Consider the following 140172-nt stretch of genomic DNA (forward strand, 5'->3'; position numbering starts at 1 on the left):
GTTTCGTTAGCTCCGTAGTAGTCGATTTGTGCTTCAATTTGTTCTCCAGTTAGATATGGTGGAGAAGTGTCTCTCACAACCCTTTTGTGCCTAAACAAATTCTTGTTTCTTCGGTAAGGATGGCCAATGGGAAGAAATCGACGATGACAATCAAACCAACTTGTCTTCCTACCATTCTTCAGTTGAAACGCATCTGTCGTTCCATTACAATATGGACAAGCTAATCTTCCATGTGTAGTCCATCCAGACAACATCCCATATGCAGGAAAGTCACTTATGGTCCACAAAAGCATAGCTCGCATCGTAAAATTCGTCTTCGTTGAACAGTCATACGTCCTCACCCCTGTTGACCACAAATCCTTCAACTCTTTTATCAGTGGTTGTAGGAAAACATCCAGGGACCTTTTTGGATGGTTCGGACCAGGTATCAATATCGTCAAGAATAGCAACTCCCGTTGCATGCACATCTCCGGTGGCAGGTTGTATGGCGTAAGAAAGACTGGCCACAATGAATATTGTCTCCCTGACATTCCGAACGGACTAAATCCATCTGTGCATAATCCGAGATACACATTCCGGCTATTGCTAGCAAAATCCGGATGTACTTTGTTGAAATGTTTCCAGGCTCTTGCATCTGATGGATGAGTCATCTCACCATCCGTCTGAGTATGCTCGGCATGCCATCTCATCTTTGCAGCAGTCTGCTCTGATTGATACAATCTTTTCAATCTGTCTATAATTGGTAGGTACCACATCCTTTGGTACGGTACCCTATTACGTCCCCGTCCTTGCGGTTTGAATCGTGGCTTCTTGCAGAATCGACATACTTCTAGCTTCTCATCATCTCCCCAATAGATCATGCAGTTGTCGATGCAGACATCTATCATCTCCGAAGGCAACCCAAGACTATAAACTAATTTCTGAATCTCATAATAAGAATCAGCAGACACATTGTCTTCCGGCAAATACTCTTTAAACAAGTCCGCCCATTCGTTCATGCAACTTTCAGGTAGATTGTGATCAGTTTTAATATTCATCATTCTAGCAGCCAACGACAATTTAGAGAGACCTTCTCTACAACCACTGTAAAGTGGTTGATTCGCCGCGTTTAACATTCCGTAAAACTTTTTTGCATCTATATTAGGTTCTTCATCTTCATCATGAGCTACGAATGCATCAGCTACCATATCATGAACCCTATCATAATCTACCATCTCCTCCTGATGGTAACTATGTTCATTATGCAAATGATGATTAATCGGTTCTTCCTGAAAATTGCTATTACTACTACTAGCTTCATTCTGATCATAATTATAACCTTCCCCATGTTGAAACCAGATATAGTAATTTGGCGTGAAACCTCTATTTATTAAATGCTTCCAAACATTTTCACGGTTTGCCAATTTCGAATTGTTGCATTTCCGACAAGGACAGAACATCTTACCACTTTCTTGGGCGAGCGGTGTTGAATCTGCTTGGTGCATAAATGTCTCCAGCCCCGCAAGGTATTCTTTCGTCACTCTCCCGTTAGCATCTCTATGCATATACATCCAATTCCGCAACTCGTAAATAGTCCCAGAGCCAGCCATTTTTTTTTCTTTCACGTTTTTTGTTGTTGGTGTGTTTAAAATGATGTTCCAACATCCATATTTATAGAAAATTTCGAATCTGGTAGTTGTAATTTTACTATGAAATTACGACGAAAATTAATTGTATGGCCAAAAAAAAACGTGAGCCACCTACCAAGTTGGTGGATTCAAAATTTCCTCGTTAAGTACACGTAAAATATTTCGTCGTAAAGCACTCGCGAAATTTATGTGGCTTTTACGAGGAAAAACTATTTCCTCGTAAAAGCCACGTCAATTTACATCGTCTTTACGACGAATATTTTTTGTCGTTACCTTACGACGAAATAACGATGCTTTTCTTTCTCAACGTACTTTCCTCGCAAAATCAACGTTTCTTTACGAGGATTATTTTTCCTCGTTAAACTTCCTCGGTAAAGATACGTTTTCTTGTAGTGTTTCCGCTTGGCTCGTATGGCAATTCATATGGTGGAGATGCAAACATCGATATCTTACTATCTTGATTTTCTAGAACTATTTAAATCCCATGATGACCAAAAAATTATTCTCATATATAATTCCACTCTTCAAATACCAAAATATCTCATGTATCCGTCGAAAGTGTAATGAGTCTTCTCCAATGTAGTTAATACTGTTTGTATCTTATATAGACCAAGTTAGCATACGCCAAGTGTCCAATCCTGTCCAGCGCTCTTTTCGTTTACGTACGTGTTTAAACGAAAAATGTTTCACGTAATTTCCTAAAGTCAATTTAGTTTTAAATGCATGGCTAACTACATAAATAACATACTTACGTCCTTAATTTCTTTTTTTCAGTTCAAAAAGATGTTAATTTACAAATAATTAAGGCAGTTCTATTTTAAAAAATATTGAGGGAAAGTCATTATATATAATATAATTTCTTTAAAAAAATATTTGGAATAATCTAGACGATTGAGAGGCATAACTTGTGACTATTACATCTTGCGGTGAATGATGATAAAGTTTTGATGAACACTAAACAAAAAGACAAATATATAACTTGTGACCTTTTTTATTTGAGATTTTTATCATTAACAGCATCATGGTTTTTTAATTTTTTGATATAAAACCATCAAGCAGTGAGTGATAATAAAGATTTATATACGCTTTTAGCTAGTGACTATTACAAGTTACAACCTATAAATTTTCTTAAATACCTAACATGTAGTTTAAAAAAAAACACCTAACATATACAAGTTTATGAGGTAACATATACAAGTTTATGAGGTACAAACTTCACAATCTTACATTGATTAATTTAAAAAAAAAAAAATTGACCACATAGGTCCTATAAATACACAAAGCCACACGAACACAAAAATCCACCACCACCACCCCCAGCTTGTCTTTCAATGGATACCATGAGAGATAAGCCCATAAAATTCTCATCTTCTGTTTTCTGTTTGATCATTTTATTATCGGTGTATAACTCTAGGGCGGAGCTACGACGGTTGGTTCAACCACCAAAATCCGATGGTACACTCAGTTTTCTCGTTGTCGGCGACTGGGGAAGAAGAGGTTCTTATAATCAGTCTCAAGTAGCTCGTCAGGTACGTAAAGATATGTTATATGTATATGTATATGCGTGTATATGTATGCCTTATCCAGAATCAATATTTTCATCCTTGTTTGTAAGTTGGCTCATTTCAAGTTCTCTTATACGGCGTGGTTACTGGTTAGAATTGATATGAGAATTGAGAAGAATTAGAAGAAAAGACGAAAATGATTAGATAAATCATGATGTTTTGCATTGATGCACAAAGATAAAAAAAAAAAAAATTCTAAAACATAATTTTAAAAATATAGTTAAAAAATCATTACACCAATTATAAAAATTACTGAATAATCTAATTAGTTATACAATTTTTAATAAAATTAAAAATAATATAAAAATATTAAAATAACATATATTTTAAAACAATAAACATTTTCTAAAATATCATTTATTATGAAACGGAAGGAGTAATAGCTGATAGTTTAAATCTTAAGCGAGAGAAGCGTGTAATATTGTGTTTTCTTGACGTCTAATGCATTCTAAAGTAAATTACTGATTAGGCTATTGAAGTAACCGACAAGTAATAAACTTATTGCATGGAAAACGTAATTTCAGTCTTATTTAAAATTTTAATATTTTAAAATTAGATGTCTAAATAACAGGTTTAAGTGGAGAGGAGAATTGACAAAAAAAAAAGTGGAGAGGAGAACGATGATTTTATATTATCTTTGTTATTTACGCAACTTTTCTTTTGTGTGTGTTAATGAGCTTCCTATTAAAACTGCATAAGATAAAATGTTGCGGGGCTAATTAATAATCTTAAATTATTTGCGTTGCATCTTCTATTTCTACTAGTAATAGTATACGTCATCTTTGTTTTCATATTATATATATTTACCCCTTTTTGATTTACTTTACTAATCATTTTGACTACTATAGTTCTTTCTGTTCAGATGGGAAAAACAGGAATGAATTTAAATATCGATTTCGTCATTTCGACTGGAGATAACTTTTACGATGACGGAATAACAAGTCCATATGATTGTCAATTTCAAGATTCTTTTACCAATATTTACACAGCACCCAGCTTACAAAAGCCATGGTATAATGGTAAGTAAACTATCTTTTCCAACTGGAAGTAAGAGAAAATAATTGAACTATATATCATTTATATTTATCTTTTTTATAACGAGGTTTTTATATTTACTTTTTCTTACTCTTTTCTATCTATCACCAGTATTAGGAAATCATGATTATAGAGGTAACGTCGATGCACAAATCAGCCCGATACTGAAGGATTTGGACTGTCGATGGGTTTGTTTAAGATCTTACGTTGTTAATGCCGGTAATTAACTTAACAACAGAAAGTAAATATCATTTTCATTTTGAAATATATAATAACTACTTCAAACAATCCTTTTGTAGATATCGTCGATATTTTCTTCATAGACACAACACCGTTCGTAGATAAATATTTTGATGAACCAAAGGACCATGTTTATGATTGGAGCGGCGTATTACCAAGAAACAAGTATCTTAACAATCTCTTAGCGGTAATTAACTTTGTACTCTCTCACACCCTAGCTTTTTGACAGTCTATATTGAAATAGTATTAATAGATATTTCTAAGTCATTATCTTATTTTAAAATCTTTTTTATTAAAAATTGATAAAACTAATCACTCTGTCAAAGATATATACAATTATAGGATCTCGATGTGTCATTTCAAGAATCAGTGGCGAAATGGAAAGTAGTAGTAGGTCACCACACAATCAAAAGTGCAGGTCATCACGGTATCACGAAAGAGCTTGAAAAACAACTTTTACCTATCCTTGAGGTAATTTTTACCATAATAAAAATCAAACTGCGTAATGTTAAACATGAAAGACTTTGTTTTCTTGGAAATTAGGCTAATGAAGTGGATCTCTACATAAACGGGCATGATCATTGCTTGGAGCACATAAGCAGCATTAACAGGTGACTCATACTTTGTATTAATCAATGTATCTATTAATTATGGATTCTATATGTAACGTAAGAGGGTTAAAAACAAAATGGTACGCATGTTTTGTGTTATCTCCAGTGGAATACAATTTATGACAAGTGGCGGTGGGTCCAAGGCGTGGAAAGGGGATGTGAATGAGTGGAACCCGCAAGAGATGAGGTTTTACTACGATGGACAAGGTTTCATGTCGGTTTATCTATCGGAAGCAGAACTGCGTGTAGCTTTTTACGATGGATTCGGTCGCGTTCTGCATCGATGGAACACTTATAAGAAGGGGATTTATACTGATATCTAAACGATCTGATTACAAAAGTTGAGAACCAAATATTCATATTAGTAGTTCATTGTTTTTTTATATTTGGTGGTGGTTTTTCATGTGACATAATCATTTTTAATGATGTGTGACTATTATCGAGATAATAAAGTATGAGAAAGGGAAATTTACATGTAGACTAAGGACATATGTCTATCCCCTTAACTTGTTTATTATTTCATTCATTTTCTTATATTCGAAGCAGATGGGCATGGTTCTCCTCTCGTGGCGCACTGCCTTTTTGATTTTGTGTTAAAGTGTGCATATTATTTTGGATAATTTATTAGTAGTATATTATTCCACTATATTTAGATATTTTAAATTATTTAATTTTTTTATTTTAAAAAAATCACAAGGATATTTTATTAGTTATTACAAAATTTCAAAGATTTTATTCATGTATTTTAATAATAATACCATACATAAATAGGGAAAAAAATACATGTATACATAATTAGAAATGAAAAGAAAAAATATGTAAGATAAACACTTTGACGAAAACGCGTAAATAAGTATCGCCCAGACCTTAAATAAATATATTACATAAGCAAAAGCTGTATCGTTTATTTAATTTCTTTAAAGACTCAAAGTCTTTTTAATTTACATAGTAAAATGGTTATATGACTTCTTCAATAATTGATGGACCATGATTTCCTTACGAATTCATCTAATATTAATTGGCACCTAGACTTCTCTCTCTCAATATAAACATTCGGTTTCTTGATTTTCTTAAGACCAGAGAAAACAATTAAGAAGAACTAAGATGAAGATGTTCAGCGTACGTTTGATTTTTCTTATTCTATGTATCTTCTTCGATGGTTCTTTGTCAAAGCTTGAAAGGTTGGAGCATCCGGTGACGAAATCCGATGGCTCTTTGAATATTCTGGTCGTCGGAGATTGGGGACGACAAGGATGTTTTAATCAATCTCTCGTTGCTCATCAGGTAACTAGTAATATATAAAAACACGACTACAACGTTTGACAGTGTAAAAGCATATACATGCGTGTTCAAGGCTGCAAATACAATAATAGATTGGTTAATAAAAAAAACAATAAAAGATTAAAATTAACTTGAAGGATGCAACCTATGTTTCTGATGTTTGGTTGTAGGATAGAAATGCACTATTTTATATCCGGACTATGTACTGTATATACCACCAAAATGATTAGGTTTGATTTTTAGTGGAAATGTGTTTTTGTTTTAATCTGGTTGTTTGTTTGTTTTTCCATTAAATCATTTAACCTTTGGGCATCTATTTGTATGGTGCGTACAGTTCTTCATAATAGGAAGTCATTCATTCTACGCAATACATATACATTGAATTGATTAAAAAATCGGTTTTTTCGGGAAAATGATTGAACAACATATTCCTGAAAATATCCTTGTAGTTGAAGAGTTGATACGTTTCATTGCAAAGCATATTCCCTAAGTGATGAAAGAAAGAAGCTTAAGTTCTGATTCAAAATAATACTAAACAAATAAATAAAACTAACATATCCTAACTATGACGACTTTTGTTTTGTATTCAATATTAACTTTTATTGTAGATTTAATTAAAAAAATTAGTGCACCCAGATATTTTTAAATTCTAGAAAACCTCGACATGATCAAATGTCCTTACTAAAAAAAATCTATATAACAAATTTTTGAAAATGGCAGATGGGAATTGTGGGAGAGCAACTAGACATAGATTATGTGATATCAGTGGGAGATAATTTCTATGACGACGGTTTAAAAGGAGACACTGATCCTGCTTTTGAAGCCTCATTCTCTCATATCTACACTCATCCTAGTCTCCAAAAACAGTGGTATTCTGGTAATATGACTTCCTTTTAATGATTGACTAATACTTCTGTGTGATATCTCTGAATAATAAACGTGGGTTCAAACTCTGATACTATCGCAGTTTTGGGGAACCATGATTACAGAGGAAATGTTTCAGCACAACTAAGTCATGTTCTTACCCAAAAAGATTGGAGATGGTTTTGTCGCAGATCTTTTGTCTTATGCTCAGGTTCATTTTTCTTCTTCTCGTTTTTCCTTTTTATGTATCCATTATATTAGGTTAATGACGGTGATGTTGGATTTGACACAAAATATTTCTTGGATTCTGACTTAGAAATGTACTGTTTTTTAAATTAAAAAAACTGGCCTTCAAACTTAGAAATGTACTGTTGCATAATATGCATTGCCTTGGTACGTCTAAACTCATAATTAAGTTTGAAATTCGAGCTATAGCAATATATTTTAAACACTTTTAGATTCAAGTTTTTTAGTTAGCTCCATATTCGTTTTCATTTTTCGGATTTAAGCAAGTATAATACATTGTAACCAAATTAATAGATAAGTTTAACTTTTTGATTGGTTTGGTTATTTTTGAGTAATTTTGTATATAACCATAATATATAAGCTAATCAAGGTTGTATGAGTATTATACGTTACTATCTTTATAAGTTAACTACAAATAACAACCCAAGAAAAATAACGTTCTATATACAGATTAAATCATTAATATGTATAATTGTTGGAATTCATGAGAGTTATTTCATATCAAAAGAGAATTCAGTCAACTTGTGACTGAATCTCCTTTTTACCCACACAATATGTACTCATCCTTAACTAGAGAAGAGATAACCAATTTGTGATTGAATCCACACAAATAATCAACACTACAACCATTTATACTAGTGAGTAAACCAGTTGTATGAAGAAGAGGATATCTAGTTTGAGTTTAATAATTGTGAAGAAGAGTGTAGTTAGTGTTTGAAAAGTATTAGGCTGCCTTAAGAGAATCTCTAAACCATGACTCCTAAATATCATATATTGTGAGCATTGATTAAACACAAGTAAAGAAAGAAGAGAGAGCACAAGTTTGATGAGAGTACTTGTCTATTTATGTGTGTTTTACAAGACAGAACAACCACAACCTTTAAATAGGCCATAAAAAGAGAGAAAAATGACAAAAGAACACATTAGATAAAATAATGCATCAACACCAAAGAACTAGCTTCTTTTTTTTGGAACACCCCAGCCAAACTCACCCAAGGGCTAGCTACAGATTTGAATTTACACTTGAAATTTGGTAAAGTCCTGTGAAATCAAATTTGCTACTTTATGCTTCTCTTTATTTATTCATATCAATAGTTTTGAGGTGGCCTTTGGCCTTATCTTGATGAATGTGGCCTTGACTCTCCAGCTCTTCTTCTTTTCTTATATAGAAATGATCAGCCTAGTCTTGTTAACTTCGGCCTCTACCTCTTCTTTACTTCATTCACTCTAATAATAATATCAATTACTACGCAATTTGGTTGATTAATGATAATTGTTTTGGTGATTATAGGAATGGTGGAGCTTTTCTTCGTGGATACAAATCCATTTGTAGAACAGTACTTCACAGATCCAGAAGATCACACTTATGATTGGAGCAACGTGTTACCCAGGGATAGATATATCTCCAACCTCTTACATGTAATACATTTTGTTTCTGAAAAATTAATAGTCAGAAACCTCCTTCTTGGTTATAATATTGTCTAATAATTCTATTTTTTTGCTATTAAAAATATCAGGATTTAGATTTAGCGATGAAAAAGTCGCGTGCCACATGGAAATTTGTCGTGGGACATCATGGGATCAAAACCGCAGGTGAGCATGGTGTGACCCAAGAGCTTGTCGATCAACTTCTTCCAATTCTAGAGGTAAATTAATTGTTTTCTTGTTTACTTCCAACTCTAGAGGTAATTATTTAACAATCATTAGATCATTAGTTGTTATTTATTATTACTAACTTTTTGTATGAAATATTTATTTAGTACTTTTGTCGTAATTCTTTTATTTACTATTATTGAAGGAAAATAAAGTGGACGTGTACATGAACGGACATGATCATTGCTTGCAACACATTGGGTCTGACGGGTAAAGTTCTATTTACTTCTTCTTTTCATCAATAGGGATCGTATTGGTTTACATTCTTGAATGAAAAAGAAAATACGAAGTCAGTTTGTTTTAAACAAATTTTATTTGAATCTAGATTAGTCAAAGTCTTAGTTAAGTTTAAATGGTTACTACTTCAGACAAAACCTAAATAATTCATTGTTTGGAATTGGTGAAGTGGGATTCAATTTCTGACAAGTGGAGGAGGATCAAAGGCATGGAGAGGAGTTATTCTGCCGTGGGATCCAAAAGAACTAAAACTTTATTACGACGGACAAGGTTTCATGTCTCTTCACATTACTCACTCTCAAGCTAAGTTCATCTACTATGATATTTCCGGCAATGTTCTTCACCAATTCACCTTGTCCAAATAATCCAAAACTTTTGGCCACTTTTAAAAGATCATTCCTCTAAAAAGAAAGAGAGAGAGCTAGAGAGAGAGTGATTCAAACATACTTTTAATTTGAGATTTTTTATTTGTAAGAGATTTATCCATTTCGATTGTTGTGCGGAATATGTGAGACCACCTGATGCGCACATCATTGGTTTCTTGATCTTCTGCTGCTTCAAATTATTGCAATTCTATAAAATTCTATAAAATTGCTAAATTGTGTGATCAAATAAGGCTTTTAACTAAGAGCATCAAAACAAGGTTCAAGTTATTGTGATTTATATTGTTTCTTATTTCAATCAACTTTGTAATATTTTGTATGACCTTAGGATTTGATCAAATGGAGTGTATAAATATCATACCATTTTTATTTGAAGCCTTAAAGTATTTTTCAAATGGGCTTTTAAAGCCTTATTTTGAAGGCCCATAATCATCAAAGTGACAATAAAAATCCCCTAAGAAGCCTGTGGTATCTGACAATTTTGCCAACAACGATGTCCACCACACACACAACATTTATTATCATCACAGGGAGCCGTAGAAGAAAAGAAACAGAGAATGGTGGTGTTAGCGATACAGTCTCTTAATTGGCACGTACATGGCGGATTCATGGAGAAGAAGAAAAAACATCTGAATGGTATTGTCAGAGCCACTGAAAGAGACGACTCACCTCCTTCTTCTTCTTCTTCTTCTTCTTCTTCTTCACAAAGATTCGAAATCGATAGAGATAAAGCTAGAGAAGCTCTGAAACAGCTCGACCAACAAATCGAATCTCAAGCCGATGAAAAACCAAGAACCTTCGTCAAGACATCATCGGACGTCGTCAGAACAAGTAGTGGAGGTTCTTCATCAATGGATCCATTCATGTTCGAAGAACCACCTGAGATGTCCGGATCATTCCTCACAACTACAGCTTTTCTTCTCTTAGCTTTCACTTTGTTCTATAATATTTTGTTCTTTACAGTTATTAAACCATCCATGGATGGACCAGAATCAGTTCCAGCAGACACGATAATAGCTATGTCTGATTCTGAACTTGTCCAGTTTCCACTTTCGTCTTCTCCTAAAAAAAACTTTTAAACAGTAAACCCACAATGTGTTTCTATGCTTACATAATCATATCATTTGTTATATCTCAGGACACAAAACTCTATTACACAAGTGCAAAAAGTCTTTAATACTTTATTGAGACATTGTTTGGTTTTCGAGCTGCAACAACCTAAACGAAGTGTCTGCATCCAACCTCAATCCAGCATCTTCAACCTCCTTACATATCTCTCTACACTTTGTCAATCTCCCAGCCGCTATACAAACGCTGATCACCTCGCGAAAAATATCATACGTCGGAGTAAAACCAGCTTCCTTGAGCTTAGAGTAGTATCTCATTGCTCTTCCCAAATCATCCAACGCCACAAACAATCTAATAACCACTCTATAAGCAGGAAGATCAAGAAGACAGTTCGATTCCTCCATCTCCCAAACCATACTCATCGCCTCACGATACTTCTCTTCCGAAAACCTGCTATGTATCATCGTAGTGTACATCACAACGCTCGGCTCTCTGTTTGATTCTTTGTACCAGTCATAGAGACACTCAACGAGCTCGAACCTTTTAAGCTTCACACAGATCTTCATCACGCTCGTGCAGTCTTGCTGACTCAGCTTCAAGTCTTCTCTATCTTCCAACTCGTCGAGGAGAGAAACAACAAGATGGTACTTATCAGGGTTTTTAGCAATTTCAAGAATCATCTTAACGTAGATACTCGAGTCGAGGACACGGTTGTTACTTTTAGCGATCAGTAAAAGCTTCCTGGCGAGATTCAGCCACCCGCCTTCGATGCAGCCTTTGATCATCGCCTCGATAACGCTCTTGCTAGCCAAGGTGTTGTCGAACTTAAGAAGCTTCAGCTCGTGGTGCTTGGCTAAGACCTGGATGGTGGACGCGAGGATGCGGTTGTCAGGGAAGAGATGAGGATGCTTCTCCGCCCAACGGTAAGTCTGTAAGGCTCTCTCGGGGAGACCCATGTGGCCGAGCTCGCGGATGGTGGTGGAGAGGGAGCCTTTGCGGAGGAAGGTGGACCATTTGTTGAGGACGAGAGAGACGTCTGCTTCAGGGGAAGGTAAGCGTTTGATGTCTCTAGCTAAAGTGATGAGAAAGGTCGGGTCTTTCGATGATGATGGCACGAGTGGTTTCTTGAGGTTGTTGGGCTTTGGAGTTGGGAGGCTTAAAGGTCGTAGCTTGTGAGGCTGAGGGAGTGGTAGAGGCCTGACTCGAAGTGGTTTCTCTGGTTTTTGAGGGATTCTTTGCTGGAAAAGAGATGAGATTGCCTCGATTTCGTTTGGTTCCCAGACATCTAGCTCCTCTTCAGGTTCTTCTTCTTGTAGTGGTAACAAGGGTTCTGTGATGGGTTTCCTTAGGAACAAGTTGACACCGAACTCAGGAGGGAGCTTGGTGCGGCGTGGGTTACGGAGATTCTTGGTGAGTTTCTTCTTTGCGTAGACTTTTGATGTTGCTTTGATTCTGCTCGGTTGGAAGATAAGTGACGAAGAGACAGGACAATGCATCATCGTAACCTAGCTTAATTGAATTGGGAACAGCTAGGGTTTAGAGATAGAGAGAGAACACGAGGAAGAAGAAGAAGAACTTTTTTGACCAAAAAAAAAAAAAAAAAAAAAAAAAGAAGAAGAAGAACTTTTTTTTTTTTTTTTTGAATAATTATTTTACCCGACCCGGAATATTTTTAACCCGACTCGAACTCACCCGATTAGACCACCGGTCTGACCTGACCCGGTTCGGGAAAGCAAAAGAGAAAAGGTTGTTTTCGCCTTTCGGGATAAGAACTAGCTGCGTGGCAGGACCTTTGGAAGCATGTGGAGGTTTCCAGTGGGAAAATAGCTGGCAGGACGGACAAAGGCATCGCCTAAAACAACACAATGAGAAACTGAGCTGATGCCAGTTTTTCACAAGTCTTTATCTCTTTTTAGAGATGGTCCCTAAAATGCGAAACTCGACATTGATAATGAGCTAAGCCAAATTTGTTTTTGTTTTTTGTTTTGATTTTAGAATGATTCATGAATTCGAACCAAAAACCGATAATTGTTTACTCCACTAATAATTTTATGTAAATGTGAAAAGTATCATTATCGCCAGCACAAAGTTATCATATGTTTTTCGGAAATCTTAATGTAAACAATTTTAAAAAAATTTACCCAAATTTTGACAAATTGAAACATAACTACCCCTATGCAGCTATGCTTTCGGGCCGACTTAATGATTGCATATAAATTGTCATCGCATGTATATACATATGTGCATGAACATGGCCACACCAAATTAAATCGAATAATATTCACTGGACCCCTTGGATAAAACAAGCAGAAGAGAGACAAAACTTTCGTCTATAAAATACCCAAATTGAATTAAAATAAAAACCGAAGATTGTCTTAACAAGAAAATGACAATAAATATCAACAGATAATGAAATGACAACCCCCCAAATATTCGTAAACGGAATATGTATCCACAAAAACAATAACTACACATTATCATATAAGTATTGCAAAACCCCAAATCTCTCAAATAAATAAATAAATTATTTTATTTCATATACAAGCAACAAATGACAAAAATGCCCACTATAACTGTGAAAACGCACTGAACATAAAATAAAAATACCAATAAAAATGGACTTATTATAGAAACCCCCCACCAAATCTCATCCAACACCCATGTTACTGCTATATGTTGCATCATATCGACTCTGTTCCAACAACACGGCTTCTCCTGCTCCGGTGCTTTCCGTAGCGGTGACGCCTCGGAATCCCGCCAAAAGTGACCGGATCATGAACCCTAAGCCGCTGAGCTTCCGCGGGAATCACCACACACTCAGGTAGAGCAACCTTGTACCTGTTCCGATCATAGCAATACGAGTATGTCATGTGTTTCCTCCTGAAAACGCCCATCTTAACCCTCTGCGACGGGCTAATCTCCTGAGCCGCACGGATATCCTCGTCTGCTCCTTCGTCGCACTTAGGAAACTGCTCAATAGGGTCCACGGCGCAGCCATGAAGGACTAAGTCAGTGAGCTGCGCGACATAAGGGGCATACTTGTAGTTTACACCGTACTTGCCACCGTTAGTTGCCCATTTAGAACCGTCCCATATTGTTGTGTAGAGAGACATCGGCTTTGATGGGAAGTGACCGCCCATCGACGCTGTTCGCTTCACCTCTCTGATAGGAACGTTGTCTACAAAGAATCTGCATAACACAAAAGACGTACAGTTTTGATCAGTTCCCACAAAAAAATAATAAGCTAAAAAGGATTATTTATACAAAAATAAACATATTTGGTAAAAATTAAAAAAAAAATCTATAAACATAGTTAGATTCTGTATGAGTCATCGATGCCACTTTAGTGGAGGAAATTACGATCTAGATCGATACCAAGAAAACTTTAACTCACAAAAGATAACATTTTTAGCATAAACTCCAGCTTTTGATGAACTAAGTAAAGATTCTCAACATGGATTGGACCCCCAAAGGAAAATACAACTCCGTAGGGGATTTTTGTTGATGCCAAAAATCAAAAGCTGTAAACCATTCTTGGGGCTCACAGACTTGAAATCGACAGGAACAAAAGCAAATGATGTCCCAAGCATCACAAAACTTTCCATTAGAAGAAATAAAAATTTAAATCCATCAAGAAATTAAAGCATAACAAAAAAAAAACATTAAGCCCCACTTGAATTTTCCTTAAAAAGAAGATGGCATTGAAGTATATTAAACCAAATGGGGTCAAGAACCTAACCTACTTTCAATACTCTAAGGTTCTTTTATTTTATTTAAGACAATCAAACAAACACAGAGAACTAACAGAGAAATGGTTATTTGGAGTTTTCCATTTTAAAACTTACATGATGTGAGAATCAGACCAGAGAATACTATATTGATGATAATCTTCGGTTGGATCAAACCATAGATTAGATCTCTCTTCTCTTCCCAAATGAGTGCTTCCATTACCGTAAATGTTTGTCTGAATCCTCCATTCTTTTCCTCTAATATTACCAAGAAACTCAAAATCAATCTCATCATGATTCTTCTCATACATATCTCCATTTGACATCTGAAAATATTACAAATCACAAAAAAAAACTATATTAAAATCCTAGTCCCAATATAAATATTAGTGAAATTAATCATATTTATTAGAAAAATATATTTAATTGATTAGTTCTAGCCATACCCAACAGCTTTAAACTTAAGCTAAATATTTCACTTACATAGAAGGCAACAACTACTCCAGCTGAATAATCAGAAGGCAATTTGATTGAAGCGCTGAATAATCCATGTAAGTATAGATCATTTGAGACAAACCCAGAACCTGTAAGGAGGAAATAAATTAAATCATCACCAAACCGAGAAAAAGAACAACCTGAAACAGAGGAAATTTTTTAAAAGCATACCGGTCCTTTCATCGAGCGTTAACCGGACAGTTTTGCCGTCTTTATGAACGAACAAGTTCTTGTCACCAAAAAGCTGCGTGTAACTTTCTTCAAAAGATGTGACTGGAAGATTTTGCAGAGTGAATCCAGAAACGAAACCGGAGAACAGAGACATGAACACTAAGAAACGACTCAAAGTTTCCATTTTAGGGATGGTATCTGTAGCACCAAACGGTTCCGTGTGTCTGGAGTATAGGGAAGATTTAAGAGGAAGAGATAAGAGCTTGCGTGGAAGAGCTTATATGTTTAGGTATAGAGAGAGAAAGAGAGAGAGAAAATGAATATGAGGTTTCCATCTGGCTTTGGGTGGGTTTATATTTTGTAATTTACGATTTTCAAAATATTTTTCTTTCCATATTCCTTTTAATTTGTCTGTATTTTACGCGGTGACAAGATTTTAGCGAAAACTGAATAAATTAAAAATCCTAAATTGATTACAATATCTGTACATTTTGGATATATCTTGTAACAAAATATCTTTTAAGAACTATCCTGATTTACAAATTTAAGCTACAAAAAATATATTGAAGAACATAAATAAATAATTTTTTTTAATAGCAATCAAAATTAATATTTTCTAATATTCTCCAATGATTCGCTTTTTAGTATTTATTTTTTAAAAATGAGAAAAGGGTTATTTATTAATGTACTAATATTTAAGTAGTTAGGTAATTTGCATGCGACTAAAAGTAGTTTTACGTATTAATCAATAAAAATAACATTTTGTTATTTCAAGTCTCGCAATTACATTAATGAGCCTAAATTCGTGTTGTTTAATTGATAACCATAGAATAGTTTTGAATGTGGATACAATCGAGAGAAAAATACTCATTGCAAAAATTAAATTTGGTATCGCTAGTAATGATCCTAAAGCATTGGCATGATTGCTTATTTTTGTGCACATCAACTTTCTTTTACTTTTCCAGACGAAAATTATACTAATATGAGATCTAAATCTAAATTAATACTTATAAAATAAATATATCGACATATAAAAGACGTCAAGGCAAAAACAAGAGAAGCAAGAAAGCATGAAGGGCTTTGCTTCTTACACATGTGTCCCGACAAATAGTCACAGGTGCTGTGTCAGCTCTGTTCAACCAACACTTCATTTTTAAATATACAATACAGAAATTCCAAACTCTGTAAGCAAACATGTCAAATAAACAGTATTCTTACAAAATCTTAAATGTATAACTGAATAACTCTGCCTCGTGGTGTATTCTCTTTTTTTTTCTGACTAATAGACTAATAGTGTATTCGTTAATGTGAATTATATTCAAACTGTTGTGTCTTTCCTTTTTACGTGTTGTAGAGGTTTCTTTGAAGAGGGATAAAGTGCAAAAAAAGAAAAGAAAAAAATCATAATACAGACCGGAAAGAGAAGAATATAAATTTTAGTTGTATATCAAAAACTGTGGACCAGAGATCTCTCCTCGAAGACAAACGGGGTTCATTTTAAGAAAAGGCGAATCATTAGGGTTTAAAAAACAATTTATTTTGAGACTTTCGGGGTCAGAAATAAAAGGCGTATCATTGAATTTTCAGTTTTTAAATACTAATTTTTAGTTTATTAGTTGAAATTTCCCATAAAGCGCATAACGGAGAAGATTAAAGTTGGATTGGTTTAGCCGTCCCAATACACCGTCCCTGATGACACATTCTCCGAAATACCCCTTCCCGTTAAGTGAATACACGCGTTTGCCATTTATTGTAGAATACCATCTAGTGGTATTACATATCTGACACCTGAGAGGTAAATGAGACATTTGAAAATTTTAACGGTAGACTTAAAAAGGTAAGCGGCTCCATAAAGTAAGAATCGCGTGAGGAAACGCGGGTCTTAAAGATTGACATATGGCAATAAACGTGTGGAGCGGGAGGTCTGAAACGTAATGTTTGGCGCCGCGGCTATGGGCCAATGAATGCACTAAGTAAACGGTGCTGTACCGAAAACGCTGTCAACGACTCAAAGTTGGCCATGTTTATTTTATATTTTATATTTTAGAACTGCCATGTTTATTTCTTCTGTTGCTTTGCTGAGATAAATGACTACAATATGCAATTTACGACTGTAATCAAATGACTACAACTGAACTGTTGTTTCTTACAATTCATGTGACTACAACAATCAGATGATCTCAGTCGTTAGTTGTAGTCACTTGATTACAATTCATAATGACCAATTGCATATTGCAGCAGTTCAAACCTTAAATTATACTGATTTTTTAACAACATATATAGCGATAGTTAATAATATTAGTTCTCGCTTACAATATATATCTAAGAATAATACATGTTTATAATCACTAACTAAATTTTTTTAAATAGAGAATACATAATTTTAGTTGGATGGTAATGCCGTTAATCACAAATAGCCGTGTTTGAGGGGTCCAGTACTTCACGCCTAAATAACTTTTCTCGTTGATAATAATTACATTTAAAAACTTTTCCTACCCACAATCCATATTATTAATTTATTAGTTTCATATTTGGTGGTTACTATTGAGTATTGACTTATCGCTAGAAGGCTGCATCGTCATCCTCGCAACTAGTCCGGCTACGCGCAATTTAGTGCAAAAGGTATTCCATGCTAACGTGTGCGTGATTTAACAGATCCCAATGTAGAATATTCACGTGAGGTTTTTGCATGGATGTAATCACCAAGGATCACTATGTTGTAAGAGCGAATCTCAGCCTTTGATATCTGCATGGAGATCTTACATTCTCATTTTTGGCCAAAAATATTCCTTTTTATAAAGAAAAGGCCTATCCAAAAATACATTTTTGAATGCTTATTCTACGGGCAACAAGATTTTGATCCACATTTTAAAAACAAAAAAAATTGTTCTTTAATAAAGCTCAATTCAAAAATAATGTAAAGACACTAAATTTTATTTTATGTTTCAAAATTTTGTTATCAAATTAAATGAATAGCTGTGAAAAATATATTATTAATAATATATAGATGGTTCGTTATATATAAACTAAAATAAGAAATTAATATTTGCGAGATTATTTTTAGATATGTGCTTGGTATTAAAGATGATCATTTTGCTATGTATTGTAAACAAAATAAAATTTGATTTTAGTTTTATATATATATATATATATATATATTTTCTGTTTAGACGTTTTTGATTCACGCTTTCAAAAAAAGAGATTAGTTTTTGAGATTTTGTTATTTTACTCGACTAAAACTTTGAAACTTTCGGATAATTTTTACTGTAATATGGTTATGTTTGTTTAACTAGTTTGTTTAACCCATTTCATCTTGATTTATTTGTAATGATTTAATCTGAAACTAAACCAAGTGTAACCTGCAGAAAAAAAATAGCAAAACAACTTTTGTCACGAAGAACCAAGCATAAACAATGATTACACTGGCATGGAGCATTTTGACCATGAATTGTCACCAGAAAAAATCATGTTAGTCCAACATCAGAACATCTACTACGAATCTGCGGTGCAGTCGAAACTAGCTAAGAATAATTTTTTCTTGTATGAAAACTACAACCATTCACTAACCTAGCAGCACTAGAAGAATAGGAAACAAGACACACATAGGCAAGACTGCCTCACAAGTGAGATGACGAGAAACGGGCAGACAGTAGGAGGAGAAGACTTAGACCCTTGAAGCACTGGATACATATACGCGATGAACACATGTAGACATTTGACCTGTACGCGCTTAGACAGTAAAACAATAAGCTGACACACGACGACTTCATGACACTAAGTACGCCTGGATCTAGAAGATAAACTTCCAAACAGTCACCCTTAAGACTGAAACAAGCAAAAAAACTACCCTCAAAACACCGGAAAAGGAACTCACTGACATAGATAAACCTCCAAACCCACCACAAATCTAAAAGATAATTGGACATATGAAGCTTATAACGCACGCTACTAGCCGAACAACACTTCAACACCTTTGTCAACAAAACCAGATCAAAAAATAAAAATGTATGTAGTATCAACATCAAACCTTAAAATCGGACTCCGCTTAGAGCACACACCCTTGAACTCTCTCACCGAAACAACATAGAGTCGGAATGGGATGTCTGCCACCAAATCCACCGACGAGGCAATGGACATAGATAGTGACAACCGCCAGAGCTCTGAGCATATAGTATATCAAAAAGAAAAAAATACACCACCATGTGTGCATCTAGATGTGTCTTAAATCTCTGTGCACCAATAAAAATCTGACATTTGTTTGGTTGGATGTAGGCGCTAGGAAGATAAATTCGCTATCAAGGTTGACATCTAGGGGGTGCAGGGGCTGCAGGCCCCCGCAGTACAGTATGTCTTTTCGGTTTAGGAAATTTGTTTTTTCTAAATAGGTATATATTTTTATATAGAAAAGAAAATCAGGTTTTGAATCTGCTTTAAATACTAGTCTATGGATTTGTAAAATTATTGTTTCACATAATAATAAAAAATCCGAAATGAGTATTTGCCTAAATACGTTTTTGTTCTCTATTATTTTCTTCAAAGTTGATTCGCGTTTGTTCACAACACCATGAAATAATGGAGGAAATATTGAAATAAGTGAGGAGACCTCATGTACCTACAAATAATCGAAAAAGTTATGATTTTTTTTTGCTAAACAGTAAATAACATTTTATTATTTGTTTTTGAGAAAGAGAAAAAGAGACTCATCGGATTAAGACTCTCAAAAAAATTATAGTTTTTTCAAAATGCATAATCATTGAATTGCAGGTAACTAAATTTTTTTACATTATTTGGCCATTTTCTCTATTTGGTGTGGTTGATTGATGAGGAACTGAGGATCATACCCCGAACAACGATGTCCCCCACCAAGCGAAGCGAGGCACAAGATCCTACACTGCAAAGTTTTTTATTTAGCTACAATGCAGAGTTTTTCTTTTGTTGCTAAAAAGCTACAATGCAAAGTTTCGAGTAAATACTCTTAAATAGTTGTTTCAAAAATCAATCGTTGAAAAAAATTATATGTATGGAGTCCGTATATATATATAGAACTGGCTCTGTGTTCATAATCATTTAGTTGTAAAATTTTGAAAAAGTAAACAATTTTTGAAAACAAAAACAATTTGTGCTATACAAAATAGGTTAACATTAGGCTAAACAATCATTTACAAACATGATAATGTCATTGTTGAGAGTTGGAGACGGAGTTACGTGTAAGTAACTCTAACGGAATAACTTGTTTGGTACTGATATAGACAGCTAGCATAATTGTTATTATGGATACTGTTTTGATATGTATTTCTTTGTGGTTGTGAATTTGTCGTAATTTCAAATTGCCACATCATCTCTTCTAGCCGCCATTGTGTGGCAATATCTCAACTCAAGTTCCCAACCCTCGTGACATTTTTGATTAAAAAAAAAAACAATGGAGGAATCAATAATCAATCTGTGCATACTTATCTAGTCCCGTGTAGCTCGTGCGGACCAAAGAAACCAGGGCCGTTGTATGTGTGTCCTAACTCCTAAGAGTCAAAACATCAAGGGTTGGCTGTTTAAAACCCCTGTAAATATATCAATCCTATCTAATACCACTCGTACTATTCACTTCTTCACAAGACCACCTAAAGATATTATCTCACTTTACATCATCCTCTAATCTTTTTAATCCTGTCCAATTTCTCCTCTCTAATCCAAAATCAAAATTAAAAGGTATGAATAGCATTTTGAAACTCTATATGTCTCTCCTTGCCTTGTCCGCTTTCTTAAGGAACATTATTGATTCCGCTTCTTTTATCACCATACTCTCTAAGTTGTTGTAACCATGGGCACCGATTAAGACGAGAACTTTTTGTTCATTTATGTGGATGGTTTCGACTAAGCTTTTTCTTTCATAAAGATCATTTAGTAAGTTAGTATAAAGTTTGACCAAAAAAAATGGTAAGTTAGTATGAATTATTACCAAAAGTAAATAGATAACGTCAACTCCATGGGTTCGATTAGGTCTGCTTGACGACATATCATATTGTCATGTGGTCTTGTTTACATAAAATTAATATAGTTAATATCCATGTGCTAACTATCAGATTTATCTTTTCTGAAACCCGGCCAACCTGATAAGGTAATTAATAGCCCACTACCCAACAGAAATTTGAAACACCTGCCCAATTTTAAAATCTCTTAAAGCCCAGCACTTAATGATTTTAATGGATTTAATCTTGTACCCGGAATATGGCGAGCATTTGACAATTCGATTCATCTCTATTTGGATTATTCAGGTTTTCAATAATTTTGGTTTCAAAAGCAACTTTATTCGAAATCAAATTTTATATCAGTTAGTTTTTAAGAAATTGTGTTAAAAAATTATTTGTGTTTAGTTTGATTTGATATTATGAAAAAATTATATCAAAAATGAAAAAATAATTTTATTTAATATATATATATATATATATATATTGTATTTAATATAATATACTCCCTCTGTTTCAAAATAGTTGAAGTTTTAGGTTGGGGCACAACTATTAAGAAACTTATCTTTTATCCAAAAAATATCATTAAAATATAAATTAAAAATGTTTTAACCAATCACAAAACATATTATAAAATATGATTGGTTACATAGTTTTTGATAAAGTTAAAAAGTACATTGAAATATGAAAACATCATCTATTTTGAAACATCAAAAACTCTCTAAAACATCATCTATTTTGAAACGGAGGGAGTATTATTTTGTATAATTTGTAATCTATTTTTTTTTAAAAATCATTCGAATTATTTTATATTTATGGAAAAGTTTTTTGAATTTGATTGTCTTAGTTTTAGAGAAGAATTTATATTAACAAACGAATCAATTCGAACCAAAACTTTATTAAAAATAATTGAAAATTTAATAATTTAAGAACTTAAACTAAATTTTGTACCAAGCAATCCATAAGAAAGTTTCGTGTTAAATACTACTCCCTCCGTAAAGATCCATGTTTTAAAAATATAAAATTTTCAATGTATATAATAATGATAAAATGTAAATTTTGAAAACATTAATTATATTTACTGAATTATGAATGAGTAAAAGTTATGGGAAATGGCTAAACACAAAATATAATACATTTATAACTAAATTTTTTTTATGTTTTTTTAATATATATGAAAAGTCCAAAACATACTTCATTTTGAAATGGAGGAAGTATTATTTATAAACCAAAATTACAAATACTTCTACCAAAACCAAATTTTAATTTAGACTGAAAATAATAGAATATTAGAACCATTTCAGTGTGAGTGTGAAATCTTTGTTTTCACCTAGTTACAGTTACCTTTTTCTCGGTCAAAGAATCATTGATCGATGTTGATTTAGGACTGATAATTATACTTTTAACATAGGATATGATATTTAATGAATGAAGTTGATCTTATCTCTATAGAATATTCTATTGGACTTTTGAATTATCAGTGATTGAGATAGTAATTATGAAATCGTGATTGTTTATTTAACCTTTGAGGAAAGGACGATTATGCCTAGCTAGCCTGCTTTTTTGACTCGTGAAACCTGGACTAATAACCATTGTGTGAATTGTTAAAATTTATAAGTGCATACTACAGAATAAGTTATAACTTACGAATACATGAGTAATTTAGTTGATGAAATTACGATTTTTGATATTGTTTATACTGATTAATTGGTTTAGTGATTGCCGTGCATGTGGCCAAGAAATAATTCGAGAGCAAATACAAAAACTGAAAAATATAATATTTTACAAAATCTTTAAAAATTCAAATTGAAGACGATAATTTGCAACCACAAAATGGTTTAATGATATAAAGTCAAACATGAATATCACATGGCCGACACACATTTTTCTAGCACCACTTCCTTTGTGTGCCTTTCTTTTCCCTCTTTGTGTACTACTAAATCCATATATTCTACTTTTACACCTTTTGTGAATAAAAATACAAATTAGTGATCTTGTCGAAAATATCGTGTGTCCTACTTGAACATGGATGCTTTATTAGAATCTAACGTCGAAAAAACCAGAAAATTACCGAAACTCGCATTATCTTTCAGTGTTTTGGTCAACAAATTTATCATGATTTTTTTTATGTTATTGGGTCTCGCCTGGATCAAGACTCGAGTTAAGCCGTTAGTCCCGAGCCCGAGCACGAGCACGAGGCATTGAAACTCATTCGTTTTGGAAGGGATCACGATCCAGTTCATCAAGTCTGGTGTGTCGGACTTTACATAATTACTTGTTTCTAGCAACAGAAAATTTATCTAGAACTGATAGCTTATAAAAGAGCGGTCGTATTCATTCTATATACATTCTGGCTCTCGACTGATAATCACTTCAACATTTGAGTATTCTGTATCAATAGAAAGCATATACATGTGTTTTCTTGTTCTGATGTACTATTTGTTCCCATTTTCTACTATATTTGTGGAGTGTATGTCCTCCTCCCTAGATAGTAAAAGTATATCAAACAAAATGAGTTAGGAGAAAAGAAAACAATTGTTCAATAAAAACTCTATAAATTATTTTTGATAAATTAATAAGTACGACATACCAGTTTAACACATGGTACAAATAGATATGATAATAAGATTACATTTTAAATAAAATCTTATATAAATATATAACTCCATCAAAATCATGAATTAATCATTTATAATCTATATAAGTATAACCAAAACATTGTATTAGTTGTTTTATATTTACAATGGATGATATTTATACTTTCTTAATATTTTAATAATATTAGTAAACTTATATCTCAAATCACATTTAAATTCTGTAAAATATATTTCAAATACACCAAATAATATAAAAAAAATTTTGAAAGTTAAATTTTTAAAATTTAGTTAATGTATATGCAGTAAATTCAAGTAATTTTTAATTTATAAAAATATATTCTAATGTAGAGAAATATAATAAATGAAACTTTTATAAATTAATAACTCCATAAATTTATAAAATATCATAGTTTCAACACTATTAATTAATAGAGTTTTTTACTGTAAATTCCAAATCCATCATTTTTTAGAAGACACTTCCCTGGATAAACCGTACAATTCCAATTTTTTTTGGAGAAACATACTACTACAAAATTTTTTTTACTACTACAATTATTAATACATCAAGAAGAACTATTTTCATCAATATTCCATTTCTCAGTTTTCAAACGCAGATATGCAATGCATTGACTAGATATGATATATTTACACACTGTTCTATTTTGGGAGGTTCCTGTTAGGTCTCAGACGATGCTTGTCGATGGAAAAAACCCCCAAAACGTTGTTTATTCACACATCGTATTTCTTTTTTGGAGCATTAGTCAACATATAGCTGAATCATGTACCAATATACAAATATACGTACTTTACTAAAATGTGCGTCAAACTTCTTTGTAATTTACATATATTAAAATAATATCATGTGATTGATGATTTACAAAGAAATTTGTTCACTTTTTAAAATCATACCACACAACTTTGCACCAAAAACTCATGCATTTGATGCACTGTTTAAAGATTACACGTGGATTTAATGTGGGCTTAAATTTAGGCCCATTATACGAAGGAAGGGGCAGGGGTAGCATTGTCATTACGCGACTACCATGTTGTATCAAGAAAATGCCTCTGGGGCCAGATCTGCGCTTTGTCGCGATGTCATTATCACCAAGATATGCGATAGCGACTCGTACAAATTTCTATTTTCAGAGGGAAAAAACTTCCTTTTTTTTTAGATAACTGTGCTTTATTACACAAAATAATATATAATGTAATCCTTGTCATGAGAAAAGATAATTAGTGTAAAGACAGCAACTGTTTAATTAATTTCATGAAAACTTTAGACAAAATGTTAAGAGATATGTTTATAGTTTATTTTTTGAGTTTTTTCAAAATTATTGTTGATTAATCCTGATAGAACCAAGAAAACAGTTAGCTAGTAATAGTTATACAAAAATAGAGTGTAATTAATAAGACAAGTCCAGTGTCACAATAATTAATTCCATTCACCTACATAATTTTTTGAGGAGATATGGCTTTTGTTGGATCAAATCATGAGCCATTACGAAAAAAGTTCAAAACTTTTCTTCTTCAAAGTTGGACTCAAGTTAAAGGAGAGCTACAGAGACATAAGAAAAATAAAAATTGAAAAAGGAGTTCAGAGTAAAACAACTGATATAGACTCAGAGAGAGAGAGAGAAACGTATCTGTCGAAAAATCTATAAAATTCGATTCATTTTTTTTTTACTTTTAAAAGCAACAAATCTCCCCAAAGAAAGAAAAACTATATACCAAAAAAAAAAGATAAGAAGAAAGAGGAAAGAAGAAGAACAAGAAGAGGTAGAAATGGAATACATTTGAAATATGTTTTTGAGTCATGAAGAAGAGCTTTAAGGTTTAATAATGCAATGTTCAATCCTTTCACAACTCATCACAGGTAACCAAAAATCAATTATTTTTCTGTTAATTAAAAAAATTTCAGCAACTCTTTGTCCTTTCTCTTCCATGTGCGCCTCTCGAAAATTTCGGCTTTTATTTATTTTTAATTATGCTTCGTTGTTTTTCTGCTGTTGTGTGTTCTTTGTTTGGTCAAAGCTTTGTTTTTTTGTTTGTGTGGATTTTAAGACAGTGAACATAGCTGTGAACTTGTTCCGAGAAGAAACATCAACTAAACATTTCACGCCTGTAAAGAACCTTATGATTAGTGTCTTGTTTAATCATTCCTCTGACAATTAATTAACCGAAACCCCCATTTCTTTAATTTATTTTAAACTAATTCTCTCCTCTGTAGCAAACCTTCGGAAACTGAGCAAAGTTCCTTCTTTTGAGACTAGTCCCATGCGTTGAGAAAAAGTTTCTTGAATTTGCCAAACCTCTCTTTTTGGTTTTTTGCTTTGTTAATGTATTGATAAACACGCAAAACAATGTTTATGGTAAGCTCTAATCATACCACTAGGCATGCTTGTTACTTATATGAATGCATTACTCACACACACTAACATTCCTCTGTCTCTCCATTGTTTTTGTAGCTCAGATATGAACTGGGCACTCAACAACCCAAATCCTGAAGAGAAGGAGCCAACAACAACAACCCAAAGCAGCGATTTTTACCATCTGGGCGCTAAAGATTCGCCACAAAAGCCCAGAAAAATCGATTTTTGGCGTTCTGGGTTGATGGGTTTCGCCAAGATGCAGCATTCAGTGGCGGTGAAGATGAACAACGGTAATAATAACGACCAAGTGGGTAACAAAAAGGGGTCAACTTTCATACAGGAACACAGAGCTTTATTACCAAAGGGTTTGATTCTATGGACAATCATTGTCGGGTTTATAAGCAGAGGGATTTATCAGTGGATGGATGATACTAGCAAGGTCAGAAGAGAAGAGGTTTTGGTTAGTATGTGTGATCAGAGAGCCAGGATGTTGCAGGATCAGTTTAGTGTTAGTGTTAACCATGTTCACGCTTTGGCTATTCTTGTCTCAACGTTTCATTACCACAAGAATCCATCTGCAATTGATCAGGTTAGTGTCTGCCTTATTAAAGGTTAAAGCTTTAGAGAAAAAGATCAAGATTTGTTCATATTTGATTTATAATTGAATAGTTGACTTTTCTTGAAATTTTTTTAATTACTAGTCTAGTTCTGTTTATGAATTAGAGTTTTACATTCATTGTAAAAAATGTTTTGAATCGAATAAATTTAACATTCATTCAAAAAAAAAATAATTGCAGGGGACATTTGCTGACTATACAGCGAGAACAGCATTTGAGAGACCGTTGCTAAGTGGAGTGGCTTACGCTGAAAAGGTTGTGAATGCTGAGAGGGAGATGTTTGAGAGTCAGCACAATTGGGTTATAAAGACAATGGACACAGGAGAGCCTTCACCTGTGAGGGACGAGTATGCTCCCGTCATCTTCTCTCAAGACAGTGTCTCTTACCTCGAGTCACTAGACATGATGTCAGGAGAGGTAATATTTATTACAGATACTTCTTTGTTTTTGGATTATCTTGGTTCTGAAAACTTTTGCTTACAGGAGGATAGAGAGAACATTCTGAGAGCTAGAGAGACAGGGAAAGCTGTCTTAACAAGCCCTTTTAGACTACTGGCTTCTCACCATCTAGGAGTTGTGTTAACCTTCCCTGTGTACAAAGCCTCTCTTCCTAAAAACCCCACCGTCCAAGAGCGTATAGCAGCCACCGCAGGGTACCTCGGCGGCGCGTTTGACGTTGAGTCACTCGTTGAGAATCTACTCGGTCAGCTCGCTGGCAACCAGGCGATAGTAGTGCATGTGTATGACATCACCAACGCGTCGGATCCTCTCGTCATGTACGGGAACCAAGACGAAGAAGGCGACACGTCTCTCTACCACGAGAGCAAGCTTGATTTTGGAGACCCTTTCAGGAAGCATAAGATGATCTGTAGGTACCTCCAGAAGGCGCCTATACCGTTGAACGTACTCACGACCGTGCCGTTGTTCTTTGCTATTGGCTTCTTGGTTGGTTACATACTCTACGGTGCAGCTGTTCATATAGTTAAAGTTGAAGATGATTTCCATGAGATGCAAGAGCTCAAGGTCCGAGCAGAAGCTGCTGACGTGGCTAAATCGCAGTTTCTTGCGACCGTCTCTCACGAGATAAGGACGCCGATGAATGGGATTCTTGGAATGCTTGCTATGCTTCTTGATACGGAGCTTAGCTCTACGCAGAGAGATTACGCTCAGACCGCGCAGGTTTGTGGTAAAGCTTTGATTGCGTTGATAAACGAGGTTCTTGATCGTGCCAAGATCGAAGCTGGGAAGCTGGAGTTGGAGTCTGTGCCTTTTGATATACGTTCGATATTAGATGATGTTCTTTCTCTCTTCTCTGAGGAGTCAAGGAACAAAGGCATTGAGGTAAAAGAATGTTTAAAGAAAAGCTCTTTTTGTAGTAGTTAGCTGCTACTTACTAACTTCTTGAATTTTGTTTGAATTTTTTGGCAGCTTGCGGTTTTCGTTTCAGACAAGGTACCTGAGATAGTCAAAGGAGATTCAGGGAGATTCAGACAGATCATCATAAACCTTGTCGGAAACTCTGTTAAAGTTAGTTCCTTTCCTCCTATGTTCTTGTCTAGGCCTGCTGGTTCCGGTAGTTCAGTTTTCGGATAGTTTGGTTCAACACAAATATTAACGAATTAATCCAAAATAAAGTTCGGTTCGATATTTGGTTAGTTTGGTTTTTGAAAAGTATACTGAAATTTATGATTTCGGTTATATTTTGGTTTAATTTTGTTAAAATTTGAATAAGTTTGGTTAATTTCAGTTAGTTCGGTTTAAAATTTGGTTAGTTTAGTTCAGATTTTTGGTATGGTTTGGTTGTAATTTTCTTAATTTTTTTAAGTAAACCAAAATAACTGATTGCCGAACCTAAAACCAAACTTTTGTAAATAACCTACAAAAACGAACCAAACTCCTAACCAAAATTAATTTTGGTTCGGTCTAATTTAAAATCCCTGCCTTATTCTTGTCCCCCTGTGGGAAGTAGATTGTTGTTTGATCAAGATCTTGTCTTTTTTGACACAGTTCACAGAGAAAGGACATATCTTTGTCAAAGTCCATCTGGCGGAACAATCAAAAGACGGAGCTGAATCCAAACCCGCACTAAACGGAGGAGTAGCCTCTGAAGACATAACCGCCGCTTCCAAACCTTCAAGTTACAACACACTGAGCGGCTACGAAGCTGCTGACGGTCGAAACAGCTGGGACTCATTCAAACACTTACTCTCGTCGGAGGAGCTGTTGACATCATCAGAGTTCGAAGCTTCCAGTAACGTCAGGCTTATGGTTTCTATCGAAGACACAGGCATTGGGATCCCTTTAACCGCGCAAGGACGTGTCTTCATGCCGTTTATGCAAGCGGATAGCTCCACTTCGAGAACCTACGGAGGTACTGGGATTGGTTTGAGTATAAGCAAGTGTCTTGTCGAGCTTATGCGCGGTCAGATAAGTTTCGTGAGCAGGCCTCGCGTTGGTAGCACGTTTTGGTTCACTGCTGTGTTTGAGAGGTGTGATAAATGTAGTCTGAAGAAGCCTACGGTTGAGAATCTGCCTTCTAGTTTTAGAGGGATGAGAGCTATTGTTGTTGATGCTAAGCCTGTTCGAGCTGCGGTGACTAGGTATCATATGAAGAGACTTGGGATCAGTGTTGATGTCATGACAAGTCTCAGAACCGCTGTTTCTACTGCGTCTGGAAGAAACGGTTCTCCTCTTCCTTCAGGGTAAGTAAAAGGTTTAAATCTCTTTTGATTTCTGTTGGTTCCATCTGATGATTTAATCTTTTTTTTTTTGCAGAACAACGAAACTGGATATGATCTTGGTGGAGAAAGATTCATGGATATCAACCGAAGATATAGACGCGGAGATACGTCAGATGAACTCAAGAACCAACGGAAACGTGCATCACAAGACACCGAAACTCGCTCTATTCGCAACGAACATCACCAACTCAGAGTTCGACAGAGCTAAATCCGCAGGGTTTGCTGATACGGTGATAATGAAGCCGTTGAGAGCAAGCATGATCGGCGCGTGTTTACAGCAAGTTCTCGAGCTGAGAAAGGCGAGACAGCAGCATCCTGAGGGATCATCACCAGCAACGCTCAAGAGTTTGCTTACAGGGAAGAAGATTCTGGTGGTTGATGATAATATGGTGAACAGGAGAGTAGCTGCAGGAGCTCTGAAGAAGTTTGGAGCAGAGGTGGTGTGTGCAGAGAGTGGTCAATTTGCTTTGGGTTTGCTTCAGATTCCACACAGTTTCGATGCTTGCTTCATGGATATTCAAATGCCACAGATGGACGGGTAAGCCTTTAAACTTGGCCTCCTGTTCCGTAGCTTGATTTTTGGTTAGTTCGGCTCAACATAAATCTTACCGAATTAATCCAAAATAAAGTTTGGTTCGGTATTCGGTTAGTTTGGTTTTGAAAATCGTACATAGGTTTTTGATTTGGGTTTATATTTTGATTAATTTTGTTAAAATTTCGGATAAGTTCGGTTGGTTCGATTTGGGTTTTTGATATTGTTTGGTTATTTTTTTTTAAAGAAAACCAAAGTAACCGATTGCCAAACCAAACCTTTTCAAACCTACAAAATCGAACCAAACTCCTAACTTTTTTGGTTCGGTTTAGTTCGGTTCAAAATCCCAGCCCTACTTAAACTCATTAGGTTTGGTCTTGTACTACTTGGTTTACGTTCTGGTTTTGTTCTCTCAGGTTTGAAGCGACTCGTCAGATAAGGATGATGGAGAAGGAAGCTAAAGAGAAGACGAAGCTGGAATGGCATTTACCGATTCTAGCCATGACAGCTGATGTGATCCACGCGACATACGAGGAGTGTCTGAAAAGTGGAATGGATGGTTATGTCTCTAAACCATTTGAAGAAGAGAATCTCTACAAGTCTGTTGCCAAATCATTCAAAGCTAACCCAATCTCAGATTCATCATGTAGCCAAAGTTGAAGAAGAAGAAGAAACATCGTGTCAGGAAAAGAAACATGCAACATGGTTGGTTCGTGTGTACATATAGGGCTCGGAGATTTTGAAAGTTTGCTTTTGACCAGTAATAGTAATGTTTGTGAAACGACGGTTCAGGTGTTGATATTAATCCTTACCGGAGTTCGATTTGTACCCAATCCTTCTGTTTTTTATTTTATTTTAAGACATACTAATAAATATCGATTCATTCGATATAGTACAACAAACGTCTTTATTAGGTGGGAGACTTAGACGTCGTGCTCCCGCCAACTCACCCAGACAAAAGATCATCGATGGGGAACTGCATAATGTTGATAGAACTCTGCCATTAAATTAGCTTGAGGAGAAGAGTCATGTGATACTGATAGAACACTTGGACAGAGTTTGTATAACACCCCGACCGCCCATAGCTAATGGGCCATCCACACCTGCTCTCTCGGTCCGTAGATCCCATCTCGTTTCAGCGATCGGTCCGTTAATTTTTTCCAAAGGCTAAAATCATTGTTTACTGACTCTGCAATCACCACTCAATTTTTTCCCGTGCTTTGGCATCACTTGCACGGTATCGCGAATCACTTCCCGATACGTCACCTATCTTTCACTACTCCTTCCCAAACACGCTTAACTCTAGAGTTTTAAACGGATGTGTGACGGAAAAGGTAAGTCAATTTTGGTGATATACGTAGCCAAATCAATTCTCTTAAGCCTTTCTACATATTACAACTTGGGATGTTACAATTCACCCCCTCTCAAAGAACGCAATGTCTGCACCCTACGATATGTCTCAAGACGCCTCTCAAGTCAGAACTGAGATAGCTAACCAGCTCTGATACCACTTATAACGTCCCGACCGCCCACAACTAATGGACCATCCACGTCCGCTCTCTCGGCCCATGGACCCCATTCCGTTCCAGCGATCGGTCTGTTAATTTTTTCCAAAGCCTGAAATCATTGTTTACTTATCCTACAATCACCACCCGACCTTTTTCCGTGTTTTGGCCTTACTTGTACAGTATCACGAACCACTTCCCGATAGGTCACCTATCCTTTCACTACTTAAGCCCAAGCATGCTTAACTCTAAGGTTCTAAACGGATGTGTGACGGAAAATGTAAGTCAACTTTGGTAATATAGGTACTCAAATCAATTCTCTTAAGCCTTTTTATATATCACAACGCGGGATATTATAGTTTGGTTGCAGGTTTTGCAGAGACGTCTAGTAGAGCAGAAATAATTATTGTTGCAAACAAGAGTAGTTTGCGTAGCAAGAAAGGAGGGAATCTGGCTGGTTTCCTTTTCTTTTTTTGGTTTAGCACTCAAAATTAGTTTCATGATGCAATGTTCTATTAAAAAACTCTAAAACAAGTTGCACTTAATGCACATACAGCTTTTTTATGAATAAATTGAACATTCATCTTAAAATTAAATCAAGTGGACTCCAAAGAAAAGTTGTTAGAAATCTGGTTTAGTGTCTAAGTCTTGTGATCTAGAACAACTTTTCTCAGTGGAGAAATCTCACAGAAAGTTGATTGAATAGACTGATTAGTACAATGAACCAGTCCGTGTTATAGTAGCTTTTAGAAACCTTCTATATATTTGGCGAAATAAGTCATTAAGCCAAGGAAGGAAAAAAATCAGCCATGTGTATGATCTTCTAGTCGTGAAGACTCAAGGTTAACTATAGTTATGCTTGCTATGTATCAAGTTCTTTCTCTTGTGGCTATGTCGTGTTCAGACTCGGTATTTTCAAGATAGTTCTGTTGTTAGCAAAAGGATTGGAGAATTTAAGTTGGTTGCATAAAACATTTGTTGTGTTAAAGTAATTCCTAATGGAGATGTGATAAAACGGAGTAGCCTAATAACAACTGATCAGTTGGTCAAATCTGACTGATGCGATCGAGTGTGTCTTGAAAAGTACAAGTTTTTTGAAGGGTCTTTTGGATTTACAAGATTGTTTGGCATAGCTATAAGATGAAGGAAAACATTCATTTGAGTGATATAGACTGAAACTGCTTTACAAGTGACTGTCTTTGGAACTTGGTTTATCATCATGTGGAGTTATTGATGTGCAAGAATGTGATTGTGAACCAAGTTCTGGCGTTTCCTCATTGTCTTTGCCTCGATACTACAATATCTGGTGTTTCCTCATTGTCTTTGCCTGCAATTTTATCTTAGTAGATTTATAAGTTTAGAAGTATCTACTAAACACAAGAAAACAACATTTCTAAACTTCAGTGACAAATAATTTATACTTTTATATTCATTGAAGTTGTTAGTGATAAAGAAGTGAAACAGGTGTTGGTTGATGTATCCACCGTAAACGCTGCAAACTAGTTGTTGTCACGTAGTCTTTACCATTTTTCTTGTAGACATAAATAAAGGTCTTCGATCTACCATTTCATATTTTCGTGAAATAAATTTGTACGGTTGGTGCGTATAATACGACGGGTGTTAGTGTGAGATACTTTTCTTCAACTACTTGTCTTTATTTATAGTAATATATGTGAGTTTATATATATATAAAACATATATATAGCTGACCACAAAAACCTTTTATAATCATACTATATTTAATAAAATTATATTTTCAATTATTTTAATGCTGTACGTATTTGTATTTTTGTATCAGCGAATACAATACAACCGACATTTCAATACAATGAGTAATTTATGGAAATCATACTTTTAAGCAAAGTAAATTTTAGAAAATTAGATACCGTAAAATATGAAATAAATTACCTAAAAAATATGGTAGTATTTCTATCCTTAATTATTAGTTGGAGCCGAAAAATTTAATAATAGAAATACAAACAAAAATTGTCAGATATGATACAATCGTACGTGAATTTTCATAAGACATGTAAAATTATCAGTTATAAAATGGTATGTATTATATTTTATAGTTTGTAATATTTATCAAACATAAAAATGAGATATAGATAAGAAAATAATAAATCAAAGACCATATCATTTTTTCTCATCTTGATGTGTAGATTTTTTATATGTTTCCTTCTTACCATAGAAGTGGTCAGAGAGTTACCAAATTTGCATTCAATCAAGTCAATAGTTTCGATCTTCTTATTTAAAATATGATCATTCAGGATATATACAAACATTAACATAGGATATATATAAACATTAAGATAGCAGATAATCTCATTTGTTTTGACTATGAATATTTTCTCCATTTTATACTGTTTTATCAAAATTATTAATAGAGCAGTTTCTCCCTTCTGAACAAACACTTTCTTTCTTTTCGAGTAGTCCACACACAATACTCTCTTTCTCTATCTCTCTGAGTAGTCAGTTTCACTCTTCCCGACGAAAATGACCAGCTCTCATATTTTCCTCCTCTGTCTCCTCCTCTCCCTCCTCAATTTCGCCGCTTCTCAGGACGATGCGACGATCATGCAATCCATCAAATCCTACCTGAATCTCACATCAGACGTCCACTGGTCGGACCCTGACCCTTGCAAATGGGACGGCATCATATGCGGCGAAAGCAACCGCATCATAAGGATCCTGCTCACAGGGAAAGATATCGTCGGGACTTTCCCTCAGGATCTCGGGAAACTATCTGATCTCGTCATGGTTGATCTGCATGGCAACGGCTTTACCGGTCTGATCCCTGATCTCTCCGGTTTACAGAATCTGGTATTGTTCAATGTAGAACATAATAAGCTCACTGGTGTCGTCCCACCATCGTTTACCGGTCTCAAATCGCTCATAGACGTGAATTTAAATAATAACTTCTTTCAAGGACCGACTCCGTTGTTCGAGAACTCAGATGTTTTAGATCCAGTCAGCGGGAATAGCTTCTGTCTGGATACTCCTGGTACTCCGTGTGATCCACGTGTCGAGACCTTGCTATCTATAGCTGAGTCCTTTGGATATCCGGTGAAGCTAGCCACGGCCTGGAGAGGGAATGATCCGTGTGATAGCTGGCCCGGGATTACTTGTTCCGGAAGTGATGTTACAGTGGTTAACCTACGGAGGTTTGAGCTCACGGGTACGATATCTCCGAGTTTTGCTAAGCTTACTTCTTTGGAAACAATCGATCTTTCTAATAACAACCTCACCGGGAGTATACCGACAGAGCTTACCACTTTGCCTATGCTTAGGACACTAAATGTGTCTATCAACAATATCAACGGTGCTGTGCCGACGTTCAGCGCAAGTGTGAACGTGGTGACTAGTGGTAACGCTAACATCGGAAAGGATGGACCTGTCCCACACCCACTGGTGGAACTCTTGCAAAAAATGAATAAAGATTAAAAAAATTTGAGAATCCATTTTAAAGTTAAATGAAATTAATAAAGGAAATTGAATTTTTTTGACTAGGTGTACTACACCCACGTTTTTGTCTATCTTCTTTCTTTATACAAATCAAGTTCTCTGCTAGCTACAAAAAAACATCCACGCACACAAATACAAAGGTTAACCAAGTTGCTTTGGTCTAGTGGTATAGGAGCTCCAGCTGGAGTGCCCGCCCCTGGGTTCGAGCCTTGGCCACTGCGGAATTTAACATATGGGCTGCAGCATCCGAGACCGAAGACCGTTACACGGTGAGCCACATGGTGACGCCCTGGCAGCGTCCATGCTCACTTCGGTCTCTAGTCTGGACCACCTCGGTGGGGCCAGGATACTCGGTTAGCAAAAAAAAAAAAAAATACAAAGGTTGCCGATAAAAACGAGTTCAACAGAAAAGGTAAAAGTTAAAACTAAATAAATATTTTTGATTTATATGATATAAATAATACGAATAGTGAGAATTCAGAAAATATAAAATTGTGCTAAGAGCATGCTTATGGGTTGGAACTGTTGAAAGTTACTAAATGAAAAAAAAATTATAATAATTTATGTACATTTTACTTTTTGTAAAAGGTAAAATCAATAACTAACTGACACATATATGTGTAGGTTGTTTACCAAAAAAAAATAACATATATGTGTAGGTTTCGAAACTATATCTTAAACGTAGTTGCTTTAGAACTCTTCTCATTTCTCTTTCATAACTTTTTTTTTTATTTAAAAACTTGTGTTAAGAACCTATCGTCAATCATGCTATAAGTTACTATTTGATTTTCTTTACAGGTGAATTTTTGTGAAAAAATATTTCAAAGCCTAAAACAAATTTGCATCCATTTCTGATGAAAATGATTTGAAGAATTTACCAAAATTTTCATCCATCCAAAATGAGTTGGAGAAGGTACCTTTTGAATTTGTGATCTTAAAGAGAGAAAAATGATATCTGAATATCTTTCACATATGAAGTAAAATTTAGATATCTTATGAAAGATCATAGTTAAATTCGTGGTCATGAATTTCCAAAACAGTGTTAAGTAATACGCTGAGACGATTCAATCCCTTTTAATTTGAGGTGATTGGTTGGAATATAGTATCAAAAGACAATATTTTGTTTTTATGTACTTGTTTTGTTAGGAGTTACTGATTATTAGATTGTTTAATCCTTTAATACAAATAATTTGATCATCAAGTTTTCGGCCTCGACCGGTACGTTTCGGATGAAAACTGTCTCCCGAAATTTCCACACTCAATCAAAGTGTTTGCATACACGATCTAAACGCTTAATAGGAAGACACAACAAAGAATAAGAAAGGTCAAAGAAACTCTATCCCAAGGCGACATGGCTCAATCTATGTATCTTGTCCTATGTTTTTTCTCTACCCTGATCTATCTTAATTAGCTTTCTCTCTTTGGTCTTGTGTTTCAGACGATTCTCATGTGCATATATGTCTTTTTTTTAATAGCTAAAAATGTGTCTTTCTTTTTCCTTTTCCTAGTTGAAATTGGTTCTTTTGTTCTTTTTCTTTTTCCTGGTTGACATTGGTTCTTTTGTTTCCTTGTGAGACAATATTCACACGGACTTGCACGTCTTTCTTTTTCTCTGCAAGATTACCAATTTCTCTTATTAATGGGGTTTGTCTATGTAGCCCAATCTCAGATATTACAAAGATAAGATGGAAGGCCCAAGTAAAGAAAACAAGCCCACATGTTTAGAGATTATACTGAAAATAAAAATAGAAGTGATGCATTTGTGATCGATGGATTTATGACTGCAACAAGACATAGAGATAATGTAATCTGAGCTGTGAATAGTTTCACAATAGTGCACTGAAAAGGGCTGATTACCTGATGAAATCAAAATAATCATTTTTTGATGCTTTTTATGAGCACAATGACGCAACTAAAAATGAATATAAGATCATATTGAATGTTTTAATTAATGCTTGTAGGAATTTATTACGATAAGAACTACTATTTCGAGGTCATGATAAACTGGTTAATGTAGCGCAAGCTACGGATAACGCAAGAAACCAATTGATTCTGAGAATGCCTAGGATTCGAGCCTTCTTGAGATCGTTGAGAGTCGAAGCTCTATCCGAGAACAAGGTCAGAGTTTATAAAAGCTCTTAAAATTAATTCAATGTAAAAGTCGTACCTTACAAAGCCAAGGTATCAACATATATATAGTAAAGCTAAACACTAAAACTATGACGGTTTAAGGAATAACGCCAATCCTTATCGTTAAGATAAAAGGAAATAAAAAGCCTTAACACTTTAAGTAAAAGAAAACCAAAGCCAACGTAGTATAGGAAGTATGCTACATCAGGTCCCCCGGGGTAAGAAAAGATTCGTCCCTGAATCTGCAGTATCATCACTCGAAACAAAGGGAACCAAATGCTTGACGTTGAAGACATCTGAACACCGAATATGCGCTGGTAACAGAATGCGATACGCATTCGCGTTGATTTTCTCCACGACTTCTAAAGGGCCAATTTTGCGAGCTTTGAGCTTGTTATACTCGTGAACGGGGAAGCGTTCCTTTGTTAAAACTGCCCACACCTTATCACCTACTTTAAATTGCACATCCCGCCGATGCCTATCGGCCGTTTCTTTATATTTTGCAGAAGCAAGACGCAAGTTATCATGTACCTGTTGATGAATATGGGAAATATTTGCCACAAACTCCACAGCTTCGCCATGATCTCTTGTTGCATCCGGAAGAACCCCTAAATCCAAAGGACCGCGAGGCACAATCCCATATACAATGCGAAAAGGACTGAATGATGTGCTACGATTGACTGCATGGTTATGGGCAAACTCAGCTTGACATAAGATACTTTCCCATGACCGAATGTTACTTCCCACTAAGCATCGCAACATGTCACCTAATGACCTGTTAGTGACCTCCGTCTGACCATCGGACTGAGGATGATAAGCTGAACTCATATCTAAACTTGTTCGCAACAACTTCCACAGTGTTCGCCAGAAGTGACTCAAAAATCTTGAGTCCCTATCGGACACAATAGAAAGTGGTAGGCCATGGAGGCGGTAGACTTCGCGAAAGAAAAGCTGAGCCACTGTGACTGCATCTGTTGTCTTCTTACAAGGAATAAAGTGTGCCATCTTTGAAAAACGGTCCACTACAACAAAAATTGAATCGGAACCGCGCTGTGTCCGGGGAAGACCAAGGACAAAGTCCATACTAATATCCGTCCAGGGCTGTGTTGGAACTGGCAATGGCATGTATAAGCCACCATTCGTGGCATGACCTTTCGAAGTTTGACACACCACACACCTCTCCACAAACCGAGCAACGTCGCGCCTCATAGAAGGCCAAAAATAGGAATCCATAACTAGCTTGATCGTGCGATCACGACCCACATGGCCCTCGTTATGAAGCTCTTGAATAATATGCAATCGCCAACTACCTTCTGGAACACACATCTTATTGTCCCGAAAAAGAAAACCATCTTGAAGACAGTAATCTGTACGCGCACGAGATTGCACCTCGGACCAGATACGACCAAAGAAAGAATCAGTTACATATGCATCAGCAAAAGAAGCTACCCCAGGAACTGAAACGTGAAAGGTAGCGAGGAGAGTATGCCTGCGGCTAAGAGCGTCTGCGACTTTATTTGTCTTGCCGGATTGATGACGTATAACGAATGTAAATTGTTGAAGATAAGCGATCCAGGAAGCATGACGTGCAGAAATTTTTGACTGACTATCCAAATGCTTTAATGCGTCGTGGTCAGTAAAGAGAATAAACTCTTGGTGAAATAAATAATGACGCCAATGACGAACTGCTTGTACAATAGCATAGAACTCGACATCATAAGTACTGTATCGTGCTCGAGCTCCCGCAATTTTCTCACTGTAAAAGGCCACTGGTCGACCTTGTTGACTGAGAACTGCCCCAATACCGGTTTTGCACGCGTCGCAGTGGAGTTCGAACACGGTGGAAAAGTCGGGGAGGGCCAAGATCGGGGCTGTTATCAACTTGTCTTTTATCGTTTGGAAAGCTACTTCTGCGTCCTCTGTCCAATGGAATCGTGTACCCCTCATACAATCAGTTAATGGTGCTGTCAAAGCGCTGAAATTGCGCACAAAGCGGCGGTAAAAAGACGCCAACCCGTGGAAACTGCGCACATCAGTGATTGTTTTTGGTACCGGCCATGTTTTAATGGCTTCAATTTTGCTTGGATCGACTTTCAACCCCTGAGATGAAATAATGTAGCCTAAGAAGAGCACTTGTGCTGCGCCGAAAACACACTTCTTTCGTGCACCGAACAACTGTTGCTGACGGAGGATGGAAAGTACGTCGTGAAGGTCTCGGAGGTGAGAGTCTAAGTCGGTACTAAATATTAGGATGTCGTCAAAATAAACAACGACACACTTGCCGATGAATGGTCTGAGCGCTTGATTCATGACGCGCATAAACGTGCTTGGAGCATTCGAAAGACCGAATGGCATGACCATCCACTCAAATAATCCTTCTCGCGTTTTGAAAGCTGTTTTCCACTCATCTCCAGGTCTAATGCGGATTTGATGATAACCGCTTTTGAGATCCAATTTCGAGAAAATTGATGCTTTACCGATTTGGTCTAGAAGATCGTCTAACCGTGGAATCGGAAAACGATATCGGACGGTGATTTTGTTGATTGCTCTGCTGTCTACGCACATACGCCAAGATCCATCCTTTTTGGGAATCAATAGAGCCGGAACTGCTGCCGGACTAAGGCTTTCTCGAATGTGTCCTTTTGCCAAAAGGTCCTCGACTTGTCTACGCAACTCATCGTGTTCTTGAGGACTCATACGGTAATGTGGTCTATTGGGAAGAGTTGCATTCGGCAGAAGGTCTATGTGGTGTTGTATGTCCCGTAAAGGAGGTAACTCGGTTGGGAGGTCTGCTGGAAAGACATCTGCAAATGTTTCGAGTAATGGTAAGAATTGTTGAGGCGCGTCTGACTGAGAAGGTGTTGTTATTGGGGAAGCAACCAGCGCCCAAACCTCTGTTGACTCTCGAACCTGAGCTTCAAACGCTGCTTTTGGAAGCATGAGTAATGTTGCTCCCGGTTTTGTAGTTGATTTGGTCGTTGTTGATGATGCGGATTCGTCAGAAGTTTGATGTTCCGGCGAGGGTAGTAAAGTGACTGTGCGCCCTTTGAACTCAAAGTTGTACGTGTTTGATTTACCACGATGTGTTGCGTCTTTGTCGAATTGCCACGGACGTCCGAGAAGAAGATGGCAAGCGTCCATGGGAACTACATCACAGCACACTGTGTCGAGATAGGACCCGATGGAAAAAGATACCTCAGTTTGGCGAGACACTGTGATCTCGACTCCTTTATTAAGCCAAGCGAGTTTGTAGGGAGAAGGGTGAGCAATGGTTTTGAGGTCGAGTTTCTTTACTGCCAATGCGGAAAGTACATTTGTGCAGCTCCCGGAATCAATAATGAGTTTACAAATTTTCCCGTTAATGGTGCATGTAGAACGGAATAATGTTGATCGCAGCCATGACTCTTGTGTTGATCGTGGCAAGAGGCAGTTACGCCGCAGGACCAGTGTATGAGCCCCCGTGTCACCGGCTATGAGTTCGTCTTCCGGTTCTTGTTGCGAGTCGGAGTCATACTCATCATATTTTGGTTCATCCTCAAGATTTAAATCTTGATTCAAGAGACCACGTCGATTTTGGTGGGGACATGCTGTTTGTCTATGACCGGTTTCACCACATGTGAAACAACGGAGAGCCCCTGTTCTAGGAGGTCGAGATTGCGCAATTGTCTCTGTATTTGTTGCTGGTATTGTAGCTGATCGAGTTGAAGACGATCGTGGTTGGGTGGCATCAGTTGATGATGTTGAGTCACTAGACTGAGGACCGTTACGCGCTCTATTAGTTCCCGAATTCCAGGAAGAGCGGAATTGTAACTCCATGGCCAAGGCACGCTGGTGAGCTTCGGAGACTGTGGTGGGGTTGAATTGTTGCAAAGCGGTTTGGATCTGAAAGCGTAAACCACCTATGAAACGGGAGACAAGCTGTTCCTCCGTCTCTGCGAGAGTTGTCCGAGCAACCATAAGAAAAAATTCTGTTGCGTATTCGTCCACTGAACGAGATCCTTGACGGAGAGTTTGGAGTTTATTATAGAGGGTGCGCTCGTAGTTGTACGGTAAGAACGCCCGGCGCATATGTTTCTTAAGTCGCTCCCATGTTTCTATGCGTGGCTTACCCGCACGACGTCTTGATTCTTTAATCTGTTGCCACCATGCCATGGCTCTGTTTTTAAAACGTGAAGCGATTAAAGGGACACATTGATCTCCCGGAACGCGTTTATATTCCAAGATTTCTTCAATAGAACTTAACCAATCCAAGAATTCTTCGGTGTTAAGATTGCCGTTAAATTCAGGAATCTCCACGCGAAATCCCATGTCCCAACGTCTTTCTTCCGGCTGATGTTCTCGTCGGTTGAGTTGATGCTCAGCTGGAGCGACATTACGAACTTGGTTTCGGTTATTGCGTGGTTCGGCCTCTGCGAATAGATTCTCGGGCAAATCTTCGTCCGTATCGTCTTCTTCGCGCGGTTGGTTATCTGCATTCACTTGTTGTTGTCGTTGAACAACCGTTGTAAGGGCTGTTTCAACCGCCTGGAGAAGGGTTTCTCGTAGAGTGGTTGTGAAGTTTTCGAGAGTCGCACGAAGCTCCTCCTGCTGTTCTTCTGGTGTTTGTTTTCGTGGTGGCATGATGATGATGAAGAGGTATAATGTGTGTGCGGAAGTAGCAAAGATCGAAGGTCTTGATTAAGAAATCAAAAACCGAAAGGCTCTGATACCAACTAATGTAGCGCAAGCTACGGATAACGCAAGAAACCAATTGATTCTGAGAATGCCTAGGATTCGAGCCTTCTTGAGATCGTTGAGAGTCGAAGCTCTATCCGAGAACAAGGTCAGAGTTTATAAAAGCTCTTAAAATTAATTCAATGTAAAAGTCGTACCTTACAAAGCCAAGGTATCAACATATATATAGTAAAGCTAAACACTAAAACTATGACGGTTTAAGGAATAACGCCAATCCTTATCGTTAAGATAAAAGGAAATAAAAAGCCTTAACACTTTAAGTAAAAGAAAACCAAAGCCAACGTAGTATAGGAAGTATGCTACATCACTGGTGGACTCAGCTAACAAAAAAAACTTTTTGGAGCTTGTGAAATATATCACATAGAAAAATGAGCTTGTAAGTAAAGTTATGTTAAAGAATGGTTCCAAAAAACAACCAGATGATGTTTTACAAAATCCAGACATACATAGATTATTATTTTGCAGAAGAAGTTATTGAATTTATTATTAAATAAATTGGTCATGATGTATTTTTTTAATAGGTGGATGAATCTGCAGATGTTTCCGATAAAGAACAAATAACATTGGGTTTTTGCTTTGTTGCACAAGGGATAGTAATTGAAAGGTTTCTTTGTATGATTCATGTGAAAGAAACATCTTCTATATCTCTAAAGCGTGTTGTTGATTCATTGTTTGCTAAAATATGGATTGAGTATAAAGAAGCTAATATGACAAGGTTATGATGGATCGAGAAATATGAAGGGTGAATTCAATGGATTGAGATAGAGAATTCATTTATGCATATTACATCCATTGTTTTGCTCACGAGCTACAATTAGTTGTTGTGGCAGTTGTTCAAAAGCATTTTGCAGTTGAGAATTTCTTTGATAAACTTGTTCTCTTGTTAAATGTTGTTGGGCTTCTTGTATGAGGAAGGATATGGTTTGAGAAGATTTTCAGAAAAAATATAGATCAAAGAACTAAGAAAGGTGAAATTAAGACATGAAAGAGATTAAACCAAGAGGTTTAATTTCATAGACCCGGTAAAACTCGTTGGGTTCTCACTATAAAACTTATCTGTGTTTGGTTGATTTGTTTTCTTCTATCATAAAAGTACATGAGTATGTCTAAAAGTGATGGGAGTGATGTTATAAAAAGACGACAAGCTAATGGTATTTTCAAGTACTTATACATCATTGACTTTGCGTTCTACTTACAGTTGATGCTGCTTTTTTTTTTTTTGAATCACAAATAGCTTAACAAATGCTCTTCAAAAAAAAAAGGATATTCTGAATGATATGTTTCTTATGAAATCCATCAAGCAACAATTGTATAAGCTCATGAAAAATCAATGGGAATCTCTAATCAACAAAATTTTCCCTTTTATGAATGATGAATTTGATTAAAAGAATCCAAGAAAAAGAAGCAATGTAACCAATTTGTATCATTACAAGGTGGAATGCTTTTACATTGTATTAGATATACAAATTCTTGAGTTTGCATCTTTGAGCTCCATTAATTCATTTCATGAGTTTGATGGACTGAAAGTTAGGAGATTGTTTGAGTTTTATCCTGAATATTTTACACTACAAAAAGTTTACATTGATAGCAGATTGTTATAACATGTTTTACTGAACTCTTATCGTAGATTATTTAGAAATTTGTGTATTATATAATAGCATTAGATAAATGCTATTAATTCATGAGTTTGCATCTTTGAGCCCCATTAATTCATTTCATGAGTTTGATAAACTGAAAGTTATGAGATTGACTGAGTTTTATCCTGAAGATTTTATAAGTCCTATCAAACGAATGACTCGTGAACATAACCTTGGTTTCTATATATATAACATCCGTGAAGATGAAAGATTCTTTTAATTTGAAGGATCCTGAAGGTCTTGCATGTATGATGGTGGAGTCAACAAAACATCTTTCACATCATCTAGTTTATTGGTATACAATAGATTATACCAGTTCTCAGTCATGGTATATAATATTTTTTGCATTTATTATATGTGTTTTGTAGTCTTTATAGAATCTGTTCAAGTCCAGATATGATTTGGAGTAATGTGGTTATTTTTGAGTATTTTGAAGCTAAAGATAGGATAAACTCGTAGTTTTTCAGAAACCAACAAGAGTCAAATTTAGATGGACTGTCGATCAACGAAGATCCTTTGATGTCGTTCGACGGTGACGCAAGAAAGCGGGCCAACTTTTTTCGTTGCTGACTTAATGCCCAAAGATCCACATAATTAAAAATCCACACCTGGCTGACTTTTAGCTAATATTTTATGTGTTTTTGCCATTGTTTGGGCAACACTCAATCTTTTACAATCTTTTATCTATTATCCACATCATACAGTTTTAAGATTTTTAGTACATTTGGAGAGAATATTCAAGACTCATTCAGAGATTTATATTGAAACTCGTGTCTTTCTTACCTTATATGTTTATGAATTCTATTCAGATTATTGCTATCTTTTGCGTTATCAAGTATGAGTAGTTTACCTCGTTAGATTTAGGCTTAGTTAGGGGATTGATGGATTAGCCAAACCCATAGAATTGCTAGGATGATTTTATAAGATATCCTTTATTAGAATAATTCTTATTGCATGTGTTTTAGAGTATCTAATTAGAACCTTGAACTTAGGATTGTAGACAACTACGACTGTAGGTCTTATTCCTGAATTAATTCTCGTGAGTCAGGTTGTTAGATGCATGCGACAGCTGGTCTAGGAAGCTAATGAACAAATTCATCAGATGGGTAACACCTGCCTGAAGAAGTGTCTGTGGGAACCGAAATTCGCACTATCGATTTTCCAGGAAAGTCAAGTCAACTCGACTTACCCAGATATCCTGGATTATCTCCGTAAACACATGAAAACGAAAGAGATAAATATAACAGAATACCGAAAATAAGTTGCACAGAGGCGTATTATTGATTTACAAGAGTGAAGTTACAGGTTTCCGAAAGACAAGACGGACAGAGTTTCGCTAGCCAAATCAATCTCAGAACAAGGACGAAAAGAGTTTAAGTAAAAATCAAGCCGCCTAAATTCTAGGTTTCTCTAAGCTAGCAGAGTTTTTCTAGGTCTAAATCTTTTTTTTGCGCCTTTTGCTTTAGCTCTCCTTATATATGCCTTTTGGGTCAGTTCATGTTTCCCCTTTTTGCCCTTAGGTCAAGTTTATCGCTTCGCGAAAATATTCTTTTTCTTCTCGATCTTCATCATTATCTTGGAAACTTGATGTTTATTTTCTAATTTCGCGAGATTTATCTACTTCTACTAGTAAAGATACACCATCATAGCGTTGACGGGCTCAATTTCGTATGAAATTGTAAGTGGGCTTTTAGTTGTGTTCTAAACGTTTTTTACGATTTCTTCGAAAGAACGTTCTTTGATACGACGACGACTTAACGATGAAGTTTATATTTCTCGTGTAGTTTAGACAATTGTGGTGTTAAGTTAATTGTTTCTGTTTAACGATAACCATAAACTTTATTCGGGAAACGAGTCTTTGCGGTTTTTATTGTAAAGTTCCAATGATAATTCCAATCGATACAAAAAGAGGAAATTAGGAATATGAGATGATGTTGTTTGTTTGTAAAAACACAAGAAACTAGAATGAGACTTTCGTCTTGCACATGATGAAATATAATGACAAATATTTGATATTAATGAAATGAAATACGTTTATATGTAAACGAAGAACATACATGTGGTTAGGGATTTTATTAAGGGTTGTCCGGATCCTCTGCCCATTTAGGGGGTGATTGGTAGTTGCTGTAGGTGCTGTCCACAGCCCTATTTATTTCCACAGCACCAAATTCAGAGCAATCAAGCTTTAATTTTTTTTTTGAAACCACAGCTCTTGAATTAATCTAAAGCTGTACAAGTGCTCTGCAGAGCCAAATATCCAAAGCAATTGTTTAGTGCTTTCCATAAAATTCTACAGCAATAAAATCTAAAGTCACAGCAAAAAGTCTACAGATTTTTTTCTACAGCAAAAATTTTAAAGCTACAGCCATTACCAATCGCACCCTTAAGCTTTGCAATTTTAGTTCTTTTTATAAACATATCCATTTATGTTGTCAATTTAGTTCCATGCCCGTTAAATCTGAAAATGTCCGCTTAAGCCCGTTAGACTTGTTTATGTTTTTTTTTTATGAATGCAATTTTCTATCAATAATCTTTCATATTTAATATTTTTTTTTAAAAAATATTTTATTTGAGTTTAAAACTATAATAAATTAAAATTCAAATTAAAGAAAAACTTTAAAATTAAAAAGATTATTTTTATTAAATATAATCTTTTGATAATAAAAATAATCTTTTGATCATACCATAAAATATCAGTAAGTCCTAATAGGTTTTAAATACAATTATAACATAATTTTTTTTCAAAAAATAACAATCTAAATATAAACGGAATGACCCTGTATAAATCTATTTATTTTTTCATAATAATTCTATATTTGGCCGTTTAGGCCCACTCGCTTATGCACATTTTAACATCTCTTCATGTGGTTAATATTTGACTCATTACCTACACACTTTTTACATAAAAATATGCATACATCCTTACCAAGTCTTCAACTATAGTTTGATTAAAGTTTTAAAATATGGTTATCTGATAAAGTTTGCCGAACTTGCTGAATTTTGGGTTTTGCAATTATGGGCCAGATCAAAACAAAAAAAAATGAAAAGTAATGGACCTAGCTTTTACAAAACCTGCAAATAGGTCTGAAATTTGAAAATATAATTTAGGTGTGTTTATACACATATCCGTTTGTACACAATGTATGGTCCTTTAATTTTATAATATATTACTTATATAATTAAATTGTCTATAAGTATTCATACATAAAAATAACTCTATATTAATACATACATTCTTTTTTGTGAAAATTACGAATCCCCTATATCCCATATATATAATAACTATTAATTGCATGTATATACTCTTTATAACATATAAATAATTCATGGATAAGTTTAAGTAAATGATTTTTAAAAACTTTATTCTTAAATTATTACAGGTTTCTTTGGCACTAATCCAGAAGATACACACTCAAGCATGACAACAAGTAATTTGTTAAACTTTCGTCTAGTATGTGTTCAGTTAAGAGCACAACATCACTCTTAAATAGTTAGTCTGTATATGCATTTTGCTAGGGGTTGATAATTTTACACTAAAGTGTGTCTAAGCTCTTTCTAACGATGCCACATAATCAATATAAAAATACTTAAGAGATTGCCACCTAAACAAGTCTAAAATTTAATTAGTACAAAATTAAGATTACATCTTTTTAAAAAATCTTCAGTTAATATTTAGGGGATATAAAATAATAATAAAAAAATGATGATGTTTGTTTGTATATATCAAACGGTAGATTATATCTTGAATGCCTTTACTATATATATAAATAAGAAAACAAACATGAAACAACCCCAAAATACTATAAAGTTGTTTCAGCTAAGAATGTTGGAGACGGGGCCTGTAAACCAATGGCGGGCCGTTATGGGATATGCCACGGGAAGTGAGAAGAGGACGGAGATGGTTGCAACCCATATGACTGCCACCCAACCGACCACCTTTCCGTACCTCCCTAGGCTGAATGGTCCAGCCACAAAGGTTTTGCGTGACAGCGTCACTCTTAGAAAGATCGGTATTGCGTATGCTATGTACAGTCCAGTCGTTGCTATGGACACCATTGCGTGGAACGCCACTATACTCCCCAGTGACTGCCAGTTTTAGATCAGATCAGTCAAACAGTAATCCCATCACATAGAGAAGAAGAAAGAGAGAGACGGAGCTTACGGTGAGGGCCATACAGAAAGATATGGAAGCAGAGAGCCAAACCGCGTTAACGGGAACCTCTCTGCTGTTCACTTTGTGCCATAAGGGAGAAAATGGCATAGCTCCATCTCTCGAAAACGCATAAGCCATCCTGATTATATCCCATATACATATGATAAAAATCCACTAAGTCTCAAAACCAAACGCAAATACATACATACCTAGAACTGCTGGTGACAGAGCTCATGCCACAGAAAAACACAGCAACAGCAACAATGCCTAAGCACACGATACCTCCAGTACCACTCCCAGACCTGCTCTTGAAAGCTAAGTAGAAGATCTCAGCAATGGCGTACCCACCAGCGTTGTTGGTCTCACTCCGGAGGTAAGGTATGTCTGTGACAGCATAGCTTATGCCCCGTATATAACCCCATCCAAACAAAATTGATATCCCAATGGCACTGATTATTCCTCTTGCCCCATTCTTGTCTGCATCAATCGTCTCCTCAGTCTACAAATTTTTTAATTTTATTCCAGTTATCAAGAGAAAAGCTCAAGAATCATAGAATAAGAGACAAAATCCATTTGTTTGTTTCTATACTCACCATGTGGGCAGAGGCATCATACCCTGTGATGGTGTACTGGCTCATGAGGAGTCCCAAAACGAATATGTAGGCGTAGCTTGTAATGCCGAGTCCATTGTCAGTGTTGAAGTTAGTAAAGACAAACTTAGTTGTGGCTCTCTCGGTAGAAACCACAGGAATCAGGATCATAAGCACCAGAACCCCTTAAATAAGAGATACTTACTTGGTTACTTATTCTTTTTTGAGACTTAAACACATACAAAGAGATGAGAGGTACCTAGTAGATTCCAGAGAGCAGCCAGCTGTCCAATGAAAGACAAGACGGAGATAGGGGGGCTGTTGAGAAGTGCATGTATGAATAAGATCCCCCCATGGATAGCAATGACTACATAGTCCGATCCTTCGTATCCTCCGCCGTCTTTACCGCCGGTGGAGAGAAGGACGATCACTTGAATCAGCTGTGCCAGAGAGAAGTCAACGCTCGTCAAACACACAACCTTTTCACTTTGGCCAGACACAACAACGAACTAAAGTCTGGTCAGAGTTGTTACACTACACCTGACCAACAATGTTAAACCTGAAAGATTGTGAAAAAAAAGTGACACACAAAATTAGAGAGACGGTTTGCTTTCAAAATAAAAGATTCAGAGAGAGAAGAGAAGCATGCACCAGCCGGTCAGCCAAGAGGCAAGAGGAGCCCATCGAGGGCCAGCGAGCATAGCACTCCAGTAGTAGAGACCACCGGAAGTTGGGTACGAGGAGCAGATCTCAGCCATCGACAACCCTACACACATAGTGAACACTCCAGCCACGAACCATCCGTAAACCAGAGTAACCGTGCCGCCGAATCTCAAACCGGTGTTGTACGTTGTAGTGATCCCCGTGACTCGTGAGTCACATGTCCTTCTCTATTAAAGGCCTTGATTTTACCAGACTAAGTAGAGAGAGAGAGGAAGCCAAGTCTCGCGAATGGCCAAGAGGTGTTGTCCACTCGGGAAGCTTCTGTGACCTTCCTTGACTTCTCCTGGCTCACCATGGCATACCACACCACCTAAAGCATCGAACAGCTCTTTCCCGCCAGTAGAAGTTAGGACGAGGACGTCCGGTGGCTAGCTTAATCGAGTCGGTGATGAAACCAGTTATCAAAACGGTGAAGAGCAAGCCGAGAATGTACACGCACGTTCTCTTCATGTAGAAGCAGACGAATATTATGATAGGAAGCAGAACAGCGTAGATGGGCACTGACCAAACGGGGATGGTGTTGTCGTTGAAAGGGTACTTGAGATCTGTCATCATGTCTTTACCGACGTATCTGTAGAAAGGAGAGATGAGTTGCAAGCCGATCTCGATGGCCACCAAGATCACGAGTATGATCCAGTCGTGCTTGTGTTTGGAGGCGAGACCTCCTCCGTGGCTTCTTATTGTGTGAATGCCGAGATCTATCTCTTGCATCCTCCCTCTCTGCGGCTCTTGTTCCTGTTCAAAAAACACACAATCAAGTTAGTCAGACTTTTGTAATCTAATTGGATCAAAAAGGGATTGGTGTATCTCAATCGCGCAGTTTCTCAGTATATCATCATTACTACCACGACAAGACTTGCTCTATATATCCAACCAGACTTGTCTGTCTGATTCGCTGTGCTAAGCACACTGTTCCATTAATTATATTCTCGTTGACTTCAACCTAACTTAGCAGGTTGACATTTATTTTTTTTTTAAAAGAGAAGACAAACAGAGAGGAGAGTCTAGATTAGGTTTACCTGAGTATTTCCCCAAAACTTGAGAGGAGCGAAAAAAGCGATCCAAGTACCATCGGAACAATGAAGATTTTGATTACGCTTCTCCACTACAGTGAGATCTAGGTTTACAAGCGCAGTGCGGAACGGAACCAAAAATAGAAACTGATAGTAGTTGCAGAAGAAGAGGGTTGGGAATGGGAATGGGAATGGGAATGGGAACGGGAATGGGGGTGAAGACGCGTTTTGTCTTTATTAAATTTTCGCAACTTTTTGTCGGAGACGTCGATAGAGGTGTTTGTCGTGTTTCTGCTGGACGGTTTACAGAAACAGGGGGAGTTGTTGATATAACTTCCTCTTCTTCTTCTTCTTCGTCGCGTTAGATTGAATGCAGTTTTCGTGTTTGACTTTTTTGACTTCTCTTACCGGTCTAGTTCGGCCTTCTCTTCCACACCGCGTGGGTCCTACCACTGGGAATATCTATCTACATGGGCTTTCAATTAGCCGATTATGTGGGCCTTGTATCCCTCCTTGCCTTGTGGGACAACACTAGCACACAGAGTTTGGAAGCATTTTCCTAACATTTTTTTTTTCTTCGAATGCACAATCATTCGCAAATCACAATTACTAGGAAAATTCAGATTCGCTGCAAACTCTTCAGTCTCTTTTCAACTGATATTATCCTTATTATTATAAATTGGTATATTCTAGATATCACATTATCGGATATGCCACTGACTTTTTTAGATGAATGCGAATATAAATCAGATTTTGTTTTAGTTAAGATCCCCTCCCAGGGAGAGAATCTAAAATATCTTATAGCTAAAAAGAAAATTAAGTAATCCAAAATTGGATCTTACTGATGGAGAAAGTAGAAATTACTGTTTGTGAGTGTCAAAAAAAAGGATGAAGTCAAGTAATCAGGCAAAAAAGGTCACAAGTCTGTTTGGTTTTATTCTGGAGTATATTGTCAACTTGCTCTGACCTGAGAGATGCTCTGTTTTCATTTTAGCCTTGGGGTATTTCAAGAAATTATTTCGTTTCCCGTTCCATCTCTATTTCTTTTAAAATATTTTTATTCATTTATTTTATTCAGACAAATATAAAAAAAATAAGTAATTCATTTGTTTCATATTAAGTGTTATTTTAGGTTTGTGCACACAGATTAATAAAACAATTAATTTTGTATATTTTATATACAAAAAACACAATTATCAATACATCTAACCATATTTCAACCAATAAACAATAAATTTAGGAATAGCATTAATAAATTTTGCATTGAAAGTCGAAAACAACAACACTTAATATAAAATGAAAATAGTATTAAATAAATTTTTTATTTAAATATTTAAACCTCGATTTTCCTTATTTAAAGTCTTCCGAAATTTTGGAACTTCCCTATTTGTTCTCTTAAATTAGCCGAAATATTTATTCCAACCCAATTAAAACCTTAAATTATCCTTTTTTTTTAAAGGTTAGGTAACTGTTTTGAAATCCCTCTTGCTACCCAAATTTCCGTTTCAATTATATCTGTCTTAAAAAAAATCCCAAATACTCTTGTCTCTACTGAAAATTATCACTTGGATTCTCAAATGATTCATTTCCTTTTATCCGTTTCTTAATAAGTACAAATAAAAGTATGGGATAGACTGAAGCTTGTTGCCAACTAAAGTTAGCTGTTTATTTGTTGGACCTACCTTTACTATATATTTTTGTTTCCTTCATTTCTGCCTTTCATTTTGGGTAATAACAGAGTAAATATGTAAAATGAATGTATTGAATAATAGGTTAACCTATTCACTGTACAATAATAGCTCACTTATATACATGCTGAATAATATAACTGCCTAACTGACTCCTACAGTATATACACATGTACTCATAAGCTAATACACCCTCGCAAGCCTTTAATCCGGACGAGTCACAGGATGGTAAAGGCTTGAAACTGAAAGTCTTGACAACAAAGAATGAAAAGGACCCGGATGAAGCGCCTTTGTCAAGATATAAGCCAAGTTATTGGCAGAGGTTACATGAAGTGTATTAAGAAAACATCGTTTAATCATCTCATCACTCTGAATCGCACACGCACTCACGTCTATTTTTTTTATATTTGATCGTAAAAATTACTCACGATATATAGAATTTTGTATCCAGAATAAGTTTATGTATTCTCCTCGACAATTATATGTTCCAGTTTGACCACATTCAAGTTTACTTCATCATCTTACATATGTTTATGCAACTTTGCTTTAATTCTATTCTTCTTATCCCAAAATGTCTTATTTTAATATGAAGTCGATAAGTCAATAATGTTTTATTTCCATGACATGTTAACGTGGTGGACCATCCACGAACTAGTTCTGGATCATTGTATTTGTGTGTGTAGATACATCCCGATCATTTTCCTTCAGAAATTAAAGGAAAGTATCTAACCGTTTTTGGAATTACAGACCTCACATCTCTGTCAAAAATAACCTCTTTTGGATGCATATGTGATCTTATCGTTCGTTTGTATGAAATTAATTTCTCTAAGTTCTATCAAATTTTTAAATCTTTGTATATTTAAAATAGTTAATGAAAATTATATCTTCTCTATTAAAAGAGAAGTACCATTTTTATTTACTATTTAGAAGTCTACTAAGACCATTTCATTAATCACATAAAATGACATAATAATTAATAGGAATATTATAATAAATTAATTTTAACTATAGATTTGAATTTTATCTTCAGTTATAACAAAATCTGTTGAGAAAAATCTAACAAAATTCTAATAAAATTTTAAATAATTTTTATTAAATATTGCATTAATTAATTTCGTAATTAAGTAATATAATGCTTTCATTTAAATAAATTATCATCTACCACTAAAACGGGTTCAAAATTGTTAATCATGTCAGATTTTTTTATACAAATGAAGTTATTAACATATGTTAAAATTTTATTTCTACAGCTATAAATTTTTAAAAATCATATGTTGAAGAATATTTTTTATTTGATTATTTCAAATTATGAAAACTCGAAAACGTAATAAAAATAAAACAAACCCCTATATTATAATAAGAAACCTAAAAAAATAAAATTAAAGAGTTATAAAATATATAACACTAAGATATAAATTGTATATTTAAATTTATATAATAATATCAAAATTAAATATTTATAAAATGAAAATATACACGCACGATGTGCGGGTTAAACTCTAGTATTCTATTAAAACAGCAGTGTGACCCATTGATAAAAGTAAGGTCCAACAATTATTTTAACAATACATATTTTTTTATAGGATAACTGCAACGAAGCTTAATGACTTAATGTAACCGACTTCTATAACCACCTTTGATAACCACCTGAAATCTAGAATACATCTCTGATTCAAAAAAGCGGTCGCAGAGCCGTTTAATCGGGCACTGGAACGTTAGGTTGAACTTTACCGTGGTGAATTTACTTTGTTTGGCCAAAAAATCGGATTTATTAGAAAACATAAAAAAATTGGAGTTTCTAATGTTTTAAATCGAAGAATAAAAAACAAATCTATGTATTTGATGTATAGAAACCCAAAAAAGCTCAAAAATTTAAAGGATTTGGTAAATCCATGGTTGATGGCCGCAAAAAAAGTATTACAGAGAAAATCTAAACTATCGGAAAGAAGAAGAAGATGTAATTACAATAATACCACTCCTTAAAGAAATCATTAAAAAAAGAAAAAAAATTGATTTAACGCGCCCTCAAACTCGGGTTGGATTGTTTAAAAGCACTCCCAGTGACCACTAGAACGATGCAACTATACTGCTTTCTATACGAAAGTTAATAAATATATATATGTATCGCAAACTTCAAAAGTGCTCAAAATTATTTCCTTTTATTTTTTGATTTTATTTCCCATTTTTTGTTAACCCTCTAAGCGCATGATGTCCGTCCGACTCACGCCTTAGCGAAATTTTAAACATGGGAATACATAATTGTATTTTTTTTTTGTGAAACAAAAATTGTTTATTAACCTTTTAAATATGTACATACAATTGGTTATAGGTTTTAAGAGCATCTCCAATGTATTGCCGTATAATTTACTTTAAAATGATGCAACACCAAAATGGCTACTCTAATGTGTTTTTTCATTTTTCACTACAAAATCAATATTCTAAAATGATTCTTGCTGTTAGAAAAAAAAATGATTCTATCTTTATTTAATTAATGTTACTAACACCTTCTACTTACAAAAATGTACCAGTTAACCCCAAATATCTTATGTTTATAAAACATCCACAAATATAATTTATTTAAATTAATTATTTCTTATTAAAATTACAATAAATCATAAAATATATAAGATAAAATATTTTGGTTTAATAATAAGTATTAGAATATATTTTTTCACAAATTTCAACTAATGCATCTCAGAATGAACAATGAGTTTTTTTTATCCATGATTTTCTTAAATTGGACAAAAAAATTTTTAAAATCAAACATTTTCATCGTTTGGGGGCTTTTGGGCAATACTTCACTGATCATGGTAATTCTAGAAATGATTTATCATTTATATACTAAGCACAAGTCACATTGCCAATAAGATTTTGACACATGGCATTAATTTACAAAAACCAAAAAAATAATCGATAAATTTTTTTCTTTCATCTCCTATTTTTCTACAATTCAAACTGTCTATCCTAATTTTTCTCAGAATATAATCCCACGTTTTAGTCCACTTATCTATTACCAAACTGCTTTTTGTCAAACTGCTTTCTTTTCTATATAACTTGAAATCACCGTCAAGATAATCAATAAATTTCTAATGCATTTCCTTTGTGTTCATTTTTTTCAGAGTCTCACTTCACCGTACTTAGCCTACGTTGTATGAGAACCCAAATACCAATTATACTCTGGTGGTGTCCAAGATTATAAAATAAATTATCAGCAAAGAAGGTAAACAAAGTATTTCTAAACTTCTTTTCTCTATAAATTGTTTTTCATAGTTGGTTTTATTTTTTGGTATGAGTTTTCATATATGTTCTTATGACTTATTTTTAGAAAATCTATATTCCCTATTTGTTACAGATAGAGAAAACGTATTTGAAACAAGATATTGTAGTCACTAATAAGAAACAAACACAGAAATGGAAAAAGGGAATAAAAGAAGTAGCCACTAAAAATATATAAGGGTTTTTGGTGTTTAGAAGATGATGAACGTGTTTGAGAAAAAGGTAAAGAAAAATCTCAAATGTGTTTTTTTGTAACATCAGAATATGGATATTCTTTTTCATAATTGTTTCTTTCTGTTGGGTTTCTAATAACTCTCAAACTATCAACAAAGTAGGTATAAATTTTAATAATGTTTTGTTATAGCTTATAATTATATCATTGTTCTATGATCAAAAATACAAATTTATGCTTTATATGGAAGATTTATCTACATGAAAAATACAAAGAATAACGAATGAATCACATAGAGTACTTTAAACTATAATTATATACGTTGGTATATCTTAAATTTTTAACATAAAATGTTCGCTAGCTATATATATCTATTTCTCAAAAATACAAGATATATTGTTTTACCGTTTCCAAAAAAATTTAGGGTGAATGCAACCACCTCACATGCCATTCATATCTATATTTATATAGTATTTAATTAAAATATATAATAGTTTAATTATTAATTATAAAATTACAAATTTATTATTTAATAATTTGAAGTCTAATTATTTTTCTCCATGCGTAGCATGGGAATAACACTAGTAATTTCTATAATTCACTGATCATGACAATTTCTATAATTGTTTTTCCTTCTTCTTCTTCTTCTTCTTCTTCTTCTTCTTCACCTAATCTTCAATGCCGCGTAAAACCCTAGACACTATACTCTACAACCTCCAAAAATGACAAGATCTCATCTCTTCCTCTGTCTCCTCCTCCTCCTCGCCTTCCTCAATTTCGCTGCTCCTCAAGACGACGCGAGGATCATGCTATCCTTCAAATCGAGCCTAAATCTCACCTCGGACGTGGACTGGTCGAACCCGAACCCTTGCAAGTGGGACACTGTCCAATGCGACGGGAGCAGCCGCGTCACTCGGATCCAGCTCAATCAGAAAGGCATCCGCGGCACTCTCCCTCCGAATCTCCAGAACCTCTCCGAGCTCGTCGTCCTCGAGCTCTTCTCCAACAGAATCTCCGGCCCAATTCCCGATCTCTCCGGTCTCACGAATCTACAGACTCTCAACCTCCACGACAACCTCTTCGATTCGACTCCGGAGAATCTCTTCTCCGGGATGAACTCCTTGCAAGAGGTGTATTTAGACGAGAACCCGTTCTCTTCGTGGGAAATTCCGGAGACTGTTAAGGACGCCACGCTACTCAAGAACCTTTCTTTAATTAATTGCAACCTCACCGGTTCGATTACCGTATTATTCGGCTCCGAGACGCTTCCAAGCCTCGCTTCGTTGAAGCTTTCTCGAAACAGTCTTTCCGGACCGTTACCTTCGAGTTTGTCGGGGTCGTCTTTACAGGAGCTTTGCCTCAACGGACAGCGCCTCAACGGTACCATCTCGGTGTTACAGAATATGACTTCTCTCGTCGAGGTTGATCTGCAAGGCAACGCCTTTTCAGGTCCGATCCCTGATCTCTCCGGTTTGCAGTCTCTGAGGCTCTTCAATGTAGGAGGGAATCAGCTCACTGGTGTTGTTCCACCGTCGTTTACTGGTCTGAAATCTCTTACCATTGTAAATTTGACGAGTAACTACTTCCAAGGACCTTCTCCATTATTCGACAAGTCTGTTAGTGTTGATGCGGTAGCGAAAACGAATAGCTTTTGTCTGGAGATTCCTGGTGCTCCTTGTGATTCTCGTGTTGAGACCTTGCTGTCTATAGCTGAGTCGTTTGGTTATCCGGTGAAGCTTGCTGTGAGTTGGAGAGGCAATAATCCGTGTGCTAGCTGGCTCGGGATTTCTTGTGTCGGAAGTAACATTACAGTTGTTAACCTAGGGAAACACAATCTTATTGGTACGATATCTCCGAGTTTTGCCAGGCTTTCGTCGTTGGAAAAGATCATTCTTTATAGCAACAAACTCAGCGGGAGAATACCGAAGGAGCTTACCACTTTGCCTAAGCTTTGGCTGCTTGATGTGTCTAACAATGACTTCTACGGTGGTGTGCCGAAGTTCAGGGAAGGTGTGAATGTTGTGACTACTGGTAACCTTAACATCGATAAGGATGGACCTGTCTCAGAGTGGTGGAACTCATGGAGGGTCTGGACATAATAGCACTGGTGGTGGCGGAAGTTCTAAATGGTCGAGCAGTGTCAAGATCATTGTTCCTGTGGTTGGTGGTGTTGTTGTTGCATTGTGTATTGTTGGTGCATTGTATGTTGTTGGTGCATTGTGTATTGACAGCGATGCAATTAAACTCACAGTTGCAGCTTCTAGTCTCAACAATGGGGGAGGAGGAGGAACCGAGAGCTCTTACAGTCACAGCGGAAGCGCCAACAGTGACATTCACGTGGTGGAGTCTGGGAACTTGGTTATACCCATACAGGTTTTGAGGAGCGCGACAAACAACTTCAGCGAAGAGAATATCCTCGGGAAAGGCGGTTTCAGTGTAGTTTACAAAGGTGAACTCAGTGATGGGACGAAAATAGCTGTCAAGAAGATGGAGTCTTCTGCTTCTGTTGTGAGTGATAAGGAACTCGCTGAGTTCAAATCAGAAATCACTTTGTTGACTAAAATGCGTCACCGTCATCTCGTTGGGCTTCTTGGTTACTGTCTTGATGGTAACGAGAGACTTCTTGTCTACGAGTACATGCCGCAGGGAACTTTGAGCCAGCATCTGTTCCACTGGAAGGAAGAAGAGCGGAAACCTCTTGATTGGACTAGAAGATTGGCTATTGCCTTGGATGTAGCTAGGGGTGTGGAGTATCTACACACGCTTGCTCATCAGAGTTTCATCCATAGGGATCTTAAGCCATCAAACATCCTCCTTGGTGATGATATGAGAGCGAAAGTCTCTGACTTTGGGCTAGTCCGTTTAGCCCCTGAAGGCAAAAACTCCATCGAGACTCGTGTAGCTGGGACCTTCGGTTACCTTGCTCCAGAATATGCAGGTTTGCAACGGTTAATGTTTCATACTTTGATTGATTTAGAACTTACCCTAATTCTAAAGTTTCATACTTTGTGGTTTGATTATGGCAGTGACTGGAAGAGTGACGACCAAGGTAGACATATTCAGCCTCGGGGTCATACTTATGGAGCTAGTCACTGGACGTAAAGCTCTTGATGAGACGCAACGTGAGGACAGCGTCCATCTAGTGACATGGTTCCGTCGTGTAGCAGCAAGCAAAGACAGAAACGAGAACGCCTTCAAAAACGCAATAGACACAAACATCGAGCTGGACGAAGACACCTTAGCCAGGGTTGAAAAAGTTTGGGAGCTTGCTGGTCATTGCTGTGCACGTGAGCCTTACCAAAGACCTGACATGTCTCATATCGTTAACGTTCTTTCTTCACTCACAGTCCAATGGAAACCAACTGAGGTCGATCCTCATGACCTCTACGGTATAGACTACGATCTTCCGCTTCCGCAGGCGGTAAAGAATTGGCAAGCTTCGCTTAGCCAAACGGGAGATGACTCTGGATCTTCTGTTTGATCAAAAGCTCTGTAAATATCTGAATAATGCACTACTTTCATTGAATAAAAAAGATCATGGTTAGTGATATCCATGTATCTAGGACCAAGTTTATTAGTTGGTTTAGTGCTGCTATTGTAGGAACTTGTTGCTCTTTGTAAGGCTATTTATAGACTACTAAAAGCAAACAGAAATTGACTAATTCAAACTTACAAACTGAAATTTAAACTTCCAACGGCTCCTTTGATTTGCTCTAATAAACACTCCCTAAACTAAGCTTGTGGATGACAGCCAAACACAAGATCTTATCTTTTTTTTTGTCAAGGAGCCGTTGGAAGTTTAAGTTTATTTCGCCTTTCATCCGAGTTTTTTGCGTTGTTGGACCGTTTCGTCGTGAAGCCCATGGCGTGCTGGAATCAACATCTTCGTGGTGAAACGCGGCGTTTTCCATACTGTGAGTGTTTCTTCGCGTCTCCAGAGCTAATCGCAGCCGATCTTTCATCTCCTTCATCACGAAACCAGTAATCATCTTTAAGCCCTCCGTTAATCGATCACCCACGATCTATAAAAAGGTATGCTTTTTGTTATGCAAGGAGAAACCGAGGCAAAGCTTTCAACTTTTCACATCTATGCTCTTGGTTTCTTCAGAATCATTCATTAATTTTATGGTTCTTAGGAAGTTGATTGAGAATAACTATGAATACGATGGTGATGACCCTCTCTTTCCATGGATCAAGTGAGTTCCTTTTATCTTCTACTTTGTCTTCCTGATCCAATCTCTATGCGTGAGCTTCTCTCAAATGTATGAAATGGATGGTAGAGGCTTTTCCTCCAGGACGAGAATGCTGGAACGGTTAGTGATGTACGAGCAAACCGTTCGCAAGCTCTGGCAATCGGAACACTACAATGATAATCTTCGCTATCTTAAAGTTTGGTAGGAATATGTAATGTTTCTCTACTAAGTCGCTATGATTCATTCGTTGTATGAGGAGTACTAAAAGAAAAGTTCTAACTTTTGTTAATTTTCCAAAGCTGACCATGGCGCTGATTCATAATAATTTGCAGGTTAAGGGATTTGAAAACACATGTTATGCTTTGCACCTGGAGTTTCAGCCTAAGGTAAAGACTGCCAATGAGATCTTCAATCTCATAATATCTAGGTAATGTTTGTCATCTTGGTCCTGATCGTAGATTCATATTCAGCATTTGTCACATGGCTTGATTGAAAAGTGTTAAACTTTGTGCAGAAATGCAAAGCCTATGAAAGGTTGAATGGTGGTGCAAGAACTTCATGGTGAGAACTGTGAAAAGACCCAAACCAGCTGATGAAGTAAGAGGTTTCTTCTGATTTTTAACTGTTAAATTTCTTTATGTCCTGTGGTTATTACCACATGATACTTAATAATTCTACCTACCAGCAGGAACAAAAAAAAAAGTGTTCTACCATCGAGAAGTGGTCACTCTAACTTGAACTAAAAAGCAACGATCACAAGCTCTCTGTGCGCGACATCTGCGGTTAAACTTACCTTGCTTGATGTTGCTTATGAGTCCTGATTGTTTTGGTTTTTGTATCCACAATCGAGTTTTTTTTTTTATTACAAGGTTTTGGTTTGTTTTGCTCGGTGAATCTAGGACATGCTTTCAGATTTGTAGGATAATCATTGAGACTCTAGACAATTACAAAGTTATATAATTTTGATGTTCTGTAATAATATAACATGTTTCGTGTATTTTTGCTTTGCTTTTATTTTTCAGAAGAGAGAGATCTTTCATGATTTGGCTCCGCTATTGTGGCACTCTGTTGGTATCGTTCGTGCTCTTCTTTAGGTACTCTTCGTCCATTAAAGTTGTCTGGAACCTTGGAATGGTGAAACAGAATCAAACTATCACAATGACACTTTAGTGGTTGGGATTGGGAAGAGGCGAAGCAAGAAGCTCTCTTGAACTGGTATAAACAAAATTCTTAAAAGATCATAACATATATGTCCCAATAACCTGGCTTTTTCCATGCACTTTCTTAGCTTTTCGAAACAGATAATATTAGCCTGGGGAAGGCAGAGATGGGTGCACATCAATGTAGGAAAGCTCAAGAATCACTGGTCAGCCACTTTTCACTTCAGTATCTTATAACTGTATGAGTAATGGTTACTGATCGGAAAATGTGTTCAGCCAGGCCACGCTTCCCATAAATTTACGAGTCAGCTTACTGGAAACTTTGGAAAAAACAATGAGGTCAAAATGGATTTTAATCCCAACCAGAGGTGTAACCATCTCATATTTCTTTCATCCTAACTCGGCTTGATTACTTAGGCCTAGAGGGTGGTCCCCATTTCTCGCGTAAAAGCGATCCTTGACCATTCAGCCTTTCTCAACCAAGTATCCCCATCCCTTATTAAAGAAAGTCGATAATGAAATGAGGCAGGTTGTGCTAGCAGTGTGTTCAATAGAGTTTGGCTCTTGGTAGGCAAGACGGTCTCTGTTTTTTGTTACTAAATCCATGTAGAATGCTAAATTGTTTAACGGATCAGGATGGTACTCTTTTGTGTTTGTTTCTAGGATGGTAGCACATGCGACGGAGTTATTGATAGCTGGAAGCGATGAAGGAGAAGTGTTTGCACATGAGGAGCAGCGAAATTTGGGTGGAATCAACATGGAAAAGCTCCATAGACTTGACTATGCTCAAGTCTTTCTTCTTATGTTCTGACTCTGAAGTACCTTTTCTTTTATCACTTGTCATGTACCTTTCCTGTAAAAATATTAAGCTAAGCCTGCAGAGAACGTAGCTTCTGTGTATGCTTTATGGTTTTTTAAGGATAGCTCCTTTTATCTATCATCTTGCAGAAAACAGGGATTAGGCTTTTTAAACTGTTGTTCTCTTGGCAGCCACCACAAGAAAATCAGTTGCTTTTAGTGTGAAAAATTGTTTCCCTCATACATTGTTACTGTGTCAAAGTTATGCCATTTTAATTGAAAATCATTTGTTCATATGCTTAAACAAAAAAAATAGTAGGAAGTGTTCATTATGTTGTTCATGAAGTATAAAGACAAAACTACAGAGAGGAGATCGATATTTGGAGTGCAAAGATTGTTCTATACATCATGCTTTGAGGTGTGCTTCTTTTTTTTGTGTGTTGGTAGTATAAAGTTAACATATTCTTTGATTATTCTTGAGGATATTTGATGAAATATGAATTATAGGCTTTTGTTCAATAAAGCCAACACTAAAAGTTATAGAATATATAAGAACATTAATGTGGTTGGGTCCATCTTGATTTCCAAATTGTTAATGGTTACATTACATTTTAGTTCATTTATATGTTTTGCTTTACTCTAACTTCTTCGAATAAATTATTTGATATGAAGTGGTATGTAACTAATATAAAATCTGGTATAGAAATACATATGTAACTATGATCTCAATGACTACACCGACCGCGATTGAGATGATGCAGAAGTTTCCTATTGCGGTGAGGACTTGCTGGAAGTGTCCCACTTGGTTTGTGCTGTCAACGAGGTGAGCTGCCTTGCCGAAGAAGGTGTGGACACCAGTGGCTATCACAACCGCTTCTATCTCGCCTTGCTTGCAAGTAGAGCCGGAGAAGACTTCTTCTCCTGGACCTTTTGTGGCAGGGAGGGACTCACCGGTTAGAGCAGATTGGTCAACTTTTAAAGCGTCGCCTTCGAGGAGACGTGCGTCAGCAGGGATGATGTCACCTAGCTTGATGCTCACGATATCTCCGGGGACAAGAATAGAAGCTTCTTGCTCACTCCATTTGCCATCTCTTAGAACCTACACAAATATTGTTACTTGCGGAACAAGAAATCTAGTGGAATAGTGAGAGGAAACATGAGAGATTGAAAGTGAACCTTTGTTTTGGGAGCAAGACCAGCCATGAGAGCAGCAGCAGCGTTTCCGGCATTGTTTTCTTCCCAAAAGCTGATGGTTGAGTTAATAACCAAAAGACAAACAATACCAACAAAGTCTTGCCAATCAGGTGGACGTCCATCGCCATTAGCCAAGGCAATGGCCATGATTGCAGCTGCTTCCATGACCCAAGAGAGAGGGTTCCACATAAACCCCAAGAACTTAAGTATCTTGCTTTCCTGTTTTTGTTTTGTGATTAGTCACTTCACTTAATATTTGCTAAGCCAGAAACTAGATATACAAAGTTAGGTTTACCTTCTTCTCCTCGAGTTTGTTGGGGCCAAAGAGCTGGAGTCTGCTCTCTCCTTCTGCTCCAGATAGTCCATCTCTGCTGCATTTCAACTGCTGGAACACTTCTTCAATTGGTATTTTCTCCTGCAGTTAATTAATATTAAAACATGAACATGATCCAATGTTTTTATCAAAAGTGAGTAATATTATTAAACCTGTTATGCAAATAAAAATAAGTGTCTAACTCTTTTTATTCATAGCAATGGTCAGGAAAATAATAATAATAATAATAATAATAATAATAATAATAATAATAATAATAATAATAATAATAATAATAATAATGTTTATTCATAGCAAGTCCAATGGACACGATGATATTATATTCTATGTTGAACTGAAAACGCTATAATATATGGTAAATTTTCTACTAACAGTCAAAGTTTTTTTTTGGTAAAAAACAGTCAAAGTTTACCTGTGAGAACAAAACAAACTAGCATACTAAACTATCATAATTAAAACAAAACCAAAGAAAAAAAAGTAAAACTCTGTATTCAAATAAATTAAATAAGGAAAACTAGTAGTATTTGCAATTTTTAAATTAAATACAAATTTATCCTTAATATTATTGAGAGCATATTTTATAATGATAGGGGCAAATCGGTCAATATAACATAGGATCATTAACCGAGTCCAGAAAATCAGGTGAATATCGAAGGTTAGGTTCATCTAGGGAAGTAGTTAAACCATTGATGATACTGATGATGCGATTTCCCGTGAGTATGAACAATCCAAAACGTACTAATTATTTCCAACAATTTGACTAATAACCATTCTAAGAAAACAGTTTTCAAATTAAGTAACAATAAAACGAATCATGTGAAAGTAAAAGAGTCCTACTTAATAATACTACTGCTCTATTTGGTAAGCACTTAACATAATTGATTAATTGACTAACTAAATTCTCGTGATTCTGTGATTTCAATTGACTAAACTTCCAAAATCTAGTAGGAAAAAATAAGAAATACGTGAAAGACGCCAATAAATCAGAAGTAATATGAATTTTTCATGGATTTTTATTGATCAAGATCGAATCGATGTATAAGTGGAGGAGCTCAAGCTTTAAAACATAATCAAACTCAAGCGACATATTGTTGACAAATTTACGTTTTGAAAAATTAACCAAAAGATTAAACAAACGCATGTAAAATATAAGAATTTAAATAGATAGTTGTTTAAATACAAGAAAGAGTTCGTACCAAATCAACATTCTCGTTCTTGATATCCTCAAGAGAACCACCACCCACCATGCTTTCCTAGCTCTGTGCCTTCGTTAAACCCAAAACACAAAGGAAAAGTCGTTAAAATTATTCAGAAAAACTGCTGAAAAGTTAAGCAGAGGAAAGTAGCGATGATAAAGATATATTCGAGAATACCAAAAAAAAGGAGAGAAAATAAAATTGAAACGAACCAGATTCTTTGGAGAAAGAGAGCAAGTGAATGTGAACTACGTTGGCTATTTGGTGGCTCTATTTATATCCCTTGCGTAGTTATACGACACCGTTTAGGTCTCCGAGTCGTATATTTCGGAAAAGGTTATTATTCTTAAGAATTATCATCTCTTTTTAAAAAAAAGTTGACCTAATTATAAATAGATTCTTGAAAAGATAAATATCATCACTTTGACAAGAAAAATAAATAAATCATATTATTATCACTTTGACGTGTGTTAAGTATGTCATTAATTAATATTAACTCGGTCAGATTTTACTATTTGACTATTTGAGAGACCAGGTCTAGTAGACTAGTTCTGTTCCTGAATTTCATCGAGGAGGACGTTATTGTCTTGTCATGTTCCTACCTGACACATAGATATCTCTCTCAGTTCTTACGCTTTAATTTGATGGTACATACTAAAAAAATTTCTTTCAGGAATATATTAACTGATCAATATCCTCCTCAATCTGTATAATAACACAATTTATGAATACTTTATTTTATTGACAATTTTCAGATCTTAATCGTCTTTGATTAACTTGAGATTTTAAACACCCCCCCCCCCCCCCCCCCCACATACTAAAAAAATGTACTCATATATTCAATTTTGTTGAATTCAGTTGCTTGTGTAATAAAAAAGTGCGATGAGTAGATAAATATGATCAGAATAGTATCAATTTATCAACCATCTACAAAAATATACATTAACCAATATATTTTCATATATACCTAACCTGGCTAACCAGACTATCCTCACCTCATTAAGTTAAGAACGGTTGGTACAAAACTACCAATATTTTTAAATCATATCCGTATTTATGTGACAGCACTTAACTAATCTAAACCGTCTTAGAAACAATCAAACTCTTTAGAATCTTTCAATTGATGATATGTTGGTACGTATTAAATATGGAAACCGAAATTATGCAAACCAAATACTTAAAGTTGACGGCAATTTAATCTCTGTATATGTTTAGCTCAAGAAATCTAAACCATGCACAACCAAAAGTTGTGACCTTTGGATTGGTTATTTCGGATGAGTATGAATATTGAATTTTCTAGAGTGACCACCCAAATCATAATAGAAAATTGGGTATCTTTTGGAATAAAAGTCTATACAGTAACCCAATTTCTTACTAATTTGACATTAATCTACATGATTTCCGATGTAACCAAGTTAAGTACCATTATTAGGTACTGGCTGCGTTTTACTTCGAATAGTTTGAAGATTTAAATCATTTATTATATGACATGTGGGAATGCATGGGATTAGTGTGATGGATGTATGGTTCGCACAGTACTTAGTGAAATCAGTAAGATATAAATCTGTATTCAAAGTATTAAACGGTACATTCAAATGGTACAGAAGTTACATGGCTTAGCATTTTTTTCATTAACAAAATAAATTCGTTAGGAACAATCATGCAAGCATATTTTTATAAAGAAACAATCGTGCATTTTTTACGTGTTAATAAAAGTTATATTTTCTTCAACAAAAAGTTAATAAAATTTATATTATTGTGGGTGTTTCATTTTTTAAGATACAAACGAAATTATGAAAAAAAGAATTAGAAATAAGTTGGATTGTAGGATAGATCAAGCAGGCTCGCAACACATGTGGAATTATGGTTCGTACACCTTCACGTACACATTCCACTAACAATAACGTAATTACTTTGGACTTTGCCTTTGATGCATCTCATGTTCTTCGGGTCCCACGATTCTATTTCTACCTCAAGTTTAGCTCACAAGATCATCCTAATTAACTAACTAGTGAAGGCTACTTCTGAACAAAAAGACTAGCGAAGGTTACTAGGATTTGAGAACAGCCAACACTAGAAATGTTAAAAGGGCAAAACATAACGCATGATGGATAATGATATAACTAAACGAGAGAAGGAGAAAAAAAGAAACAAATGTGAGGTGGTGAATACATACATGATGAAATCGAATCGTGCATTGTGCTTTGTTGGAAGATCGTTGGACCAACGCTGATTGGGATTTTCTTGTTCTTATTCTCAATAGTAACTATATAATATAAAGTAATTTTTAGTAAATTAGAATACGTAAATATCTGAACTTCCATGATTTTTATGGATTTTCTTATAAAATTTTATATTAAAGAAAAGGAATTTATATAGTGGGGAATTTGAGCATCTCGTGGAAGGAGATATGGATGAATAGAGAATGTTGCATAAGTGTAAAGAAACGACCGACCAAACCCACTTGTTCTCTCACGTCCCTTTTATAAATTTGAAACATCTTAAAAATGTAGACATTGTAACACCAAAAAAATATTCATCAAAATTATCGTTTAAAACATATAATTTTAGTTTCTAATTTTAATAGGAAAAACGTATTTCAGTGATATATAAAGGATATTAATTATAATTATTGTTTCTGTGTGAAGCTAAACTGCATTTTGTTTTTGCTTAAAGCTAAACTGCTTACCTTTAAAAAGTATTTTTATATTCTCCATGTGGGATAGTCTGTACTATAATGAATCAATTTCTCAAAACGAATATCAAACTTTAGCAGAAAAAGTATAAGTAATTTTGGTTGTACTTGATTTTAGGATTCATTTGGGTTATTATGGCCGAGACGTGCATGGAATCTTTAAAAGATATTGAATATCGTTAAATCTTATATTATAAAGTTCCAAAAAGTGATATTTTTCGTCCGATTAGATATAATTTTACATTCTTATGAAATCATTGTAGTAAATATAAGTCTAAACCAACGTTAAAACTTAGCTCAACTGAATTGGTTTGATGTTAGTTTAACGGTCAACTAAACCAAGTACCATACCGAACACCTTGACCGCGTCGTATGGGCTTTTATTGTACTAAGACCCAAGCCCATTATTTATTTAATGGGCTTTTACTTGAGTTGAGTCTCTCCCAGTCAAAACCCCTGCGCGCAACCACCGTCCTCAGTCGGCATCGCCACCATGTCACAGCGCAACCGACGCGAACGTGATAGTGACAGACGCCGAGATAGAGACGACCGCGATCGACGCCGAGAGAGAGACGACCGTGATCGGGACCGTGAAGATAGAGACCGTGACCACCGAGGGATAAGGAGCAAGAAGTCCCGATCTCGTACTCCAGACCACCACGCTCGTCCTCCTCGCCACGCGCGCTCTCCGGAGAAGTACCGATCTCGCTCCCGCTCGATCGACCGCGACCGTAACCGACACCACAGGCGCAGGACTCCCTCCCCCTCTCCGTCGCGGAAACGGCCTCGCGAGAGCTCAGTGGAGGACGAGAAGGAGAGGAACCGGAAAAAAGCTGCGTCTGGCTCCGTCGACGAGACTGCGAAAGAGAAGAACGATAAGCAACCAAGCGAAGCTGCGGAGGAGGAGGAGGGGATGGATGTGAATGAGATAGAGATGATGAAGATGTTAGGGATTCCAACTGGATTTGACTCGACGAAAGGGAAGCATGTTGAAGGTGCTGACGTCAGCGGGATCAGGGCTGTTACCAAGCGGCAGCCAAGGCAGTACATGAACCGTCGCGGTGGCTTTAACCGTCCTTTGCCTGCTGAGCGTAACCGCTAAGCTTTCCTCAATGTTAGTGATAGTCTCTATGATGGAATAAGATCCAGTTAGAAGATATCTTTAGCTAACAACATCCTGGTGGTCTAATAGTTTACATCTTGGTGTGGTCTAGTGGTTTCCGCTCGACTAGGAGTAAACAGGGATTGATTCCCGTCCAGTGCGAAATTATTAGCTCTTTCTAGGTGGTGTGGGTCTCTAACTCCCACCTAGAGCGACCTGCTTAGCTGTCACCGGTGGTTAAGTCTCCAGGGGATTAGTCGGTTGGGTCTCGGTCCGTCTGGTCCAGCTGGACACCCTTGGCTAATCAAAAAATAATAATAGTTAGCTACTTTTTGTAGGTTTTTTACTAGTATGATTCAGCTAGCTAGGACTTTAGTATTAGCTACTTGTGTGGCTGCGTTGAAGATGAATCATCCACATTGTTTCATATGTTAGCTAAACCTATCTTGTTGTGACTCTTTGCACTCTATGTTATCGTGTTAATCACTTTGCCTCACCATTTTGATTATATTTTAAACCTATCTTGCAGGTTCTTTGTCATTATGGATTAAACAATACTCAGATGATGAGAGTTCGAGCTGCGTTTCCAAGGTAGTCTTTACCGCAATTCTACCCCCAGGCTCTGTTCTAATGTCCTTTAGAGATCAAACATGTACTCTCAGAGCTTAGAAACGTCTATTGAGTTCTTTTTTATTTGGGGGATTTTAGAATTGTTAATGTCATGAGTGTAATCTCCCCGGCTATATCTTCAGACTATGGTTTAGTTGAAATTATGCATGTTCGTTTTGAGTTTTGCGCTATACATTAGAAGGAAGCAAAGTTACATTAAGATATCGTTATGGTTTTTAGAATATTAAGAAAATTGAGAGAGATTTCAAGAGATTTTAATGCCAGAGCTTGAGGCAGATTCCAGCAGGTACAACACCACTTGCTGATGATCTCTTGTTGAGTGTGCAATCTGAGAATGTATGCATAAGCTGTTGTCCCAAAGAGGGCAGATCATCCATGAATGTCTCGATAAAAAGCTTCACAACTCTAACTTCACGATGAGTAGCTCTTAAGCTATACCATGTCAAGAACCTTTTCCGGAAACTCTTGTCTATATGCCCTTCTTGCTCTAAGCATCTGATGGTCTTGACGACGTGAACCAAGTCATTATCTCCTCCAAATCCATTTGCTACATTGGTCTCAGGTTTCTCGTTCACGGTTGCTGTTCTTGATTTGGATCTTTTGTTCCCTTCTTGCTTGCCCTTATAAGCATCTCTTCGGCAGGGTGTTACAACAAGCAACTCTCTTCCCTCTGGCTCGTTAACTTTCCTTTTTATGAGCCTCTCGTCTTCAAGCTCAGATTCTACTTCAATGTTGTCATTGTCCCCATTTTCTTTGCAGCAGCGTATAAGGGCATTGTTAAATTCATCTTCCGGTAAAGATGGATTACTGCAAAGACCACTGCTAGAGTTAATCAATAGGCTTTGCATGTTCCCAGCTTCATCTTCATCACCCTCCACCCCAGTGGTCTGGTTTTGTGAGGAAGACGGCTCCTCGGAGTCTAATATCACAGTGACTGATCTTGCTTGAACCTCTTCCACTCTCACGCTCAACTTGTCACCTAACGAGAACTAAAGTCAACATCTTCTGACTCCAAAACATAAGTACAATGTGTGAACAGAAAACTAACCTTGTCCTGAAACAGATTCTGATGGTGGTGAGACCATTTTGTCCAAAGCTTCCATTGCCAGAGAACACAGCTTTTGAACTTGAGTTCCCGAAGATAGACTTTGGACGATACCACGAGCCATCTTCATCGCGCAACCCGATAACGGACCCACATCACCCTCCAGCTTCTTCACCGCCTCGTCCATGAGTTCCAACAGATATCGATACTTCCTCGTACCTCTCAGCAGCTTCTGTCCTAAAGAAACACGGTAGCAAAGAACATCCACACGTTGAGTCTCTTTCGCCACCTTCACTTGTTGCCTCCAGCATCTGTAAGTACACACACATAATATTACATTACACATCCTCCAAACGATCTACGTTCATTGTGTATATCCATCGATTCTTACCCGAGTAAGTCATTATCTTTGCCGCAAAACACGCAATAAAACCTACCATCAAGCGCTCTTCCTACTTCATCATCATCACACCCAATCCCATACCTCTCTTGCTCCAAAGCGCATTCTAAATGACAAGACACTCCACAAGCCTCACAAGTAATCCATAGACTCGGATCTTTATCTTCATCATAGTTCTGACAAACGCAGCAAGAACACTTCCTGCAAAAGGTATCCTCGGTTCCAAGCGCAGCTCTACAAGCTACATTCTCGCAGCAAATGATGTAACTGGTCGTCTTCCGTTTCTTTTTCGAGTTTTTACGGTCAGGACGAGAGGTTTCTCCGAGAGGACGAGACACAAGTTTGAGTAGGGTTTCTATGAGTTTTGGTTTGGCTAGACCAGTGTACTTCCTCTCTTTCCCCATCTCTGCACATATGATCTTCATTATCTCATCTCGGCTCCATGAGTTTAAAAGCTCTGAAGCTTCTTCTGGCTGCTTGGACAATGCGTGGATCAGTTCCCTCCTCTCGCTTACACTCAAACCTTTCTTTTTGGGAAAGTCAGCGCACGTAACACCTGCAAAAGCCAAAAGCACAATCCTCTAACCCTAAAATCTCTTCAACATAATCGTATTGCCAAGTATAAATGAATAAGAATAACAAAAAAAAAAGTTATTATGACATGTTTGGGTAAAATTTATTCACAATTTGTCAAGAACAACCAATATATTCACAATGGCGATGAATCAATAAGCGTATACGATCATGTTTCAACAGTTCTGATGAATTAAAACGACGTCGCGTTAATGACCTAAAAGCATATAAACGCGTCGAACTAGAACAATGAGAAGACAAAAAGACATTCACGCCGACAAGAAGAAAGAAGATGACGTACCTTGAAATGAAGAAGGATCTATGTCTTCTGGACCCACAGTACTATCAAAACGCCAATTCTTTGAGAGCTGCAGATCAGATTTCAGACAAACACGAAGACAAAAGTTAAAAAGATTCTATGGAAAAGAAGCATGTAAAACATGTACTCACGCTCCGCAAGAACAAAAGAGATCGATAAAGCTCAGATTTTATTTTCCAATTTTTTTTTTTCAAAATTAGAAGTTTAAACAACCAAAAGGAAAACCCCATGAAGCTCTATTTGTCTTAATGTGTATGTATAAGACAAGGGATTCGAGGAGGACACGGTCGTTAAGCTCTAGGAAGAACAAAACATTGAGAATTTTTGTGAATTAAAAAATAAATACCAGAAAACTAAAAAACTAAAATAAAAGTAAATAAAATGAGGATTGGTTCGTTGTTTCACCGAATGAAAAACTTCCAACAACAACATCGAACAAAGAGAAGCTATTTACCGAAGCAGCTTGCATTTTTTTTTTCCTTTGTGTTCTTCGTTTTTTCTTTCTTTCTTGGTTATTTTTTTTTGAGTGAATTAGCCCAATATCATATAAGAAGTAGCAAATTAGGCAAATGCCTATGACACAAAAGTTGTGGGGATCCAACATAGAGAAAATGTCAAAACTGACCTTATGTCTATAAAAAAGAGATCACGACAAAACCGGTGATAATAGGTCATAAGCTAAATGAAATAAAAAGTAATTAGCGAAAAGCAATGGATCTCTCTCTCTTTCTTCCCTCTATTATTTTTGAGAGAGAGAGAATTGCGTTATTTCCCATGCTTGATCAATCTGGTGAGGTTTTCAACCCGTATATCAGGTTTGTCTTCGGCAATGTCTTGTCTGGTTTTGTTTTTTTTTTATTTGTTTTTTTTTTCAGTTTCTCTGAATCAACCTCGCTTCTCTTTTAGAAAGGTTTCAATCGGATCAAAATCTTAGATCGATTTGTTTCATCCTGCCCTCTCTGTTAGGGTTCAATCATCTTCAAGCTTTTGATTTGCATGCAAGGATTTGAGACTTTCGTTTGCTTTTATTTGTTTGATTCGATTGGTTCTGGGTTTGATGTTTTGAAGCGTTGTTTTTGATTTCGTCTGTGCTGAATCAAGCTATTGTGGAAGCCAAATTCTCTCTGTCGCGTTTTCCTGTCTCCGGTATGTTTTCGGTGGAATACCGATTAGACCGTCCGGCAACGGCTTACCTTTGGGTAAATCAAGCAAATTTAGCAAAAAGTTAGCATGTTTTTGGGTTTAGGTTAGCAAACAAAAATCTAAGGTAACCAGCTTTAAAAAGTAATAACCGCTAAAAAGAATGTTAAATAGATATTCTAGAATTTTTAGCATGTATATCGGAAGATTATTGCATATGCTAAAAAGGTTATTAACAAACTAAAGGAAACTTTGCACTGGTCCTGTGTTAAAATATTAAATTAGTTAGCAAATATTGGTGTCGAAGATTTGTTAGATATGTTAGCGCGTTAAATAAAGTATTGTAAGCTATACCGTTTAGTGACCGTGTAACACTTTTTTATGCAGGTGTAGCGTCAACTCTCAACTGCTAACGGGGTTTGTCTATAAAAGGAAGCCAACAAGCAAACTCTCACCATAAAAAAGCTGTCTAGTTAACAAAACCAATACCACTCCTCCGTTTATGTGTATTGATTGTAGACTTTATAGTTACAGAATCTTGTTTCGTGATATTTTATTAATACTAGTTACAGAAGCTGTCTAGTTAACTAAAATATTAGTTTGCTCCATTGTCATTGTGGCCAATTATTTAAGTTAACGTCTTTGAATCGTTTGTAGCCGGCTAAGAATAATACTGGATGAATATATTTAAAGTTAGTTATGGAGTGTCATCGCTACAAAAAGGAAGTTGATAAGGGAGAACAAGGATTCGTTATTATATATAGATAAATCAGTACAAAAAGGGACACAAACATCATTGACTGTCCAAACAAAACATGGTGTCTGCAATCTTTATGAATAGAAGCTAAGTACAGTCGTAGCAATGTAGGTAGTGTGGAGTGTATTGTTGCTAATATTAGTATTTCAAAATCCAAATATAAATTTGGACGATTCTGAAACTAACGAGGATGTCTTTCCATGTCTTCTCCACCTGTATTGTCGGTCCCATCACCCTCACGGATTTCTTCAGCCTCACGATTGTCGGTAACTGGAATCTGAAACATTTACATGAATAGCAATGTTAAAAAAAATAAAAACAAGAAAATGTGTTGCAATTTGTAGAGTTCAAACAAAACATAATGAGAGCAATATTTATAAATAGAAGCTAAGAAAATTCATAGCAAGGTAGTGAGCAAAAGTATGTTGCTAACATGAGCAAATTAAAATCCAAACAAAACGGGAAACAAACGTCTTTGGCAGATCAAACAAAACATAGTGTGCAATCTTTATGAATAAAAGCTAAGTACATTCGTAGCAATTTATTATGGAGTGCATTGTTGCTAATATTAGTATGCCAAAATCCAAATATAAATATGGATAATTCTGGAGAAAAGGAGGATGGCTTACCATGTCTTCTCCACCTGTATTGTCGGTCCGTCACCTTCAATTGTGAGAATCTAACCGGTTTGCCAGCAAATAGAAACCGAACTTCGTGCTTCTTCGCCACCTTCAATTGTCGGGATAACAGGAACCGACCAAACCGGCCAGAAAACGAGGGTTTGTCTGCAATTTCGACAAGCTTTCCGAACTGGGTCTCCCTGATAGTCTGAGCTTCATCTGGTTCGAGGGCGTTGAGAATTTTCCGAATGCATGTAGGTTTGTGGTAAGGAGTAACGCCGACAGGTTCATCGCCTAGCGCAAACATTCTAGGAGGAAACGGGGGCGGAGAGGGAGGTTCATCGCTTCCATCCATCTGAATTTATTTTTGAATTGAAGTGTAAAATTGAGATCTAATTTAGAATGGTTGAATTGAAGTAGAACAATGGATCAACAGAACTTAATATAAAAGGGGATGACGTGAGAGACTTTTGATATGCACAACTACGAAGCCAATAACCGAGTTTCGATAACTGAAAAAAATCTACGTGCCTGACACAAAAAAGGTAACGTGTTGGATTGGGTAATAAAAAATAAATAATTAAAGAAGTAAATTATATTACAAGAACAGTAGGTAACCGGTTGATGTGAGTATGAAGTGAGCAAGGTTAGAAATGTAAAACTAACACCTCCTGACATCCTCGATAATGTAAATAGTGCATTTACCTAATTAGCGTATATGTCTTGTGTGTACGGTGCAATTTCTCATTTTAAAATAGCATAAGAAAAAATCTAATAAGCTATAATAAGTTACAAAACATAACCAGTAAACACACAAAAATGAATTAATATTTCATTCCAGATGTAATTATGATCTAAAAAATATATATATTATAAAATATAATTTTCTATTAAAATGGAAAAATAATTATTACTTCTGATATTATTAAACTATTTATATAGTATTTTAAACTTGATATTTCATTATTTTATCAAATTTTTATTATAATTTAACTGATTTATCTTGGAATTAGTATAATTTATTTGCATGAAAAATTAATTAGTGTAAATGTTTTTTAAAATTTAAAACTTCGTGAAAATAAATATAGTAATATTTATTTAAATTTTAGTTTTTTATTTTATTATGTCAAAGTGAAATAAAATAATAAGAAGATATATATATATTACATTTTCCAAATTTTTTTTGCTAATTTTATTATTCTCCAAAAAATAGAGAATAGTAAAGATTATTGACACTTTAATTCAAACTAAAATGATTATTAACAATAAAAATATGATTTCAGAATTTTATTTATTATTTATTTGTTTATAATATTGTTTTTAATCTAATATATATATTTAAAATGCTTCATAAAATTAATATAAAATTGTTTTTATTATACGGGCAGGCTAACCCCTAGTATCATATAAACCGAAAACAACGTAAATTAATTAATATAATTATCCTCGTTTACTTAAGTTAATTCTAGTTAATTAGTTTAGAAACTTTAGATCAATTTCAAAGTGACCGGCCCGCCATGGTCTTAGCGTTTTCTAAAGAGAGAGAGAGAGAGAGAGAGAGAGAAAGTGAAACCAGTAAAGTAATCAATTCTCTTCGTCGGTTTAAAAGAAACAAAAAAAAAAACTCCGGAGAAGAGTAAACCGATGTCGTCGTCTTCCCCTTCAGATCCCACAGTGGCGCGTGATCAACATGCGCCACTTCTCCGCCCGCGTCAGGACGGATTCTCCGCTTCTTCATCAGCCGCCAGGCCCACAGCTCTCGCCGTTCTCTTGGGTCGGATCACCGGCCACCGCGCGCCGTCGATACTCGTGAGAGAGACGGCGGCGCGTGCTTTCGAGGAGAGACGCATCGACTGGGGCTACTCAAAGCCCGTCGTCGCCGCTGACATACTCTGGAACGCCGCTCTGGTAATCGCCTCGGCGGTTATGCTTGTCGGCACCGTCGAAGAAAGACCAAACGAGCCGATCAGGGTGTGGATCTGCGGATACGGGTTACAGTGTTTGATCCACGTGGCGTTGGTTTGGTCCGAGTACTGGAGGAGAAACACGAGGCGTAGAGCTAGAGACTTGGAGTCCGGTGACGGTCTCGGTTACAACAGTGAGTATGATCATGAAGAAGATGGTGATAATTCAACAACATACAGGTTTGGTCTTATGATGATGATGATGGTTTAGTGTGTTCTTGTCTTTACTATGATGAATGTGTTGTTGTGATCAGTTTTGCGAAAAGATGCGAGTCGATAAACACTGTTTTATCGTTCATGTGGTGGATACTTGGATTCTACTGGGTTGTACAAGGTGGAGATAGGCTTTTAGGAGAAGCTCCTAACCTTTACTGGTATTAATACAGTTTTTGATCACATTGTTAGAACACTACACATTATTTGTTTGTTTTTTTTCATATCTTGTTGGTTTTTTGTCGCAGGTTGTCGGTGATTTTACTGGCGATTGATGTGTTCTTTGCCATTTTCTGTGTTGTTTTGGCTTGTCTTGTTGGGATAGCTCTCTGCTGTTGCCTCCCCTGCATCATCGCTCTTCTTTATGCCGTTGCAGGAACGGTATGAGCATGAATAGTCTCTTGAAAATGTCCATCTTTGTGGTCTTTAAAGATTACAACTTTCCGGGTTTATACAGGAAGGGGTATCAGAGGCGGAGCTAGGAGTTCTTCCGATGTACAAGTTTCAGGCTTTTCATAGCAACGAGAAGAGCAATACCGGAGCTGGTAAAATGGTTCCCGTTCCAACTGATGGTTTAGGCTTGGCAACTGAAAGAACATTACTTGCTGAGGATGCGGTAAAGCCAAATCTGTTATGATAAGAATTTGTTATGTTTTATTAAGTTTGAAAGATGTTTGTTTACTTTGATTTCTTTCCTGCAGGACTGTTGTATATGTCTGAGCTCTTATGAAGATGGAGCAGAGCTTCATACTCTTCCTTGCAACCACCATTTCCATTTCAACTGTATAGTTAAATGGCTAAAGATGAAAGCAACGTGCCCTCTCTGCAAACATAACATCCTTAAAGGAACCACTGACCAATCTTGAAGCCGGACTCTAATAAAACAGAGACATAAGTTCCATTTCATCAGTTAAAAACTCTTTTGTATATATAACATGAAAAATCATGTATCTATTGTTAAAGGTATCCATTTTTAATTGTAAAAGATCACATTATACATATCATCTCTAAGTTCAAGTACATATCACTTCGTTGCTACATTGTTTACTGCAATCATTCCTCATCACTTACAACTGATTTGAGCCTTTTAGTTTGCATATTGAGACACAAACCTGAAACAGCGGTCATATTCCCCTCCTTTTCATAAGCTCTAATCAAGAGATCAAAAACAGCTGCATCAGGACTTATCTCTCTTCTCAGCATTTCATCAAAAACTTGTCTAGCCTCCACCATCAGTCAAACCCTTGCTAGCTAACCTGTAAATCAATGCAGTGTAGGTTAACAAGTCGAGCTCGAGACCCTGTTGAACCCTTTTGGTTTTTTTAACTTAAACGCATAAACCAAATTCCCTTTGCTTATCCAAGAAGTGTACATGAGCATATCTGGAACAAGTACAGCCTCTGAAAGTTTAAACGTTTCTGAAACTCCTCTGCACAAAGCGTCAATAAGCAGTGTACATAACATCATTAGCTTTCACTTAAACGACAGCCTTCATGCACCCGGATTTGAAATACGCATTCATCATTTTTGTCAAAATCATACTCCTCTGTTACAAAAAAAAATATCCATGTTTTAGAAAATTATTTGTTTATAAAAGATACGTTCTTTACATTTTTATTAAATAATAATTGTAAATTATAAACTTTAAGAAAATTAATTATGTTTATTAAATTTTTATTGGCTAAAAGTTATAGAAAATAGTTAATCACAAAAATGTATCTTTTGTCAGTGAAAAAAAATGCGTTTATAACTAAAATTTAATATGTTTTATTAATATGTACGAAAACTCTAAAAGATATGTATCTTTTCAAAAAGAGGGAATATAATTCAGATAATTTGGATAATAAATAGTTTGTATGATTCAAATAAAATATCAGGTAATTTCTATTACTTTAAATAGTTGGATAATATTTTCAGTTAATTATAAATAATTTTAATTTTGTTGGTGTAATTCAATTTCTTTAAATATTTTGAATATTGTTATAAATTATATTTATAGATATTTAATTCTTTTAAATTTAACTAATAATTTTAGGTTAAATTTTGATTCAATGCTCATTTGATTTTTGGTTTGGATATTTTAGATATAGATATGAACTAATATATGTATTAGCTTTCTGTTATTTGGTTTGGTTTCTTCTGTTTTGGTTAATTTGTTTATGTTGAGGTGGTTCGGTTCTAAAGACACCGTTTTGAAACAATGTTTCCTTCATCTTAAGAGTGAAATTATTTGCGCCAAACATAAATTATGAGGAAATACATATGATTGGCCTGCAAACCTGTATTAAATTCGTTAGGTAACATACGTTGATTGCTTACTGATAAATGGTAAGAAGCAGCCCCAGTTTTTAATAAAAAATCGCTCAAACCATCAAATTAGAATCGAATGTCCCCTTACCAAAATTAACAATTTGAATATTTTGTTACATTATGTAACGTATGAAGTAAGACTTGTGACTTGTGAACATACACATATAACTACAAAACCGTGTGAAGAGAACAGTGACTTTTCGAGAGAAAAATCTAATAAGATTTTCGAGTATTGGAGGACGTGATTTGTAGTGTTTCTATCGCTACACGTGAGGACAGATTGGATGGTTGATAATGAAAATCTAAAGAATGGCAGGATCAATATATACTTGTCAATGGCTATAGCCTATATTGATTCTCCACTTTCAAATAAAATTAACATGGTCCATGATCCTTTTAGACTATCAACAAAGGAAGCATACGACTTATAGACAGTAGAAGTTCTATAAATCAGTACTTTGGTAAATTAATAAATATAATAAATTTCATCAATTTTGAATTGAAACAATTCCAAAATATGACAAAATCGATAAGATAACATTTTTAAGAAATTTCTATATAAATAAATGATCTCATTAATAGTTATATTATTTATAGCTTATAAAAGTGCAAAAAAAATATTGTTTGCTTTTATTCACAAGAGTTGATTTCTATTTTTAACACTTCAATATATTTGGAAAAGATATAGTAAAAGCATATTTAAAATTATATTTAAATTCTATGAAAAATATTTCTTTTCTTTTCTTTGAAACATATTTCATACTAACCAACTAACATAGTAAAAGATATGAAAATCAAATATCTAAAATTTAATTGAAATATATGATAAAATCCACTATTTTTATTTTATATTTTAAAATAAAGAGATCTAAATTTGTTTGTAAATTAATAACTCTATAAATTAATAAAATATTATAATTCTAATATTATTAATTTATAGAGTCTTGACTTTAATAAATTGATAGTTTAAAAATAATTATTGTGAATAACAACACAAATTTATTTAGTGACACAAAATATCAAATTTTCCCAACAGAAAATACTCATTTTGTTAAATAAAAAACCATGTTGGAAAATTTTGTTTAATGAAATAGAAACTATCAATTTTCCCACTGTTGTTAATAAAAGTTATATCACTTTGCCACTATAAAAAATCCGAAAGTAGTTTAATAAAAAACATTTTTTTTACAGACCTCTTTTTTTTTTTTTTCAATTACAGACCTCTTATAAAATTAAATGAATGGTAACTAGTACTAAATTCCAATTTGGCAACCCTGAATTAATAAACGTAATCTTGTACTATACATATGACGCAATCATGTGTCTTCTATTAGCTAACACTTATAATGATTTACAACATAAAATAAAAATAAACATTTAGCCATAAACCTCTTTAAAATCCTTCTTCTTTCCGAAAACTTATAAACAACAAACTTCCCCCATTTCTCCCATTCCTGCATCTATAAGCTATCCTAATTGCAACAAACAAAAAATACCCTTTTGGACTACGACGAGTCTCCTTGATTCCTCTCAACGATTCTCAGGTCTTTCTGCATTTTTTTATTTTTTCGATTGCTGCTCGATTAAACGAGAGAATGTACTGATTTAGTTTCTATCGTGGTGGAATTTGAGATCTTGATTTGATTTTTTTGAAATTTGAAATTAGGGTTTTAGATTTGGGGGAAAACGATGGAGGAAAGAGGAGGATATGCGTTCGAGGTTAACAATGGCCGTCCGGCGGCGAATGAGTTCGGGAGTTCTCGGAGGAATTCTTCGCCGCAGCGTCCGTCATTGACGAAGTCATCGTCTGTCCGTGAAGGAGGAGGAAGTAAAGGACGGAGGTCAATGAAGCCGAGTTCCGACGACGAGTTCATTACTTTACTCCATGGCTCAGATCCGGTGAGAGTCGAGCTCAGTAGGCTCGAGAACGAAGTCAGAGGTACAATAACGACCATCTCTTTATTCTTATTGGTCGATTCAAAGTTTCCGTTGACAATTCTTTTTTTTTTTTTTGATTTTTGTAACATATGTTTTTTTACGTGCATGCGTGTCATTTTGACTTTGGTGTGTGCAGATAAAGATCGGGAGTTGTCTGAATCCCAAGCTGAGATCAAGGCTTTGAGGTTGTCTGAACGCCAAAGAGAGAAGGCTGTCGAAGAGGTTAGTTACCATATAGTGTTTTCGACGAAAAGAGTTGTAGTGCATTTACTTTCTTTCCTTTTTTTTTTTAAACTCGAAATTGATGAACAAGTCTTGTTAGTCAGAGTTATCTGGAGCTCTTCTCTTCTGTAAGTTTGTTTGAATTGTGCTTTGATTCGACTTAGTTTTTTTTTCACACTGACAGGAATAATAACTTGACATATTGGGTTCCTTTTGATTTGTTTGGATCATATTAATGGTCAGGAAGAGGTTTTAAACATGTGAAAACATAATTTGAAATTTCAAGATTTACTCAAAGCTGTTATCCTTAGGCTAGTAGCTTCTGCTCAAGTTGCGTTATTGTTCTCTCTGACTCAGTACAGCTTGTTAATAAATTTTGCGTTGGTTTCTAAATCTGGCTTAGTTTTCCTACATGTGGTCGTGGTACTTTTCTGTCACCGTTCCTTTGTAGATAAGCCTTCACTCTTGTTTCACCTGTTACTAGTCGTTATATGAAGCATATACATATTATTAAGTCATTGTTTCTCCAGGACAAAAACGTTATGATTGGGCTGTCAGCCTCTCACTATTGTTTGTAGCTAGATTTTTGAAATGCTGTGTGATATAGTACCAGTGAAAAATAAATCATATGTATACGCAGTTTATCTGCTGTCACTTGAATACTTTCCATCTTTGTATTCGCTGACGTTCTGTTTTAAAATTTTATTATTGCCAAAGCTTACCGAAGAGTTGGGAAAGATGTCGGAGAAGCTCAAACTGGCTGAGAACCTTGTCCAGAGTAAAGTATGCTTGCAATGTTTCCTCGGTTGCATTTCATTTTGCTATTTCTTTTGGATCTGTATTTGATGAAAAATCATTTCCTGTTATAGAATCTTGAAATCAAGAAAATTAATGAAGAAAAAAGGGCGTCCATGGCAGCTCAATTTGCAGCAGAAGCCACTCTTCGAAGGGTTCACGCTGCTCAGAAGGATGACGATATGCCTCCTATTGAAGCCATTCTTGCCCCTCTAGAGGCTGAACTCAAGTTGGCGAGACATGAAGTATTTTACTTTCTTTCTAACCAAATATATCTCTTCTGCTTATTGAGTCTTGAAACCTTCTAAAAATTGGGATTTGCGTTCTTCATTTGTAGATTGCTAAACTTCAAGACGACAATAGAGCACTGGACCGTCTAACTAAATCAAAGGAAGCAGCTTTGCTGGATGCCGAAAGAACTGTCGAGACTGCTCTTGCCAAGGCTTCAATGGTTGATGATCTCCAGAACAAGAACCAAGAGTTAATGAAACAGATTGAAATTTGTCAGGTATATTGCTTTCATCTCCTTTACTCGGCTGAACCTTAAATAGTATGGAACTCCTTTTTTTCTGAGCATGCCTTGTTTTACCGACTGTTTATACCAGGAAGAGAACAGGATCCTGGACAGAATGCACAGGCAAAAAGTTGCAGAAGTTGAAAAGTTTACGCAGACTGTGCGCGAGCTAGAAGAAGCTGTTCTTGCTGGTGGCGCAGCTGCAAATGCAGTGAGAGATTACCAGAGGAAATTCCAAGAAATGAATGTAATTACATTTTAGCTTATAGTGCTTCAATAGCCTATTATTTCCATTGTGATTCCGGCGCTGATCATAACTGTGGCCACTGTTGTTTTTCCTTAGGAAGAGAGGAGAGTCCTTGACCGGGAGCTGGCCCGTGCAAAGGTAAGCGCAAGCAGGGTCGCAACTGTAGTGGCAAATGAGTGGAAAGATGGTAGCGACAAAGTGATGCCTGTGAAGCAATGGCTCGAAGAACGGAGGTTTCTGCAGGTCTCTTCTTATCTTTTGTTTTTGCTTGGCTTCTCTTTGCTTCTTTAAATTGCCTGATTCATATTAATAACTAATATAAGTGCATATCATTATCAGGGAGAAATGCAACAACTGCGTGACAAACTCGCCATAGCTGACCGAGCTGCAAAATCTGAAGCTCAGCTGAAGGTATTAGAATCTTTAAGTCTTCTTTATATCCTTTCATATCATGGCTTTAGTTAGAATTGGCTTTTTTTGCTTTTTGCAGGAGAAATTTCAACTGCGGCTTAAGGTCTTAGAAGAAAGTTTAAGAGGGCCTCCAAGCGGTGGCAACAGAACGACACCTGAAGGAAGAAGTATCAGCAACGGGCCTTCACGAAGACAATCACTTGGCGGAGCCGATGTCATACCAAAACTGACCTCAAATGGATTCTTCTCCAAGAGAACACCGAGTTCTCAGTTCAGATCTTTGAGTTCTAGTGCAAGTACAGTACTGAAGCATGCTAGAGGAACATCCAAATCATTCGACGGAGGCAGCAGATCTTTAGATAGGAGCAAACTGCTAACAAACGAACGAAGCGCGAAGTTTCCACTGAACCAATCTTCTGAAGGAACCAGCGAAGGCGACTCACCTAACTCAACAAAACAAGAAGAGTCGGAGAAGCCTGCAGGAGGAACGAGTAATGATAGTGTCCCAGGAGTGCTACATGATTTGCTTCAGAAGGAGGTGATAACCTTAAGAAAAGCTGCTCATGATAAAGATCAAAGCATAAGAGATAAGGACGAAGCTATTGAGGTCAGTTTAGTTTTTTACCTTTTCCAGGAATGTGTTTTTGATTCCGTTTATAATCTCTGATTGGTGACAAAAAATGTTTGTGTAGATGTTGGCCAAGAAGGTTGAGACACTAACAAAGGCGATGGAGGTAGAGGCAAAGAAGATGCGAAGAGAAGTAGCTGCAATGGAGAAAGAAGTTTCAGCCATGCGTGTGGATAATAAAGGACCAGAGAGTAGAACGAGGCGTCTCTCTACTACTACTACTAACCCTAGGGGATCTTCAACAACAACTGCACATTTGCTGTCTGGAAGGTACTTAAATGACCAAGTGGTTATATACGCTTTAAATTTATACGTCAATGTTTTAATCACACACATAATTGGTGTTTAGCAGAGGGTCAGGACGAATGGGGATGACAAGGAGCACGCAGTAATGGAAAGAAGTAACCAGAAAGAAAGTTTGATTCCACGAGCTAAATTTCAATCTCAATCAGTGATTAATATATTGAAGGATGATTATTAAAAAAAAGCACACAAATGTAGAAAAGCAATTGAGAAAGTTTGTGTGCTTCTCTAACATAGTAAGATTGCTAATCTTCTTTGTGCTGGTGATGTTTATTGTTTTACTTATAGTATAGTACAGAAAAGAGTTAGCTTGTGTGTGTGTATTTTTTTTAACTACGCTTTTAAGCTTCGTGTGTGATTTGTTTTATTTCTCTCTTTACCTCTGTCCATTTTTCTTATAGATTTTATACATAAATTGGACACTAAACACAACAACGCATTTAACATGTTTGGGTTGAAGAAACTTCAAACCTTAAGAGTCTTAGACTATGAACTTAGCATAGTGGTAACTAGTTTGGTTTCTCACAACTAGCTACTTACTTTTTTCTGGTCGACGCAGAACTTACATGCTTGTTGCAAATCCTAAAATCTTCTCATTAGCATTCTTCTCTTTATGAATTCAAACGCAACATTTATTAACCGTAACACAATCTCACCACAATCTTGTAAGTAATGAATGTTCATGGTTTCAAACCTTTAGAGTTTAAACTTAACGTAATTTGGTTTCTCATTGCGTGTCAAAGAGAACTTAGATGATTGTTGGAAATCTTGAAATTAGTTCAGAAAGAGGTGTGAAGTATTGAATTTGACCATTTCTCTAAATTCTTTGAGTAGAAGTTGAGATACCACATTGAAAATTTAGGTGATCAACACTAATATATAAAGAATTTTGGCAATTTACGGACTCATAATTTCGTTTGATCAGATAAGTATGATAGTACTGTAAAGAGGTATTATTGGTTATAAAGTGGTATACAGTTTGAGATAGGTAATAAATTAAAACCATAATCTCCAGCTACTGTATTGAAAGTTTAAATAAACCAGCACTAATATATAAAAACTTTGGATCAATTCACTTAAGTTAGCATGCTTCTCTTTACTAATTCAAAGGAAACATTCATTGACCATAACACTCTTCTTGATACACAGTGTATATATATCTTCTAGAATATTACTTGACCATAGTCTCCTTGAAAGCTTGAAAAGAGAGTCCTTTCTGAATGTAATGAATCTGTGAAGGATCAAAAGGACCTCTCACTCTATCTATCTTTGTAATCACTGCTCTCTCCGGCAACACACTCCTCGCCGGATCCACCGCCGTCTCCCCGCTCAGACACGACGAGAATCCTTTGAAGATGAGAACTTCGACCTCTTCACCGTCAACCTTGGCCGTCACGATAAGCGCTTCGTCTCTACACGTTTGGCTATAAGTCTCCAGCATCGCTATCTCCTCGTTGTATCCGTACGTTTCATCTTCATCTTCTCCGTCGTCTCTCACCCTTCTCCGAGCACCGCACCGTAGTGGCTTCGAAGCTCGCGCCGTCGCAGGAACGGTTGAAATGGTTTTAAGGCTAGTCGAGTTTGTGCGTGATGGTGATTCGGTCTTTAGAAAAATCTGCCGGGAAATGCGCCGGAAAAGGAATAATCCGGCTATGTTGCAGCATGGACTCACCGGCGTGATAAGCATTGTATTTTGTTAAAGAGTCATATACTATTATGTGAGGTGACCATTGTTTTTATGAATGTTTTTGGATAAGATTTTTTTTGGTGTTGTAGAACTTAGCATTCTCATTGGATCTTATGGACAACTCAAAAAAATTCATCATGTATTCACATTTTGAAAAGGAGATAAAAACCATTAAACAAAACAAAACAAGAGTATTTTTGCATTTTAGAGCTGTAGTTTACTTTCGTTTGTTTTTATAACTAAAAATGGAAGAAAACTATGTGTGTTTCATTGACCACGTTTCTTCTTAAAAAAAAACATTATGTAGTTCCTTTTGTGTGTTGTTGTTTTATTCCTCTTTAAAAAAATATATTTTATTTTGGTGTTGGTTATTTTTGTAAACAAAAGAAAATGTCCCTTCAGATCATCTATACTATTAAAGCAGAATCCCTACTGGGATTCTGCCCCTGGCTTTTCAAAATAATTACAACCTTCTGCCATTGCCTATTTTCCTTTTTTTTTTAACGAAAATCGTGCATATTAATTCACCAATCATAACTAACTATTTTTAAATCCAATCACACAACATTCGAACCCAAACAGATTCGACCTAATCCAAAAAACAAAAAATGGCCCAAACTAAAGTTTCAATTTCTGTACAGATCTTTTAAAATAATGGGCCATTTGGGCCTTGATATTCAACATAGATTTTCAACATAATTGAAGCATATTATATTATTTGTCATTTTCAGATATAAACCTACTGCAGTTTTTTGTATTTAATTTTATTATTAGATTAAACTTTTATAAATTCTTAGTTTGAATAAACATTAAATATGTATAACTAAAAACGTTATTATTTAATGAATTTTCAATATATTAGTTTATGATAATTAAAAATATATACAATAAACTTTAAAATATATAAACACTACATAATTAGTATTATTTATCAGAAATATAACATTTTTTGAATCCATTCTAAATTTCATTCCTATTTTGTACACATAAAAAATCATTTCAAACAGAATAAATACAAAAAATACATAAACAATAGGCACATTTTTAAATGTATTATAAATTATAAATTCTAGGAAAAACCTTCTACTTTACAAATATTTATCATTTTCAAATAAAATTTAAATAGAAAACGATTCCGCGCTTTGAAAGCGCGGGTCAAAATCTAGTGGACCTATAAAGCTAAAGAATTTTTCACCAAACCCCAATTCAAAATTCTAAGCAGCCAACAATTCAAAATGAAATTATTCGACCATTTTTTCTGGTCGGCTTCGATGACAATTTTATAAATAGTGCTGCGGTTGTGGAAGAATTGGCAGAGTTGATAAGCCTTGGATTAAGCGGGCTCTGGATGGATCCGATCATTTTTTATCTGAAGACAGTTTCCTACAATTATTTTTTTTTCCGACTAAAATGTTTTAGGGAAAATTGCTCAAAGAGAACAAAAAAACAAGGTTGTTGTCCCCTTAGTATAAAACTAATATAAAGTTGTCTCAATAGTATAATTTTTCTCATAATCCCAAAACTAACCCTATATTTAATCTAATTAAACACAATTTAAAAGTTAATTTGAATTTAAAAAAAAAAGTTAATGGAAAAAGGTAAAAAACAGTTGAAAGGCAATCGAAAAAAAAGAGGTATAGATATGCATCATAGAGAACAAGAGTTTATGAGAAGAATCAAAAGAAAAACTGTGGAAAAACCATAGATTGATGAAGAAGAGAAGGAATAATCGTTTTTTAAAAAAAAAATTCAAGTAAAATCGACCATAACACGTTTTAGGAAGTTATTTCTAAGAGATTTTGAGAATATTTTCTTAACTGAAATTTCGTTAATTTTCGCAAAAAATCAAGTATTCTTATCCGTAGAAGGCGACTTCTAAAAGTTTAGAAGAATGATAAAAATTCTGAATACACTTTCTACTTTGAGTAGACGTAAGATTACATTGTAGAAAACATTCTCTACTGGGATTCCTACTGGGATTCTGCCCCTGGCTTTTCAAAATAATTACAACCTTCTGCCATTGCCTATTTTCCTTTTTTTTTTAACGAAAATCGTGCATATTAATTCACCAATCATAACTAACTATTTTTAAATCCAATCACACAACATTCGAACCCAAACAGATTCGACCTAATCCAAAAAACAAAAAATGGCCCAAACTAAAGTTTCAATTTCTGTACAGATCTTTTAAAATAATGGGCCATTTGGGCCTTGATATTCAACATAGATTTTCAACATAATTGAAGCATATTATATTATTTGTCATTTTCAGATATAAACCTACTGCAGTTTTTTGTATTTAATTTTATTATTAGATTAAACTTTTATAAATTCTTAGTTTGAATAAACATTAAATATGTATAACTAAAAACGTTATTATTTAATGAATTTTCAATATATTAGTTTATGATAATTAAAAATATATACAATAAACTTTAAAATATATAAACACTACATAATTAGTATTATTTATCAGAAATATAACATTTTTTGAATCCATTCTAAATTTCATTCCTATTTTGTACACATAAAAAATCATTTCAAACAGAATAAATACAAAAAATACATAAACAATAGGCACATTTTTAAATGTATTATAAATTATAAATTCTAGGAAAAACCTTCTACTTTACAAATATTTATCATTTTCAAATAAAATTTAAATAGAAAACGATTCCGCGCTTTGAAAGCGCGGGTCAAAATCTAGTGGACCTATAAAGCTAAAGAATTTTTCACCAAACCCCAATTCAAAATTCTAAGCAGCCAACAATTCAAAATGAAATTATTCGACCATTTTTTCTGGTCGGCTTCGATGACAATTTTATAAATAGTGCTGCGGTTGTGGAAGAATTGGCAGAGTTGATAAGCCTTGGATTAAGCGGGCTCTGGATGGATCCGATCATTTTTTATCTGAAGACAGTTTCCTACAATTATTTTTTTTTCCGACTAAAATGTTTTAGGGAAAATTGCTCAAAGAGAACAAAAAAACAAGGTTGTTGTCCCCTTAGTATAAAACTAATATAAAGTTGTCTCAATAGTATAATTTTTCTCATAATCCCAAAACTAACCCTATATTTAATCTAATTAAACACAATTTAAAAGTTAATTTGAATTTAAAAAAAAAAGTTAATGGAAAAAAGGTAAAAAACAGTTGAAAGGCAATCGAAAAAAAAGAGGTATAGATATGCATCATAGAGAACAAGAGTTTATGAGAAGAATCAAAAGAAAAACTGTGGAAAAACCATAGATTGATGAAGAAGAGAAGGAATAATCGTTTTTAAAAAAAAAAATTCAAGTAAAATCGACCATAACACGTTTTAGGAAGTTATTTCTAAGAGATTTTGAGAATATTTTCTTAACTGAAATTTCGTTAATTTTCGCAAAAAATCAAGTATTCTTATCCGTAGAAGGCGACTTCTAAAAGTTTAGAAGAATGATAAAAATTCTGAATACACTTTCTACTTTGAGTAGACGTAAGATTACATTGTAGAAAACACATTCCCCGAAATTTAGAATACTTTATAAAAGTAGAAGATGCATTCAGAAGGAAAGTTGATACCTTTACGATTAGTAGAATATGCCTTCCTCTTTTTTTAGAAATTTAGTAAATAGTAAAATGAGTGTTCTAAAAGAAGTAGATGAACGTGTTTATTTTAGAAATCGTTTTCTACTATACCATTTTTTGTAGAAGACGCATTCTACTTTTAGTAGAACGTATTTTAAAAATCTTATTTACCAAGTTTTTGAACAAAAGAAAATTACCAGCTTGTGTATATGGATGTTTTATTAATTGTTTATATTTTTAATAATTTTTTTGATTCATAAAATTATTTATTTTATTAGTTTTCAGAAATACAAAGGGTAAAAAAGAAAAAAATTAGACAAAATTGGTTTTATACTAAAAAGACAACAACCTGATTTTTTTGTTCTCTTTTGGCAATTTTCCAAATGTTTTATTAGTATACTATTTTGTAGCTTAATTTTCCGAGCCATCAACTCATATACGTTTAAACTTAAGAAACAAAATCTTTTATAGCCTAGATAATTGCTATAATTTTACTGAAAATTTCAAATTTTTATTATCAACGTTTAACTTGGTCCAACTACGTTATATGCTATAACTCATATCGATATAGTTTTATTGAGTTCTACCGAATTATATATACATATATATATATATATATATATATATATATATATATATATATATTTACTAATTTCTATTGAATTCAGATATGTAGATAAGAAAAGAAAAACACGAAAAATACAAAAAAATTGTTGGAAAATGGACGAAAATAAATAATCACAGAGGGAAAAGATGTTGAAAAAAAAAGAAAAAAAAAATAACGACCGAATCGATTTTACTTCGATTGTTGGAAGCTTTGCGTTGATTATAAAAGGATGAGAAATACAACTGTGGAGGATAGATTCCCTATTCCACCGATAGATAATCTAATGGATGAATTGGGATGTTCCAGAGTTAATTTACTAGAATATAGACTTTAGAGCTGCTTATCATCGAGTGCGTATGTCTCTGGATATGCTGCAACATGGACTTGCCGGCGTGATAAGCATTGTATTTTGTTAAGGCATGTATTTGTGAGGTGATCATTGTTTTTATGATTTTTTCGGATAATTTTTTTTTTGTAAGACTTAATTAGCATTATCATTGGATCTAGGGACTATTCAAACAAAATCATCATGTATTCACATTTTAAATATATAATTAAAATTTTATCAAACAAAACAAAAAAAAATTGTATTTAGAGATGTATTGTATTTCCGTTGATTTAAATAATCAAAAATGGAAGAAAACAACCTTGTTTTCCCCATCAAGATCAATATTATTATAGTAGGAGCACAATTTGGACAATACTTTAGACTTTTTATCACTTAAACATCATAATATGTCATCTAACAAATTAATTATTCAATTAAATAAACTAAATATTTATATATTTTAAAATGAAATATCAAAAAATATTCATACAGTTATCCTTTTATGCAGTTATAGTTTCTATTAAATAAAACTTTATAAACAAAAATCATCCCGCAGATTATCCTTTTATTTCAGGTGTACCAAAGCAGCTTCTTGAGTTTATGAAATGTGCCTGGTTTTAGCAGAGAGAGCGTCGCTAATTATTCACAGGTTTGTTTGGTTTGTATCTTTCTTGCTTAAGGCTCTTAAGGTTTTCTTGACTGAATCAATAACTGCAGAAATTCTACCGATCGATTGTATTTGAGGAGATTAAGCGGTGTAGCTTCTCACAGTATGTAGAGACGCCTTGTCTATGGAAATATACGACGAGCTAAGGACAAAGTACTGTGTTTGTATTGCTAAGGCTATTACTATTCCAAAATTAATAATCTAGAGATGTGGAACAAAGATATATGAGTATGACAACTTCTGAACAATGAACAACCAAATATTTGCTTCCTTAAGTTTGCACTCTGTCCCAATAAGTTGTACTTTTACCGTGATAATAAACACATTGCATGCAACAAACAAGTCCAATTTAAAACATTAAAACACAACATTAGTTTTATTAAAGTTGCACCACCTTAGCCAAACAAAAAGCAGCAGCTGAGGCTACCGCTCCTATAAAAGCCGTTTCAAACGCACTTTTAAATGGTCTGCTGCCGGTGAAATGCCCTTTTCCATAGCCGAATATGAAGAGAGACAGCAGAGTTATAACCACAGACGCCACTACCGCATCCACTGCTTGCGGTATGAAGATATAGGGAAATAGAGGTATGAAACCACCAAGAACATAAGCGATTGCAATCGTGAACGCGCTTTGTAATGCTCTTTTTGGTTCAGGCTTCTCTAATCCCAGCTCAAACCTGTGTGAAACAATCAATTACAACTTTAAATTTTGATAAACGAAGTTACGATATGCATTGGTGATAGCTATATATTGTTAAAGTTGATTAACCAGTTCAATAAAACCGAACCGGCCGAGTTCATGCAGATATCGAACATAAGGAGAACAGTTCATTTTTGAAAATTAAAAGCTCTTTGGATGAAAGCCAAATGGTCCAAATCCACCCATAGGCCATATAGCCTATCAAATCTATCAGGAGTGTAAGTTCAGGTTCACTTGAGTTTATATTTTTATATTTAAAAAACAGAAATTTCTGAAATTAGAATGTTATTTTTTTATAAATTTACTTTTTCTTTCTTTTATAGAAAAAGACTGGATTGATCTATATATACACACATATATATAAGTATAACTTATAATCCCAGCTTTCGAAGAAAACTAAAAAGTATTTTCAAAATCCAATACAAACAAAGTACCTATCCGCTAAATATTATTTACCAACATGGCATCACCACAATCATTCTAGCTAAAAATGATAACATGGCTCACTTAAATGATAACATGGATCCTACCTAATCATGACATGACTAAACACATTTACTACACAAAATTCAATTAAAGAAATTCAAATATAAAATAGTAAAAATATAACTATGGTTATAATTAAAAGATTAAATATATAATTATTACCATAATTAAAAGATATATATAAAATATATTATGCCTCAATGTTACAGATTGTATAAATATTTATTTTAATTAATTTTTAAAACACAAAACATAGACTATAGTAATAATAACATTTTTGTATATATTAAAATTATATTTAAAAATTATCACTTAATGTAAAGATAAAGTTAATCAATTTTCTAAATTACTAAATCCACTAAAATTAAATTTAAAATGTTATTTCTGCACTAAACATAGTGCAAGACGAAACACCTAGTTGTTACTATATTGAAACCAACAATATAGTAATCATATAGACTATAGTAATAATAACATTTTTATATATATTAAAATTGTATTCAAATATATCAATTAATGTAATATAAGGTTAATCAATTTTCTAAATTACTAAATCCACTAAAATTAAATTTTAAATTTTATTTTTGCACGCAAGAAAACACCTAGTTGTTACTACGTTGAAACCAACCTCATCATAAAATCAACCCATGCTTGAGGATTTTTACGAAGAGCATTAACAACAGGTGAATATTCACGTGGTTCTACTCCATAGTCTGACAACATCTCTGCTACCTCTGCTGCCTCTGTCAAATCCACATATCGTAAATTGCGTTACACAACTTACAGTTAATAATTTCCTCGGATGGACGGTTTGAATTTATCTGGAAAATGGTCTTACCAGTCTCAGGAATGGTCTTGATCTCTTCTTGTTCTCGTTTCACCTCTCGTGCGTAATGATCCGCTTCGCTCTTGGCCGCTAGATACCTATATTTGTAATTCAATTAAACTTATAGGCCGGTGACTGGGTTTTGTAACTTAACATATGGTTTACATGTATAAACATAAGTATAAATAAAATTGCATGCAAGCATTTTCAGTGCCGGCCTTGGTTGGAAGCTAAGAAAGCAGGCTTCCAGGTTCCAGCAATTGAAAAATTATGAATATTTCCAGCCTTTAATGATACCTGCATTGATTAGATTTCTACAGGAGTTTTTTCCAATATAAAAAGTATTCATTCTGTTTTATTCTAATTATCGTTTTATATTTATAAATCAAATTAAAAAAATATTTAATTTTATATTTTTCTAAATAAAACACATTGCCAATACAACTAACTACATTTCAACTAGTAAAAAAATAGACTGAAAATAAATAAAAAATCACATAGCATATAAAATTAATATATTTTGCATTAAAATTCTAAGACAATACTTATCCAGAAAAAATAATCTACAACAATTAAAATGAAACGGATGTAGTAAAAAAATAAGAGAAAGATGATGATAGTTAATATTACCATTTGTCCTTTTTCATTTGCTTATAGTTTTAAGCATAATTGACAAGAAATTCAGTAGAGTGTACCACTGCTGATGGCCTTATATCACCAAACATTATTTTAAAATCAACGAATTAATATTTAACACACAAGTAATTTGTTATATATGCTTACTGTAAGCATATATATAGCTAATTTTCCAAGAATACTGATACCGTTTGATACCACAAGTATACAATTTATCCAACGGATAGTTCATTTTTCTGATAATAATGTGATAAGTAGAAATCAATAATCATTGCACGTAGGATTAGCTTTCATAATAACACGTGTGAATGTGATCAATAAACCCAAATTTCTAGTATAAGGAGTATATATTAAAGCCTAATAAATATAAGTGTTGTTGTACTAGTTATAAGCTTACCCGCCGAGTCCCATGGAGATAGCGCCGGCGGCGACTTCAGCGATACCAGCGGTGAGTATGATAGACGAAGAGGCATTAGCACCGGAGAGTCCGGCGGCGAGTGCAAAAGGAACGGTTAAACCGTCAGAAACGCCGATGATGATGTCACGAACGATCTCTCCAGCGGTGAAGTGTTTCTCGGCATGATGTTCGAGAAGTGATTGCTTCTCAGGCTCTATAGAGATCCTCGTGATATTATCTTCTCCCGGCGACATGTGAAGATGAATCTTTTTTTCTCTCTTTTTTTGTTTTCTTTCTTTCTGATATATGTTTGTGGAAGTATATATTCGCGAAGAACGGAAGAATTAATGGAATATCAGATCATTTATTTATTTTATTTTATTTCGGTCTTACGTTTTACATTTTCTTAATATAACGATTTCAATTTTTATTTTAGTAACATGTATCTTGCCACTTATAAGTAGGCTAAATTAAAGAAACAGTTTATACTTCCGCCGTCCTTTAATACTTCTTTAGTTCTTTTAATACTTGCTTGATGTTTTGAAGATTTGTTTATGTTCCAATTAGATCATGATGTTGTTAGTTTTATCTATCAAAATTAATTAAATTTTATATTATATGAGCTTTAATATTTCGAAAATTGAAAATTATAGATTGAATTGTGATTATGTAAATAATTAATAATTTGTTTAAATAATTGAAATAATGTTTTATATATTTTGTGTATAGTTGTAAAACTTTATTTAATAATAAGTAAAGGAAATAGTTTTGCAAAATATTAATTACTTTACCAGATTACAGAAATCTATGTATGTTGATTAATAAGATTTGATAACAATAAGTTTATAAATATGCTTATTTGCTCACCTAAAACTACAGGGATACAACGTAGACTTACTAAGAGCATATCCACTGACCACTGGTGCTTCTAATGTAAAGTTCTTCAACACAAAAATTAAAAATAATGGAACTGATCTTTCGTTCCAGATCTTCTTTCCACATCTTAAGAAACTATGAGTCAATGTACACTTTTTAATTAATACAATTATACTTTAAAATATACGATTAAATTCCTTAAAAATGTTAATACATTTATAGGTAGGTAGGTAACCGGTCGGAAAAAAAACCTATTGTTAAGGATTATCTAAACTTTTATACAAACGTAAGATCTTTAGTAGATATGTCTGTTTTAAAATAAAATACAAAAATTGAGAACTAGTCTTTTGAATGAGAGATTCTTTACACATCTTAAGAAACTATGAGTCAATGTTTCCCTCTTCTTTGATACAATTTTAAGTTATTTTTAGGTTCACTAACCAATCAAAATTAGTTATTTCATATTTAGTATCTTTTAAAAAAAGGAACAAAATATTATTAATTTATATCATGATTTTAAAATTAAAAAAATAAAAATAAAAATAGTACTAGTTGCAAAAAAAAGACAAGATTTTTTTAAAAAATATTTTTAACGCCATTAACAAAACACTAAACCCTAAACCCTAAATCCTAAATCCTTGGGTAAACCATACATAAATTATTGGATAAATCATAAACCCTAAATCAAAAACACTAAATATTAAGAAAACTAAACCCAAGGGTTTAAGGGTTAGGATTAAGGGTTTAGTGTTTTAACATTTAGAATTTTCTTTTGCAACTAGTACTATTTTTTATTTATTTTTACTTTTTTTAAATCATGATATAAATTCATAATATTTTGTTTCCTTGAAAAAAAAATACTGAATATTAAATAATTGATTTCTATTGGTCGGTGAATTTACAGGTTCACCTAGGGGTGAACCCAAAAATAACTGTACAATTTTACTTTGAAATTTAAACTTAATTACACAATTAATTTCCTTAAAATACTAAGACCATGTGCATCGCGGAGTCCTTAGAAGGTTTTTCAGGCGTGGACCCCGCAAAAAAAGAGAAAAACCTATAAGAAAAACTATGAAGTAAGGATCGATTTTTTTGGGTTTTTGTGATTTTCGCGGACCCCACTAACATGTGGCGGTCCGCAATTGATTCTTTTTTTTTTTTAAAGATAAAAAAATAAAAATTAAAAATCTGAAACCCCAAGTGGGGTTCCAGCGATGCACATGCTCTAATACATTAATAGATAGATAAAGGATTGGAGAAACCTATGACAAGGATGATCTAAACGTTTATACAAACATAAGGGTTTTAATAATAAAATTCATCAAATCACATATTCATCACATCTTTTTAAACAAGAAAACTGGATTTAATATAACAATCAAATCCCATAAAATAGTTAGATGCTTAAGTTTATGTGAAAAGGAAATAAAAGGCTGAATATCTCACACAAAGTCTTTCGATTCATCACCAAAACATTACTCACCAATGTTTTAGAGCAGGCTAAAGATTATTACAAAGTTAAAAACATTCAAAGTCTCATCTCATGTTAACATAAAACATATACTCCATAAGAAGAGCATGTCTTAAATTATATATTGTTTATAGGTCTTGTCCCCCATTGTCCCATATATTATTTGAAAAGTGATTTGAACACGTTTCATCATCATAATTATTTTCAATAAAAAAAATGACATGACACTAAAAAAATAACATGCTTTTAGAAAATACCAATGTGACATCATACTAATTGTGAAATGTAAAATTTTCTTATAAAAACTTATATTTTTGGCAAGTATTTTTAATTGTTTAGGGTAACCGGATCTAGATTCACCGGATTCATGATATTAGTATCTGGATCTGTCCTTTTTTCGTATTTGGGTTTTAGATATTCGTTCCAATATTGTATTATTCATGAATATTTGGATCTGGATTCGGATCCGTAAAAAAAATTTAAAAAATCTTTAAAAATACTAAAATTATAAAATAATATATAAATTAAATATGTATATAAATATATCAATAATATTAAAAATTAAAATATAATATCAAAATACTAATTTTATGTATAAATATTAATAAATCAACAATAATTATTAATAAAATTTTAAATTTAATATATTTTAAAAATTCGGATCCAGATATCCAGACTTCCCAGTCCTAACAATTAAAATATATTAATAACTCATATATCACTATTAAAGTAAAAAAAATAATATATATATAGTAATAAGCTAAATAAGATTACAATATAATATTGTACACTAACTTGTATATCATATTTGTATAAATATAATTGTAAATATGCATCAACAAATACAAAACTAAAGTAACACTAATAAAAAAAAATATAATAGAAAATGAGTAAAAGTTTATTTAAATTTATCTGTTCATCATGTTCATTAACAAATTGATTTCTCAGTTTAACATATTTTAACTAAAATAAACAAAATCTCAAATTTATTAGAATTTATATATATATATACACATTTAAAACTAGATGATAAAATATTTATTTAAAAATATATAATCATTAAATATAATATAATTATAAATTATTTTTATTAAATGTAATTTTAAATTTATTAAAATTTAAATAAATTAAAATTAAATAGTTAAACTAAATCAAAAGAAATAAGACTACAAAAATACATTATGATTTTTTAAAAAACCATTGAAATTATAATATAAAAAATAATAATTTTCAGATGTAGATTAAAATTTTATTTTCAAATAAAAAAAATATCATATTTAAAGTAATTTTGGGAATGGTGTAGGAAAACTTCTAGTTATATTAAACTATGTTTACATTCCAAACAAAATTTTCTTACACACTCGACCTTTTCAAAAATCTTACAACACTTATTATCGTTGTGTGCTAATATAGAAGCTGAGTTGATGTAATTAACATGGACAAGATTTTGGATGTTATAGGGTGCTTTTTAACCAAATTTATTTATCTATACTATTAAAATATGAAAGATTTTTCATTTAATGAAAAACTCAAATTTACCTAAAATACCATTAAGTTTCAATAAAAAATATAATTTTAATTAATGACATTTTAGTCTTTTGGTTTTGGAATCCAGTTCAAACAAGAATGGATTTGAATAATAATAATCAAGATTTTTCATTAATTAAATGCCTAAATTTGAAATCCATTAATATTATTTGAGAATTTGTTTTTTATTAAACACAAATGAAATTTGATCTTAAATATAGTATATACAATGCAATTTTTACTGGTCCTAGTTTTACTATACACATAAAATTCAATAAGAATTATATGTGTTTTATTCTTTATAACATAATTATTCAAAATTACAATATAAAAATCTATTACAACAATAAGACTACATCCATCAAGATCATATCAAATTCAGCCACATAATATATCAGCCCTAAGAAATTAGATTTATTTATTTGCGGCCATATATTTGTTTCTTTTAAAAAATTTTGGGTTCAATTCATTTTTTATAAAATTACTTCCAACTAGTTAATAGTGGGGTTTTGAGCTTTTATCAGGTTCCATCGAATATTTCATTAAATTCAAACCGGATTATATATAAGGTGCCTACCAGTTCGGCAACGAGGTTGGGTCAAACATTATCATTTAACAACTAAATTATTTATTTTCTGATTAAAAGTTATAAATTCATGCAAATTTTATCAAAATAGTTGATAAAAAATATCAGTGTTTTGAAAGAACAAGTGAAAATAGTAGTTGTTTCTAAATGAATAAGAATAAAAAATGATGTAGATTAATGGTTAGAACTATGATACAAATATATAAAAAGAAAATCTCATTTTAATTTAAAATTAACAATTCATTCGCTATTACATTTCAGTAATGAGAACACATTATTCTTCGATATATAGTATTTATACTATTAAATCACATGCATCATTTTTAAATTTATTTCAAATTAATACCAGACTTTGAAAGGAAAACAGCGATAAAAACATAGAAACTCAATTGTTAAAATTTAAAGCAAAATGGATTAGTAATTTTAATCAATGTTAGATAAATAAGTAAAAAGCAAATACTCGCTTTCTAAGTACAAATCAAAATCTAGTAATATTTTTAAAATAAATACCCTTCAATGCAAAAAGTACAATAAGCAATAAGCGTATACTCCATTTTTACCATAAATTTTCTAGAATCGTTTTGACTTATCTTATATATTAAAACAGAAGTCACAACCTTGATTCATGTGTGATTTTTAAAAAAATGGACCTAATGGACCTATTCATAGAAATTCATACTATATTTTAATTCAGACTAATAATAAATATAATTTTTAAAATATTTTAATCATAGTATCTTTTGATATCTTTTCATTTTAAATATAAATATATTTATTTTAAAATTCTAACAAATTTGTTTAAAAAGATTTTTACAAGATCTTCATTTTTGAAATTATACTTAAATATTTTCACTAATTTCGAAATTAGTTTAAAATATTATTATACATTAATATATTCAGTTATATAAAATGAAAAATAAAAAAATCTATAATATTTTAGTTATTATATAATCATAATCAATTATATTAAATTAAAATTTTTATATTGAGCTAAATATAATAAAATTGTATTAAATTTATATATTTATATATTTTACTTTCGTAATTATAAAATATTTATGTTCAAAAATAAAATCTAATATGTTGGTAAGATGGGTTAACATTATCAAACTATATAATACATGTATAAAAATTAACATGTATTTCTTTAAAGTTAATAATATAAAATATTTGTAACTACTTTAATCATAATATATTTTCATTTTAAATATAATATATATTTATATATTATATTTTAAAAATTCTAATAAATCTGTGTAATATTTAAACAATAACTTAATGTATTTTAAGTTATCGTTTAGAAATAAAAATAAATAAATTATATCCTATTTTATCTACTTTTATAGTCATGATCATGTTAAAATATAATTATTAGACTAAAATAAATATGATAAATTTATATTCAATTGATAAATTTATAAATTTTATTTTCATAAATATAAACTATTTATTTAAAATATAATATGATGATAGAACGACTTAAAATTAACAAACTATATAATACATGTATAAAAATTAACATATCTTACACTTTTATAGATACAATAATAAATTATCTAAAATGAATAAGCATAAAAATATTGGTAAAAAAGAAATCCAGTTTTGAAATACGTGTCAGAATTTAGCGTAAATTAAATACAAAATATTTTTTAAATATATTTTCTCATGAATATATTAATTTGCTTAATAACTAAATGCAAATACAATAAGATAAATATATAATAAGAAGTGGCAAATACATAAGGTTTAAACAATTAATTAATTATAACATGTAAATTATAAAATTATTGTATTTGAAATAGTTATATAAATATTTAAGTATATGATTAACATTAAAAATATATACCACTTATGTTCTAAAACAATAATTTATGTATAGAAAAATGAAAACAAACACCCGTGCGGTTGCACGGGTCAAAATCTAGTTAGTGTTTAATTAGTTTTGCTGCTACCACCAATAAACACTGCATTTATAGATGGTAGTTGTTCTTGTCGTTTTACATCAAACACCAAGAATGATGTAAACTGCGTTGCACCAACGCTGTAAACCATGTTACACCGTTCCGAATCTATCAAAATCAATAGATGCTTTCAGCTAACATTTGTGGCTTTAGAAGGATAGATAATTTCTTTCAAAATATAAATATAATATATTTAATTAACTTTTTTTACATTGAGATAAAATAAATACTTATATATATATATATATTATACTTTTATTATAAAACTTTAAATCAACAATATTTGTTATAATTTCTTAGACATTAATATATATACATATATATAACCCCAAAATAAAATTCAAAACTGTGAACTTATAAATATAATTTTTAAATTTTTTATAATAATTTATTTTTATATTTTATAATTATATAAAAATAATAATTTTAATTTATTATTAAACCGTTGTTGCATTTAGTAGTCAACCAATCATAAATATTTCGTATTAATTTCTATTGATATACCAGTAGTACAAACATTAATAATCATTCGCATCAAAAACTCCTACCACTGACCCTTACTCTCTAACCAACATCCTGTCTCCTCCTACTATGGTTTCAACTTTCAGCTATCAAAGATGGATCATGATTGCTTATTCGCTTGCCTGCTCATTTGGATTGTATGTCGCAAAATGATACTTCCGAGTTCGTTTTTGGGCTTTAATTCATTTATGGTTGACGTGGTTCAATTTAGTTATTATCTTGTTATTACCTTTTATATTGGACTTTTCTTTATTTTGGGCTTAAATCATTTCGATTGATAGAGTAAATTCTTGTTGGTTTTAATTTTTGAAAATAGTACTTTCTCAGCCAAAAGTCATATTTTTTGGGATTCTTATTTCTTACTAGAGAAGGAAACAATTTCTTTTGCTGAGACTATTATTTACAATTTTTGTTTTACTTTCTTACAAATTTGTAAATAACCATCCTATCCATCAATAATTTATTAATTAAAACTATACTAAAAAGAAAAAAAATCTCTAAAACTCATTTACAAAAAGACTAATGTCAGTTATAGCCTAAAATTAGACGAATGCGTTGAAAATTATGATAAACCGGAAATCCCACTCTTACTTTTGATAAAGCAAATTACCAATGAGCCCTGGAATCACAAAACGACAAAATAGTACGAGATTTGCTAACAACTTCGCCGCCATAAGGGCAAAATCGTCAATTCAATGAGTCCAACCCAAATCCCCAATGTCACGTGATAATATCACGGTGATATATATACCACAAAGGATATCAAGAAAATAAAATAAAAACTCTCTCCCCTCTCTCTCTCTCTCTCTCTCTCTCTCTCTCTCTCTCTCTCCTCCTTTCATCGTCGTACTAGTCTCTTTGCAGTCATGGCAATAACCGTATACGACGCCCTCACGGAGAGGAAAAAAACCGCCAAGATCATCAATTTTAGCGATTCCGCCTCCTCTTCCTCCTCTTTAGTCAACCTCTCGTCGACTACTTTCCGTGACAGCATCAGATCGCTTCTCAGCGACTACGCCGTGACAGAAGATTACACTGTCCACGGCAACACCGTCTCTTGTATCTTCCTCTACAGCGTAGAAACCGGCGCCGTGTTCCCTCTTTTCGCCGTCGAAGAACGAATCTCCGAAGGCGATTTATCTCATAATCTTCTCTGCGATGTTTGTAGATGCGTCGGTATAATCAATTTCTCGATCGATTTTCGATCTAAACCGTTTTTGATTTGATTTTGATTTTGTTAGGTTTACCACTCAAATCTCGTGATGTTCTTCTAATCGTTTCCTAGGGCTTTGTTTTCATTAAAATAAAAGTCTGATGATTTAATATTTATTATTATTATTGTTGTTATGGGTAATACAGGTTGGGGTCATCATTACGTGACAAAGAGAAAGTATCATTTGATAATCCCGACGGTTGATAAATGGAAGGAGCCATTGACGAGAGAGACCATTAAGGCTAGCAATCATTTGATGCATGGTGTGATTCACTGCAATGGCTTTGGTCACTTGCTATGCATCAACACTGATGGTGCTTTTCGTTACTTTTCTGGTGACCAAATCATGCACCTTTGGGACCGTCTCTGCTCAACTCTTCACACTAGGTAACCTTTATACTTGTTTTTGTATTCTCTAGCATCAATTTTATATCCATTTTCATAAAATTGTTTGTGATCATTTCAGAAGAAATGAAACAAAAGATACGAGTAAAAACTTCGAAAAATATATCTACATATGTAAGATAGTACTAGAAACTTTTTGTGCTAGTTATAAAAAAAATGAAACAAAAGATAACTAGGATAGTTTTAACTTCGCATATCGTATATAAGATAATAAACTTTTTAATGCTAATTATAGAAAATATTTTGGCGCGCAAAGATGTTTGAAATCTCAGGTCGGAAAAATAAGTTAAAACGGATAAATTTAATGGTATTAAATTAAAAAATTTCCTGTTGGATATTTTTGCCAAATATAAAAGGCATTTGTGGTATTCATATTAAAATTTCCATGTTGGAGTTTTTTTGCTAAATATAAAAGACATTTGTGGTGTTTATGTTAAAAATTTCACGTCAGACGAATAAAACTTTGAGAAATTATGGCCATTAATATCAAAATTTCTTATCAGTGAGAAGTTGGAATGAATATATTTTTCTAACTCTAAGCTTTTTTGTCGAATTGATGTCAGAAATTCTAATATTTACGGAAATTTTCTATTTATAAGAGAAATTTCGATATCAATTTTAAAATTCCATATCGGAAACTTTCCTATGATGAAAGACATTTTTGGTATTGTTGTTTGAAATCTTATTTTGGAAAAATATTTTCTGACTATAAAATAAATGGTGGCACTAATATTAGAAATTTCAATCCTAATTATAATCATAATAATATTGTAGAACTGATGTCAGAAATTCTATGTATTTTTTGCTAATTATAAGAGACTTAGTTGAGTTAATGTTTACAAAAAAAAATTACTACATGTAATAAAGATTCTGGCATACATTAAAAAATTTATCAGGTGAAACTTTTTTTGTTAAATAAAATATAAATTTAGGACTAGAACAAATAATTTTTCTTATGATGTCATAAGAGTCGTCAATAATATTATAGAGAAATAATGGCATTGCTGCTAGAGATTTATAAGAATTTTCAATAATATTATAGATAAATAATGGTATTGGTGCTAGAGATTTCATTGGAAAGATTAAGTTTGCTTGATTATAAGAAAAATGTGTCATTGATATTAAAATTTATGTCTAAAATTAACTGAGACAAATAAGTTTTCCAATTTTAAGAGAGAGATTGTTGCATTTCCATGTCAGCTACTTTTTAAGAAAGACTATAGCATTGATGTTACTAACTATATGATGATTTTCAATATCCCTCATCATAAGTTCTCTTAATTATAAAAACTAAGTTATTTTTTGTTTTTGTAACTGGCATTTATAAAAACTAAGTTTCGAAGTACGTTTTCTCTTTCTCACAACTTGCGGTTTTGGTGTTTTTCATCTCGCCTTCTCTGGGTTTATTCTCTACGATTTCGAATTATTTGTTTGATTTGTTATTTTTGATTTGAATGTTTATATTTAATATTTTGATTTTCAAATTCTTACATTCCAAATTCTACGTATATAAATGCATTTTATGTCTTACTTGTTTTGAAACGGAACGGGTGGGTTAATCCGTAAGGTGAGCTTGCAAATCCCTTAATATGTCTTGTAGTGCCGTGCACCTTTTAAAACCAAGTTAGACTTAATCTAGTAGATAAAGTATATGAACTAACCTTGATTTCTAGATTCTAACTAAAATAAATTGTTACTCAATTGATGGTTTAGAAATATATAGTTGGGATCTTAACTATTTTTGAAGATTTTTTACAAAGATGCAGGGCCATGGTAATCCATATAATATCAGTGTGGTTATAATGCACCAATTGGTCTACCCTAGCAAATAATATTAAGTGGGTTTAATGAGTAGTGTATATATGAAATCGTTAATCAATGTTTTATGTCTTTGCAATGTCTTCAGGAAGATTTCACTGGATGATATATCAAGGAAGGGATCGATGGATCTGAGGCTGCTCCATGGTGTTGCATATGGTCGACCCTGGTTTGGGAAATGGGATTACATGTTCTCTCATGGAAGCTTTGGGATCAGAAAAGAACAATACAGTCGAGCTATTTGCATTCTTAGCTCCATGGAAGTTGACAAGATAAAGGAAGATTTCTCCGGAACAAGAAAAGAGAGACTGATGAAGATGATCATCAACTTCTACAGAGAATCAAGTAAAACCCCATTGGTCACTCTCTCTGAGTTGCTTCAGTTCATGCTTGCCTTCGCTTCTAAAGCTCCCGTTGAAAGAACCACTGCAATGTCACTAGTAACAATATCTTCACATCATGTTTCAAATCAAGTTCTTGGAGACGATGGAGACACTTCGGATAGCTCTTATACTTCATCCCCTGATGATCATGTGGAATTGGATGATGATGAGAATGATTCTGGCGCAGACACTGACCTAGCCGATCATGATACTACAATGGTGGGCATGAATCCCCCAAAGTATAATTCGTTTGATGCTATGGCCAGGGGAGAAGATGCTAGATGGTCTGCAAAGAGGTTGAGTAACGCAGCTCAAGCGGTTCTCAAAGTTTTCAACGAGAGAAACAACAGCGTCATTACTCGCCAAGAGCTACGTGAAGCTGTTAGAGGCAGCATTGGTGATACAGGGTTGATTGACTTCTTGCTCAAACACATTGACAAGGTTCTAATAGGTGACCAAATAGTTCAGAGGTTCACAAACCCGGAATCGCGGATGCTACAATTCTCACTAAGGAAAATAACTCCCCCTGCTCTAGATCGAGAAGCGAAAAAGAGAAGGAAAACTCAAGAAACTGATGAATGGAGATCAACCACTCCTGGACTAGATCCTTACGAAGACATTCTCTATCTCTATCAGAATCTCTTTCTGACTTATCCTGATACAGAAGTATACAGTGATGCCTCTGAAGTTATCTTGAACTGCAAGGGCTTTGTGAAAGAATGGCCCTTACCCTCTCACCAGGAACAGGACACTTTAACAGTAAGCTGCCAAGTCTTGCCTAATCACGAGGAGGTACTCAGAGACTTCACCAGGAAACTACCCCCTGGTGAACTCGTGATGGTTCCTCAAAACGCAACCATCAGAGAACTTAAATCTGCAGCAGAGAAAGCTCTGAGGGACACTTACTTCGTCATGGAGAATTTTGAAGTGTTGGAGATCAAAAAGAAAGACCTTGAGAAGATTGATGAGACCACTGGTGTAAAGTCAGATGGTAATAAGATTATGATGACAGAGTTTCTGGTGACAGGGTTTGGTCTGGATACAGGGACAGAGCTAAGGTATGAAGGCGGGTTTGATGACTGGACCGTTGAGTGCAGATGCGGTGCTAGAGATGATGACGGCGAGAGAATGGTGGCTTGTGATGCTTGCAAGGTTTGGCACCACACTAAGTGCCATTCCATAGAAGATGATGAAGCTGTGCCTAAGGTGTTTTTATGTAATAGGTGTTTTGGAGATAGCGTGAGATCCAAGAAACGCAGTGTTGCCAATCGCTAGCACTTGCATAGCCAAGTGTTTTGGAGATCGCTTGCGATCCAAGAAATGCGGAGTTTCCCTAATATATTTTAACATAAACCATTGATTATATTAATTAACATGCATAGCTGGTGTTTTGGAGATCGCTATGATTGATCGTACATTGTTATGTTGAACGTTTCCAAACCATTGATTACTTTAACCATTGATCGATCTTTACTTTGCTGCATGAGAAAAACATTGTTATTTTGCTCCAGACATTTTAGTAGAAGCTATAAATTGTGTGTATAAACATATTAAATTTCGATTGTCAATACATTATTTTTTGTAACTAACTTTTTTTTTTTTTAAATTACATTTAGTCATTAAGTAATGCATTGAATATGTAAAAAAAATTTTTTTTAAACAATTCTTAAAACATGAATCTTTCTGATGGAATATTATACAACTTGACTATCTCATTTGTTTTAAATTATAATATATCTATCTATCTATCTATACTATTATTTGCGAAGTAAATTTTTGGAATCGAGCTCTCACGTTAAAAATTAGGGCGGTTAATATCTATAATACTCTTAATAAATTTTATATATAATTAATTATATAACCAAAAACGAATTTTTTTTAATAATATTAACTTTTTTAAAAATAAGATAAGTCTTATATATTGTGTTGTTATCTTAAAACATATTTTTCAATTATATTTTTGGAATCGAGCTCTCACGTTAAAAGTTAAGCGGTTAATATCTATAATACCCTTAATGAATTTTCTAAATAATTAATTATATAATCAAAAACGAATTTTAATTAATAATATTAACTTTTTGGAAATAAGATAATTCTTATATATTGTGTTGTTATCTTAAAACATATTTTTCAATTATAAAATTTAAAAATAAACTATAAAACAATTATAATAAATTCAGTGGTTAAAGTCAATGTTATCTTTAATAAATTTTAATTAATCTATACTATTATTTGCGAAGTAAATTTTTGGAATCGAGCTCTCACGTTAAAAGTTAGGGCGGTTAATATCTATAATACCCTTAATAAATTATATATATAATTAATTATATAACCAAAAACGAATTTTTATTAATAATATTAACTTTTTTAAAAATAAGATAAGTCTTCTATATTGTGTTGTTATCTTAAAACATATTTTTCAATTATAAATTTTAAAAATAAACTATAAAACAATTATAATAAATTCAGTGGTTAAAGTCAATGTTATCTTTAATAAATTTTAATTAAACATATATATTTAATTAGATTTTTGTCATATATATATATATGTTTGATTTAATTTTTTTGAAAACATAAATAATAAGTTATTATGATGGTTTTTGAATTAATAAAAAATAAACTAATAAATATTTGTTAAACGATTAAGCCCGCATATGCGGGCAAGACACCTAGTATATAAGTAATTTAAAGTTATTCTTACAAACTAAGAAAAAATTGAAGTTTAAAATTATTATTTGACTATTAAAATTCAGTACCATTAGTTATTTAGTTCAATAACGGATATAAAGCGAATAAATCAATAGTAAATGCATTAGAAGTTAAAACAACACTTTGTTACTAAAAAATTTAGTCTATAAACGCCAATTAATTTGAAAGAGATAGAGATCTAGTGTTTTGAAACCCGATCCGGACCCGCGGTTGAACCGGTAAACCCGGTAACCTAGAAAAAATATGGGTTGGGTTTTCTGAAAATCCAATATTTAGAAACCCGCAAAAACCGGCAAAAACACACTAAAACCCAGAACCAGATGCCGATTGAACCAATAAATAATTTTTACTTTTTGTTTAGTTTTTAATTCTATTTTATATTCTAAGTTTGCAGTTAAGAAATTAGGTGGTGACAAAAAAAAGAAGAAGTTATGTTTTTCATTTTCAGTTTTATATTTGTGATTTTTAGATTTTGATGAAAATTTCACTATGCCACTGAAGAAAATGAAGTGAACGATGGTAGAGAGAACCACAATTAGTTGATGTGATTTGATGTTAGTTTATTTTTGTTATTGACAATTTATTACAAAGATCTTTTACTTTTCGTTTATTTTGGATTTGAAGTTTAATTTATTATTCATATTAGACATTTAAATAATTATGAAATTTATGTCTTGATTTTTTTTTGGATATCATAAGTATTATCTTGTCAGGAAATTTTAAATAGTCTAGACTATTTTTTGATATTTTGTATGTCAAATAAAAATAAAAATATAAAATCTCAAGTTAAGTATTTTCTAAATGTTTCTAACATAAAATATATATATGTATTCAAACTATTATTGTAGGTGGTATAAAATATTAAACTTTGGTTTCTATATTTTTTTCATAGTTAATATATTATTATATAATAAAATTGATTCATTTGTTAACCCGCGGTTCATCCGCGGTCGATCAAGTGATCCAGCGACCTCGTCCGGTTTAGTGTCGGGGTCGGGTTTAAGTACATTGGATAGAGTATAATACTGAAGATGAATGCATGACATGTGGAACATGCATAACATTGAGATTGAAAAGCACATGCATTACTCTCCATTGCTCAATATATCTCGACCCCTTCAGTTAAATCTGTCATATTCAATTGGCTCACAACATTCTTCTTTTATTCCTTACTTTTTGTCTGCCATAATCATATCCAATTAATGGTTTTTGTATTACTTTCTATTTTTCCTTTTAATTTTGAAAGTGGATTTTGCAGCAAAAACATTATGACCATCATTCTTCTTGTATCATTGATCATATTATCCTTTTAATAAGGTGAGTCAATAATTATCAATAACAGTGATCCAGCCATAAGACGAGGATGCTTTTTTGATTAAAGATTTTTATTATATTGAGTTGGTTAAAAAAACTATAGCTAAGTCTTGTTTTTGTTTTAATTTATTTTGTTCGAGACTAATATCGCGACAAACGTCTCCGCCCGATAAATGAGCCATGCTGACTAGTGAGGCACTGGTGGTCAACATTTATGTGTGTTTCTAAAATTTATTATGTCTACTTAACTATTAAAAAATTGAATAATTAAAATTAGACAGATTGGATCAAATTTAAAGCTGTTAACAAAAAAAGATCAAATTTAAAGCAAGTATATGGTCAAAATTTCTGTATGCATAGCTATGTTGGATTTTATATTTTATAGTTTAAGTATTGTAATTAAACAAAATAAACTGTAGATAGAGGATCATTTTATCATAAATATATACACTTGTTGGATTTGATAATGTTATTTTATGGCAGGAACTAAAACTAACACCACTCGTGATTTTCTGTCACATATTTAAATCACCCTCTTTAGATTCATGCTTCTGCTCTTCTTTTTGTCAGTCGGTGCTTCCATCTTTTAAGTTATGAATTCTTAACACTACTATATTTAATTAGAGAGAAGAAATGAGATGATGATGGGTAATAATATTTTAATTGAATAAAAGCTTTCTGATATAGTGAATATAAAAAAACAAAATATAACGGATGAATTCTGTAGAAAATGGAAGAACAAAATCTCAAACCTACAGAAAGGCATATATTTGAGACAGTATTTTTCCTTTATTTTAAAATTTTTTATTTTTCATTCCATTTTACTGTAAAATATGGATTAGGGTTGGAGTTGTTCTTAGTTCCGGAGTTTTGAAGCCTGCCGGTTCAGTATCTCACTAATATATTCCATTAAAGCGTTCTACTCTTGTAATCTCTTCTTATTAATGAAGTTTTAGTGTTAAAAAAACGAATTCTGTAGAAAATATATTTCTTTTATCAAATTCTGTAGAAATATGACGGACGAATGTACCCATCAGTTTGATCTTTAAAATCATTAAGAATACTGCACAATATTCACATTTTTTATTTGTGGGTTCCAGTGAATCAACACAATCTCATAAACACCAAACTTTGAACACTTTTGGACCCATATCTCTCTTTTCTCTATGATGATAATAAATAAATCATTCATACGGCCTTCAACATCACTATCGCTCTGGTCTCATTTCTTCTTTTTGTCTCACAGCATTCACTATATTTTTCATAAATTATTAATTTAAAACATAAAATTAATATCCAATATTATAGCATTTTCAAATGGAAAATGCAAAGACTGTATAGCTTTGAACACAATCTAGAAAAACAAAGAAAAAAAAATCAATGAAGAGGAGATCTTTGGGAAATTCCTTTTCTCTTGAGTAGTCTCGTGAATGGTCTCAGTGAAAGATTACTACTCAATAAAGCTTCCGAGTCTTCTGAAACATCGGTGAGTGACGATATGGATGATTTTTTCTCTTCTAAACTTCCTTCTTGATTATAATGTTCTTTCTCCAAAACACTTTGTTCCACTTCTGAAGAGAAACAAAACTTACGCTTTTTCGGAGGGCCTGATGAAATCTACAAAAACAAATGTCATTCAGTTATTTGAGCATACTCTAAACTTGAAAGAAAATATAGTATTTGGCATCATAAGAATTCTCTGAATTTTACGTTTGTGAAACGTGTTTATAACGTATATACAATTCACATAATGTCCATATTAACGTTTAAAAAATGATACTCCTATGTTAATGTAGGTTACGTGTCAAAAGTATAGATATGACTGATACTCTAACATGTTTCTTGGTGTGTTACGATTATTCCAAAAGAAAATATAAAAACTCCTATGCGTGTAGTGTTGAAAAGAAATTGTTTAAAGAAAAAAGTTTATTTGAATGTACTCTAAAACCAACGTAAAATCGAGTGAGAACTGTACTATCGAGTCATTGACAATGTGTAGAATTCAAATTTAACTTGTCAGAGATATATGCCTCATTCATCTACTGACGAGTGACGCTAACTCTTTTTAGAATTTCAAGATTGTTCTGTAAAACTTTTACGATACATTCTAATCAAAACATTTTGTATACCTCTGCTAACTAACTAACTTACTTTTTAAAAATGTATAAACATTTTGTATACCTCTTTTTAGAACTCTACCTAAACCCTTTATCTAAATGAAAGTCTTATGTTGCTCAAAAAAAAAAAAACCATCTAAGTAATAATAGAATATACTAATGGAAAAAACAATGTATAGATGTAAAAAATAACTTTAATGAAAATGAAAAATCACATTTTACCTTGCATGAGATGGAGCAAAATCGATTAGGACGATCTTGAATATATCTTTTACAAGTAACGCATGAAGCTGCATTCTTGGACTTTGTTGAAGGTCTTGCATCTTTTGCTTGCGGCCTCGAATTCAAATGTATTGCCTTTTCTCCATTTATTTTATATGTCTATTGCCAGTCAATAACAAAAAAGGTAAAACAATAGTATATATCAAGTTAATTTTGATTTTCATAGGCACTGAAAATCCGATCAAAAAAATACCACAACACAAATTAATAAAATATTCAAAATAAAATAAAAACCTGTATCTCGGAGCAATCAAAGTAGTGTTGAATATCGAGGAGACGCAGAACATCTTGATAAACATATTTGCAGATCTGAAGACGACGATGGACAAAGTGAGCTTCTGTGTTACAACAATGTCTGCAGATTTCGACGTTACAGTCAATGCAAAAGACATTTTTCTCGTTCTTTCGAAGATGCTTATGATCCACACATGTCCCAAAGAACTCTAAGCTCAATAGTGTCGCAATCCAATCTCCATCAACAGTTCTCTTCTCACTCTGCAACCAATGTTTTGAAAATTTAATTTACTTGTGAATATCTGAAAAAGATTCAGAAACTTTATGATAAACTTATATATGATTTAAGACGAAATTCAAAAATTAAATCGGCTTCTTATTAATTTTTAAAATATGAAATTCGTAGAAAGTTTGAGATTCTATTGAGTTTATATATCAGTTACATATGAAGTCACTTGAAACTTGGATTAGAGGACTCATACAAAAAAAAAAAAAAAAACTTGGATTAGAGGTTTGTTAAAAAAAAGCCAATTATTTCTTAAAGGGATGGAATCTGCAGAAATTTGAAACTTTATTGATGTTTTATAATGAATATATATATATATGAAAATATTACAAATTTGAATTAAACAGATTCATTAGCCAGATTGTTAATAAAAAAACAATTTTGTTAGTTAATAAGGATAAATTCTGCAGAAATTTTCTTGTTTATGATTTCTATTTTCTTGTTGAAACTAGAAAAACTTGAATCTTAGGGATTTGTTAGCAAAAAAAAAAAAGGATGACATCGGCAGAAATTTTGGAGTGTTTTGGTGTTTATGATGAATTGATATACAAATTAAAAACAGATAAAATGAATCAGAAAATAATATAAAATAAAATAAGGGTTTGTACCAGATTCATTTGGGTATGAGAAATTGAATTCCTTTAATCGATCAGATGAGCAGCGTTAAGGAAGAACATTCAGGGTTCTTGGGGAAGAGGAAGGAGAGGCCAGAAGCAAAAAGAAGAAGTGATTGTGGTGTGAATAAATTAGTAGAAGGCAAAGGAAATATAAACAAATTATATTAGGAATGTATCATCAATTGTATATTGTGTTTTGTGAGAAAATATTAATAAATAAGGAAAATAAAAGGACAACTTTTTATAATTAATTAAATAAGGGAAATATCAAAAGTCCTAACAGTCAACATAAACTGTTGCTCTTTTACACCTAGAATGGATAGCATGCGGAAATATGAAAGACGTGTAACTATATTAACTTTAAAGTTTTAACCTTCAAAATTAATCATTTTAAATACAAATGAAATCGGCTAATGAGGTCATTAATATGCAAATTATAATAATAATAATTGAGTGGACATAATTTGACTTTGAGGAAGAAGGTAGTCTTTATAATTTAGATGGTGCGATAAAGGTAAGCAAAGCTTCCTATATTTACTCCGAAATTTCCAAGGAAAAAGCTTATTAATTTTGGAATTATATCATTATGTACATACTACATATACATACATATGAAGATGCCGATGATAAACCGCTCGCATTGCAGATAATATAATACTAAACGCTGTATTAATTGTATTTACCAGCAAGAATTAGCAGGTTGACCAAAAACTAATATAGAAAAATAATCACCATCTTTTTCTGACAAACGTTATTCAAAATAAAACGCATGAAAAAAATACAAAAATATGATTTCATTAAGGTCATATATTTTGAGAAAGTTTGAGAAAGTAGAGTAAACATACAATTAGTTGCTCGATCTTTAAACATCCATGCGGACTGCCTTTTTGCTCGACCATGCGCACTACTCTGTCCGTTTGTTAACTGCTCTGCACCAAGATGGCTAGCCTCTGCTGCTGGCAAATGGATGCAAACTAGCTTGAATTGATACTTTTCGATATCAAAATAAAATCTAAGTTCAATTTACTCAACTGGTGAAGATATCATTGTCCTTTTTTTCTTATCAAAGTAAGATATTGTATCTATAAGCTATTATATCCAAATTCAAATTCAGCACTTACCAGCACTATGCTTAAAAGAGATTATTTACGTTGTGTGAGATTATCACGTGTGGTCTCTCATAATAAATATTAAAATTACAGAAACCAAGTGCTTACATAATTCTTTAATTAAACTGAAAGTTTTAAAAAGGAAAACCAGAATTTTATCGACCAAAACTAATATATATGTATGGACGGACTTTTTATAGATAAACATATAAAGAAATTAATTAAACTATAATTTTAGGCGGATTTTTTATAGTATTTTGACAATATAACATATAAAGGAATTTGGTGCACAAACGAAAAACATATAAAGGAAAATATTCAAGAAACAAATATAAACATATATAAATTTGGAAATATTAAATTGTGGATCCAACGGCAGGTTAGGATAGTGGTTTTAGCCTTTGGAGTTGGTTCCATTGTACCCTTAGTTTGATTCTCGTTGGAAAGACAGATTTAGGACATAGTACTATCAACTGCTGCATCTGGCTGAAGGATTACTCTGGTCTAACAACAATGGAGATTCTCTTTTTTCTTCTATAATTTACACTAAAATAGAGTAATTCTATTATAATGTAATTTTTGCTCCAATGGTGACTTTATTATAGAATAAAATATAGAGAAATGTCACAGTTTACTCTATATTTGGAGTGGAAAAGTGACATCCCTCTATATTTTATTCTATAATAGAGTATCTATATTATAGAGTAACACCACTGGAGCAAAAGTTACACTATAATAGAATTATTCTATTTTAGTGTAAATTATAGAGAAAAAAATAGAGTTCCATTGGAGATGGTCTAAGGCCCGGATCACCTTTCGGTTATTAAAATAAACACTAAATTGTGGAGCTTAATCTTAAACCATGCGACATGCAAAACATGTTAAGTTTATTATTTACTCCATATGTTTCACAATGATGAGTTTTTTTCTGCTCATTTTTGTTGTTTGTTAAGATAAATTTTCAAACTTTAATGTATATTTTATTAATATAGTCAATGTATATGTCAACAAATATGTATAGATAATGATTATATTTTTGAACTACTATTGATTTTGAATTATATAAATTAAATATAATTTATTGAATGATACTTTTTAATATGTACAAAAATTCTTAAATATTATCTTTATCAAACAAATAGTGTATTTATTTTTTATTGTCGCGTACCAAAACGGGAAAAAGCTAGATGTTTCAAATTATATTTTAATTTTTATTTAATGTGAAATTTCTTGGCCATCTTGTAATAAAATATTCTTTGAAAAACTACAATTAAACCAAACTAAAACGGAAACAGAAACAAAAACTGAGCCAATTTTTCTCGGCATAATCCATAATTTAGAAAAAGGCTTTGTATAGAAATATGTCTATATAGAATATTGTGGATAGCTGGATATGATCACCTACATCTATTAATATGCTCTGCATAATCACATTTCAATATATGTCTACATAGCATTTTCAACTTTACTTTATTTTTTTGTTTCAAAATCAGATTTATAGTAACATTTTCAATTCTACTCCCTTTTTATAACTTCGAAACTTTATTTATTTTTTTGACATAAACTTAATTTATTAATCAACTGTGAAGGGGGGGGGGGGGGGGGGGTACTACATATAGTCTATATGATATATACTATAGTCAATAAACCAATATAATGAAGCGGACAATCAAATATAGAAAAGAAACTTGAACTATCATACACCTTCTTTGACAAAATATCGGCAGCTTGATTTCGTGCCGTTTGACATGACTCAACGAGCATTCTGGTAACAAATACATCCAATACCGAATTTCAAATAATACATTACCAAATTGAACACTGTGTTCTGTCAAATTTACAATCCTGCTGAATTCACTATTATCCCCTTCGAACCATACATTTCGCCGACCCTTTATCCAAGTTTGTTGAAGAACATACAAAACAACCCATTGTTTCTGCTTCTAAGACTGATGTTACCCCCACCACTCTTGCCATCCCCGAAGAATATGTATTCCAGCATCATTACGCACAATCCATCCCATATCCAAAGTCTTCATCCTTGACGATAACGACTGTCAAAATTGCATTTTAGGCAATCTGATAGTAGTGGTTCCCATTATGAGCTTATGCGCTTTATATTGTATGGTATCGGTATTACTTTGCCATTCAGCTGTCGCGTATAAGGCTCTACAAACGTCCTCTATAGAGAACATTTCGCTTACTGAAGCAAAGTTAATTTTGAAAATTCCAAATGATCAGCCACAACTTCCGAAAACAATTTCTCTATTTTATATTCCAATAGAAGAAAAATTGAAATCATTATTTAAATTGAATGATAAATTTATTTTTTAGTTATTGTTTCGTTTTTCACTATAAACGAAGTAAATTTTAAGTTTCACAGCTCCATTATATAATTATTCTATTTTCTAAAAAAATTAAAATAACATTGGATATGTTTCTAATGCTCTTAGACTACCTCGAAACTCTTCCCGTTCACCACAATGAACACATGATTGGTGTCTTCTCCAAGCAAGCATCCAGTCTCCTAATGAGAGCATGTTATTCATAGCAAGGCAAGCAATAAATCTACAACGTGGTACTCTTTGAATGAAACCAGAAAAGAGGTGTCTGTAGAACTGCCTAACTCTTCTCGAACCTTATTCTACTACGAGAAATAGGATGTGCTTTAATCTGTAATAACAACAGATAAAATTAATGTATTCTAGTCTGACGTAATCTTCATCCATCGGGTCCAACCACATTGATCGAACCAAACTAAGTTGGAAGTACAGCCACCTTTGAACTAAAACTCATAGACCTGGTATTTTAGGTGCCAAATATATAATTATAAACTTTGAGGGTATCAATACTAAAAAGTAGTTGTGGTGCAATGGTGCTATTGCTGGGTTTGAAATCTTTTAAACATCATAATATGATGGGCCGGGCCTGGTGAAAAAATTATTCAGTACCTCTATTTCATTACGTCATATGTACGCTTTAGGTTTATTGCATCTCATCCCAATTAACTTTTGCATCGTGCATAATTTAGGTTCTCCGATCATACAAAAGTTATTTGATTTCATCTTAAACAATGTAACTAATTCACAAATAAAATGGTTGACAAATGTTGTCAGGTGCAAGATGTATAGCATAGATATTTTATATTGCATAAACACTACAACGATAATAATACACTTAAACCAAAAGTTTGCATGAAAAATATATGTCACAAGTAAAATTCTTCAGACAAAAACAAAGAAAAGAATCGAGAATTTTCACACAATGCTTCATCTATTACTTCTATACTACTAAAAATGTTTAAACGAAACTGAGAAAAGCAGTCTTTATTTTCTTCAACATCCATCCACATAAGTGAACGAATCAGCAAATCCAGATAGGCGTGTTGGGATATTTATAAACCATATATAATACATTTTTTGTATAGTGCTTGTAACACTAGGTGATAATCCGCGCTCTACGCGGAGTAAATAGATTTCAAAATATTATCACTTTTAATTTGTAGACATAATAAAAGCTAAAGTCATAGCAAGAAATACTATATGTTATAAAGTAAGGGTTAGACAAAATTTAGTATGTCAATCTAAATTAAGCTGCAAAATTTTTGTTTAAAAATTGTATATTTGTTTGCATAAAATAAATTATTAATATAAAATAAAGCAAAACATAAGCAATAAACTAATAAAATATAAATAAACAATGTTTTGAATTGTTTCAAATCGGAAACAGAGTTAAAGCCAGCCATTTGATTGCTTGAGAGAATGTTTTGATATGAGTAAAGTCGAGAAGAAAGGTGTGGTGAGTTTTCTGAATTATAGAAACCGTATATTTATACTAAAAAGGAATCGCCGTGTGGTCATATGGATTCAAAATAATGGCCGTAACTAAATCGAATATTACACATAACTTGCGCTCCAATCTTAGTTGAGAAGTACTTTAATATTGTAGATAGTTAATGCAAACTTTCTTTTATCAATCGCAATTGAACAAATTCAAGAAAGTTCACGATAATTAATTGATTACAATAATTTGAACCTTAATCTACGTTCCTTATATACAAAAGTCAATTCCTTGCAAATCACATATTATTACCATCAATTTACCAAATTTGTAATTTAAAAATATATCAAAGTTATTAGAAGTTTCTTTTTTGTCAATCATCAATCAATTTTGTCCTTGCAAATCACGTTTGAATCATGGAAAATTTGCTCCGCCATTATTTGCATTATGCAAGCTGGCGTTAAAATCTTAATTACGATAGATCACCTAAGGTAAGTTTTTATAATTGTATGCCAGAAAATCATAATGTACCTTAGTTTCTACAATCGCAAGGCGGGGATCATCTAACAATTTAATGAAACGGGGCAAGTATATGACATATGCATGGTTCTTCTGTTTCATTATTTAAAAAAAAACAAAGTTTTCCTCTTGATATATTTTTAAGAGAAAAAATATTTTTTCGCATTTTTAAGAAAATCAATCACTTGAGCACGTATTGATCATCAAATACTTTTTAGGATTTTTCAGAAAACAAACTTTGATTGATAATCGCACATTAATTTGTTCGCATATATATTCATTTTGAATAAAACAATTAGACCACTACGTATGTCAGTAATGTTTTTGTATTGAAACAAATTAATGAAAAAACTTCAGTCAAGGTAATTAACATAATTTTAAAATATTTGATGTAATACGTAGAACTTCGGTTAAGGTAACTAACGCAAGAAATAAATGATAAGGTTTGATGTAATATGTATCAACGTATATATGTGACAAATGTAGACCAAACTAAGGTAATTATAATGTTTTGATCAATGGCATGTTGTGTAATTGATATCTCATGATTTTCATAGTTTTTAGCATCTATTTATTAATCATACTTGTGTTTTGAATTGCATTTAGGTGTCTACATTGCATATATTTGTTCATTTGTATGCATTAGGGGTTGGATTGCACACTTGAGAAGTTTGGGGCAAAATCGCAAAGTTATACTTGCAAATTACAGAGTTTGTGGCCAGTTTGAGAACCATCAAGAGTCAGGGGATCATTCTGCAAATTCGAGGGTCTAAGTTGCGAAATTAAGAGGTCTGGGGCTGATTCGTGAGGACATAAGTGTTATTTCAAGAGTTTTGGGTCAATTGGTAATTATTCAACAACTGAGGGACCTGTTCTGCAACTACTTCAAAATACACCATTGGAGAGATCGATTGTTGCTCGATCCTTCTTCTCGCCGGTTTTGGGTGCTGACGACGGCGAGCCTGTTTGGTTGCGAGGACGGCACATACGGAGAAGAGCACGACGGAGATGGTCCTGTGACCTGAGACAGACGCGACGACCACCAGACGTCGAGCTTTCACTCCGATTCGATCCCGACGGCGAGCTACTGTCGCAGCCTAACGAAGCTTGAAGCGAAGACCTCCGCGAGTTGCAGACCATGGCCGACGGGAGACGGCGGCACGAGCAGTCACGGTTCGTCAGAGCTTTATACAAATGGCCGGAAACGGTGGCGTGAAGAAGACGAGCAGAGTCAATTACGGTGAAGATGAGCACGGCCACGGGAGATAGAGAGGCCGTGAGCCAGTGACGACGAAGGAGACGACGGCTGAAGCTTGAGACGAGGAAGGCAAGAATCGAGCATGAACCACAACGGCTTGACAGTACGGGACGATGAAATCACTGTATCTCGGACGCACCTTGGAGCGGACCTGCAACGCGGGAAGAAGAAGCCGCGCGCACTTGGACAAACTCGATGTCAGTATCAGAGCGGCTTAGTGAAACGGGTTGCGTTACCCGCTCGGAGAAGACAAAGAAGCGATTTCAAGATGTGTTGACCGGTTTAATCCGGTTTGACCCGGTTTAATTCAACTGAACCAGGACGAGTTTAGACTTCTTATAAATAGTTTTAGCCTCCAAAAATCCTAATTTATCTCATTTTCTCTCAAGACTTTGTCTAAACTTGTAAAAGCTTAAATCTTTCTATAATCTAAGGAAGTACTTTATCTTATATTTGTGTTTCTCTTACTCATTAAAATAATTAGCTTTGATCCTTACATGGGTTTAAGGTTTCTCATGGAGATTATTGAGTAGACACATTTTGGATTCATGGATTAAGGTAGATTATGGTGATTAATCTAGATCTAAGGTGTTTTAGTATAGATCCATCTTGTTCCTTGCTAGTAGAGTGCTTTTAATGCAACTTTAGAGTTGGTCTCTCTAAAGTTGAGCTCTAGGCATTTCATATCCGGAAGGCGTTTGATGAAATGTCTGAACCAACTCTCCTAAGCTTTTAACATTCTTTACCAAAGAGATTTGTTGTTAAAGATGTTAAGATGGCTAGTAGACTTGAAATTAATGATTACTTAGATAACATTCAACCAAAGGGATTTGATGCTTGAGTTATCTTAGTAAATGAGCATTCATCTAGGGATAGAGTTTGTTTAGGATTGTGTCTAGGTCTAAGGTAGATAGATTGGTTGAAAGTTGCCACTTTAGATTGAACCTTGATCACCTTATATCAATTATCCTTACCCATGAATCCATCTTTAGCATTTGAAAGTTCTTGCACTTATTTCTTGATTGGATTTGAGATCACCTTGTTTATATTTCTAAGATCTTAGCTTGTTACAAATCATCCATCTTCTTGTTTGCTTAGATTAAGAAAGCTTGTGTATTCTTGGTGTTATAGGTCACTAGTTCCTTGTGGATTCGATCCTAAAATGCTACAATGACATACCATTCGATTGTGGTATTGTTGGCACATTAGGTTAATTGGTGTGTGCTTAAACGCGTAATCAGTAATTACTCTAGTTAACAAAAGGGTTTTAAATAGAATAGGTGAGAGAGCTTGTGGAGTTGCTACGTAAAAAATGACACTTGTAATAAACACATGAACTAAATGTTATTTATTTTTAATACTCCTCAAATAATAAAAAAAAGATTATTGTGGATTATATATAAGAAATTGATATCTTGTGCATTTCATGGTTTTAAGCATTAATTTTGTGTACATACTAATCATTTAGACTAGCATTTACATTTGTTTACTGTTGCATTTGTGTGTTTTCAGGTTTGGAGAAGTACTAATCAGATATTGGAGTCAAATAGACCACATAACATTCAAGTGGTGCGGTAGCAGCCGACTTTCGCAGGCAAGTGGTGGCTGTGATGGTACATGGTGGTTGCAGTCAAGACACCGTGGGTGAGAGATGGCCGCAGTATAGGAGATGACTTTCGCCGTCATAAAATTGCATCTGAGAGATTCTCAAGCTGTATTCACGGCATATGGAGGCTGTGAAGTGAAGCAACCAACCACGAGTGACTTTCGCAGGTTAAGGCTGGTCACGATCAGGCCACGATGAATCGGCCAGGACATTTTGCAGGCGGCATTCGCAGGGTGTGATGGCTGCGGCAGGAGCAAGAAGATCGCGGCCTTTGATCGCAGTCTAGAGGTGGTTGCGACTGGCTTTTAAAATAGATTTTAAGTTGGATCAACCCAGGTTTGTTGGGTTGACCCGGTTCATTTTTAAGCTACTATAAATACATTCTAGTCCTAATCTTAGATCTTATCATTGTTTTCTCTTTAAACACATTGCTATTTTGGGGAAAGATTCAATCTTTAGTTTTTTTCATCTTGTTTCTTTTTGTTTGTTGGATTAAATTTGCTTCTAAACATGATTAGACCATCTCTAATGGTACACAAATTTTTTTTTTATATTTCACATTAAAATAGAGTTTTTCTATTATAGAGTTGGATTTTCTCCAATGGTTCACTCTGTAATAGAGTTACTCTATAACATAGTGAAATATAGAGTAATATTATTTTTTACTCTATATTTGGAGTGAGAAAACAACATTAGGACATCTCCAATGGCACACAAAAATTTTCTTTATATTTCACACTAAAGAGTAACTCTATTATAGAGTGAACCATCGGAGAAAATCCAACTCTATAATAGAGTTACTATATTTTAGTGTGAAATATAGAAAAAAATTTTGTGAACACTTTACCCGATATCTGAAGCCACACCCGAATCCGATCTGAAAAATCCGAACCGAAGTAGCAAAATATTCGAACGGGTATTGAATTAGGAGAGATTGGATATCCGAACCCAAACATGTAATATCCGAACTCGAAGGGATATCCGAAAATAACCGAACATATGTATAACTAACCATATATTTCTAGTTTACATCTCTCATTTTATATAAAATATTTATATTGATACTACACATACTTTAAGTTCATATGATATACATTGAATTACGGAGAAAATGATTTGCTACTCATTTAAAATGCATGTCAAACTTTTTATTTCAAGAATTAACAAAAAGTTACATCCAAAATTTTAAAACAATAACCAAATTAATGTCTTTTTTCGTTTCAAAATGTTATATCTAAATCTATTAACCATTCAATCTATTAAAGATAAAAAAAAATAGTTAAGTGAAAGTTATATTTTTAAATATAAGAAATTTGAGAATTGAATTTTTTTTTTTTTTTTTTCAAAATCTAAATATCCGAACCGATCCGAAATAACCGAACTCGAACTAAAAATACCTGAACCCAACCCGAAGTACAGAAATACCCGAACGGATTCTATACTTTTATATTGAAATACCCGAAAATCCAAAATACTCGATCCGAACCCGAAAATCCGAAATACCCGATCCGAACCCGAACGCCCACCCCTAATTCAAATTGTTGAAAGAAAAGAAAATGGTTCCACATTGATATGAGTTCAATTTTCACTTACTGTTTACATTTTTATGATCTTATCTCATTCAGTTATTGAAACTCAATTATTTGAAAATAAAAGTAAATAGTTCCACATTGATAATATGTTAAGATTTTATTGGTTGTCTAGATTTTTATAACCTTATCTCACTCAATTACTGTAACTCAACTATTTGATAGTAAGATTTTTTTTCACTCAAGCTGTCTTGCAACAAGCCAACAACACTGTCTCTCCCTTCTCTTCGCTTCTATGTCGTGTTATGGATTCACAGATTCTTGGTCTTAACAGCCCCACGAGAAAATTCACAGTGGGCCCCATCACGAGTCACCACCATAGACCATAAAGATTTGTAGCTCTTATAAAAAAAATGGAAAGACTCTTCATCTGACATTCATATGATCTAGCCTTTCTATCATGGTTCCGTTCTTCTACGTCCTCGCTTCCTTCTTCTTCCTCTGCATCCATGTCTCTTCTTTGATCTCCAGCAACTACACTGTTGACACGATCTCAGGCAACGTCACACGTCTCCTCTAACGGAATTTTCGAAATGGGTTTCTTCCAACCAGCTGGTAGTTTTTCAAAGTTCTACATAGGAATGTCGTACCAGCAAGTTTATAAACAAACTATCGTCTGGGTAACTAACCGTGACGAACCAGTCTCCGACATGTTCATATCAGTTCTCAAAATCTCCGACGGGAACCTAGTTCTGTTCGACGGAAGGTACGAACGAGACTCCAGTTTGGTCTCAACTCTTCCTCTGCTCACGAGGCTGTTTTGCTCGATGACGGCAACCTCGTCCTCAGGGACGAGTACGGCTCTGTTCTACGGCAAAGCTTCGACCATCCAGGTGTCACGTGGCTTCCCGGAGCCAATATCCGGTACGACAAACGGACCAAGAAGAGTACTCAACGGCTCACGTCGTGGAAGAGTAGTGAAGACCCGTCACCAGGTTTGTTCTCTCTCGAGCTAGACGAGTCCACAGCTTACAAAGTCCTCTGGAACGGGTCGGCACAGTACTGGTCAAGTGGTCCTTGGAACCCTCAGAGAAACATATTCGATTCACTCAACTACAGTTTTTTTCTCCAACGCGACAGAGTCATACTTCAGTTACTCGACGTATAACCACACGAACATCTCACGACTCTTCATCGACATTTCAGCACAGATTAAGCTGTCCTCTTGGTTAAACAGCAGCAACGAGAAAAAAAAAAAAAAACAGCAGCAACGATCATCAGTGGAAACTGATCTCGTCTCAGCCTCGGCAACAGTGCCAAGTCTATGCTTACTGTTGCTCCTATGGGATTTGCAATGACAAGTCTCAATCTTTTTGCCAATGCCCTCCTCATGGGTTTGATCTGGAGTGAAGAACATGTCTTGAATCTTCAACAACTGGAAGAAGATAGCAGAGAAGGGAGTAAGTTTTATCTTAGCCTCTCTGCTTCGGACATGCCTAGTGGTTCTTCTGGTAATAGTAACACAGCGATGATCTTTGGCGCGGTTCTAGGCTCGCTAGGGGTGATTTTAGCTTTTGAATTCCATGGTAATGTGTTTTCTTCTTGCAAATTAGATCTAACAACAGATGTGGAAAACCATCATTGTCTACTTATGGACACAATAAATTTCTAGTAGTTTCCATTTGGATTGATAAAGGTTACTACCAATTTTCACTAATGAGTGAAATATGAATAAATTATACTTGCAGAAATTGCTTACATAACTAGTGATTGGATAAAAATTTTGAATTTCAATAAAATAAAAACATTATTATTTAACTCGTTTCGTACATAAACAAATATACTAGTCGAATACTATAGTAGTTAAATCATTAGAATATTACTATAAACAAATCTAATCAAAATTAATATAAGACTATTAACAAACAATTTTATGTTAATATATGACTATATACAATTTTATACTATAATAAATACATCAAATTCATATGAGCTATATAGTTTTATGTCAAATTATTTCATCAATAATTTTATATTATAAACATAGTATTACTATTTTATCAATAATTATCATATAACTAAGCATAATCTAAATTGTATATATGATATATATAATATTCATAAGTTATAGTTTCTAATAATTTTATAAATGTATTATAAAATTAAAATATGATATGTGAATCATGATTTATATGATTATTTTGTTTATACATAATTTTAAATTATATTTAATATTTAAATATCTAGAATGAAATTTGTCAGTAAAAGAATTGTATAGTTTACTTCATATCTTATTTTTATTATATATATTTAGTTTCTCATCAAGTTCTGTTTGGTCAACAGGCACCCAAACTGATATTGGCAGAGAGAGAATAATCTCTGAATGAGTTTCGGCATAAATACCTTAGACACATGCACTCGCTTTACACCCTCTCCGCTTTATGTTTAATTGTTTACTAGATCATGACCCGCCCGGGCGGGTGGGTTTTCATTCTTTTGCGAAAGCGAGTTGTGTTGTTTTTATTGTAACGCAAAATTTACTATGAAACTTGTGTTTTGATTTTGTTGTGTACATTATGAAGTTAATTTTTTTAACAATTATTACATAATTGCTCAGTGAATTTATTATATTCTGACGTCTAATATATTTTGTGTGTAATGGTTCAAAACATTTTCTAATATATATTATATTTCAGTTTGGTTTGTTTTCAGGACAAAGTTATAAATATATAACACCATACAATATTACTATACTATGTAATATATAAAACTATATATGTTTATATTTGTTTTAGGAACTTAATTTGAACCAACGTCATTCATAACACCAATATACTGTCCCAACGTATACATGTAATTTACATGTAGTCACGCAAACGAAATTGAACTTTCTTTTTCTCTTTCCCCATAGCTTGAACCGTTTGAACCCCATGAAGATCCACGACTTGTCCAATAACATCTATATGAACAACAATACATAATGAATTTACGACAAAAGAATTCAAGATTTGTCCAAAACTTTAATGAGATCATAATGTTCATTACAAAGTAATCAATAAACATGTGTACCTTTAAGAAAAATATTTTTCTTCTCGACGATATTCCTTAACTCATCGTAACTCGAAAGAGAAAGAAAAAGATGATCAGATAGAAAATTACATCCAGTTACCACTGTGTCGCCTGAAAAAATCAATTTGTATTGATGAATTGTTGGGCAATATTGTCCAGAAGCGGCTAGAACTTAAAAAGTATCAATAGTTTTCCACTCATAAACCGGTAAATCACGTTGGAGACAAAAAAAATTAATTCCTTTTGCAAGATGCTGCAATCTTTACACCCTACATAACATAAAAATTCAAATTATATAATGAATACTATAAGAGGGTAACTAAAATATAACAATAAACAATACACACAGTTTCATCAGCTAAGACGCATTCAAATATGTCGCCTCCAAAACTGGTGTTTTGTTTCCAACCATGAAGTACTTTAACGCGAATTAGCCAATTGTTTCTTAATGGTTTGACACCATTAAGTAATTCGTCAGTCTTTTTTTTTTTGGAGCTTATCGTGGATGTGTAAAGATGATTTAGAAGACCAATATTTATAGTTTAATTTTGGGGCAAGGAAACGAATATACCACCCAAATATTCACTAAACCAATTAAGAAATCTATAATAAATACCAAATCACAGTATATGGCCACCGAGATATTAGCCATAATTGAAACGACTTGGAGAAATGATTTTTCAATAAAAGTTTTTATTTCAAAGTAAAATTCGAGATATCTATATCGGTTATGTAAATAATCATATGCATGGAATATACTACACAAATATTCTCTAGGGAAATTTCCTAATCTATAATAAATACCAAATCACACAATATGGTCACCAAGATATTATGCATATTTGATACGACTTGGAGAAAGGGTTTTTAATAAAAGATGTTATTGTTAAGTAAAAATTGATGTTTCTGTTATGAAATATACCCGAAGTATAGATATAGATATCAATTATTAACAGAAATATAGGAACTTCCAAAACGAAATATCGTGTTTGATCAGTTTGAAAAGAGAAAAAAAATGAGTAACTGAGATGAACTTGTGGTATGAACCGATGTTTAGAAGTGATCTTTTTTAACAAAATATTTTTATAGCATCTGTTTCTGATATCTATGTGTCCATCGCTGAAACATTAAAATAGGAGCATGTATAATGTATTCTTGTTCGTTTGGCATAGCTAGTGGTTGGTTATTATTTTGTGTTTATGTTTCTAAAATTCAATCCGATTTTAACAGGGTTATAAGACATAGTCGGTTATATTCTGAAACTGTATAGTTTGTATTAACATAGATATCAGTATATGGTACGTTTAATAATAATTATGAGGTTGGATATGGTACGTCTAATTCATAAGGGATTAGGCGTTTAATTAAAACTATGAAGTCAGTTATGGTACCTTTAATTTATAAGAGATAAGAATTTAATTAAAATATGAGGTCCACCTTAAAAATCCACCTAGAAGAAGTTGTGATGTTTCTAATTTAATAAGATAGATTAGAGCTCGACACTGCCCGTACATATGTTAATTTTTACTTTTATAAATTGTTTAATAAAAATTTTAAACACATAAGTTATTAGATTTTTTAATGTTTACAAATCTATCCGCATCCAGAAGAATCCGAGTCCAAATCTCGTCTGAAAAATTATAATATCCGAACAAAATTTAAGTTTAAACCTACAAATCTGATATCCACAAAATGATTAAGATATATTTAATTAATTCTATAAGAAAATAAAAAAATTATTAAACGGTTGAGTTCTTGTCATGAATAAATCACTTTATTCAAACTTGTGAAATTATTTTGGTTAACAAGTAAGTAAGTGTTGTCGAATTATTATGGTAAATATAGTTAATGAACTAATTAAAAAAGAGAAAAAAAAGAAATGTAAAAAATGTTATTAAAACACTTAAAATAGATAAATTTTATTTTGTATTCTGTAATAAATGAAGTGGAATTATTTGGAAAAGATAATAAATAAATTGGTTTACATTAGTTAAAAAGGAAAGAAGAAAATGTAAAAAAATATTTTAAATAAGTAAGTATTATTTTGTACTTCAGTTTTAATAGAATAGATACATCTCCGCTCTAATGTATTTATGCTGAAACTCATTTATTCTTTTGCTCAAAAAAATTTTTTGTTTATACATCTCATCCCAATTTACTTTTGCATCAGTGCAAACATTCAGGTTCTGAGTTCTTGCCAAACAAAAGTTATGTAAAGTTATTCGATTTTATATAAACAATGAAACAGAAACCTAAAAGAAAAACAAAACACCATATATTTGTTATGTATGATTCCAATAATTCACAAATACAATGGTTGATAACATGTGGCAGATGCAAGATGTATAGTATAGATATTTTATGTTTGCATAAACACTACAACGATAATCAATACACTTAAACAAAAAGTTCGCATGAAAAATAGATGTCACAAGTAAAATGCTTCAGCAAAAACAAAGAACAAGAAAAGATAATTTTCACACAATGCTTCTTAATCTACTACTTCTATACTACTAAAAGCGTTTTAACGAAACAGAGAAATGCAGTCTTTTATTTTCCTTCAACGTCCATCCACAGAAGTGAACGAGTCGGCAAATCCAGACGGGCGTGTCGGGATACTTGTCTGTGTATTGTCTTTACTTCCATAAACCGAGGACGAAGAACCAGAGTCATCTCCCGTCTGGCTAAGCCCCTCAGAAGCTTGCCACTTCTTAACCGCCTGCGGAAGCGGAAGATCGTAGTCTATACCGTAGAGGTCATCAGGATCAACCTCAGTGGGTTTCCATTGGACTGTGAGCGAAGAAAGAACGTTAACAATGTGAGACATGTCAGGTCTTTGGTAAGGCTCACGTGCACAGCAATGACCAGCAAGCTCCCAAACTTTTTGAACACTGGCTAAGGTCTCTTCGTCCAGCTTGATGTTTGGGTCTATAGCGTTTTTGAAGGCGTTTTCGTCTCTCTCTTTGCTTGCTGCTACACGACGGAACCATGTGACTAGATGGACGCTGTCCTCAGGTTGCGTCTCATCAAGAGCTTTACGTCCAGTGATCAGCTCCATAAGTATAACCCCAAGACTGAAGATGTCGACTTTGGTCGTCACTCTTCCAGTTACTGCCGTAATCAATACCACAAAAACGATCAAAGCATGAAACATGAGACATAAACAGTTAGGTAGGGAACAAATTCAAACCTGCATATTCTGGAGCAAGGTAACCGAAGGTCCCAGCGACACGAGTCTCGATGGAGTATTTGCCTTCAGGGGCTAAACGGACTAACCCAAAGTCAGAGACTTTAGCACGCATATCATCACCAAGGAGGATGTTTGATGGCTTAAGATCCCTATGGATGAAACTCTGATGAGCAAGCGTGTGTAGATACTCCACACCCCTAGCTACATCCAAGGAAATAGCCAATCTTCTAGTCCAATCAAGAGGTTTCCGCTCTTCTTCCTTCCAGTGGAACAGATGCTGACTCAAAGTTCCCTGCGGCATGTACTCGTAGACAAGAAGTCTCTCGTTACCATCAAGACAGTAACCAAGAAGCGCAACGAGATGACGGTGACGCATTTTAGTCAACACAGTGATTTCTGATTTGAACTCAGCGAGTCCCTTATCACTCACAACAGAAGACTCCATCCTCTTCACAGCTATTTTCGTTCCGTCGTGGAGTTCACCTTTGTAAACTACACCGAAACCGCCTCTCCCGAGGATATTCTCTTCGCTGAAGTTGTTTGTCACACTCCTCAAAACCTGTATGGAGATAACCAAGTTCCCAGACTCCACCACGTGAATGTCACTGTTGGCGCTTCCGCTGTGACTGTAAGAGCTCTCTGTTCCTCCTCCTCCCCCATTGTTGAGACTAGACGCTGCAACTGTGAGTTTAATTGCATCGCTATCACCAGAGTGATGCGGATGAATCACCATGTTTGTGTTTGGGCTCCGAACTTTAGCAGGTCTCATTCTCTTCTTGGCGTAGAGGCAAACACCCAGTCCAACAAGACACAATGCACCAACAACACCACCAACCACAGGAACAATGATCTTGACACTACTTGACTTCTTAGAACTTTCGTTTCCACTGCCACTGTCACTTCCTCCACCAGAGCCTTTACCTCCCCCTGAAGTTCCAGGAGTTCCACCACTCGGCGAGACAGGTCCATCCTTATCGATGTTAAGGTTACCAGTAGTCACAACATTCACACCTTCCCTGAACTTCGGCACACCACCGTAGAAGTCATTGTTAGACACATCAAGCATCCTAAGCTTAGGCAAAGTGGTAAGCTTCTTCGGTATACTCCCACTAAGTTTATTATTAGAAAGATTAATAGTTTCCAACGAAACAAGCTTAGCAAAGCTCGGAGATATCGAACCGGTCAGCTCCTGCCTCCCTAGATTAACCACAGTAACATTACTCCCAGAGCAAGTAATCCCAAGCCAGCTACCACACGGATCATTCCCTTTCCAACTCATAGCCAACTTCACCGGATAACCAAACGACTCAGCTATAGACAGCAAGGTCTCAACACGAGAATCACACAGAGCACCAGGAGTATCCAAACAAAAGCTATTCGTTTTCGCAACCACATCAACACTAACAGACTTGTCGAATAACGGAGACGCTCCTTGGAAGTAGTTATTAGTCAAATTCACAACGGTAAGAGAGTTGAGACCAGTAAACGACGGTGGAACAACACCAGTGAGCTGATTCTCTCTAACATTGAACAGCCTCAGAGACTGCAAACCAGAGAGATCAGGGATTGGACCTGAAAAGGCGTTACCTTGGAGATCAATCTCAACGAGAGACGTCATGTTCTGCAGCACCGAGATTGATCCGTTGAGCTTCTGTCCGTTGAGGTAGAGCTGCTGCAACGACGAACCCGCTAAACTCACAGGCAAACCTCCGTACAGATTGTTACGAGATAGTTTCAAAGAAGCGAGGCTCGGGAGAGTCTCGGAACCGAAGAAATCAGGAATCGAACCCGTGACGTTGCAGTTAATTAAAGAAAGGTTCTTGAGTGACGTGGCTTCCTTAACCGTCTCCGGAATCTCCCAAGAAGGGAAAGGGTTGTTGTCTAAATACACCTCTTGCAACGAGTTCATCCCGGAGAAGAGATTCTTAGGAGTCGAATCGAAGAGGTTGTCGTGGAGGTTGAGAGTCTGTAGATGAGTTAGCCCGGAGAGATCGGGGATCGGGCCGGAGATTTTGTTGGAGAAGAACTCGAGGACGACGAGCTCGGAGAGGTTCTGGAGATCCGGAGGGAGAGTGCCGCGGATTCCCTTCTGCTTGAGCTGGATCCGAGTGACGCGGCTGCTCCCGTCGCATTGGACTGTGTCCCACTTGCAAGGGTTGGGGTTCGACCAGTCCACGTCTGAGGTGAGGTTTAGGCTCGATTTCAGGGATTGCATGATCGTCGCGTCGTCTTGAGAAGCGGCGAAATTGAGGAAGGAGAGGAGGAGGAGGAGACAGGGGAAGAGATGAGATCTGGTCATTTTTGGAGCTTGTGGAGTATACTGTTGTTATCTTCTACGGTGGCATTGAAGAAAAGGGGAGGAGAGACAAATTGAGAGATGGAATCGGCGGAGATAGAGGAGAATTAAAGTAGGGAAGATAGATGATCATAAAAGCATTTCCTTTTTTCCCAAATTATATTCTTCTCGAGAAAAATCGATTAACCAGCTAAAATAATAATGAATTATTAAAGTTTTGTTACTCGAGAGAGAGAGAGAGAGAGAGAGAGAGAGAGAGAGAGAGAGAGAGAGAGAGAGAGAGAGAGAGAGAGAGAGAGAGAGAGAGAGAGAAGAGAGAGAGAGAGAGAGAGAGAGTGTTGTGTGTGGGAGAGAGAAAGTGTGTATTAATAATTACTCCTAACTATTTTTTATTTTATTTTTTGTCTATTTAAGTGGTGAAATGTTATGAATACAGCTGCCACGCGGCGTAATTAAGTGGTAAAAACACTATAAATTCGGCGGTCGAACGTATGAGTATGTTAATGTTTGTATAAATTTTTGAATATGATCTAAGAACCGAATTACATTTTGAAATGTTTCTTTTGTAACCTAGATGATCATATTTTAATTAAGAATATCGATATGATTGACTGATAGAACGAAAGTTGGTAACTCTCTGACCAATCAATTAATGCAAAGAAGTAAACAAAAAATCTATTATTCTCTTGCCTGTATCTCTATGATTGATTTTTCGGCTTATTCGTTACCACTGATAATATTGATTGTCTCTTGCATAATTTGAATATTTTCTATAGATCTTGGATTTTTCTTCACATTATTTCCATTTGCTTCTACTAAAAGAATATTGTTTCCTTCTATTAGCTTTTGTAGGCCTGGGCGTTCGGTTTTTCAAGTTGGGTTCGGACCGGTTCCTTTCGGATCCGGATCTTTCGGCTCCTAAATATTTAGATCCAATAGGTACTTAGAAATTTTTGGGTCGGATTCGGGTTGGTTCTTCTCGGATCTATAACTAAAATACCCTACAAAACCCGTAATTTTTTGGGTCCATATCGGGTCCGGATAGGGTTCGTGTGTATTTAGGATCTGAAAATGGCATGGCATACCCAACGCCATCAAATTTAATCGATATTTGTCATATATATCTAAAATTTTACAAAATAACTTAAATAAAACTATTAATAATTAAAATAAAATATTTTTAAACTCTAAATTTTACATTTAAAGCTTCATATTACTTAAAAATGTTACAAATAATAACAAATGTTGTTAACAAAACATATTTTAACTAAATCATAAAATAATATTTATAAAGTAGAACACAAAAAAATCATAGTTTTAGATATATATGTTTTTAAGTCGGATACAAATCGATTCTTATCTGGTCGGATCTATTCGTGTCGAGTTTTTTCGGGTCCGAGTCTATTAGGGTCGGTTTCTTTCGGTTCTAGTTTTTCGAGTAAAAGAAATTTAGACCTAAAAAGTACTTGTAAATTTTTGGTTCAATTCTAGATCGAGTATTTTTTGATCGGTTCCAATTAGGGTTTTCGGGTCCAGGTTAAAATGCCCAGGCTTAAGCTTTTGTGTGACAAAACACAATGCGTGAAATGTATCTGTAGACTATTACTCCCTCTGTTTCAACATAAATGATGTTTTAGAAAGTTTTTGATGTTTCAAAATAGATGATGTTTTTATATATCAATGTATTTTTTTACTTTATCAAAAACTATGTAGCCAATGATATTTTGTAGTCTGATTTGTGATTGGTTAAGTAATTTTTAATTTATATTTTAATAATTAAAATAAAAATAAATTTTTTAATAGTTATGCATAATTTTAAAACTTAATTAATTTTAAAACAGAGTGAGTATTAAAAAGGCATTCAATACGGTGGCGGTGGTATGAACTACTATATTAATTACGGTCAAATCAGCGGAGAAAACCATCGTAACGTGTTAAAGACAGTTTATTTAATTATTAATTTCTTTATCCACGAGTCGCGATTCCGTGAGTAATCGTGGTATTACTGTTTCCTTTAATCTTTGAACGAATTAATTAAGAAAAATATCTGAGGATGAAATATTTAATGAGTTTGAATGGTCTTAATCTTCGCACTAATTATTGGACAACAGGATAAATGCGATTGGTCCTGACAAAAAGAAACTGTGAAGACAGACGCCGTGAAATCCGGAGGATATTAGCCACACATAATCTTGATATTCGGCGGATTGTATAAACGGTCGTTATCTTACGGCGTTTACTTTTTAATTTTCTTTTGTTTTTGGGTCGTTTGACGCCGTTTAACTTTTATGTGTTCGTATGTTTAGGCTGTAACTGGTTATTCCTAATAGGAATACATGGAATAAAAGGAATAATTATATGTGGAATGGGAAAAATTGGAATGATAAACAAAATGGAATAAAAACTGAAATTTGTTTTGGAATTGGAATTCCAATCATCCCACACATTCACGATCATTTTTGATCTGGAACAAATGGAAAAGATTTTACAAAGGATTTGTTTTTAAGTTTTATTCCATTTTTGGAATATGTGGAATTGATTTCAAAAGGTTTTCCATGTAACTGGTAAATATTTTTTGTAATTCTGTGGAATGATGCATTCCAAACAATTCTATTCCAAAATTTAGCATTACTGAACTAGATACGAGTTTGTGCGTTGCAACGGTTTTGTTTGATGTTTTGATTTGAAATAAAACATAAAAATAATAAATTAGTTTATTATAGTTTTAGGATTATTTATATAAAATTTATTTTATAATTATCAACTCGTTTTCACACATATCTTTCACTTAATATTTGTATTTTATAATCATGGTGCATAGGTAATTTTTTTAATTTTTATAAAAACATAAAAATAATAAATCATTTTATTATAGTTTTATGATTATCTTTTTTTGTCATTGAAAATAGTCTCAATGGACGTCTCAAGGGACGCAACAATCAAACCGGTTATAGTTTAAACCCAGTCTAACAACCATAAAAATAAAAAACAACATAACGGCCTCCAGTAAGTGCCAAAGAAGAAAAAAAAACCACAATAAAGATAGAGCTCATCAGAATTCTTCCTGCTTAGAGGTAAGTTTGAGACTCTGAGAAACCTGATAGATGATGAATCAGGCCACATCTGACGCTTCTCTTCTAATATGAGAGTCCAACCACCCTGGACCATTAGTAGCCATATACGATTGATGATGTTGAAGGAACAAAGCACTCTCCGCAATTTTCGTTGCTACTTTGTTACCTTCAATAGTAGTTAACACCAAGCGACAATCCCCCATCTGATCAAGAGCTCTTCTTAACCTCCACTCTTGCGGTCGGAGAATAAACGGTAAACAGTCTTGTGATAGCGTGATAGGAATCTGTGCAGTTGAGACTTCTATTATTATTCTGGGTAATCGAAGATTGTTGATAGTTTCCACCGCCCAAACCATTGCGTTGATTTCATCTTCCATTTGGGATCTTATACTATGGAGCATTGCATTGCCATAGGAATCTCTTGTAATCCAAGATGCACCACCATTACCATTAGCTGCCGACCACGCCGATCTGACGTTGCATTTCAAAATGCCAGTGGGAGGCTTACTCCAACTTGTAGCGGAAGCTTCTTCCAAAACTATCAGCGGGATGTCGTGAGGTATAAAGCCATTCAACCGCAACCAGATTGCAGCTTATTCTAAGGCCATTTCCAGGGTGTTGGTTGGTTCATTCCTTCTTTTCTCAAAGCAATAAAAGTTCTTTGTTTTCCATATGTGCCAGAGGATCTAAGGGAAAGCCAGTCGAAGCTTAGGTTCCATCGAGACTTTCTTGCTGCACGAGAGAAGATAGTGAATGTTCAGAAGCGCTGATGATGTGGAGAAACCTGCTTGAGGAAGTGGAATGAGTGATCTATCACATACTTCCTTTGCCATTGGGCAATGGAAGAGCATATGACATATTGACTCCGGGCCTTGATGACAAAGAGGGCAAGTCGGGTATGTGGGGATGCCTCTGAACGACAATTGTTGTTTCACTGCCAATGCACCAGATAGAACTCGCCAGAGAAAATGTCTAAGCTTGGGAGAGGTTTTTGTTTGCCATAGGTCACTCTACTGTTTCTTCTCTAGGGGAGGAAGAACACTTGTATGTTGAGAGTTACTCTCCACAATCTCCTCAAGGACTTTGTAAGCACTTTTCGAATCATAAATACTATTCTTTGTGAAATCCCACCTCCATATATCATCTTTGAATCGTTGACACTTTATTTGAAGAACCTATGGCACATCTTCTTCTGCTACAATCCCCTTTACTTTCTGCACATCCCAACCACATTGATCTTCTGTCATGAGATCACAGACCTTTAGAGACAATTCCACAACCGCCTCTTGCTTGTATTTTTGAGCTGTTGGGAGAGGATCTTTTATCCAATTATACATCCATACACTAGTCGTTTCACCGTTCCCCACCACCTTCATCAGACCTTGTTTCGGAAGGTTTCTACCATGAAGGATGCTTCTTTAAGCGAAGGATGGTCTGGTGCCTACACAGCTATGCAAGAACTCTGTTCTCTTGAAGTACCGAGACCTGAGGATGCGGGCTACCAAGGACTGAGGGTTGCTCCATATCTGCCATGCTTGCTTAGCTAACAAGGATTGATTGAACTTTTCTAAGTCTTTAAAACCTAGACCACCAGCATTTTTATCTTTTCAAAGCCGCTGCCACGCAACCAAAGAGATCTTCTTCTTATTGTTTCCACTACTCCACCAAAACTCAATCGTTGCGCTTGTTAACGTGTCGCATACGTCTTTGGGAATTTAAAACAGGACATGGCAAAGATAGGAAGAGCCATAGCCACTGATTTTAAAAGGATCTCTTTCTCCCTTGAGATAAAGCTTTGGCAAACCATCCATTTAATCTACCTTGAAACTTCTCGGGAATGAAACTCAACATCTTCCTTTTAGAGCCACTGAAGCATTCTGGCAGGCCCATGTAAGAGCCTTCTCCTCTTTCTTTGTCGGTACCAGTAATAGTTTTGATCAATGCCTTCGCATCTACTTCGACCTTGGAGCCAAAAATAATAGAAGACTTCTAGAAATTAACTCTTTGACCAGACGCATCTCCATACAGCTTGATACAGTTCATGATTTTCAAAGCCTCTTCTTATGATGCTTTATAGAGCAGTAGACTATCATCAGCGAAAAGCAAGTGATGGATTGATGGGTATGATTCCGCAAGTTTGATTCTATGAAGCCTACCAGAAACCTCTGAGTTGTTCAGTTTACTAACCAACGCTTATGCGCATAATATGAATAGAAAAGGAGACAATGGATCTCCTTGTCTGATGCCACGTTCAGGTCTGATAAACCCATGAGAATTACCATCGAGGAGAACGAAGAAGGTCACTGAGCTTACGCACGCCATAATCCAAGTGATCCAAACATGATCAAACCCCATTTTCTCCATCAAAACTTTCAAGAAATTCCACTCCACTCTGTCATAAGCCTTTGACATATCAGTTTTGATTGCCATCCATTCTTTTGCTGATTTTTTTATTGGTGTAAAGATTATGAACCATCTCATGCGCAATGATGATATTATCAGATATGAGTCTCCCTGAGACAAAGGCACCTTGAGTCTCAGAAATAATTTTCGGGAGTATGAGCTTCAGACGGTTACAGAGAATCTTAGAGATAATATTGTACTGTACTGAGCAGAGACTTATAGGGCGCATATCAGTCATCCTCGTTGGTTTTTCAATCTTAGGCAGAAGACTAAGTTGAGTGTGGTTCCATCCAGCTGGGAGAATAGATGTCTGGAAAAAAATTGTTGATTTCCTCCGATAAGCTCGGACCAACAATATGCCAGACATTTTGGTAAACAATTCAAGTAAGTCTATCTTCCCCTGGCGCGCTTTTGACGCAAAACGCAGCATCTCGAATTTTCCTTGGAGTCACTGGAGCAGTAAGCCGTGAGTTCATATCAGCTGTGACCCTGCTAGTAAAGCCCTGCAACAACTCTTCCATCTCGTATGGGTTTGAGCTTGTGAAAAGATTCCTGAAGAATTCAACAGCCATATTTCCTTTTGCACCTTTTGAGAAGTGTTCCTGATCATTGTCATCTAGAAGCATCAGAATCATGTTCTTGATACATCTCCCCTTGACACAGTTGTGAAAATACTTAGTATTACGATCTCCCGCTCTAAGCCATTCTTCTCTACATTTTTGTCTCCAAAACAGTTCGTCTTCCCTAAGTGCAACCGCTAGATCTTGTTTCAGCTTTTGCATTCGACGATATGATGGAACCACCAAAGAAACTTCTTTTTCAACGGAAGCTCTTAGTCTGTTAATTTTCTCCTTTGAATTTAAATCTGCATGTTTCCTCCATTCCATGATCTTACGACGACAACAGCTGATATGTTCCATAGTACAACCCAGAGACATTCCATCACCCACCCAGCTACAGAGTACCAGATCCTCAAAACCCTCTCGAGGTAACATCCGTTTGTCAAAGAAAAATCTTCTTTTAATGTTAATTAGCAATCTAATAATATAAAGAAGAGCATGACTCTCTTTTTAGAGAGACACGTCATCAAATAGAACTCCCTGGGCGTGACAGGTGTCTGCTTTAACCAAAACACATCGTTTCATTATTAAAAGAGTGGGCTTTGCAGGTTGCTGTTTTAGCTGTTTAAACACAAAAGCCCAACTCATATTGATTTTCAAATGCATCTTCTTCCAGAATCCACAAGTCGACGTCTCATCTTTTCTTCTCCGACTCTCTCAACTTCTCCTGCTTAGGAAGGTCCGTTTCTGACTTCTTCTTCTAATTTCTGTTGTCGTTCAAGGTTTAGTTCATTCATCAGATCTGTGTTTGTGTTTGTGGGTTCATCAGAAACTGATTTTTAGAGAAGGGTTATGTGTTTGTGTGCTTATCAAAAACCAATTCTTATACAAGGGTTCTGTGTTTGTGGGTTTCATCAGTCTGTGGTTTTTATTCAAGGTTTTGAATTATTTGTTCTCTTATCCCTGAAGCATGATTGGATTTTGATGGTTATGTTTCTTATTGAATATGATTGACTTCATCTCGATAAGTTCGTATGATTTCTGATTTACTATCTATTGTAATGTTTCTGTGAGTTTACTTTAATTATATAAGCTGTGAGTTTTGGTTATATCTAGGGTTCACCGTTTTCTTCTATTTCTGCTTATGTAAACTGCCAATTGAGTTCTGGTAGGGTTCTATGAGACGCACTTGCATAAAGAATCTCTAGGTCGAGCGTGAGCTCCGTTTCTGATGTTTCGTCTGAGTTTCATCTCCTCTGACCGTTATGGGAAGCATTTATTTATTGCAGACTGCAGTTAACGACATTCTTAACTCCTTCAACCCACTCCAACCATGATTTCTCATTCAATGCATCTTCCCTCTCTACGGCTGTTGGATCTCCAGCTATAAAAAGGTAAGCCTTCATCCAGTGAACATCATCCTTAAAAACCCTTGCAACTTCTTTTATGGGTTTAGATATACTCTTTGATACTAAGTTAATTCTGGTGTTACAAATTATTGATTATTTGTTTTAAAAAGCAAAATTCAGTGTAAAACTCAGAATTATATATAAAAAAATTGGTAAAAAAATCCTTAATTTACCTACTTGAGATTATTCCTATCATCTTTTTAATGTTTTTTTATATTTTTTCGTTCTGCAGTCGACCCTGATGCTATCCACCGTGAACGTCCACCATGACCCTGGCTCATCTCCTCCACCAAGCGGATACCACATATATATATATATATATATATATATAATGCTTATCGAAGAGTTTTGGTAATTTTACACCCCCCTTTGCAAGTTCTTCGTGTTACAAATCCTTCAAGACAAAAACGTCAAGAAGATGACTGTCACCAACATTCACCTCCCCGACTTTGAGACAGGAAGTTGTAAAGAGACAGTGGGTACACGACTTCTGTGTTTTTCAGAGGCTAGAAATGTGAAGAAAGGAGGAGAGCTGATGGGTGTTGAAGTGGTTTCCGTTGATGTGAAGGTAATTTTTATTAACCCTTATAATTTCTAAAATTTTGATTTGGTGTCATTGTTGTAATGTGTGTTTTGGTTATTCTTTTAGTTATGATTACTCTGGTTATGGTTAGTCTACAAGACATGTACTATATTTAGTATTATAAAAAGCCATAGACATCCACGCATTGTTTGTTATATGACAAGAGAATACTTGAGTTTGAGAATTGATTCTTTTGATGATTAGTGATTACACTTAAAGGACTTAAACAAGCCACCGGTTATTGCTAACAAGGAGTTAGAGGCAGGGGAGGAAGACTAGGAAGTGATGCAGCCCCTTATGTGAGACGCCTACCAATGTAAGTGTTATTGACTGAGCTCTCTTTCGTATCAACATAGAGGCGATTTTTTATCAATTTAATTATATCATACTTAGTGGCAGCCCAAACCAACATGGAGGTTTTGTAAGAGGTGGTTAAGACAAAGGCCAAGCTGGTGGTGGCAAAGGGAATAAAGGTGGCCCAGCTAAAGATGCCTAAATGTAGGATTGAAAAAATGGAAAAAGCTCTAACATGGTATTAGGAAGAACATGAAGACAACACTAGCTGAAGGCTTTCTACAGTTGTTGACTATCAAGTGAACACCCTCCTATGTTTCTAGGAGAAGCCAGAGCTAAAGCCTTTGTTGCTCAAACTTGCGCAGTGCTCTTTTTCATGATTCAGTGGCTACATGAGAGTTGTTTCTGCACGAGTCAGAGTTTAGAGTCAGTAACTTAACTTGCTTCACATTTAAGATATTGTGGTTACATTTGTTTATCTAATGAATAAGCAAACCAGACTCTAAATAGCTTAACTTGCTTCACATTTAAGATATTGAGGTTACAGTTGTTTATCTAATGGATAAGCAAACTAGAACCAAGTAAAATACACGTTCCAAAAACGATTTACAAACAATGTTCTTTCTATTATATACTAATACATGAATATGTTTTTAACGATTTAAGATATTTATCATTATGTGTGTAGAAAATATGTTTTATAAGGTTTAAAATTATTTTTCTAAAATTTAATCAGTATTGTTTTAGAAAATTTAATTAATAACATATATAACTTACAAGAAAAAAGTAGTGAATGTTGTTATAAAAATAATTAAATTATTGTTACATATAATTGAAAATAAATTAAGCATTATAGAAAATTATATTAAAAAATTTTAATGGTAAAATTAGTATATATTTTCTAAGTATTGTACAGAAAATATAAGCTTATTGCATTTAACTTAATGTACATTTAAAAAAAAACTAAAATAAACAGCTCAATCATGATTTTAATACTAAAATGAAAAAAAATTATATACTTGCATAGTCCAACAAAAAAAAAAAAGTTAACCATCCCGATAAAAAAACAAATAATAACAGAAATGAAATTAGATAACTTATACTAAAACAAACATATTAGAATATCTATACCGATATGATAAAAATAGAATACAACTTTATTAATAATCGCAATAATCGTGTTTAAAAATTTAGTTAACTCCAACAAAAGTGAATTTGAATCTTGATCAACGAAAAATGAATTATTTTAATATAAATGAATTATGAGAGTATATACTGAATTAATAGATCTCACCATCAATATAAATCGCCGAAATACAAATATCAAACCAATATATTCATTAAGATCAAATTCTCTACTACTGCTCTTGGATATCTTATTGATACAACCATAGACATCATGTGCTCACGTACCATGACATAAGCATTAACTCCTCCACTAACATCGCAGAATCAGCATCCGCATATATCTATACCTCTATTTCACCACACACCAATTAGGGAGGAAAAAGTGTACACATTATACTATATCTAACAGATTTCAATCCCCAAGCAATTCACAGAATTGATTTTTGACATAGATACACCACACATTCATGCTGAAAGAAGAGCACCTTCACCGGCGGAGTAAGTTCAAGATGAACTTTGCATTATATGCATTGACAAGATTGTAAGAGACGAGGTTAAAAATTCATTGCAACGTAACCATATCTATCATCAGCAAAGCATAATTGACTGGATCCAAATGAACATAAAATGCTCTACATGTCCAGAGACAATATTTTATTTTAAATGTTTTCCATTCTCAGGTATAAGAAGTTGTACTCTGTTTGTCCATTTAAAATAATACATTTATCGCATTTTTACTTTTTCTTTTTCTTTTTCTTTCTTAGTTTTTCATTTTTTTCTTATTAATAAACTTATTAGTATGATAAATACATAATATATAAGTAAATATAACCAAAAAATATCACACAAAAGAAACAAACAAAGGCCAAGAAAAACCAACAACAATTGTTAAATATCAATTACTAGGCATGGGCATTCGAGGTTCCAATCGGGTTTCGGTTTTATCCATTCGGGTTTCGGTTTTTCGGGTTTATCAAAATCAACCCCATTCGGGTTATATAAAAGTTCGGTTCGGGACCGGTTCGGGTTCTATCGGGTTCGGGTCGGGGTTAGTAAATCTTCAAAGAACCGGTATAACCCATTGTACTTTCGGGTTCGGGTCCCAATCGGTTCTTCGGTTTAAAAATACCTGATTTGTACCTATTTTGTAACTAAAACATAAATAAAATCGGTTCTTCGAATTTAAAATACATGATTTGTACATATTTTAATAGCCAAAATATAAGTAAAATCGATTCAAAAATAAGAAAAAACATCAAACGTGATCATTCAAAATCAAGCGAAAGATAAACATAGTTAGTGATATAAAGAAAACCATATAAATGAAATCATAA

General features: G+C 34.2%; 19 protein-coding genes, 1 long non-coding RNA gene and 2 pseudogenes across 33 annotated transcripts; 11 read left to right on the plus strand and 11 right to left on the minus strand.

Annotated features, from left to right (window-relative positions):
- Window positions 1–2867: 2867 nt before the first annotated feature.
- LOC103827543 (purple acid phosphatase 8) lies at window positions 2868–5613 on the plus strand. Of its 3 annotated transcripts, XM_009103051.3 has the most exons (8): window positions 2931–3157; window positions 3765–3892; window positions 4056–4212; window positions 4340–4447; window positions 4528–4655; window positions 4811–4939; window positions 5012–5079; window positions 5186–5613. In XM_009103051.3, exons 2-8 carry the CDS (start codon window positions 3866–3868, stop codon window positions 5400–5402), a joined length of 834 nt encoding a protein of 277 aa, XP_009101299.1. In that variant the 5' UTR covers window positions 2931–3157; window positions 3765–3865; the 3' UTR covers window positions 5403–5613. The 3 variants fall into 3 exon arrangements, with proteins under 3 accessions (XP_009101297.1, XP_009101299.1, XP_018515471.1); XM_009103049.3 differs by lacking the exon at window positions 3765–3892 and having other exon boundaries at window positions 2868–3157; window positions 5186–5502; XM_018659955.2 differs by lacking the exon at window positions 3765–3892 and having other exon boundaries at window positions 2932–3157; window positions 4042–4212.
- A 241-nt stretch (window positions 5614–5854) lies between these two features.
- On the plus strand, window positions 5855–10013 carry LOC103827544 (purple acid phosphatase 7). The gene is made up of 7 exons (XM_009103052.3): window positions 5855–6363; window positions 7081–7237; window positions 7328–7435; window positions 8762–8889; window positions 8988–9116; window positions 9269–9333; window positions 9530–10013. The coding sequence occupies exons 1-7, from the start codon at window positions 6184–6186 to the stop codon at window positions 9723–9725; spliced, it is 963 nt and encodes a 320-aa protein (XP_009101300.1). The 5' UTR covers window positions 5855–6183; the 3' UTR covers window positions 9726–10013.
- A 35-nt stretch (window positions 10014–10048) lies between these two features.
- On the plus strand, window positions 10049–10880 carry LOC103827545. 2 transcript variants are annotated; one of them, XM_033273372.1, is made up of 2 exons: window positions 10049–10408; window positions 10439–10880. In XM_033273372.1, exons 1-2 carry the CDS (start codon window positions 10301–10303, stop codon window positions 10820–10822), a joined length of 492 nt encoding a protein of 163 aa, XP_033129263.1. In that variant the 5' UTR covers window positions 10049–10300; the 3' UTR covers window positions 10823–10880. The 2 variants fall into 2 exon arrangements, with proteins under 2 accessions (XP_033129263.1, XP_009101301.2); XM_009103053.3 differs by having other exon boundaries at window positions 10049–10880.
- On the minus strand, window positions 10842–12405 carry LOC103827546 (pentatricopeptide repeat-containing protein At2g01860). Its single transcript, XM_009103054.3, has one exon. The coding sequence runs from the start codon at window positions 12308–12310 to the stop codon at window positions 10925–10927; it is 1386 nt and encodes a 461-aa protein (XP_009101302.2). The 5' UTR covers window positions 12311–12405; the 3' UTR covers window positions 10842–10924.
- Window positions 12406–13241: 836 nt separating this feature from the next.
- Window positions 13242–15541, minus strand: LOC103827547 (probable xyloglucan endotransglucosylase/hydrolase protein 27). Its single transcript, XM_009103055.2, has 4 exons — window positions 15206–15541; window positions 15023–15123; window positions 14657–14865; window positions 13242–14000 (listed from the first exon to the last, which is right to left on the minus strand). The coding sequence occupies exons 1-4, from the start codon at window positions 15387–15389 to the stop codon at window positions 13493–13495; spliced, it is 1002 nt and encodes a 333-aa protein (XP_009101303.1). The 5' UTR covers window positions 15390–15541; the 3' UTR covers window positions 13242–13492.
- An 8963-nt stretch (window positions 15542–24504) lies between these two features.
- On the plus strand, window positions 24505–30845 carry LOC103827548 (histidine kinase 4). Of its 4 annotated transcripts, none has more exons than XM_009103056.3 (8): window positions 24505–25635; window positions 26228–26720; window positions 26929–27165; window positions 27232–28089; window positions 28177–28275; window positions 28756–29450; window positions 29524–30027; window positions 30438–30845. In XM_009103056.3, the coding sequence occupies exons 1-8, from the start codon at window positions 25607–25609 to the stop codon at window positions 30679–30681; spliced, it is 3159 nt and encodes a 1052-aa protein (XP_009101304.2). In that variant the 5' UTR covers window positions 24505–25606; the 3' UTR covers window positions 30682–30845. The 4 variants fall into 4 exon arrangements, with proteins under 4 accessions (XP_009101304.2, XP_009101305.2, XP_009101306.2 ...); XM_009103057.3 differs by having other exon boundaries at window positions 26233–26720; XM_009103058.3 differs by lacking the exon at window positions 24505–25635 and adding an exon at window positions 25738–26131.
- Window positions 30845–35041, plus strand: LOC117126047 (receptor-like kinase TMK2). Its single transcript, XM_033273367.1, has one exon. The coding sequence runs from the start codon at window positions 34023–34025 to the stop codon at window positions 34968–34970; it is 948 nt and encodes a 315-aa protein (XP_033129258.1). The 5' UTR covers window positions 30845–34022; the 3' UTR covers window positions 34971–35041.
- A 12054-nt stretch (window positions 35042–47095) lies between these two features.
- On the minus strand, window positions 47096–48730 carry LOC103827851 (amino-acid permease BAT1-like). Its single transcript, XM_033273368.1, has 5 exons — window positions 48495–48730; window positions 48239–48420; window positions 47855–48144; window positions 47655–47784; window positions 47096–47578 (listed from the first exon to the last, which is right to left on the minus strand). The coding sequence occupies exons 2-5, from the start codon at window positions 48404–48406 to the stop codon at window positions 47306–47308; spliced, it is 861 nt and encodes a 286-aa protein (XP_033129259.1). The 5' UTR covers window positions 48407–48420; window positions 48495–48730; the 3' UTR covers window positions 47096–47305.
- Window positions 48731–49049: 319 nt separating this feature from the next.
- Window positions 49050–49693, minus strand: LOC103827549 (annotated as a pseudogene).
- Window positions 49694–53060: 3367 nt separating this feature from the next.
- On the plus strand, window positions 53061–61400 carry LOC103827852 (annotated as a pseudogene).
- Window positions 61401–61811: 411 nt separating this feature from the next.
- LOC117126048 (ATPase 3, plasma membrane-type-like) lies at window positions 61812–64309 on the minus strand. Of its 2 annotated transcripts, none has more exons than XM_033273369.1 (5): window positions 64195–64309; window positions 63983–64051; window positions 62748–62867; window positions 62435–62671; window positions 61812–62357 (listed from the first exon to the last, which is right to left on the minus strand). In XM_033273369.1, exons 2-5 carry the CDS (start codon window positions 64031–64033, stop codon window positions 61941–61943), a joined length of 825 nt encoding a protein of 274 aa, XP_033129260.1. In that variant the 5' UTR covers window positions 64034–64051; window positions 64195–64309; the 3' UTR covers window positions 61812–61940. The 2 variants fall into 2 exon arrangements, with proteins under 2 accessions (XP_033129260.1, XP_033129261.1); XM_033273370.1 differs by having other exon boundaries at window positions 63983–64045; window positions 64195–64245.
- Window positions 64310–67123: 2814 nt separating this feature from the next.
- On the plus strand, window positions 67124–68572 carry LOC103851714 (U4/U6.U5 small nuclear ribonucleoprotein 27 kDa protein). The gene is made up of 2 exons (XM_009128591.3): window positions 67124–67791; window positions 68309–68572. The coding sequence occupies exon 1, from the start codon at window positions 67171–67173 to the stop codon at window positions 67777–67779; it is 609 nt and encodes a 202-aa protein (XP_009126839.1). The 5' UTR covers window positions 67124–67170; the 3' UTR covers window positions 67780–67791; window positions 68309–68572.
- On the minus strand, window positions 68559–71350 carry LOC103851715 (protein VERNALIZATION INSENSITIVE 3). 3 transcript variants are annotated; one of them, XM_009128595.3, is made up of 5 exons: window positions 71201–71350; window positions 70729–70795; window positions 69846–70410; window positions 69458–69765; window positions 68559–69388 (listed from the first exon to the last, which is right to left on the minus strand). In XM_009128595.3, exons 1-5 carry the CDS (start codon window positions 71348–71350, stop codon window positions 68664–68666), a joined length of 1815 nt encoding a protein of 604 aa, XP_009126843.2. In that variant the 3' UTR covers window positions 68559–68663. The 3 variants fall into 3 exon arrangements, with proteins under 3 accessions (XP_009126843.2, XP_009126842.1, XP_009126840.1); XM_009128594.3 differs by having other exon boundaries at window positions 68664–69388; window positions 71152–71283; XM_009128592.3 differs by lacking the exon at window positions 71201–71350 and adding an exon at window positions 70878–71130 and having other exon boundaries at window positions 68664–69388.
- Window positions 71351–72617: 1267 nt separating this feature from the next.
- LOC117126049 lies at window positions 72618–74225 on the minus strand. Its single transcript, XM_033273373.1, has 2 exons — window positions 73273–74225; window positions 72618–72920 (listed from the first exon to the last, which is right to left on the minus strand). Exons 1-2 carry the CDS (start codon window positions 73616–73618, stop codon window positions 72898–72900), a joined length of 369 nt encoding a protein of 122 aa, XP_033129264.1. The 5' UTR covers window positions 73619–74225; the 3' UTR covers window positions 72618–72897.
- A 621-nt stretch (window positions 74226–74846) lies between these two features.
- Window positions 74847–76478, plus strand: LOC103827550 (E3 ubiquitin protein ligase RIE1). Its single transcript, XM_009103061.3, has 5 exons — window positions 74847–75407; window positions 75482–75601; window positions 75689–75821; window positions 75898–76056; window positions 76142–76478. Exons 1-5 carry the CDS (start codon window positions 74908–74910, stop codon window positions 76304–76306), a joined length of 1077 nt encoding a protein of 358 aa, XP_009101309.1. The 5' UTR covers window positions 74847–74907; the 3' UTR covers window positions 76307–76478.
- Window positions 76479–79058: 2580 nt separating this feature from the next.
- On the plus strand, window positions 79059–83185 carry LOC103827551 (microtubule-associated protein 70-3). Of its 3 annotated transcripts, none has more exons than XM_009103062.3 (12): window positions 79059–79294; window positions 79417–79689; window positions 79825–79910; window positions 80628–80693; window positions 80780–80950; window positions 81043–81213; window positions 81311–81466; window positions 81563–81709; window positions 81806–81877; window positions 81957–82484; window positions 82570–82775; window positions 82855–83185. In XM_009103062.3, exons 2-12 carry the CDS (start codon window positions 79440–79442, stop codon window positions 82895–82897), a joined length of 1896 nt encoding a protein of 631 aa, XP_009101310.1. In that variant the 5' UTR covers window positions 79059–79294; window positions 79417–79439; the 3' UTR covers window positions 82898–83185. The 3 variants fall into 3 exon arrangements, with proteins under 3 accessions (XP_009101310.1, XP_009101312.1, XP_009101311.1); XM_009103064.3 differs by having other exon boundaries at window positions 82858–83185; XM_009103063.3 differs by having other exon boundaries at window positions 79085–79294; window positions 79425–79689.
- Window positions 83186–83802: 617 nt separating this feature from the next.
- LOC103827552 lies at window positions 83803–84620 on the minus strand. Its single transcript, XM_009103065.3, has one exon. It carries the CDS (start codon window positions 84493–84495, stop codon window positions 83980–83982), a length of 516 nt encoding a protein of 171 aa, XP_009101313.1. The 5' UTR covers window positions 84496–84620; the 3' UTR covers window positions 83803–83979.
- A 3954-nt stretch (window positions 84621–88574) lies between these two features.
- LOC103827553 (vacuolar iron transporter 1) lies at window positions 88575–97947 on the minus strand. The gene is made up of 4 exons (XM_009103067.2): window positions 92708–97947; window positions 91687–91772; window positions 91477–91591; window positions 88575–90339 (listed from the first exon to the last, which is right to left on the minus strand). Exons 1-4 carry the CDS (start codon window positions 92959–92961, stop codon window positions 90042–90044), a joined length of 753 nt encoding a protein of 250 aa, XP_009101315.1. The 5' UTR covers window positions 92962–97947; the 3' UTR covers window positions 88575–90041.
- Window positions 97948–98894: 947 nt separating this feature from the next.
- LOC103827555 (PHD finger protein At2g01810) lies at window positions 98895–104945 on the plus strand. The gene is made up of 3 exons (XM_009103068.3): window positions 98895–100829; window positions 101013–101253; window positions 103178–104945. Exons 1-3 carry the CDS (start codon window positions 100520–100522, stop codon window positions 104745–104747), a joined length of 2121 nt encoding a protein of 706 aa, XP_009101316.1. The 5' UTR covers window positions 98895–100519; the 3' UTR covers window positions 104748–104945.
- A 1775-nt stretch (window positions 104946–106720) lies between these two features.
- On the minus strand, window positions 106721–115172 carry LOC103827556. The gene is made up of 4 exons (XM_009103069.3): window positions 111023–115172; window positions 110129–110389; window positions 109835–109993; window positions 106721–109112 (listed from the first exon to the last, which is right to left on the minus strand). Exons 1-4 carry the CDS (start codon window positions 111029–111031, stop codon window positions 108873–108875), a joined length of 669 nt encoding a protein of 222 aa, XP_009101317.1. The 5' UTR covers window positions 111032–115172; the 3' UTR covers window positions 106721–108872.
- Window positions 115173–126218: 11046 nt separating this feature from the next.
- Window positions 126219–129627, minus strand: LOC103827557 (receptor-like kinase TMK3). Its single transcript, XM_009103070.3, has 2 exons — window positions 127092–129627; window positions 126219–127012 (listed from the first exon to the last, which is right to left on the minus strand). The coding sequence occupies exons 1-2, from the start codon at window positions 129388–129390 to the stop codon at window positions 126462–126464; spliced, it is 2850 nt and encodes a 949-aa protein (XP_009101318.2). The 5' UTR covers window positions 129391–129627; the 3' UTR covers window positions 126219–126461.
- A 7516-nt stretch (window positions 129628–137143) lies between these two features.
- Window positions 137144–138784, plus strand: LOC103827558. 3 transcript variants are annotated; one of them, XR_004448169.1, is made up of 3 exons: window positions 137144–137401; window positions 137621–137732; window positions 137816–138784. It is a non-coding gene; the product is annotated as an uncharacterized LOC103827558 (long non-coding RNA). The 3 variants fall into 3 exon arrangements; XR_004448168.1 differs by having other exon boundaries at window positions 137648–137732; XR_001958942.2 differs by having other exon boundaries at window positions 137669–137732.
- The last annotated feature ends 1388 nt before the right edge of the window (window positions 138785–140172 follow it).

This window comes from Brassica rapa, chromosome A06 (assembly GCF_000309985.2).
Source record: "Brassica rapa cultivar Chiifu-401-42 chromosome A06, CAAS_Brap_v3.01, whole genome shotgun sequence".
Classification (NCBI taxonomy): Eukaryota; Viridiplantae; Streptophyta; class Magnoliopsida; order Brassicales; family Brassicaceae; genus Brassica; species Brassica rapa.

What these genes read in the sequence shown, in the direction of transcription:
- LOC103827545 (XM_009103053.3), top strand. Translation starts at nt 10,301, where the DNA reads ATGGTGGTGTTAGCGATACAGTCTCTTAATTGGCACGTACATGGCGGA.
- LOC103827555 (XM_009103068.3), top strand. Translation starts at nt 100,520, where the DNA reads ATGGCAATAACCGTATACGACGCCCTCACGGAGAGGAAAAAAACCGCC. An exon ending in CGATGTTTGTAGATGCGTCG is followed by an intron (nt 100,830 to 101,012) that starts GTATAATCAATT and finishes TGGGTAATACAG; the next exon opens with GTTGGGGTCATCATTACGTG. An exon ending in TGCTCAACTCTTCACACTAG is followed by an intron (nt 101,254 to 103,177) that starts GTAACCTTTATA and finishes CAATGTCTTCAG; the next exon opens with GAAGATTTCACTGGATGATA.
- LOC103827543 (XM_009103049.3), top strand. Translation starts at nt 2,960, where the DNA reads ATGGATACCATGAGAGATAAGCCCATAAAATTCTCATCTTCTGTTTTC. An exon ending in ATCTTACGTTGTTAATGCCG is followed by an intron (nt 4,448 to 4,527) that starts GTAATTAACTTA and finishes ATCCTTTTGTAG; the next exon opens with ATATCGTCGATATTTTCTTC. An exon ending in AACTTTTACCTATCCTTGAG is followed by an intron (nt 4,940 to 5,011) that starts GTAATTTTTACC and finishes CTTGGAAATTAG; the next exon opens with GCTAATGAAGTGGATCTCTA.
- LOC117126047 (XM_033273367.1), top strand. Translation starts at nt 34,023, where the DNA reads ATGACCAGCTCTCATATTTTCCTCCTCTGTCTCCTCCTCTCCCTCCTC.
- LOC103827544 (XM_009103052.3), top strand. Translation starts at nt 6,184, where the DNA reads ATGAAGATGTTCAGCGTACGTTTGATTTTTCTTATTCTATGTATCTTC. An exon ending in AATCTCTCGTTGCTCATCAG is followed by an intron (nt 6,364 to 7,080) that starts GTAACTAGTAAT and finishes TGAAAATGGCAG; the next exon opens with ATGGGAATTGTGGGAGAGCA. An exon ending in CCAAAAACAGTGGTATTCTG is followed by an intron (nt 7,238 to 7,327) that starts GTAATATGACTT and finishes ATACTATCGCAG; the next exon opens with TTTTGGGGAACCATGATTAC.
- LOC103827551 (XM_009103062.3), top strand. Translation starts at nt 79,440, where the DNA reads ATGGAGGAAAGAGGAGGATATGCGTTCGAGGTTAACAATGGCCGTCCG. An exon ending in AACAGATTGAAATTTGTCAG is followed by an intron (nt 81,214 to 81,310) that starts GTATATTGCTTT and finishes TGTTTATACCAG; the next exon opens with GAAGAGAACAGGATCCTGGA. An exon ending in GCACATTTGCTGTCTGGAAG is followed by an intron (nt 82,776 to 82,854) that starts GTACTTAAATGA and finishes ATTGGTGTTTAG; the next exon opens with CAGAGGGTCAGGACGAATGG.
- LOC103827552 (XM_009103065.3), bottom strand. Translation starts at nt 84,495, where the DNA reads ATGCTTATCACGCCGGTGAGTCCATGCTGCAACATAGCCGGATTATTC.
- LOC117126049 (XM_033273373.1), bottom strand. Translation starts at nt 73,618, where the DNA reads ATGGATGGAAGCGATGAACCTCCCTCTCCGCCCCCGTTTCCTCCTAGA. An exon ending in ATACAGGTGGAGAAGACATG is followed by an intron (nt 72,921 to 73,272) that starts GTAAGCCATCCT and finishes TAAATGTTTCAG; the next exon opens with ATTCCAGTTACCGACAATCG.
- LOC103827550 (XM_009103061.3), top strand. Translation starts at nt 74,908, where the DNA reads ATGTCGTCGTCTTCCCCTTCAGATCCCACAGTGGCGCGTGATCAACAT. An exon ending in TTTATGCCGTTGCAGGAACG is followed by an intron (nt 75,822 to 75,897) that starts GTATGAGCATGA and finishes GGGTTTATACAG; the next exon opens with GAAGGGGTATCAGAGGCGGA. An exon ending in CATTACTTGCTGAGGATGCG is followed by an intron (nt 76,057 to 76,141) that starts GTAAAGCCAAAT and finishes TCTTTCCTGCAG; the next exon opens with GACTGTTGTATATGTCTGAG.
- LOC117126048 (XM_033273369.1), bottom strand. Translation starts at nt 64,033, where the DNA reads ATGGTGGGTGGTGGTTCTCTTGAGGATATCAAGAACGAGAATGTTGAT. An exon ending in ACAAACTCGAGGAGAAGAAG is followed by an intron (nt 62,672 to 62,747) that starts GTAAACCTAACT and finishes AAACAAAAACAG; the next exon opens with GAAAGCAAGATACTTAAGTT. An exon ending in GTCTTGCTCCCAAAACAAAG is followed by an intron (nt 62,358 to 62,434) that starts GTTCACTTTCAA and finishes ATATTTGTGTAG; the next exon opens with GTTCTAAGAGATGGCAAATG.
- LOC103827851 (XM_033273368.1), bottom strand. Translation starts at nt 48,406, where the DNA reads ATGATCCTGATTCCTGTGGTTTCTACCGAGAGAGCCACAACTAAGTTT. An exon ending in ATGATGCCTCTGCCCACATG is followed by an intron (nt 48,145 to 48,238) that starts GTGAGTATAGAA and finishes AAAAATTTGTAG; the next exon opens with ACTGAGGAGACGATTGATGC. An exon ending in CTTTCTGTATGGCCCTCACC is followed by an intron (nt 47,579 to 47,654) that starts GTAAGCTCCGTC and finishes TAAAACTGGCAG; the next exon opens with TCACTGGGGAGTATAGTGGC.
- LOC103851715 (XM_009128595.3), bottom strand. Translation starts at nt 71,350, where the DNA reads ATGTTGGATCCCCACAACTTTTGTGTCATAGGCATTTGCCTAATTTGC. An exon ending in AAAAAATGCAAGCTGCTTCG is followed by an intron (nt 70,796 to 71,200) that starts GTAAATAGCTTC and finishes TCTGATCTGCAG; the next exon opens with CTCTCAAAGAATTGGCGTTT. An exon ending in AGATCCTTCTTCATTTCAAG is followed by an intron (nt 70,411 to 70,728) that starts GTACGTCATCTT and finishes TGGCTTTTGCAG; the next exon opens with GTGTTACGTGCGCTGACTTT.
- LOC103827557 (XM_009103070.3), bottom strand. Translation starts at nt 129,390, where the DNA reads ATGACCAGATCTCATCTCTTCCCCTGTCTCCTCCTCCTCCTCTCCTTC. An exon ending in CCTTGCTCCAGAATATGCAG is followed by an intron (nt 127,013 to 127,091) that starts GTTTGAATTTGT and finishes TGATTACGGCAG; the next exon opens with TAACTGGAAGAGTGACGACC.
- LOC103851714 (XM_009128591.3), top strand. Translation starts at nt 67,171, where the DNA reads ATGTCACAGCGCAACCGACGCGAACGTGATAGTGACAGACGCCGAGAT.
- LOC103827547 (XM_009103055.2), bottom strand. Translation starts at nt 15,389, where the DNA reads ATGGAAACTTTGAGTCGTTTCTTAGTGTTCATGTCTCTGTTCTCCGGT. An exon ending in GAGTAGTTGTTGCCTTCTAT is followed by an intron (nt 14,866 to 15,022) that starts GTAAGTGAAATA and finishes TAATATTTTCAG; the next exon opens with ATGTCAAATGGAGATATGTA. An exon ending in TGGTCTGATTCTCACATCAT is followed by an intron (nt 14,001 to 14,656) that starts GTAAGTTTTAAA and finishes TGTGTTATGCAG; the next exon opens with ATTCTTTGTAGACAACGTTC.
- LOC103827553 (XM_009103067.2), bottom strand. Translation starts at nt 92,961, where the DNA reads ATGTCGCCGGGAGAAGATAATATCACGAGGATCTCTATAGAGCCTGAG. An exon ending in ATCTCCATGGGACTCGGCGG is followed by an intron (nt 91,773 to 92,707) that starts GTAAGCTTATAA and finishes TTACAAATATAG; the next exon opens with GTATCTAGCGGCCAAGAGCG. An exon ending in CAAGACCATTCCTGAGACTG is followed by an intron (nt 91,592 to 91,686) that starts GTAAGACCATTT and finishes TGGATTTGACAG; the next exon opens with AGGCAGCAGAGGTAGCAGAG.
- LOC103827546 (XM_009103054.3), bottom strand. Translation starts at nt 12,310, where the DNA reads ATGATGCATTGTCCTGTCTCTTCGTCACTTATCTTCCAACCGAGCAGA.
- LOC103827556 (XM_009103069.3), bottom strand. An exon ending in TTGATTGCTCCGAGATACAG is followed by an intron (nt 109,994 to 110,128) that starts GTTTTTATTTTA and finishes GACTGGCAATAG; the next exon opens with ACATATAAAATAAATGGAGA. An exon ending in TTTGCTCCATCTCATGCAAG is followed by an intron (nt 109,113 to 109,834) that starts GTAAAATGTGAT and finishes TTGTTTTTGTAG; the next exon opens with ATTTCATCAGGCCCTCCGAA.
- LOC103827548 (XM_009103056.3), top strand. Translation starts at nt 25,607, where the DNA reads ATGTTCAATCCTTTCACAACTCATCACAG. An exon ending in CAAGGAACAAAGGCATTGAG is followed by an intron (nt 28,090 to 28,176) that starts GTAAAAGAATGT and finishes ATTTTTTGGCAG; the next exon opens with CTTGCGGTTTTCGTTTCAGA. An exon ending in CAAATGCCACAGATGGACGG is followed by an intron (nt 30,028 to 30,437) that starts GTAAGCCTTTAA and finishes TTGTTCTCTCAG; the next exon opens with GTTTGAAGCGACTCGTCAGA.